General features: G+C 40.8%; 8 protein-coding genes and 1 long non-coding RNA gene across 12 annotated transcripts in view; 5 read left to right on the top strand and 4 right to left on the bottom strand.

The window, feature by feature from the left end:
* The window catches only part of LOC306935443 (nectin-3), a 6744-nt gene extending 1636 nt beyond the window's left edge, over positions 1-5108 (top strand). For both annotated transcript variants that reach the window (XM_079518510.1, XM_079518509.1), the window contains exons 2-8: positions 30-383; positions 656-964; positions 2263-2356; positions 2769-2929; positions 3286-3394; positions 3505-3605; positions 3764-5108. In XM_079518510.1, coding sequence (XP_079374636.1) covers positions 30-383; positions 656-964; positions 2263-2356; positions 2769-2929; positions 3286-3394; positions 3505-3605; positions 3764-3765 — 1130 coding nt within the window. In that variant the 3' untranslated portion in view covers positions 3766-5108. The remainder of the gene's footprint in view (positions 1-29; positions 384-655; positions 965-2262; positions 2357-2768; positions 2930-3285; positions 3395-3504; positions 3606-3763) is intronic.
* Positions 5109-9751: 4643 nt separating this feature from the next.
* LOC306935590 (high affinity cGMP-specific 3',5'-cyclic phosphodiesterase 9A) lies at positions 9752-24633 on the top strand (the record flags this gene model as incomplete). Its single annotated transcript, XM_079518688.1, has 14 exons — positions 9752-9839; positions 11129-11290; positions 12024-12075; positions 13265-13367; positions 14021-14163; positions 14798-14857; positions 17101-17278; positions 18439-18561; positions 19836-19928; positions 20868-20935; positions 21615-21717; positions 22204-22308; positions 23323-23469; positions 24082-24633. The coding sequence occupies 14 exons, from the start codon at positions 9752-9754 to the stop codon at positions 24631-24633; spliced, it is 1977 nt and encodes a 658-aa protein (XP_079374814.1).
* Positions 24634-30282: 5649 nt separating this feature from the next.
* Positions 30283-42392, top strand: LOC306935589 (extracellular calcium-sensing receptor-like; the record flags this gene model as incomplete). The annotated part of the gene is made up of 9 exons (XM_079518687.1): positions 30283-30336; positions 31548-31678; positions 32250-32544; positions 37604-37837; positions 38671-38877; positions 39483-39758; positions 40521-40748; positions 40861-40984; positions 41479-42392. The coding sequence occupies 9 exons, from the start codon at positions 30283-30285 to the stop codon at positions 42390-42392; spliced, it is 2463 nt and encodes an 820-aa protein (XP_079374813.1).
* Positions 42393-45286: 2894 nt separating this feature from the next.
* On the top strand, positions 45287-81212 carry LOC306935588 (uncharacterized protein; the record flags this gene model as incomplete). The annotated part of the gene is made up of 10 exons (XM_079518686.1): positions 45287-45308; positions 49201-49530; positions 75915-76103; positions 76206-76841; positions 76939-77004; positions 77084-77155; positions 77260-77331; positions 78752-78829; positions 79487-80447; positions 80975-81212. The coding sequence occupies 10 exons, from the start codon at positions 45287-45289 to the stop codon at positions 81210-81212; spliced, it is 2664 nt and encodes an 887-aa protein (XP_079374812.1).
* A 9397-nt stretch (positions 81213-90609) lies between these two features.
* LOC306934825 lies at positions 90610-97805 on the bottom strand. The gene is made up of 4 exons (XR_013791344.1): positions 97674-97805; positions 93778-94820; positions 91787-92998; positions 90610-91073 (listed from the first exon to the last, which is right to left on the bottom strand). It is a non-coding gene; the product is annotated as an uncharacterized lncRNA (long non-coding RNA).
* Positions 97806-109679: 11874 nt separating this feature from the next.
* LOC306935350 (uncharacterized protein) lies at positions 109680-132366 on the top strand. Of its 3 annotated transcripts, none has more exons than XM_079518360.1 (4): positions 109680-109840; positions 110685-110780; positions 129381-129498; positions 130074-132366. In XM_079518360.1, the coding sequence occupies exons 3-4, from the start codon at positions 129387-129389 to the stop codon at positions 131039-131041; spliced, it is 1080 nt and encodes a 359-aa protein (XP_079374486.1). In that variant the 5' UTR covers positions 109680-109840; positions 110685-110780; positions 129381-129386; the 3' UTR covers positions 131042-132366. The 3 variants fall into 3 exon arrangements, 2 of the variants coding, with proteins under 2 accessions (XP_079374486.1, XP_079374485.1); XR_013791383.1 differs by lacking the exons at positions 109680-109840; positions 110685-110780 and adding an exon at positions 126608-127053 and having other exon boundaries at positions 130074-131277; positions 131492-132366; XM_079518359.1 differs by lacking the exons at positions 109680-109840; positions 110685-110780 and adding an exon at positions 126608-127053.
* Positions 116479-124159, bottom strand: LOC306935357 (uncharacterized protein). The gene is made up of 4 exons (XM_079518368.1): positions 124084-124159; positions 121523-121627; positions 119472-119558; positions 116479-118116 (listed from the first exon to the last, which is right to left on the bottom strand). Exons 2-4 carry the CDS (start codon positions 121587-121589, stop codon positions 116627-116629), a joined length of 1644 nt encoding a protein of 547 aa, XP_079374494.1. The 5' UTR covers positions 121590-121627; positions 124084-124159; the 3' UTR covers positions 116479-116626.
* Positions 132367-135420: 3054 nt separating the features above from the next.
* Positions 135421-138011, bottom strand: LOC306934826 (uncharacterized protein). The gene is made up of 2 exons (XM_079517637.1): positions 137614-138011; positions 135421-136707 (listed from the first exon to the last, which is right to left on the bottom strand). Exons 1-2 carry the CDS (start codon positions 137879-137881, stop codon positions 135515-135517), a joined length of 1461 nt encoding a protein of 486 aa, XP_079373763.1. The 5' UTR covers positions 137882-138011; the 3' UTR covers positions 135421-135514.
* Positions 138012-138448: 437 nt separating this feature from the next.
* Positions 138449-142519, bottom strand: LOC306935167 (uncharacterized protein). Its single transcript, XM_079518080.1, has 2 exons — positions 142183-142519; positions 138449-140892 (listed from the first exon to the last, which is right to left on the bottom strand). The coding sequence occupies exons 1-2, from the start codon at positions 142388-142390 to the stop codon at positions 139703-139705; spliced, it is 1398 nt and encodes a 465-aa protein (XP_079374206.1). The 5' UTR covers positions 142391-142519; the 3' UTR covers positions 138449-139702.
* Between the last annotated feature and the right edge of the window lie 1660 nt (positions 142520-144179).

Genomic DNA, 144179 nt, shown 5'->3' with positions numbered 1-144179 from the left:
TAATAAAATGTCCTTTTTGTGTTGTCCAGGTATCAAGGTGATTGGAGGAAAGCAAACGGCAATACAAGGGCAGAATGTCTCGTTTCCCTGCACGTTGACTGAGATGCCTGCAACCGATGACATCTCTCAGATCTTCTGGAAGAGGAAAACCGGACAAAACCCTGTATACAGTGACTTCTTCACCATTTCACCCGAGTACGGACCAGAGCCTGTAAATGCCGGTCATGACACTAGTAGATTCAAGTTCATTGGGAGCTTAAATGAAACGAACGGATCTATCCAATTATCTAATGTCACCCTGTTGGACGAGGGAGTCTACAGCTGCATCTTCACTCTCTTCCCAAGTGGATCCTACAGGACAGAGATACCCTTGACAGTTCTTGGTATAATACACCTTTTTATAATAGGATCGAATTGGAACTCCCCATTGGAACACATTGAAATTCTACATTATAGAGCTAATAGAGGATAGGCCTAACCCATGCCTATGTTAGATGTGTGTTTGTGTCGGTCAGATTGAAAAAGGAGTGCTTGTTTTGTTACAGAACAAAGTGTGTATTGATAAACAATATAGAAATCAGATATGCAGCTTGATATCGAATAGTCAGTTGTTGCCAATTATGTATTTGTCTACTTGTTTGTGCTCTCTTATTAGTCCCTCCAGTTACCAATCTGAAAATCAAAGTTCCTGTCCCCGTTGTGGGTGAAGACTGGGTCACGTACGCAAGCTGCATGGCTGCCGGTGCCAAACCTCCTGCAGAAGTGACCTGGGACACTGGGTCTTCTCAGGGAGCGCTGAGGGTAGTGTCCAACTCCACTCAACATGCCAACGGCACCACCACCACAATTAGCCATCTGGTCGGCACACCGACCAGAGATATCAACCACCTCCTTGTACAGTGTGTGGTCAAGCAACATGCTCTGGCCACAGAAGACACCCTGCCCTTCACCATTGAGGTCCACTGTGGGTATACCTTTACCCCTTAATTGCCCTCTAGCCTGGTGTCCACCTATGCTTTCTATGGCATAGGCAGCTCCCGGCAGGATCCGTTGGGAGAATCTAGACACAGCTGCGCGACATGAGACTAATTAATTAGAGCGACAGAGAGAGAGGAGTGTGTGTGCGTCAATTTAACAAAGGTGCAGACGATCAGAAATCAGCAGAGCGTGATCGACTTGTGCTACTCTATGCCGAATTGAAGTGGACTCGGTCCCAGACTTTTCTCCCTGGAAATAAAAAGGCTACTTGCCCTCTAGCTTATACACTTTCATTTTTTTGCAAAAGGGTGTCAATTCGTAATTTATTTTCCCTTTGAAGGAGTATCCTTTTCGCCTGCCACATAGTATATTGTGAAATTCTAGTTGAACCCACGCCACAACACTAGCTGAAGAATGCGTGTGTTGTCTCAATGAGTAGTCCAAAGTGCATATTTTCCACAAGACATCACAGAGGAGTCATTGTCTTTCATAGCACATAGCCATAGTTCACAGGTGAGGGGAGATTCCAATGCGTGGGACCATGTATGCCACCTTTGTCTGTTGTTTTTGAGGGGTGCCAGCCCCTCCTATACACAGGTTTAATGTTTGTCTTTAGTTCAATGTTTTGTAAACGCCATTGACAATGAAGGGAACATTTACGTCATAATGTGCCTCATTATGTCATATTGTCTCTTTATTGTTAATGGCGTTTAATGTTGGCGGTACTGTAAAATGTATAAATGACTGACAGAGTAAAGCAATTAATCAAGCAGGACTGTCACAAGGCATCAGTGTGGATATTCAAAAGAAAAGCATTTGTCTTTAAAGTCCATTGCAGCATTAACTATATGGGCACATTGTCTCCAGTTCAGATGTCACCGACATTATTCATGTGCACCTGTTTTAATTGATTGAATACTTTATTAATCAGAAATGTAAACCGCACGAGGTACAGTCGGACATTAAGGATAACACAAAAAGGTCCGGCATTATCTATATTGGTGCCATTATCTCCAGTTCAGAATGTGGGTGTTACTGACATTTATTGATTAATTGAAAAAATGTATTGGTTTATTGGCAAAAATGCATATACATGAATATATATTATTTATTATTTGTACATGTGAAACACAGAAAAGCTTGAGTTTCTTTTCCCATTGTGGTCCTTCGAGCGCAAAAGTGCTATGTGTTTTTGGGAGCTGTAGACATCATTCTACACTGCCTACACTCACTACTACTGCCTACACTGCTACTGTATGTCCCATCTCATTTTCATTCTTGCAGATGCACCCCTGTCGGTGAATATCCGTGAAACATCCAAAGATGTGTTGGAATGTGTGTCTGACTCAAGTCCAAAAGCCAGATACACCTGGAGCAGGTAGGTTCAGCAAACAAGTTTAAGTGCAAATGTTAAGTCTCTGCATACATGTTCAACCTGTATTCTCTCTCCCTCGTGACTGACACACACACACACACACACACACACACACACACAAACACACAGCGCGCTATGAGCTTGTAGATCTGTATTTTTGAAAAATCGTGAAAATGTGGTGCAAATCTTTGAATATACTTTCAGAGCGAACGTTTTATACTCAAATCTTTGCTTCTGGGGGTGGGGTCCCTGGAACAACATATTTTCAGATGGGGGTTGGTGGCCAATTACATGAAGTAGTTTGAGAACGACTGACATAGAAACATAGGGTTTTTCAGAACACTGTCAGGATTTAGAAGGCATTTGTAGAATCATCCTCGGGTCTAAATGAGTTTTTGCTGTGCCTCTGTTCCAGAGCGAACCAGTCATGGCCCAGATCTGGGATCAGTGCAGAGGGAGACGTATTGCAGTTAGTCAGCCCCACCTCTGACCTGGGAGGCCTCTATGTCTGTGAGGCGTCTAACCCTTATGGACAAAAAGAAGTCTCTCTCTATGTGTACTATGCCACAGCCACAGGTGAGCGACATGCATGCACAAAAGAATAGATGCCTCATTGGCCGCTGCTGTTCGTTGGAGCCATGTGTGTTGAAGGAGGGGCGGAAGTATTTACACTGGGGGAGGAAGTACGAGGAAGTACCATTGGGGGTTGGCAGTGGCATAGGGACTACAGAAACATGGGGGGGAATTGGAAATTACTACATTGGGGAGAATGAAAAGAAGAAAAAAACAACAACTAAACTTAACATTTGATCAGAAAAACATATAAATATCCTAAAATAAACGTCATGTCATGTCATGTCCCACCATGCCCTTTTGTGTCATCATGACAATGTTTTAGTTCTTTATTTTTTTTCCTTTTTCTGTTCCTATAGGAGGTTGCATTGCCTGTTGGACAGTATTAGTTTTTAGCATGATTGCTGTTGCTGTTGCGGTTGGTCTTGCCTTGTGGTACTACAAGAGTAAATATGGAGTTTTACCCTGGTAACTATAAGTAGTGCATAACTGCATATGTATTCTGAAATTTAGATATTGCTGAAAAGATTTCTTTGAAGTGTATTGTATATTATATAATGTAATGATTCCTAAAACAGGAGAGAAGAAGTGGTGTTTCAGAGGCCTCCTGGTGATGACGAGAACCAGGGAGTAGAAGAAGAAAAAGTAGATGAGGAAGAAGTACGAGAGACACGATCATGTAAGCCATTTTCATCTTTGTCGTGCAGAGCTGTCCATGTGTAAGGGAATGCATTTGTTTTGTTTTATTCGAAAGATATGCTGTTGACGGTTTGTCCAAAAGAAAACATGCTTTGTAGACGGGAGAGTTTCATTTTGTTAATGGCTGCGTTCCCCCAGGAGGAAGTCACTTTAATGTTGCTCTGGAGAGGGAAGTCTGGAACACTCTGGTGGAGCTGTTGCCCCCGCGACCCGACTACGGATAAGCGGTTGAAGATGGATGGATGGATGCATGCGTTCATACAAAACCTTTGAAACATTTACTGATTTATCTTAGAGATCCCTGGAATGTCCGAAGAGATGAAAGGGAGGGACCGGACCGTGCATGAGCAAATGGCTCAATCCAGTATAGGTCAAGGGAAACCGTTCACAGTTGGTCAGTGGGCAGCAGCGGAGGAAGTGCTGTTGGTACTAAAACTGGTTTTGGTATTCATTTTATTTCCCACTGTAATAGATTTTCTTTGTAAAGATTTTCTTTGTCGACTGTGTACAAAGTACAACCATCAAAGACAAAAATACAGGAAGCAAAAGCAAAAAGACAATCCTTCCCCCAAGCCCTCCCCGCCAGAATGGCAACAACCTACACAGGAACAGCAATTGTTGTTGTCATGTTTTAATGTTTTAACATCACCCAAGGGGAGTCGATGAAGGCAGAGCGTCGAGAAAGGAGCCCCAAATTGTGTTGAATGGTTCTCTCCTTACATTATGCAAGAGCTTCTCAGGAGTACAATAAGAAGAAAGTTCATTCAGTAAGGTTTTTGTGATGGAGAATTTTCTGATTTACAGTTTACAAGGATATTGTTTCCCCCCCAGCTGTGCTGGCGAGTAAAATGAAATATCTCTTATGGATGTTCATATTGATCCAGTGCCTGATGGATCTCTGATCCAGTGCCTGATTTGGAGATATATTTATCCCATTGTATTTTCTATTGCACTTCACTTCAAACGACAGTATCATACAAGTGGGGGTCTTCTTGATTCATTGACAGGCAGTTTGCATAAGTGTCTTCACTGTGCTCCTGTACCACCTGCACCACCTGCACCAAGAGCAAGAAGTATCCATACATGTATCACAAAAGAAATACATGAAAGGGAAGGCAATAAATGTAGTTGTTACATTTTTAAATGTCACATCAAGCTATACAGAGTAACAGAGCATCATGTTGCTAACTTCTGATATTTACCCTTTCTGTTGAAGGAGGTGAAATGTCATTTCTGGAGGGGGAAAAAAAGATAGCGCTTGTGGTTAGTGGGTGTTGGTGTCCTTTCCGATATCACCATGCAGTCTTGCCTCTGTCCTGATAGTATCGACACTTTTTGTGACTGACTTGAAGCAGCCTGAGACATAACTTTGACCCATATGTCTTCTGTTTCTTGTTGTTTTATTTATTCATTTTGTTTTGTTTACTTGTGTCTTTTGGAGGTTGTTGTATGTTGTTAAGAAATAAAAAAAGGTGACACTACATATGTAAAAACATCCGCATGTAATTTTGCATTGCAACCTGTTTGCAGAGTGGGGGGGGAAAAAAAGAGCTGACTGGTATACTATAAACTAAGGGTTCAGGTGATAATGAGACTAATAAGATGCATTGACTTTCTTCCTTATGATGCTTCCTGAACGCGAAAGCGCGAAACCCGTTTATTTTGCAACACAGTCAGTCGTACATCAAAGTTTAAATGAGCCTTTAGTGAATCAGTGAGTGATTCGCAGTCAGTCTGTTCTGAGTGTGTAGAGAACCTATAATCTCACTCTGTTGAGCGGCAGCCGTTGCAGGCTTGTAGTCTGTTGCAGGACACCACAGTGATTGAGATCAGCAACACAGCAACGGCTCCTATTACCGCCATAATCACCACGACCACAGTCACTTCAGTTGCTGCTTCTTCATTTTCTTCTCTTGCTGCTTCTTCATTTTCTTCTCTATCTGCAAAAGTGTAGTTCAGAATTTACAGTAGTTCATAAATCACTGATTAAACTCAACACAACTAAAAGTAATTAGGCTAGTTAGTAACTAATTATACCTCACTTCCCTTTCTTTTGAAAGGAAAATGCATGTGGTCTCTGAGGCTAATTCCTCACCAACCCATTGCTGAACGTAACACAAAAATAATTAGTTAAACCACACCAAACCCATGGCTAAAATGTGTCATACAAACAGTGCCTATTTGCCTAACATTTAGTGTGTGTGTGTGTGTTAGATCTATTTTTTTAAATCCCTCTTTCTTATATTTGACATTTTGGCCATTGTTTGACCAGTTTTTTATAATACTATAGTTTCTTGATTACTTATGATGGTCCTTAAATTGTCACTTTCACTGTCATTTGGGGACCCCCCAAAATCGGACCACTGGCATACAGGCCCGGCGCCACTGAGGTGCAAAAGGGTGCATTGCCCCCTTAACCCGACCTCCTTGCACCCACATGTGAAAAGTGTCTTTTTTTTTATAATTATTTTTAGCCTCCCATTCAGTTGAGTGGTAAATGTATTCATTCTTGTAATGTGCCTGAGTGATGGGGACCGAGCTTGACTTTACATAAGGTCAAAACATCTATATCTAAGTACCAAGAAAGTGCCATACCTCCATGAATATAGGCCGATGCAATGCTATTCGTTCTGTCTGAGTACCTGGCTGCAATCTATACAGGCAGACTATTTTGTATTGCTAAATGCTTATTGTTTAGTGATGTCCTCTGAAAATGCCATGACAAGGCGAAATGAAGAGGCACGTATATGCATGTACAGTTATCACCCTAGCTGTTTGATTTAACAACTCCATAGCTGTATGAAATAAAAAATAACGACACTTAGTGTGCACCCTCAAACTTTTCGACTGCATGCACCCGGCCCTAGCTGGCATAGCATACCTGTGATGAGCAGCTCCCAGTTCTGCTCCAATTGTCCTGTCCTGGTAGCTGCGTCACAGGTGTAGTTACCGGAAGCAGAAATGCCCACTTTCTCCCAGACCAGTGGATACAACTGAGTGGCATTCAGAATTATTTTGGGGCTGGCACCATGCTGATAGGTAAGGAGACTTGCGTTCCTCTTTTGAGAAAAGCTGAACAAGTTAACCCCATTCTTCTTCCATACGAACTGCGTGAGGTTTCTCAGTGACTGGTTCCCGCAAGGCAGTGTCACTGTGCTGCCAGCCGGCTGTGAGATTGTGTTCCCATCTGAGATGGGAAAAAAGGGACGTTTCAGATGATAGTGATCGAAACCTTGCAAAGTAGAAAGTGAATAAACCAATAAAATATTGCCAAAGAATTGTGGTGACTGTCAATACTAATATAAGTTGTTGGTAAAACAATAAATAAGAGTGTGGTGCTCAGATCTGTAAAGGGCTTTTACCACTTGAGGAGATCCAGATTATGATGAAGCATAGGAAACTCAGTGTTGTGTTCATGGCAGTGCATGTGCATCTACGCATACAGACCTCCATTCTACCTTCAGCATTACTGAAACAAAGATGTTGAACTTTGGTTTATAACTTAGTTATGTTTGAAGACCATGTAGACACGATTAATAACATGAGCTGCTTAAATTGTGAATACATGAAAAATGTAAAAATCAAAATACATTGTTTTAGTTACCTTACCAGCGTTGCTTTGTCAATCTCACATCAATCCTGTCTGAAGAGCCAAGATCTTCTCTTTAGAGTTATAGACTCAACTTTGTGATACAAATGCACCACCTCAAATAGCTGTTTCTAGATGTGAATATATTCTTTACATCCTGCCTGTTCTAGTCCACCCACAGACATGACAATGATGACAGCCACACAGGAAGTTCATTTTGAGAGGAGAAACGCAGTGGCGTGCACAGACATTTAGAGGGGCAGGTGCTCAAGTTAAAAAAGGGCACCTTGTGCAGCGTGTGGAACCGGCCGGTTGCCTTAATCCATTTTGGGCGGGAACCCCTTTTGGTGTTAGCATTATGTTATGCTTTAGCTATTGAAAAATAGCAGATCTACAAGCTCATAGCGCGCCACCGAGTGGCGCGCTATGAGCTTGTAGGTCTGCTATTTTTGAAAAAAAAAGAGAAAAAAAAGTTTTTTTTTCTTTTTTTTTCCAAAAGGGCACATTGCCAAAAGGGCAGGGGGTGCTCTAGCACCCCCTAGTGTCTATCTGTGCACGCCACTGGAGAAACGTATGTCCTTTTTGTTAACCCATTTAGACCTGAGGACGATTCTACAAAATGTCTTCTAAATCCTGACCGTTTTCTGAAAAACGTGGTGCACTGGTGCTCAAACTATTTCATGTCAAGGACCCACAGAATTGTATGTAATTTGACAGGAGTTAAAAACATTTGCTCTGAAAGAATATGTATTCAAATACTTGTGCCACATTTTCACGATAAAAAAAGAATACGGCTCTCGGTGCCGCGCTATGAGCTTGTAGATCTGCTATTTTTCAATAGCTAAAGTATAACATAATGCTTTAAACACCAAAAGGGGTTCACGACACGTCCTGAATGGGGGGCCTGCAAAGTTTTGAAGTTATAGCCAATCAGAATGGAATATGACATATCAGATAGGTTTGTATCAATTATAGCAATTGGCATATAGTGTGTTGAAGTAACTGATATTGAATTTGAATTTCTGGTAACTTGTATCATGAATTAACCTATTCGTAAATACAAGCATAAACCACAGTGGCCTGGATGTGTAATACTTTGTGTTATTGGCGACTATCAAGCAGATTCTTTAGTCTGTGTCTCGCTGAGAGGGTCGGGGAAAACCTGCCAAAACCAAAACCTGTCAATAAATGTATACTTCCAGAGTATGCTTGTATCCTGGTTGGCTACTTTATTAATGGATAAAAACAGTTCATTTTAGGCGGCGTCTCATCAAAAGTGGTATTGAAGCACCAGCGAAGCGAAGTGAAGTGGTCAGCAAAAGTTTTACTTTCCCGCTCGCCCCTTCTTCCTTTTATCCTTTAGATTAGATGTACATTTTTTAAAGCTATTTAAAAGAAAGCAAAGTCTCTCCACACCATGAAATCATAATGTATGTGTGTGTGTGTGTGTGTGTGTGTGCGTGCATGCGTGTATGTCCATTATCAGCGCTCAGTCCAGTTCATCTGCCTTTGTGTGTGTGTGTGCGTGCACCGGGGGCACTGGCAAGCAAGTCCAGTTGAGGTGAATCAGGTATTGGGGGGTTTGTGTTTGTTAAGGAGCCTAATGGCAGAGGGGATGAAACTGGCACTGCCCTTTTGCCTTCTTGAATTTAGATGCAGCGTATCTCCTACCCGAGGGCAGGACCTTGAAGCATGGGTGCTGAGGTTATGGGTTGGGTCTCTCGCGATCTTTCCTGCTTTCTTCACTGTCCTCTGGTCGTAGAGATGCTGAAGGGCAGAGCACTGCATCCCACAGAGTTTAGACCCCACGTGGGTTACCCTCCGCAGCTTAGCCTTGTTGGACTCTGAGAGCCCTCCATACCAAGCCAGGAAAGAAAAGGTAAGGAGGCTTTCTTGGCAGATTTCATTCTTAAATTTCCACCAAAGTGACCAGCAGTTTTGAATACTATACTCCTGACTGTATATCACCATGCAGACACCAACACCAAGTGACTCGAATCCCCTGCATTCTCAACTCAACTCAACTAAGACTTTATTTATAAAAGCACATATTACAACGACCAAAGGTCGACCAAAGTGCTGTACAGGTTAGAGAAAAAGAAATCAAGACCGACAAAAACAAAGAAAATCTGATAAATACAAGGAAACAGAACATATATGCATGCATTACAAAGTTATACAATCAAACGGACCGGTGTCGAAGGCCACTGTGAAGAAAAGGGCTTTCAATAAGGACTTTAAGGGCCTCTAATTCAATCCGCCTCATTCAATTCTGAATGATTGTGACCATAACAACAACCCATTCATATAGGCCTACATGGCACCTACGGTAACAAATAAAATCTTCACCAAATGCATTTGTAAATCAGAAAACGCATTAGTAAACACAATGACAATGAGAGTAGGAGGGATGAAAGAGGAGAGGAGGAGGGGAGGAGTGCTGAGCTGAGCTGATGCTGTGACACAGTCACACACACAAACACACACACACACAGACCGGACCTCCACACACAGTCCACAGTGTCCCTGTGTCCGAGATGGCAACCAGAACCATACACTTCACGGTGAACGGACGACCAGAACAGGCCGAGTTCCCCGTCGACTGTCCTGCACAGGATGTCAAAGGTAGGGCGAACAATTTCCCACAGGCTACACGACGCCAGGCTGTCGTCGCATCATCGGGTCAAACGAATACTTCTCGGACACACCTGATGATGTCCTCTAAGAAGCAGCGCTGCTCGGTAATTGCATGGAATCAGTTAATGAGATGGGGTGTCATTGTTTTACTATGATACTTTTTGGCATTAAACCCATTCTGGACGGGAACCCCTTTTGGTGTTTTAAGCATTATGTTGTACTTTAGCTGTTGAAAAATAGCAGATCTACAAGCTCATAGCGCGGCACCGAGTGCCGCGCTACGAGCTTGTAGATCTGCTATTTTTTTTTAAATCGTGAAAACGTGCACATTTTTGAACATATATTCTTTCACAGCAAACCTTTTTAATTCAAATCTTTGCTTCTGGGAGGTCCCTGGAACAACATATTTTGAGATGGGGGTCCGCGGCCAATTACATAAATATTTTTAGGGCCCTTGACATGAAAAAGGTTGAGAACCACTGACATAGAAACATGAGCTTTTTCCAGAAAACTGTCAGTATTTAGAAGACATTTTGTAGAATCGACCTCAGGTCGAAATGGGTTTTAATGAGAGCGGGCGTCATTGTTTTACTATGATACTTTGGCACAAGCAACCTGCAACGCAAAGCTTGAGAAGGATATTGTTTTGTGTATGTAGAGGTGGGGTGGATACATAATAATAATAATAATGTGTAGTAAAGTACATACATGTGGCCATTTGTACTGGGGGGATACAATGCACATGATATCTATGCCTGTATCTACACATCTGCCTATATACACATTTCTATTTTCTACCCTGTGTTAACATGGTCAGTCAAAGTGAAGAAAGCCAATCAATCTTCAGGTCTTGAAGTCTATGTATGCCTATCTATCTATCTATCTATCTATCTATCTATCTATCTATCTATCTATCTATCTATCTATCCATCTATCCATCTATCCATCTATCCATCTATCCATCTATCCATCTATCCATCTATCTATCTATCTATCTAGAGGTGGACACTGTTGTGTTTGTAGAGGTGCATGTGTTGCTGACAGCTCTTCAGTGTTTTGAGTAACGTTGCTAAGGTTTCGCTTGAAGTGTGTGTGTCAAAAGAATGGATCGATGCATCTCATGAATAGAAAGGGTTGTTCAGGTCCGTGTGTGCGTGCACGCGTGTATAGTGTGCACCCATGCACATGTGTGTGCACGCATGTGTAGCACTTGTACACACTGGCCTTATAAAAGCTTGCTGTTCAAATACATTTTTCAATCTTTTTCATTCCTCCAGATCTGTTCCGCTCGGCGGCCGAGGCAGGACCCCATGACATTCTGAAGCTGTACAACCCCAAAGGCAACATCATCAACATCTCACCTCGGCTGGAAGCGAACGATCCAAACACCTCCTACAAGCTGGAGGTCGTGGCTGCCGACTGCAACAGTGAGCCGTTAGGTATCTCCAACAACATGGCTTCATGTATGGGACAATGTTGCACCACAGTTTAGTTCCATATTTTATTATTTTATTTATTTATTTTTATCATTTTTACATTTCCTAACAAGATAAACAAATGTAAATCACCAATGCACATAGTTGGCCATACACAGGAACCGCTAAAACAATGAAACAATGACAATGATAAAAGGGAAAAAATGGAGAAAAAAAAACCAGTAAAGACAAAAACAAAATCGATATTTATATAAATATACTGTAACTCGTGAAACTCATGAGTCAGCAAAATATAATAGGATTGTTTTGTTTTGAAAATAAAAAAAATAAAAAAACATACAGACAGTACAGACCAGTTCAAGACAAACACAAACAAACAGACAAGGACAAGACAAGACAAGACAAGACAAGACAAGACAAGACAAGACAAGACAAGACAAGACAAGACAAGACAAGACAAGACAAATAAGACATGTATTAGAGTACAGTACATATTTTTGAGTGGTGCAACCACTCCAAGGAACAGCAATGTCACTATGGGATTATGGGACTATGTTTAGAGTACCAGTAGGGGCAAAAGTGGCGCTGTAGTGCCAGAAACAAAGAGAGAGAGATAGTGCTGCACTGTTGCCTGCTAATGAGAGAGAGAGAGAGAGAGAGAGAGGGGAGAGGGGAGTTGCACCACTCAGTTCACACGGGTGTGATTTGTTTTTAATTATCTTTGGTGTTCTTTCAGGTGTGGGGCTTGCTGTGGCACTAGGATTTGACCTCTCAGCCATGGAGAAAAGGTAGGGGGGAAAGCATAACCACTTGAGCACTCGCAGGCACGTGCAGAGAGTGCTAGAGAGACAGGTGGCTGAAATCCCATAAGAGGGCACTTTTGGCCCAAGATAGCAAAAAATAGCTGATCTACAAGCTCACAACGCGTCGCACTGCAACGCGTTGAGAGCTTGTAGATCAGCTATTTTCAGGGGGGCAACCCAGCACTCTTTAGCTAGTGGAGAATGCGGTGTATACGACATGGATTTCTAAACAAATTAGTTCAATGCAAAATGCTTGCGTTCAAGTTCAGGAGACTTCGGAAAAAAAGCCTGCCTTCCGGTATGGCATGGAAAGGAGAGGAGTGGCATTTGCATTTCTTTCACCATGTAGTAAATGCTGCATTCGTGGTCTGGAAAGGGCAGTTGTTTTACAGACGGGTAAAAGGGCAGGGGCTGAAGCCCCCTTTGATGTCTATATGTGCTGTGCACGTCACTGAGCACTAAATAAACTTGTAAATAACCAAGTGTCGCATAGCTGACATAACCAAAATGTCGGGTTGAAAGTTGTTAATTTATACTCGACATGCAGTACGACTTACCGTCGTTTTACACAGAGTAACATTTAAGCTTCAGGATGTTTCCATAGGCCTATCTCACAGAATTTCCCCGCCCCCTTAATACGCCCCCTTTCCGAGTTAGTGGTGATAGCGTGACGTCACTCCATAGACACTACATGTTAACAGAGGTCATTTAAGAAGTCTACAACTTTTGTTTTCTCAAGTTAAGGTTTGTTCTATCTGTTCGAGCTGATTTACCATCTTGTTTGCTTCATAATAATATTGGTCTGTCACATTTTTACATTAGGAAATGTACTTAGATTCTCCAGAGAAAAAAACGTGTAAATGCTAATGTTAAATGACACCACTATCTACCGGAAGGGGGTGTGGAAAGGGGGCTGTGAGATAGGCCTATTGGAGATAAGGGGCTCCATTTTCGACACCGCTAAACCCCTTATCACTAAACTTCTTTTTTTTTTTTTTACTATTTTGCAAAACATTTTTGAATAGTTAAAATGGCTGATATCGACACATTGTGAGCTTGTAGATTGGCTATTTTAACTATTCAAAAATGTTTTTCAAAATACAGTGAAGAAAAAAAAAAGGGCAAAGTAGTTTAGGGATAAGGGGTTTAGCCCAAGGACTGTCACTGTGTTCAGACTGCAGGCCCTGGAGAAGAAGATCATGACTGAAGCTGGGGAGGCTCCTGCAGTCGTTTATGAGATGAAGAAACAGGTGGATTCATTCAGAGAGAAACTAGAGGTAGGCCTATATACTGATTACTGACACAAGGATATAATACGGTAGAAGACAAACTGTCTGTCTGTCTGTCTGTCTGTCTGTCTGTCTGTCTGTCTGTCTGTCTGTCTGTCTGTCTGTCTGTCTGCCTGCCTGCCTGCCTGCCTGCCTGCCTGCCTGCCTGCCTGCCTGCCTGTCTTGATAGAATATGCCCAGATAATATGGATATGCCTGACAACATTTTTGGTTCTCTGCTAATGGGTAACAGGTTCATTGACACCGAGGACAGGTGCAACGGATATAATTGCAAACAGGGTTTCACAACTTCACGACTTTCATTGGCCCCGATTGGTATTTCCCACCGGGCACAGCTGGCCTAATATAATCAATTGTAATAATAACAACTTTATAGAAACACACAAAGCTAATATTTCAGGAAGGCAACGTGCCTCGATCTTGTTGCATAATGGAAGAACATTTTATGCTCCAGCTGTTTCTACTCACAAAGTTAGTGACAACAAGCAGTGGCAGACTGCAGGAAAGCTGAGAGGGAGTGTGTGTGTGTGTGTGTGTGTGTGTGTGTGTGTGTGTGTGTGTGTGCGTGTGCGTGTGCGTGTGCGTGTGTGCGTGTAACAGAAACAGTACGTTGATATAGTTTGATTCTGTGTGTCCCACAGAGCGTAGAACATCTGAGCTGGTTGGGGCTCTTTAAGGAGCTCTCAGGATGCACTCATAAACCCTCGCCGTTCTACCACAAGAGAACACTGCACAAAACGCCAGATGAATGTGAACACGTCAACAACAAGTTCCTCCACATGAGGCAGGTGCAAACGCATGAGATATAGAAGATCCAAAATGGAACCACGCACATTTCAAAAAAGTTGACGGGGGCTGAACAAAAAAAATATAGAAAGAAGGTAGGATGTCCGCAAGTTGAATCTAATAAAATACTACTCGGAGCAAAGAGAAAGTCGTACGATTTATCACACGTTATCGCAGTGAAATATGTTCTCCGCATTTGACCCATCTCTTGGAGAGGTGAGCCGCAGCCGTGCCGCACTCGGGAATCATTTGATTAGTTGATTTGACCCCCCAATCCAACCCATTGATGGTGAGTGCCAAGCAGGGAGGCATTGGGTCCCATTTTTACATTTTTTGGTATGACCCGGCCGGGGATCGAACCTCCAACCTCCCAGTTTCAGGGCGGACACTCTAACCACAAGGCCACTGTCTGGTTGAGCATTAAGAGCGGTGTGTGGACAACCTACCTTCTTTCTGCAGGTGCAAACACAATCATGTCAACTTATACGGCATGTCATATTAATAACCAAAGACACATGCATCACATGTTTGTAAAATAATACATTTTTTCCTAGTTTTGTTATAAACATGAATGTGAAATACTACATTAACTAAGGTATCCTTTGAATGCATGTGTTTTGCTGTCTCTGAAGCTCACTGGAGGTGTCTGAAGAGGTGAGACAGTACCTGAAGACCCCAACATTTGACAACTGGTGAGATCTAACACAGAACATCGGAGGTTTTAACAGTGAACACATCATTGTGTGTTAAGCCAGCACTGCATCCGTGCCTGACGCGTACTATAGTGAAATACTGAAGAGCTGCAGTAGTCAAGTGTGTGTGTGTGGCTCCTGTGTGTGCATGTGTTTGAGTGTGTGTGTTTTGATGAAGATGCTGTTTGTTAATGATCACGCACCAACGCACACATGCACACACAAACACATGCACACACAAACATTCAGGCTGCCTGACACCACCTCTATTTGATTAAAGTGTATGCTTTCATTCTCAATATGAATAGAGCTTCTGATGGGAACTCTTAATTAACATGTTTGAAGTGTGGCCTGTGAAGCAGACTCTTACACAGAGTAGATAAAAGAACTGTATAATTACCATTATAATGAATAGTCATATTATGATATATATATATATTATGATATTAATGAAGTACTTTCCATTGAAAGTGTTGTGTGATGTAGCAGGTGTTCTGGTTTCAGAGGTCTTGTGATGTTTAGGGTTTGTTCAGATGTGGTTGAACATGCATGGCTGACAAAACAGGAAAGGGCGCACACCAGTGTTGGTGAGGTGCTGCAGGCCTAAGGCAAGTAAACAAGGAAATTAATTCCCTGAAGAAGACCTCCTAGGTCGAAACGTCGGATTCTTGTCAATAAATATACAACATCGTGGCCACGAGTGCGCAGCCTTTTTCTAATTTTTCCTTGAACATGCATGGCTGCACACATATGAACTCAAACATGTGTGTTGCTGTTGTCAGTTTAATAGTTTTTTTTCCTGAATTGTTTACACACTAAAGACCCTTACAGCAGGGGTGTTTTTTCCATCAGTTAAATTGTCTAAGCTGACATAAAATCTTTATTCAGAATGAGGTTGGTATTTAATCGTGAATAAAGGCATCATCAAACTGCGTGAATGTGAAATACTCGCCGGCAATTTACCATGCCATGCCATGCCATGCCATGCCATGCCATGCCATGCCATGCCATGCCATGCCATGCCATGCCATGTCATTTGGCGGGGTGGGTTGGGTCGGGTATAGTCTCGTGTAGCCAGAGAACTATTTCACAATCTCCAAATGCTACATATAGCATGGAACTACACCTCCCGAAATCCGGACGCTGCCATTTCGGTTCAGGAAAATATATTTTAAAATATATTTTTATTTCCATCTCTGCTAAGCAGCAAGCTATATATATGCTTAGATGATTTCTATTTCTATTAGGATACATTTGCGCGACTGTAAAGACAAAACAGAAGTGGGGAGGAGGCTAATTCACTTCCGCTTTATTGCTTGCTCATGGTCACAGATTCCGTTCTAGTCTAGACTGTATGATGGAAGCATTTGAAAATTGCGAGAGGCAACAGTCTGGCAACGCGAGACTAGGTGGGGACTAGGTCATGTTGTGTATATGGTGTGGTGCTTTCACCATGTTGTGTGTTGTGTCATATGGTGTGGTGTTTTCTGTCATGTTGTGTGTCGTGTGACTCGTGTGATAGGCCTCACTCACACCTAAGACACACGCAAGACACACTTGTGTCCTGTGTGTTCTGTGTGTCATGGCCGCTTGGAAATTGGAAATGCATTGAGGCGGCCATGACACACAGAACACACAGGAGACAAGTGTGTCTTAGGTGTGAGTGAGGCCATATGGTGTTTTTTATCATGTTGTGTGTCGTGTGACTCGTGTCATATGGTGTATATGGTGTTTTTTATCAAGTTGTGTGTCGTGTGACTCGTGTCATATGGTGTATATGGTGTTTTTTATCATGTTGTGTGTCGTGTGACTCGTGTCATATGGTGTATATGGTGTTTTTTATCATGTTGTGTGTCGTGTGACTCGTGTCATATGGTGTATATGGTGTTTTTTATCATGTTGTGTGTCGTGTGACTCGTGTCATATCGTGTATATGGTGTTTTTTATCATGTTGTGTGTCGTGTGACTCGTGTCATATGGTGTATATGGTGTTTTTTATCATGTTGTGTGTCGTGTGACTCGTGTCATATGGTGTATATGGTGTTTTTTATCATGTTGTGTGTCGTGTGACTCGTGTCATATCGTGTATATGGTGTTTTTTATCATGTTGTGTGTCGTGTGACTCGTGTCATATGGTGTATATGGTGTTTTTTATCATGTTGTGTGTCGTGTGACTCGTGTCATATGGTGTATATGGTGTTTTTTTTTATCATGTTGTGTGTCGTGGCATATGGTGTTTGCAGGCAGTGGGAAGATGCAGAGATCATGGTGCTGCTCCAGGTCATGTACACAGACCTGGACTTCGTAGCGACGTTTAACATTGAACAGGACGTCCTCCAGCTGTTCCTGTATGAAGTGTACAGACGCTACAACAACATCCCCTTCCACAACTTCAAACACTGCTTCTGTGTCACGCAGATGGTGAGATAGTTTTTTGATTGATTGATTGAAAAATGTATTAACAGTTTGCAGAATTACAGTACATTTCAAGCACAAACTCAATACAAAGGCTGTTAACTGTGAGTGGACGACCCAATTAAGCATTACACTTGTTTCCAATAGGGTCCACAATGTTCAATTCATCAAAAACATTTAGAGACGTACAAATAGACACTTCTATATAGACAAAGGACAGAACAGGAATTCATCATAAAGGAGGTAAAAAGGGAAAAGAAACATATAATAGGACAGGCCGGGTTCTCAACGTTTTTGGCTGGGGACCCCCGAAAAATGCTTTTGCCATGTCTCGCGATCATTTTACACTTCGACGCATTGTGAGCTTGTAGATCTGCTATTTTCAGCAAATGTAAAAAACAGTCATTACGAGTCCGACGGCATCAAGGCCCGCCAAAACACATTTCAGTCGACTAAATCACCTGTAGATTTAGTCGACTAAAATCTCATGATATTTAGTCGACTAAAACTAGACTAACACTAACACATTCCAGGTGACTAAAATGTGACTAAAACTAAATGAAAACTATTCAAGAGACTATGACTAAAACTAAAATAGAAATCTGCTGCCAAACAACACTGCTTTGTATAAATAAGTATATGACGAGAAACAAATGTGGAGATCCCAGCAGCGTTCTGCTGGACAGCGACGCCCCGATCCTTCACTGTAATCATCAGATCCTTCAGCTGTGTTGATTGATGAAGGTCGTCTGCTCTGGAGGGCAGAATGTTTCACTTGGTGGATTTGTGGTCAAACTGTCGCAACAAACGACAAATATGCGTCCATATTTCGTCTCTGATTCTCTGGTTGCTCTTAATTGTCCCAAGAAAAGGAAAACAAAAAGGACAAAAATCACACCCGTGTGAAGTGAGGGGTGCTCTTATCATCGTACGTCATCATGACGTGACTTGACGTCACGTGACGTAACATGCCGATTTGCTCGTCCACACATGATGTAACTTCTCCATTCATTGTCAACGGGAATTTAATGTTTTAAGACGAAAATCTACACTGATAGCTGAATATAGGAGGGCTCAAAAATGTATTGTGCCCCCCCCAATAAAACCAAACAAACAAACAAACAAACAAATAAATGTCCTAACACAATGCACCGTGTTTCTTTCAGATGTACGGTCTGATCTGGTTGACTGACCTGAGGAGTAAAATGGATAGCATCGACTTGCTCACCATGTTGACCTCTGCTGTCTGCCATGACCTTGACCACACAGGATACAACAACGCCTACCAGGTATACCCATCCAAATACGGTAAAAAAAAAAGGGCACCACCTCCTTTTTGAGGGCCTCTGTACAGCTTTGAGGGTGTGTTGTGTACTGTGTAAACACAAACATCGTCATTGTCATTGTCCCGACACAAACATTAAATGCCATTGACAATGAATGGCCAGTTTCGAGTGTTCGTGTAAACACAAACATTGCGTAGGCCTTGAAACACAAACATTGAAGACAAAAGTGAGGACGCAAATTGTGATTGGCCGGAATGAGATGATGTTTGTATGATGATGTACGATGATAAGAGCGCCCCTCACTTCACACGGGTGTGATTTTGTTTGTGTAGAAACAGGAACTCGGTTTGGCCCCTCCCGTTTTCTTAGTCCACTTCCTCCCGGGCAGGGACAGCTCCAGGGGGGGCAAGGGGGGCTTTAGCCCCCTCTGGTGGAGGCTTAGCCCCCCCTAAGCCCCCCCTCAAAACAAGCCCAATTGACTGACTTCTATGTAAACCAAGATTCATTAGCCCCCCCCTCTAAATAGCCAGGCCTCCATAGCACCCCCAGTCATAATTGTCTGGAGCCGTCGCTGTTCCCGGTGCTTCTGTGTTTATTCCTACTAACAACAACACTACATGTTGAAGGCAGTGGTGCTGACACATAACCTGACTCCGCCAGATGGGGCAGCAGAGAGTACACTGGGTTCCCCCCTCTTGCTCCCATCTGGGAACTCTCAGGCAGACTTGATGCCCGGCCACAAAACGGCCTGGCCAATCAGCAGCAGCTAGAGGCGGGATAGCTGCTGCTGATTGGCCAGGCCATTTTGTGGCTGACACATGCTGTTAGCAGAATGTGTCTCGAGAGATTAACCAGACACCAAAAACAATGTTCTATATTCTGATCATGGTAATAATGTCTATAGATTTGTTCAGTAACAAGTGTCTCCAGTTCTAATAAACTTATTGGGTCAGATAAAGCAGTGGTTCTCAAAGGGTCCGGGGACCCCCAGGGGTCCTTGAGGGAGTTCCAGCGGGTCCCCAACTAAATGATAGTTAGGAACCAATTGGACCCATTTGGGTCTGTATAACTTTGAGAGTGCACATCTGTACACTCTCAGAGTTAAATTAACATTGATTTTACATATAAAGTGCGGTCTCAGAGATAGAAATGCCATTAAATGGGGGTCCGCGGTCCTGTAATTATAGTGTCAATTTGGGGGTCCTTGACATGAAATCGTTTGGGAACCACTGAGCTAAAACAATCTTGCATAATATTAATAACATCATGTCTTTCAGATTAACGCTCGGACTGAACTGGCTCTTCGTTACAACGACATCTCTCCTCTTGAGAACCATCACTGTGCCGTAGCGTTTGAGATCCTGGAGAAGGTATTTATTTATAGGCCACTGCACGGTTGGGAAACTCTGACGATGGAGAGGGCCACAATATTTACACACTCACTCCAGAGGACCACATTGCATAATACTGTCGTAGCAAAAAATAGCCGATCTACAAGCTCAAAACGCGTCGCAGCGCGACGCGTTTTGAGCTTGCAGATCAGCTATTTTTTTGCTATTATTTGAATTTAAATCCTGAATTATTCTGAAAAGTAATTTAATTTCAAATGCCTTTCAAAGGCCTTTAATAATTATAGTTATGTTAACTTTATGAACTAAATACAATGGACAAAAAAACAACAAGATGATAACATTTTAATAATACTCATTAAGCTACTAATTTATCAGTATTCTGGTATTAACCTTGAGGGCCGCATTAAGCGAAGGTGAGGGCCGCATGTGGCCCCCGGGCCGTCAGTTGCCCATGCATGTATGGGCGACTGTATGACTTGTTCCCACTTCAGCAATTAATGCTTGACATCAGTGTTGTTTTTGGCAGCAAATTTCTATTTTAGTTTTAGTCATAGTCTTTGGACTGAAACTTTGGCCATTGAATCTAGTATAAGTCATTTTACACTTGCTGAAAACAGCCGATCTACAAGCTCACAACGCGTCGCGCTGCGACGCGTTGTGAGCTTGTAACATCTGCTATTTTCAGCATGCAGTGTAAAATGACTTATAGTAGATTCAATGGCCAATAGTCCCTTCCTATCAATTTAGTGTAGTTTTTATTTGTTGACGAAATTGTCAATATATTTAGTCATAGTTTTAGTCATCATAGCTTAGTTTTCTTTTAGTTTCCATTTAGTTTTAGTCAGTGAAAAAAGGTAGTCGACGAACATTTTTCATCTTAGTTTTAGTCGACGAAATCAACACTGCTTGACATGCCATCGTAACAGAAGTCAACCAGTCAACCTTTCTCTGCTGCAGACGGAGAGCAATATCTTTAGAAATCTGACCATGGAACAGTACAAACGGATACGAGAGGGCATCATCAAGTACGTACGTTCACCTCAAAACTACACAATCACTAGATGTTGTGTTGTTTTGTTTTTTTTGGCAGCAAATTTAGATGTTAGTTTTAGTCATAGTCTCTTGAATAGTTTTCATTTAGTTTTAGTCATTTTAGTCACCTGGAATGCTTTAGTGTTAGTCTAGTTTTAGTCGACTAAATATCATAGGATTTTAGTTGACTTAATGTACAGTTGATTTAGTCGACTAAAATGTGTTTTGGCGGTTCTTGGTGCCGTCGTAATGACTGATTTTACACTTGCTGAAAATAGCCGATATACAAGCTCACAACGTGTCGCAGCGCGACACGTTGCTTGTAAATCGGCTATTTTCAACATGCAACCAAGTGTAAAATGATTTATACAGGATCTCTTGTCCACTAGTCAATTCCTAACATTTTAGTCTAGTTTTTATTTGTTGACGACATTATCAGTATATTTAGTCTTAGTTTTAGTCATCATAGCTTAGTTTTAATTTAGTTTCCATTCAGTTTTCGTCAGTGGAAAAAGGTAGCCGACGGACATTATTCGTCTTAGTTTTAGTCGACGAAGTCAAAACTGCTAGATGGCTGCATGTACTGCACTTCACGTCACTGGTAAAAGAAAATCAATAATAGCACAGCTCGTATAGTACCGACACGACCTCCCTGTTCTCCTAAATATACAGGTGCATCCTGGCCACTGACATGACCAGACACAATGAGATTCTCAACAAGTTCAAAGCCATCCTGCCTGTTTTTGACTTCAGCAACAAGGAGCACAGAGATACGGTAAGGACAGGGTTGATATGCTGTATCACACTATATAGGGCAGTATTATGCGTGTCTTAAGTACCAGGTCTTATAACTTAACTTAAGATCTGGAGGCGTGGTGGCAGCGGTGGCCGAACGGTTTGCGGAGCGGTCTTGTTATCGGAAGGTCGCCAGTTCGTATCCCCGGACCAGCACGTTAAAATTACCACCGCTGAAGTGCCCTTGAGCAAGGCATTGAACCCCTACCATGAAATGTTCTATGAGCAGGGTCTGGCTGTAAACAAGTTCACCTGGGTAAACAAAGAACTTTGCTTTTTGCTTTGCTTTGGTCAATGCCATTTGGCTATTCTGAGTGGCCAAATGGCATTGATCACGCCTCCAGGTCTTAAGTTAAGTAATAAGACCTGGTACTTAAGACACGCATAATACTGCCCCCTGTCTCCTAGTAGGACAGTTTTCACATTAATGCCACGTCCGACTTGTGTTTTTGTTTTGTTTTTCCAGTTGATGATGATCCTGATTAAAGTGAGTGACATCTCCAATGAGGCCCGTCCCATGGAGGTGGCTGAACCCTGGCTGGACTGCCTGCTGCAAGAGTTTTATAACCAGGTGACTATAAACCCACCAGAACCTTCTGGAGGAACGCTGATAAATATATCAGTCAATATATACGTGTGTGTGTGTGTGTGTGTGTGTGTGTGTGTGTGTGTGTGTGTGTGTGTGTGTGTGTGTGTGTGTGTGTGTGTGTGTGTGTGTGTGCGTGCGTGCGTGCGTGCGTGCGTGTATATATATATATATATATATATATTATATATATATATATATTCACTCATTGCAGGTCTGTTGATTGATTTGAAGACTTTTACTGATTGCTTTTTACTAGCACTACTTCATTGCTTTTACTATAGCACTTCATGGCCTGGCACCAATAATTGAGATATTAACCGATATTAATGAGCCTGTTCAATGTTCACAGTCTGAGATTCTCAGACAAGATAAGAACCTGCTGGTTGTTCCTCGAAGGTTGTTCGAGGCTGAAGACAAAGGCTGACCATGCATGGTCCAGGTGTCCTGATCAGTGTCTGATTTTAAATCAGTCCTTAAAACCTTTTTATCTAAAGGCCTTTCCATCATTTTGAAATTGTATTCATGGGTTTCATAGTAAGACGAGTCTGTGTGCAATTTCATTATTTTATTAGATTTGAAGATTTCAACTGGTTTAACCCATTCTGAATGGGAACCACTCTTGGTGTTTTAAGCATTATGTTATGCTTTAGCTATTGAAAAATAGCAGATCTACAAGCTCATAGCGCTACGAGCTTGTAGGTCTGCTATTTTTGAAAAATCGTGAAAATGTGGCACAAATCATTGAATGTATTTGTTTTTAACTCAAATCAAGCTTCTGGGGGGGTCCCTGGAACTACATATTTTCAGATGGGGGTCGGCAGGCAATTACATATAATTCTGGGGCTCCTAGACATGAAATAGTTTGAGAACGACTGACATAGAAACATGGGGTTTTCAGAAAACTGTCAGGATTTAGAAGGCATTTGTAGAATGGCAGATATTCATGTTACTTAAACCCTTCTTTTACCTGGTTATCCATTGTCTGTCTGTTTTCAGAGTGACATGGAGAAGTTGGAGGGACTTCCGGTTACACCCTTCATGGACAGAGACAAGGTCACCAAACCGTCCTCTCAGACAGGATTCATTCGCTTTGTCCTGTTCCCTCTCTACATGGAGCTGGCCAACCTCTTCCCATGTCTGGAGGTTTTACATACATCCTTTACTCTCCTGGAGATACTTTACACACATATACTTTACATTTCTGGAAGTCTTAAAAGCCCTAACCACACCAAAGGGTCGAGACGGTTTTAGCGTTGTCCCAGCGGTGTGATATGTTTTCATTTAGTCTTAGTCACATTTTAGTCACCTGGAATGTTTTAGTGTTAGTCTAGTTTTAGTCAACTAAATATCGTAAGATTTTAGTCGACTAAAATGTATTTCGGCGGGCCTTGATGCCGTCGTAATGACTGTTTTTACACTTACAAGTGTAAAATGACTTATACTGGATCTCTTGTCCACTAGTCCCTTCCTAACATTTTAGTCTAGTTTTTATTTGTTGACGAAATTGTCAGTATATTTAGTCTTGGTTTTAGTCATCGTAGCTTAGTTTTCACTTAGTTTCCATTTAGTTTTCGTCAGTGAAAAAAGGTAGTCGATGAACATTTTTCGTCTTAGTTTTACTCCACAAAATCAACACTGTTTGAAATACAATTTCACGTTTGTGTTTTTCTCTGCACTGTATTGCGAAAGCCATTATTATGCAATCAATACTTCTTAAATAAAATATGTGACAGATTTTGTGATCCATCCCTGCAGCAACATATCATCGACCCAGTGAGGAAGGCTCTGGACTACTACACGGAGATGGAGAAAGCTCTGGAGAGAGAGAAACACAGCCGAGCTCAGAGTGACTCGACAGCCAAGAGCAAAGACACACCTCACACCACAGCACACACCACGCCAAACACACCGCACGCAGCAAGCACATCGAACACAGCCAAGAGCAAAGACACACCTCACACCACAGCACACACCACGCCAAACACACCGCACGCAGCAAGAACATCGAACACAGCCAAGAGCAAAGACACACCTCACACCACAGCACACACCACGCCAAACACACCGCACGCAGCAAGCACATCAAATACAGCCGAGAGCAAAGACACACCTCACACCACAGCACACACCACGCCAAAAACACCGCTCGCAGCAAGCACATCAAATACAGCCGAGAGCAAAGACACACCTCACACCACAGCACACACCACGCCAAACACACCGCACACAGCAAGCACATCGAATACAGCCGAGAGCCAAACCGATGCTGGACCTGATGTCTCCAAAACAGCTCCACATAAGACATAACAATTCATCATAGCACTATATTTCGTCCTTGACTAATAGCGAAAATAGCCCCTCTGCGGGAGGCATACTTTTGGTTAGACATAGCATTGGTTAGACATAGCAATGGTCCGACTGGATTAAGGTTGGTGAGGGGTGCGTTAAATAGACCGGATTAAGGTTGGTGAGGGGTGCGTTAAAACGACCAGATTAAGGTTGGTGAGGGGTGCGTTAAGGGTTGGGAGAGGGTTAAGGTTAGGTTAAGGTGTGCTGCCCCGTGGGAGGTTAGGGTTAGGGTTAGGGTGAGGGTTTGAGATATCGGACCAATGGTATGTATCATCTGCAAGCTCAAGAGTGCGTCCATTCCATTGATCCAAGCTGGAACCCAATTGATTGATTCATCATTGAAATAAACATGCTCTGAAAATGTGGGCCGTGATCCACAAAAGTTTGAGAATCAGTGGTCAAATGTCCTTTTTTTCCATTTAATTTAATTTATATGTAGAATATGCTGTATATTAATTAAAACAAAGCCCCCCCCCCCCCCCCCCCATCCATGATGTTTTGTCTTTCATTATGTAAATCTCCCTAATGAGTCAGTAAGTGGCTCAGGAGGTATTGTATACATGTAATACAGTATGTTGTTGTTACCAAGTAGGATTGTGGATCGGCTGTTGGGTCAGTGAAAAAATAAACCTTAAAATGCCAGGAGGCTGGCTTGCAGGTGAAATAAATGGGTTTGAAATGTGTTCCAGGCCTGGATAAGTTAACATAGGTGGAAAGAAAAGAAAAGCTGGACAAATGAGCATTACGCCTGTCACAGACATGCACAGAAGCAAGTTCAGTCAGGAAACTCAGTGCCGTTGCCGGCGACCGTTCATTGGGCCGCCTCAGCATCACATTCTCGTTCACATGATTCACTTCATCCAATCACACACACACTCATTCCATCTTCATACCGGATATTTAAACTGGAAGTTTGCACTGCTCATCCTGCTTGCTTGCTGCTGCACACTGATACTGCTGCTTGCTGTCTGCTTAATCTGAGTTCCCAGAAGTTTTATTTTTCGCCACTAGGGGGCGAAAAATAAAACTAACCTTTTGCTGCTCATCACCCTCCTCCACCCCAGCTACCATCCGTCGTTTTGGATTTGCTGTTTAGGTACGGGGGTTTCGGAGTCCCTATGGTTGGGACTGATGCGCTCAGGGACGGATTAACCCCCACCCCTAGGGCCCCTGGGCCGGTACATTTTGCAGGGCCCCCATAGCGCATGTGCGCGCGACATTTTCATGTTTTTCCGTGTTATCATCTTTTTTTACCTAAATTTAACAAAATCAATGGCAAATGAAGGGCCCCAGGAGCCCTTTTCAGGGCGTCAAACCTAGTACTGCACGGTTCAACTTCCCCGAAGGGCCCCTGAGAGCCAAGGTCCCCTCGGCCACGGCCCCACTGGCCCAATGGATAATTTGTCCCTGGATGCGCTTGATCAGAGTACCTAAAAAGCAGATCCAATTCATTTCCAAACTATAATAAATATATTGCTCATTTTATATTCAATAAATATATATTCCTTCCATTCATGAGTTGTCCTGACTGAACTAAAGAAAAGGCAACTGAAACAACATAACCTAATAGAGAGGTGCAGGTGTTAAGACCATAGAGTATAAAGAAGGATAGAGACTGAACTCAATCATAGTTCCATGGGTCCGCCTGCAGTCCCTCCTCTTACCACTAGGGCCCAGTGCTTCAACGTTGGAGAGCCTCACTGGCCCCTTGGTTAAGACTCTCCTCATGGCAGCCCACACGCAACTGAACCATTCCCCATATGGTCTACACTACAGACTCCACCCATGGCTAAGTAATCAACCAACCCCTACTTACTAGCAATCCACCCAAGGTGCTCCCCATAATGTAATCAGTTCTTCAGGCACCACACACACACACACACACACACACACACACACACCTCACTACACAGGCTTCAAGGCAACAGCATCTGTGCAGACGAACACAAGCATTAGATTCCATGTCACAGCAGAATGTGCACCTTCTGTATAGAACTGAGAATCTACATGTTACTACATCATAAATACAATACATGTGTATTGTTGAACATCAACAGGGAATAGCCTTCAAATTAGGGTGTTTCTGTTGAAACATTCTACACAATGTGCCAGGAGATGTGGTGATTCTTATACGTTCACCTCAGCTAGAGTTTTTAAAGAAATGATAATCTCACTCACACAATTGTTTTTTGAGTGGTGTAAACCACTCCTACAACTGGCTTTGTTAGTTTACGTGTCTGTCTGTCTGTGCTCAAAAAATGAGCACAGACGGTTGCTATGGTCACCCAGTTCACACAGGTGTGATTTCATTACGTCAGACATTATGTCAGACCACAGCTGATCAGTCTATTCTATATAAGACCTTACACCACTCAGTTCACACGGGTGTGATTTTTTTTTAAGAAGGTAGGTTAATTGACATGTTATCATAATGTGTTTAGGCCTACAAGTAAAAGTGTAATGTTAATGTATCACCATAAATAACAGTGGGGGGTTCATATGGCACATGTACTGTATGACAGATTTCCACCGCACGTAACGTTAGTGGTTGTACAGTAGATGATAATACTCAGTTTATATTAATAGCATCTAAATTGTATTCAAAGTAAAACAATTGACTTCTGAGATCAGAGTATGACAAAATATGAATATTTTATAGCTGTCAAAACTATGAATGGCCATGGTATGTTTCTTTTATTGTTTGGCAGACCATTACGGCCATTGTATATGACCATACAATATATAACTCTAAAGACAGAAATCAAGTCAAAGTCGAGCAGAGTCGATGATAGTATAGTGGCAGTTATAGTGCTTGGTGGGTATAGCCATTTTTCTAGTCATTACAAATCTAGATGCCAAACACAGATAATAACATTTGAGATTCACCGGTAATTATGAACCAACTTCATGGGTTGGTTGAATAGATAAATCAAGATGAGGAAACAATTTGGCTGCATTTGGGAAAGCAAAAAAAACCATGTTTCTCTTGAACAGGAATTCTGGAATCTCCACTAGGCCGGACATTATGTTTTAGCCGTTTGTCTGTCCATCTGTGAAGAGCTAATCTCAATCACTCATCGATAAATTCATTCAACTAGGCAGTGAGGTGGTGGACAGTAACTAAGAACATGTACTGAAGTACTCTACGTAACACTTTTAAGACATACATTGTGATATGCATTAATTAAAAGGTAATATGAGGCCCAATACGATGCTTTTTGTGTTAATACAGTTATATAAAGTTAATTATAGCATCATGAACACATTTATTGTTCGATTATAAGACATTTATAAGCACTTTATTTGAGTTTATAGACTGCTATGTAGGCCTGCAAGACCTGTTTCAATCAATCTCAAGTGACTCTACATATCACATTCTTGTAGAGGAAATGAACATCTGCAATAAGGGTATTAAAGTTACACTTTTGAAAAATATTGAAAAGTAAAAAATATATATAAAAAAATAATCTGAATGGCTGATTTAATTAGGAATCGATCCCATGTGGTATTTAATTAGTGTTATTGTAGTTCTTCAAACCTTGTGGCTTTTAAATGGCCCTGTGGTTAATTATAAAACATGTTTTTGTGTTTGTGGAGCTTCCCGTTCGATGGCATCACTCAGATAAGGGACTGACTGTCTGTCATTTGGGAGCAGAGCTCAGTGTCGAAGATGCCTCAGGCTTCTGTCAGGCTTCACCCGTGTTTTTCTTTAACTAGCTAACAACAACCTTTTTGTTTGATGTCCTAATCCTCCTTGTTTTCATGTTTTTCCATGATCCCAGTTCCCACTGGAGCCTGTCTTTCAGGTCTATTGCATCATGGGCTGTTCTGTTGCATCTGTACCACTAGCATAAGTATCCCAAGTAATCATCAGGGACCACCCCATGCACACAGTGTCCGTCGACTACCTTTTTTTTACTAAAACATCCCAGGTGACTAAAATGTGACTGAAACTAAATGAAAACTATTGAAGAGACTATGACTAAAACTAAAATCTAAATTTGCTGTCAAAAACAACACTGCCACCGATAACTCCGATAACACCGATAACTGCTTATATGTATTAATGTACTTATACTTAGATTTTTACTATTGTGAGTTGTTCTGCTTGCTTTCTTTTCTTGTTATATTGTTTTTTCCCTCTGTGTGATATGTGTTTTATTTGTAATAGATCTGCATTTTCAATGTTGATGTATAGTTTTTGTCCTGTGAATGTACAGATGCCACTTCTTAAGTTGTTGTTAGTAGGAATAAACACAGAAGCACCCGGTAGAAAGTGGGCTTTTTTTTGCCTTTATTGATAGGACAGTATAGACTGACAGGAAATGGGGAGTGACATGGAGCAAAGGTCGTCGGGATCGGGATTCAAACCCGCAACACGCTGTCAGGCTGGCATTGCAGCCTATAGGGTGCCCGAACCACCACGGTGGCTCGGGCCCCACATCCTTTTTTACCTAATGGGTTCCCAGATTGAAATGAATTGTTCACCGGTGGCGCTCGGTGAAAATAGACGATCTACAAGCTCACAATGTGTTGCGCTAAAGACGCGTTATAAGTTTGTTTGGGGGCCCACTTGCACGGCCCACCAGTGGTTGAACCAGTGGCGTGCACAGATAGACAGCTAGAGCACCACCTGCCCTTGCCCTCTGAACAGCAATGTGCCCTTAAAAAAAAGAAAGAAAAAAAGCTTCTAATATATTATTTATGCCCCAAAATCTATACATCTCACACTATTAAGGCAACTGGCCGGTTCCACGCGCTGTACAAGGTGCCCTTTTTTCACTTGAGCACCTGACCCTCTAAATGTCTGTGCATGCCACTCAGGGCCGGATTAACACCTCTGAGGGCCCCTGGGCACTGAAGCTCAAAGGGCCCCCCTTCACGTGCGCGCAACATTTTTTGCTGTTTTGGAGCCGTTTTGGGGCAGTTTTATGCCGTTATATTGGCCTATTTCCGGTCGCCTACCCCCCCCAGAGTGACAGCCAATTTAGTGCATTAAAGTGTAAAGCAGCAACGCTTTACACACAATTGCACTTTTCAGCTGCCCTTCTCACCAACAATAAAACACTAATCTTTTTAGACACCATTTATTGCATTCGGATTAGCAGGGAAATGTTCTGTGGAGCTACCCATATGGTAGATCCGGCCCTGATGCCACTGAACCACTGGAGAACTTATGTACATGCCAGAGTCTGTCACTCAGACCACCTCTACTGTCGCTGACCCTAATATTTTATTTTAAATCAACTTTCTTACAGTTACACTTGGGAAAATACAATTCAGTCTTATTTGTGCATATGTGTCTCAAAAAAATCTATTCTAATAATTATGTTCACTGCAACAGAAGGTTTCCACAAAATATTCTTTGCAAAAAGTCATGAATTGAAGTTAAGTGGTCCAGGAGTGCATCACATTTTGACACCAGCAGACCTTATGAAGAGTATTTCTTAGTGAGTAGTGAATAGCTGAATCAGAAGTGCTGCTGGTGGTGGAAGAATAGAGCAAACTATAGTTTATGAACCACTGACGAACCCCACAGGAAATGTAGCCCTTGCGTGTGGGTGCATGAGCGCGTGTGTGTGGGTTTCCAAAATACTAGCGTACCGGATGTCAGGGGCTGAGGCTGACTTCCCAGCATGCCTCTGGGGCCGGGCTGCTGGGGTAATATAGCTCTGGTCCATAACGTTAGGAGGACTTAATGCTTTGGTACTTTCAACTTCCTGTGCACGCATGAAAGGCTGCACTGCCTGTCTGTGTCGACTGCTGCAAAAATAAAAAAACAATTAACACTTTCGCTACTCACCAATACAAAGACGGTTTTGTGGAGTCGAAAGCCTACTTTCCCCAGTAGTGGACGCACTCTGAGCCCCCACCACCACACATATAAAATGCACTTTTTGACCAGGAAAGAAAATATTTCACCGGAAGGAAGAATCTGGACAATGTGATTTTTCTATTGACAAGATCTGTAGAGTAGATAGAGGGCGCAGTGGAGTAATTAAAACTAAAATATGTTTTCTTCACATTATCACGTGTCTTCTGCAGACCGGTCTGTCCCCATGCAGGTGGGCATTTTGCAGAAACCAAAGGAGGAAGAACAGTGTCTGTGTTGCAGCACAACAAGAAAGGGCCCTGGAGTCTACACAAGAATGCTATATGTACAAACAGTGTTTAGGTGCATCACCCAAAGGGAAACTGGCTTTATTGTGTATTTAATTAATACAAATATCACACCTGTGTGAAGTGAGGGGTGCTCTCATCATTGTACATCATCATACATCATCTCATTCCGGGCCAATCACAATTTGTGTCCTGCACCTTCGCCATCAATGTTTGTGTTACGCAATGTTTGTGTTTTAGACAAACACTCAAAATTGTCCGTTCATTGTCAATGGCATTTCATGTTTGTGTTATAGGACACAATTTGGGTTACACACACCAAAAGCTGGACATAGGAGAGGCTATATCGCCCCTCAAAAAAAAAAAGAGGTATGAAAATATATTGCTCTCTGGTGGGCCAGTCGTACAAGTGGGTGGACCCGGGCCCATTTAGTTCCTCCCCTATAGTGGCATACCTGGATGGTTAAGGTATTTTAAGCCCCACCCCTAACTTCTGCCTCATGTCCAGAAAGGTGTTATGACAGATTACGTAAAGACATTTAGTTGACACTGGGGATGGTATAGCACTGTGTATAAAACTGAGACAACTGGACAAACAATGATAGGAAAAAATGGTTAGAGAGGGGAGTACAGTCATGAGGACTTGTTATCGAGACACACACCTGCTTTCATACCTGTACGTGTATTTGATATCGTTCTCGTCCTTCTCCCCTTTGTTGTCCTCACCTTCCTCTTCTTATTGTGAGTTACAGGCACAGTTCAATCTCAACACCATCCACAAGGCTGGGGACTTCATACTGGGTGGCATGTTTCACATGCATCTCTATTCTGTGTTCCCTGAGCTGTCGTTTACCTCCAAGCAGCAGGTGGCCACTTGCTACAGGTGAGTACAATAGCAAGCCAAAGAACTATGGAATGCACTTCCCATTACAATCAGAACCGCAGCCTCACTCCCAATCTTCCGCCGTAGTCTGAAAACCCACCTTTTCAGACTCCATCATGGCCCGTAGCACTTGCCCATGTCCCTTAGATAGCACTTTATGTAGACTTAGATAGCATTTTATACAGACTTATAGCATGTTACGTAGACAGCACTAGGATTGCATTTTATGTAGTCATAGCACTTTAGTATGTATAGTATAGTATACACTTTATAGTATTATATGTATAGTTTATGTATAGTTTCATTATAGATATTCCACTGTTTTACGTTCTAGCTTACATATGTTTCATGATAACTATACTTTTATGTATGTGATGTATTGCCATGCTTTTGTTCTTGCTTAATGTAAATCGCTCCAGATTAAGAGCGTCTGCTAAATGCCTAAATTGTAAATTGTAAATTGTAACAGGAACGTCTTTTGATTCACAGCAACATAGCATTAGAATGATGTCGTGTGTAGTTCTACAAAGATAAATATTCGAGTTTACGGTGTGCATTTTGTGTGTTATAGTTTCGACATCCAAAGGTTCAGATGGGCCCAGACCATGGCTTTTGCCATTGCCGAGATCAACACAAACACCAGCCTGCTACCCAACGTGACCCTGGGATATAGTCTCTATGATACCTGTCACTCGGTTGCACTTGCCTTCCATGGTGCATTGTCACTGGTCAGTGGGAGAGAGGAGCAGTTTGGACTGGATGAGAGCTGTGTCGGGTCCCCTCCGGTGCTCGGTATCGTGGGCGCCGACACCTCAGCTCATTCTATTGCCATCTCTAGTATTTTAGGTTTGTACCGAGTTCCAATGGTAAGTTGAACACCCTTTTCCCACCACCCATTATACATTAGTGTTACATATTGAAAGACATATGTTTACTTGCAGGCAGAGCATGGAAGCAGAAAAGGGCCGATTCTTAACCCATTTAGACCTGGGAACGATTCTACAAATGTCTTCTAAATCCTGACAGTTTTCTGAAAAACCTATGTTTCTATGTCAGTGCTTCTCAAACATTTTCATGTCAAGGACCCCCAAGATTATATGTAATTGGCCACCGACCCCCATCTGAAAATATGTTGTTCCGGGACCCCCCCCCCCCCCCAGAAGCAAAGATTGAGTTAAAAACTTTGGCTCTGAAAGAATATATATTCAAAGATTTGCGCCACATGTTCCCATTAAAAAAAATACAAAAAATAGAAGACCTACAAGCTCGTAGCACGGCACTCGGTGCCGCGCTATGAGCTTGTATATCTGCTATTTTTCAATAGCAGAGTGTAACATATAAGGCTTAAAACACCAAAAGGGGTTCCCGCATGGAGAGAGAGAAAGAGAGAATCAACTGTATGTTCAAACAGAGCTGAGCAGACAGTTTAAATACATTTGGAAAATGTTATCTGATTTCCGTGGGTGATTTATTGTTATTGCCCATCTTATGAAGAGTCCAATGTCCATCTCTATTAGTAAAAAAAAAATGCATTGTATATTCATTCGTGACAGAGTTGCTGTCCACGGTGCTTAGCTTATAGGGGAGCATAATGGCTAGAAACTTGGGTTTGTAATCTACATTGTGATTATAGGGTATAGAGTGGAATGTGCAACTCCAAAAGATTGCACTTTGATCCAAATAGTTTCTAAACGGGATTCCAAAATGGTGAAGTCTGGCCACTGTTTGCAGCAAAATACAATACATGCATCTTATATTCTGTGTGGTGAGGGGATTCTGGGGATGGGGGTAAATCTTGAAACTGTAAGTGGAGAGTGATTTTGATCATAGTGACAGCATTTTTAGTGGTGTGGTGGAGCGGAATCTCATGAGTGTGGAGAGGGATTCCTCTCTGCTTCACTCTGCTCATATATGCTCTGCACTGCACCTGCTGGTAGACTGCCAGAGGTCTAGTTTTGTGTGGGGGGAAAATGCCACAAATTGGTTTTAAAATGAATGTAAATTACAATGCTGCTATGTATGGGGTCTTAGAGGGAAAAATGTCTGCCATAGAGCAAGAATTTTACTGGACTGTAGTGCACTGCACAGTGGTGAACAAACTGTGGAAAACAAGATGTGCCCCAGGAGGCCATCTCTGGAGAGGTGGTCTGGGCGGGAACCCCTTTTGGTGTTAGCATTATGTTATGCTTTAGCTATTGAAAAATAGCAGATCGGGGCACGGTGGCACAGTTGGTATTGCTGTCGCCTCACAGCTAGAAGGTCCTGGGTTCGATTCCCGCTCGGGGCGCTGTGGGTGCTGGCGGCGTGTTTCCTCCTCCGCGTCATCAGTGCCCATACCTGAGGCGGGGTTGGCGAAAGGGCCTTTCTGTGTGGAGTTTGCATGTTCTCCCCATGTCCCCTAGGATACCCTCACAAAAACATGCAGTAATCCTGGTCTCTACAAAACTGCCTCCCCCTGGCCAGCCGGTTCTGGTATTCCAACCAGTTCCTGGAAAGGAACTGGTTGGAATAACGTGTTCCTTCCACGCGCTACGTCCAACCAGGGAAACTCCCCCCTGTCACGTGTAAAGGAGCAACTTGGACACTCAGGCATGAGGGAAGCATGAGTTCAAGTCCGTTGCTCTCCCCATGTCCCCCATATATGGGGACTAGGTTGGCGGAGGGTGTGTAGAGCCCAGGATCACATTAGATAATTGACACAGGGGTGAAAAAAATGAGTTACAAAATCGTGGGATAAAAATTTGATAAAAAAAAAGAAAAATATTTTTTAAAAATAAACATAGCTTTTTCAGAAAACTGTCAGGATGTAGAAGACATTTTTAGAACCTCATCTCAGGTCAAAATGGGTTAAACAAATAATAACTGAACTGAAAAGACAGAGAGCTCTGGACTCGAGACAAAACAAACTAAAACCATGGTACTTGTGAGGGACAAAAAAGAAAGAATAAAAAGCACTTTTGTATTGAAATGCCTTATTATATTTTTGTACTGCATGTAAATGTCATGTGAATGCATTGATTGATTGATTGAAAATTGTATTAACAGTTTGCAGAATTACAGTACATTTCAAGCACAAACTCAATACAAAGGCTGTTAACTGTGAGTGGACGACCCAATTAAGCATTACACTTGTTTACAACAGGGTCCACCATGTTCAATTCATCAAATACATACATTGTAAACCCTGAATAATGTTCAATAAAGTATATATAAAAAGCAAATGTGTAGGGGGAAAGAAAAGAGAGAGAAATGTAGTATATTACAGAACAGATGTTTTGTTTCTTTTTCAGGTGAGTTACCTTGCCACCTGTTCCTGCCTGAGTGAGCAGATGCTGTTCCCATCCTTCTTTAGAACAATCCCTAGTGATGCCATCCAGGTGAACCAACCGCTACAGACAAAACATCTGTTGGTATATCAAGCAGTGTTGTTTTTGGCAGCAAATTTAGATTTTGGTTTTAGTCACATTTTAGTCACCCGGAATGTTTTAGTGTGAGTCTAGTTTCAGTCGACTAAATGTCATGAGATTTTAGTCGACTAAATCTACAGTTGATTTAGTTGACTAAAATGTGTTTTGGCGGGCCCTGATGACATTGTAATGACTTGCTGAAAATAGCCGATCTACAAGCCCACAACGTGTCGCAGTGCGACGCGTTGTGAGCTTGTAGATCGGCTAATTGCAAGCAACCAAGTGTAAAATGACTTATACTGGATCTCTAGTCCCTTCCTAAGATTTTAGTCTATAGTTTTTATTTGTTGACGAAATCGTCAGTATATTTAGTCTTAGTTTTAGTCATCATAGCTTAGTTTCCATTTAGTTTTCGTCAGTGAAAAAAAGGTAGTCGACGAACATTTTTTGTCTTAGTTTTAGTCGACAAAAAAAACACTGGTATCAAGTAGTTAAAATAAAAAATATGTTTCAATAATATTACATAAGAACATCAAATATAAGTATGTTTTTGAACAGGTGTAATGTGGGTGGAAAATAATTATTGATTGTTAAGGCCTTGAAGTAATTTGTTGTGTGCAGTGTCAGAAACACACACACGCTTCACAGCTTTGGCTTTAAGATGCAGCAACATTACATATTCAATAAAGATGGAGTGCCGTGATTTTTTTCCACTCTAAAACATGATCATCAGTTCTTATTGTTATATAAGGAGGTATAATTATTTCAAAAAAGTGTACAGTATTTGTTAAAATGTTGTTTTTATGTGGGCACGCCCCCACCAGTTCATTAAGTATGCCTGGTTTGCCTGGTGGGTGGGGATGGGTAGTGATCCACCTGAACTGAAGCCGCACCCACAGCTGTAGTTGTATGATAAAGGGGGAGGGGTTAGAGGAGGGGCTGATAGTGTGATGTCACTATATTACTGTTTATTTCATTGGCCCGTTTGACTGTCAAGGGTTCAGCCTCCAGGAAGAAACCCTAAATACAAAGTTAATACACCATTGCACATAAAAACGACTCCAGGGTGTCTAATGAAGTACTGTCACCTCATATACACATGAAAAACTGGAAAAATACAAAAATTGTGGCACTCCATCTTTAATACAATAAAACAAATCAAAATAGAAATTATGGTGTTATGCCTTCTTTTATACAATAAATACATTACACATTGTACTATTCATTGGGATGATCCTTGAGGATTGTTTCAAATATGCTAGTGGTTCAGAGCTTTAAAAAGGTCTAGATTCTATAGTTGTATTATGCATTGTAATTATATATTTAGTTGTATTATCTTATAGGCTTGATTGTTTTTATTTAAATGTGTTGTATTTCCATTTTGTTATTATACTGTGAGTGTGTAAACAAAGGAAAAAATCAAGCTGAATATAAGTTTTGATGTATTGAGATAAGTTAAGGATTATGAAAGATCATTATTATTATTATTTTTGGACGCTTCTTTTTTTGTTTTAAAAAATCTAATTTTCCTTTATTTCCTTTGTCTTTTCTCATTTATATTTTAACATGTTCGGAATAAATAAATAAATGAAAGAAAAATAAAATAAATTAATGAACCTTTTTTATGTTCCTATAGACCACTGTTCTATTGAGTGTAATTGATTAACTGAAAGTCCCTATTCACAGCTCCATATATTTATGAATAATCTAGCCCAGTAGTTCTCTGGGATCCTCATCACAAGCCATGCTGGTTTTCCCTCTCATAAGATTATAAAGTACTAAAGGTGATCGAGCCTTTGTGAGTTTCGCCCATAGGCTATATGCCATAGGACAGGTTATGCCATAGCCTATAATTATGGGCGAAACTCACACTCAAGGCTTGATGGAATAAGCACCCCTTAATGTGGCTTCCGTGGACATCTTTAAATCTTTTTATTATCTATTCAAACAGGCCTTTACGTACAGTAGGTCTTTGTTGTGATTACAGCTTTTGTGTTGTGACACCTGTATTGATTTGCTTAAATTCACTTTTTGAAATGTATTTTATTTTGTTGTTGCAAGTCACTTTGTGACTCTGATGTCTGTGAAAGGTGCCCTACAAATACATTTTTACTTAAACATTTTTATGTCAAGGAATCCCAAATCCAGATGAATATGGCCACAGACCCCCATTTGAAAAGATTTTGTGCCAGGGACCCCCAAGATTTGCCAAAATACTGTATGTCAACATTAATCGTCTTAAAGGAAAACAAATTATGACGATAACTGTGGGGGGAGGGATGGTGTAAGGGAGAAAATGAAAATAGCAAAATAATAATAATAATAGGCTAAAACAAAAGAAGAAGAAGGAAAAAAATATATAGCGCTCAAGTGTTTAAACTGTTCCTAACTTTGCTGGGGGCCCTCCCTATATAGAACCCCCGCAATTAAGGACCGCTGGGGGTCCCTGGACCCCAATTTCATAGACATGAGTTATAGCCTATAACACAGTTATCCCTCCATTCCTTTTCCAATCCAGATACGAGTGATGCTCCAGATTATGAGGCGGTACGGGTGGACCTGGGCAGGACTGCTGTTCACCGACGACGCGTACGGCCGCGACGCCGCTCGAGTCTTCCAGTCTGACCTGGCCCGGTCCGGTCTGGGCTGTCTGGCCTATCTGCAGGCCATGCCCTGGGACCACGACCCAGCCGCACTCCAGAGGATCGTCGCCACGATCAAGACGTCCACAGCCCGTGTGGTCATTCTATTTGTATACGGGAGCTATATGGTTGATCTTATGGAGGAGGTTGGGGTTATTATGATTAATGTTCATTTAGGTATTGATGATCATAGGGAATACTTAGTTATATTGAAGCCATCCGTTCATATACAGGCATATAAATGTGTTGCAATTCAATGGCAAGCATTTTTTTTATTGCAGTGCAATTGAATCACTTTCTTAGGTTCATCATTACAATTTAGGCATTTAGCAGACGCTCCTAATCCAGAGCGATTTACATTAAGCAAGAACAAAAAGCATGGCAATACATCACATACAAAAAGGTATCATGAAACATGCGTATAATCTAAGAACGTAACAGACAGTGGAATATCTATACAATGAAACTATACACATAGGGCTCCATTTTCGTCACCTTTTCGAACCTTATCCCTAAACTTCTTTGCCTTCTTTGCCTATTTTAACTATTCAAAAGTGTTTTGCAAAATAGTAAAAAAAACGCAAAGAAGTTTAGGGATAAGGGGTTTAGTGGTGACGAAATTGGAGCCCATAAACTATACATACGTATATACTATACTATGCTATACATATATACTACAAAGTGCTGTGACTACATATACAATGCAATGCTGTCTACATACCATGCTATAAGTCTGTATCAAATGCTATCTAAGTCTACATAAAGTGCTATCTAAGGGGGTATAGGGTAAGTGCTACGGGCCATGACGGAGTCTGAAAAGGTGGGTTTTCAGACTACGGCGGAAGATTGGGAATGAGGCTGCAGTTCTGATTGTAATGGGAAGTGCATTCCATCGTTTTGAAGCCAGAAGAAACTGATGTTTTCCCCCCTGATATCTCAACAGGTGATAAGGCAGAATGTGACAGGTATACAATGGATGACAAGCAATGCTGTGACGACAGCCACCATATTCCAGAATCCTCACTTCCTTCCGTATCTGAGAGGCACCCTGGGTCTCTCCATACGTCGCGGAGAGATCCCAGGTCTCAAGGACTTCTTGCTGAAAATACATCCTGACCACGACCCTGACAACAGCCATGAGAATGCCATAGTGAGTCTTTTGTTTAATTAGTATTTATTTTATTTTTTTCAAAGTGGCTTATGTTTTTTAAATATTTAAATATTGTTGTTTTGGCAGAACATTTTGATTTTAGTTTTAGTCATAGTCTCTTCAATGGTTTTAATTTAATTTCAGTCACATTTTAGTCACCTGGAATGTTTTAGTGTTAGTCTAGTTTTAGTCGTCTAACTATCTTAAATATCCTTGATTTAGTCGACTAAAATGTATTTTGGCGGGCCTTGATGCCGTCGTAATGACTGTTTTTACACTTGCTGAAAATAGCTGATCTTTGTAAATCGGCTTTCAGCATGCAACCAAGTGTAAAATTACTTATACTGGATCTCTTGTCCACTAGTCTCTTCCTATAATTTTAGTCTAGTTTTTATTTGTTGACAAAATTGTCAGTATATTTGGTCTTAGTTTTAGTCACCGTAGCTTACTTTTCATTTAGTTTCCATGTAGTTGTCGTCAGTGGAAAAAGGTAGTCGACGAACATTTTTTGTCTTAGTTTTAGTCGACGAAATCAAAATCAACACTGCAACGTATTTGATTTACGCTTAACTTCCACTGCGTTCTGTTTTTTCCTCCCCCACCAGGTGAGACAGTTTTGGGAGAACACATTTCGGTGTAAATTTGCACCCCTTCCGTCAGAGTGGGTGGACGCTGGTGGAAAGGTGTGTACTGGACGAGAGGACCTGGTGACAGCAGAGACCACCCTGTTGGACGTGTCTGACCTCAGGGAAGAGTACAACGTGTACAAGGCTGTGTACGCTCTGGCCCACGCCCTGCGTGACATGCTGCAGTGTGTGCCAGGAAGAGGGCCTTTCACTGGGCACAGCTGTGCCAGTTTACAGACAATGCAGCCATGGCAGGTGTGGGTGGTATTCATTCACAATTTACCTGTTAATGTTTGTAGTTGGATTCTAATTCCAGACTATAGTTATTGTCACACTTTATTATTCTTCCGGAGTAACCTACCTAACTTCTGCTGTGATTGGCCGAGCTTTGCGTAATGTTTGTAGTAGCTAATTGGCTGTTGTTGGTTACGTCAGAGTAATCTAGTAAGAGAGTAATGACACTCCCGTTGACTCTCATTGTAACAATGGAATGCGGAAGTGCTCATTCTATCTCAATGGAATAGTTCCAGCCATAGGAGAAATGTTTGGAACTATCGCCCATAGGTACCCGCTTTGCGGCGAGATCAAAGCGTGTCACCACTCTCTTACTAGATTACTCTGGGTTACGTATAACCAATCTATGTTTTACAATCGTTTATAAAGACATAAATTACAATATTAGTAAGCGACTGCGGCAACCACACTTTGCAATTTTTAAAAATTGCGACTTTTCTAGTTTAGAATGTAATGATAAATAATAGCATGATAATGTCAAAAATCATTACATATTATTGACATAACAGGGTGAAAAAAAAGTATTCTTCTTCTTCTTTGATTTATAGACCATAATAATGGGAGCAGGCGCAGAATACTGGGACAAACATACTCCATGTTTATATTATGATTTTAATACTGCAAGGTTGTAGTTAATACCATAAACAGTCCCTGTCAGAATAACTATACTAATATTATACAGTAGTAAGTCTCTTATACTATTGCACGTCGTCATTTCTATAGCTTGTGTATTACCTGGAAAAGATCAACTTCACCACATCCTTTGGCGACCAAGTATCATTCGACGAGAACGGAGACGCGTTACCGGTCTATGACGTCATCAACTGGGTGTGGCTCCCAGATGGAAGCACAAAGGTTCACACTGTAGGTGTGTTCATGAAGTCAGCCTCCGCAGGTGAAGAACTCATCCTCCACGAAGACAGAATATTCTGGAACTTTAAATCCATGCAGGTCACTTCAGTCATTCTAGAATAGCTGATGTCATATACATGCTCATGATTTAAAAGAAATGGTAATAGTTTATAGACGTGAAGTCACGATCATTCCCGTTTCCTCTGTGTAGCCACCTCGGTCTGTCTGCAGTGAGAGCTGTTCCCCTGGAACACGTGTGGCCAGAAGGAAAGGAGAACCTGTCTGCTGCTTTGACTGCATCGCTTGCTCTGAGGGAGAGATCAGCAATGAGACTGGTAGGCAGTGTTGATTTCGTCGACTAAAACGTAAGACGAAAAATGGTCATCGACTACCTTTTTCCACTGACTGAAAACTAAATGGAAACTAAATAAAAACTAAGCTATGATGACTAAAACTAAGACTAAATATATTGACAATTTCGTCAACAAATAAAAACTAGACTAAAATGTTAAGGAGGGACTAGTGGACAAGAGATGCCGTATAAGTCATTTTACAATCGGTTGCAGGTGTAAAAACCATCAAGGCCCGCCAAAATGCATTTTAGTCGACTGAATCAACTGTAAATTTAGTCGACTAAAATCGTATGATATTTAGTCGACTGAAACTAGACTAACACTAAAACATTCAGGGTGACTAAAATGTGACTAAAACAAAAAATTCAAACTATTCAAGAGACTATGACTAAAACTAAAATCAAAATTTGCTGCCAAAAACAACACTGCTGGTATATCTTTAGGACTACCCTTTAATCTTCCCCTCTTTGTTATAGACTCGACAGAGTGCGCCAGTTGTCCAGAGGACTACTGGTCCAATCCCCAGCGTGACCACTGTGTCCCTAAGAGCGTGGAGTTCCTCTCCTACCACGAGGCGCTGGGTATCTCCTTGACGACCATCTCGTTGCTGGGCACACTTATCTGCGGCATTGTCCTGGGAGTCTTCATCTATCATCGGAGCACGCCCATGGTGCGCGCCAACAACTCGGAACTCAGCTTCCTCCTCTTGCTGTCTCTCAAACTGTGTTTCTTGTGCTCACTTCTGTTCATCGGCCGTCCCACACTCTGGACCTGTCAGCTGAGGCACGCGGCATTCGGGATCAGCTTTGTGCTGTGCGTCTCCTGTATCCTGGTCAAGACTATGGTGGTGTTGGCCGTGTTCAAGGCCTCCAAGCCCGGGGGTGGAGACATTATGAAGTGGTTCGGTTCCATGCAGCAGAGAGGAACAGTTCTGGCTCTTACTTTTATCCAGTCGATAATCTGCATAGCCTGGCTCGTGTCTTCCTCGCCAACTCCGCATAGAAACTCACAATACCACAGGGATAAGATAGTCTACGAGTGCGCTGTGGGATCGACAGTTGGTTTCGCGGTGTTACTAGGTTATATTGGTTTACTGGCACTCCTCAGCTTCCTCCTGGCGTTCATGGCAAGGAATCTTCCAGACAACTTCAACGAAGCCAAGTTAATCACGTTCAGCATGTTGATCTTCTGCGCCGTGTGGATAGCCTTCATTCCGGCATATATCAGCTCTCCGGGCAAATATGCAGATGTAGTGGAGGTTTTTGCAATTTTAGCGTCGAGTTCTGGCCTTTTGGTCGCACTGTTCGGACCAAAGTGTTATACAATCCTTTTGAGACCCGAGAGAAACACTAAGAAGTCCATCATGGGTCGAGGTGCCACCAAGACATAGATAAACAATGATACATTTGTGTGTATTGTACATTATAACAATAAATATATATGGATACCTTTGATTGTCGATAACCCTGTTAGTAGATTCCGTTTTCTTCCAGATTAAGCTTAAGGTTTACTGATCCAATCATAGATGCAATGCACACATCTATTGTCTATCATAACAAAAGCTTAGTGAAAAGTTGATTACCCTCCCAAAGGTTAAGTTGGGTTATTTTAGTGGCACCTCTTCATTCTCTGCATGTACTACAGGTATTATAAGCGGTTTACAGTATTTTGCATGACCTTTAATCTATTATGCATAGGTCAAGGTCCAGTTTATTCATATGTCCCAAGTCTGGGCACTTCGTTTTACAGCAGATAATAAAAGCTCTTAAAGACATTACAAACAGTAGAACCTACATAACAACAACAACAACAGACATACGTATACATTATCACAAGATACAGATTGTTACATTAAATATAAAGAGCAACTACAGCTAAAGTGCACCGGGTGTAACTACATCTACCTCCTCCTGCTTCCTTTGTTGATGGCCCGGATGGAGGTATAGGTATAAATGAGAATTTGTACCTGTTGGTTTTAGTAACAGGGGTCTTTAAAAGCCATTCTGTACGGGAACCCCTTTTGGTGTTTTAACTAAGCATTGTTATACTTTAGCTATTGAAAAATAGCAGATCTACAAGCTCATAGCGCGCCACCGACTGCCGCGTTACGAGATTGTAGGTCTGCTATTTTTGAATAATCGTGAAAATGCGGCACAAATCTTTGAATATATTCTTTTTTAAATTTCGACGTCAGGCCTAAATGGGTTAACCATTGGCCGGATGGCAGGAGTTCATATTCCCGGTATAGGGGGTGAGAGCTGTCCGCTCTAATTGATGATGCTTTTTAGCACCTGCTCATCATATATATGACTCAGGAATAGGAAATGATTTGTAGTTCTATCTACCTACAAAGGTACAACTAATAATAATAATAATAATAATAATTATAATAATAGCGACATATTACTATGAAAACCTGCAAACATATTCATATATTATATGAAGATCACGACACTGACTTTATGAAACCCAATAGCTATAGCCTACATGGAGAAGACTGCAATACACTGCATATATGGAGCCGGCCAGCAGCTCTACGTCTGACCTCACCGACACCATGCTGACCTGTTCTGACAGTCATTCCATATGTTGATCCTTCCCCACCCGTCCTTCCTCTGCGATGTCTCCCTTTTGACTGATACCTGTCCACTCAGACTCTAGACGGGCACGACCCATAGTTATCTACAACTAGAGTTCTCAACAGGCCGGAAAATAAAGGCCCGCCCTTACCTGGGCCCTAACTGGGCCCTAACCGGGCCTGAACTGGGCTGGCCCGAGGCCCCGCCTGGCCTTACTAATGAGTACACATTTTACGCCCTACCCGGCCCGAAAACGTTAAAAAAAGGGTCCATATATGGACATTCCCAGACCAGCGGTGTAAGAGTGACACCCTCATTATTAATACTTAGAAGTAGCCTATCTTCTGTAGCCTATATACAGGTTTAATGTTTGTTTTTAGTTCAATGTTTGTTCTAAAAACGCCATTGACAATGACGAGAAATTAATGTTTGTTTTGTCCCTATACACAAACATTAAATCCCATTAACAAAAAGTTTGTTTTGACACAGTTTGTTTTACATCATCATTACGTCACCTATTCATAGCAACATGAGTTAGACGTTAATATATTAGAGGTTAGATTAATAGACGCTACACGTAAAACATACCTGTATGTATTAAGTTTGAGTCGTTGTATTGTCAGGTAAAAATAATGACCCTTATTGGCTATTGATGATATCTTGGGTGAGTAAAAGGTACTGTGATCGGTGCAATGCGATCGAGTCAGTTGGGTATGTATGTCAGGATAAAAATTAAAAAGATGATACGAGCGCCCCTCACTTCACACGGGTGTGATTTTTGGTATATTTATATGACTTTCACACATTTGTAGGAAGGAAGGAAGGGAAAAGGTATAGTCTATGGCTTCTCCCTATAGGCCTTTTTCGGATATTGGACAGGACATATGCAACGGACACTCAAAAGAAGTAGAACAAATGGAAATGATGCGTTTTATGTATGAACTGAACTGAACTGAACTGTATACAGGCTAATACACTAGCCACTAAGTCCTATTTTAAATAGAATGGCAAAATAACATATCTACAAACTCACGACCACATTGAGATGCCATCATGCCACGTTTGCCACCCTAAACCAGAGTTGCTTGGCTGAGGCAAGTGAAAAGGGCATTATTAGGGTAGTCTAAACATGACCCCATCCTGGGTACTCAGGATGGGGTCAACAGATCTGTTGTCTACGACTACCACAGGCCACATAAAATCATTATCACCTTTTATTGCTCTACGATGAGGCCGAGTGGAGCCGTGGACTTAAAACCTTCAGTCACTTGACTACATGGAAGTTAATGATTAACTATACGGATAAGAATCTAACATTAATACTTTCACTTGTGAGTTCTGGTTAGTTGTATATGGTGTCTGTAATGTGTGAGGATTTGTATGAATTTGCGTTTGGAGTCTAAAGTGTGGTACGCCAAGCGGTGAAAGGTAAGAGATTATCTCTAACCCCAAGATTATCTATCATTTTATTCAACCTTTCATAATGTATAAATCTGTCTGCAGAACCACTGTAGGGCTTTCAGGGTTTGTGAACAGGAAACAGCGGTCGGTACAAACTGTTGGTTACTTTGTGACCAAGTGCAAAGAACGTGATCTCCATTCCCATGAAGAATATATTGCAGCTCACGAATCACAAACTATTTACAGATAAATGTTATGAATGAATTATGTGGTAATTCGTCTATTTTCCCTCTATACAGGAGACATGGCAGGGGCCAAAGGTCACGGTAGGTCACAACAATGTTTTTTAAAATATATTTCCTGATAGATGATCCATCATGACTAGCGACGGGACCGCGGTGGGCCATCTAACACATGATCTTTGCTTAGAATTAGAAGTTATGATTTAGATGAAGAGTTATTAACGTTTTAAGATTTCCGGTGTCGTACGGCTAAACAGGGGGGGAACATTTTCCATGATGTCCCACGGTTGCGCAACATCGAGTGTTGCGCAACAGGCGCTCGATCCCAGGCTGTGGAGCGATGCCATCGGTTTTGATATCAATAACCTCCGTCCAAAACTCTGAACTAACCATTTAAGGGTGAAAATTTAAGTAGTTACGTGTGTATAAAGTATTAACAAGAGCTCGTGACTGAATAATAACTACATTATACATACATGAGAACACTACATGTTCTTTTTTGACATTTCCTAAAAAAATTGGACATACAAGGTTTCTGTCAGACAGCAACGGTATGAGGTGGTGAATTGTGTGTGCGCTTCTGTGTGTGTGTGTGTGTGTGTGTGTGTGTGTGTGTGTGTGTGTGTGTGTGTGTGTGTGTGTGTGTGTGTGTGTGTGTGTGTGTGTGTGTGTGTGTGTGTGTGTGTGTGTGTGTGTGTGTGTGTGTGCGTGTGTGATCACTGAAACACTGTCACACATCTTGAATGGATGTTATGCATACAAAGGAATGTACATAGCACGCCATGATAGAACAGTGGAACTCATAGCAAAGGACATATCAAAATATCATCCATCTTTAGTGAGAATGTACAAACATTCCAGGGTCATTCCATTCATGTTCCAACTCTGTGATAACTCAGAAACCTTTACATCTCTGACAGCTAATTCACCAGATATTGTTGTGGTTGATGAAGAGAGATAGCCTGCACCTTTGACCCCAGCATAGAGGAAGCCTTTATGACCAAGGTCATAAAATACCAACCACTTCTACTGATGGGATAAAGTAGACCTTTTAAGCAGTTACTTATAAGAGCTCTTATAAGAGCACATGCACCCTAGCTGTGCTCAAGCAAGGTCACAGAGAGATAAAGTTTTCTGTAAAAGCAAAGACACGTCAGAGCTCTCCGGGACAGACATGACAGCGCTGGCCTGTGCTTCAAGGGGCGCCCGACCAACGGACTGATATGATCGAATCTAATTTGTGATGTAACAGGTCGTATTTGCTTTCATCTCATTTGCTGTTCATATTCATATCACATGGACCCATTGATTTTGGGATAGGTATATCCAGGGCAATCATTAAAATATGCCAGGTCTTGTGATTCCATGACTTATGTTTACAGCCTGTTTATTGGACTTTATATAGCCTTGAACAATACGATGGTGACCTTCGACTGTGGGGTTATCTTGTCCTGCAGGCTAGGGTTGTTTTCTGACCAGTCCAGCAGTCTTCCCTTGGTCCTATGCTGGTAGAAAGGGCCCTTATTAAATATGCATTTTTATGCAGATTCTACCAGTTTGGGACTAGGGGGAGACGGCTTTTTATAAAGTTAAGTAACAGTAATAATCAATCATTAGGGATAAAGGTGTGACATATGAACATAATTTGAAACACATGCTGTGCCATCTTCTCTGCTAGTCATAGCAACCGCTTGTGAAATCCTCGCCCCCACCCCCCCAAAACCCTTGCTTGTTCTAAATATAAAAAATGGGCTTGTAATATATGCACATGTAATGTTTGCATGGTGATGTTTTGGTATTCAAGTGCTTGACCACATGTTGCTTGGTGCTGATTTGCTCGTACACACTATGGTTTAAGCTTTGTTTTTCATTCTTATACGCGTGTGTGTGTGTGTGCGGGCGTGCGTGCGCCTCTGTGCGTGTGTGTGTGCATGTGCGTGCGATGGGCGTGTGTGTGCGTGCGAGGGCATGTGCGGATTGTGCGCGTACATATACCATCTCCGAGCTGGGCTATAGGTGCAGACTATTTGTCTATATTTATAGCCTCTGCTATAATTGGCAGCTGTCATATATGGCGGAGACACTGTTACTTATACCCATAGCATAGAGTACTGAGTGACATGCCTGTTGTATCATGAAAACACATGCCATGATTTTGCCTATAATATTTGTGTCCTTGTATGCATATCCTTTGTGTGGACATAAATAAATGGTTAAAATGTGTGTGCGAGTGCATGTGTTGCATGCGAGTGTGTGTGCGTGTGTGTGTGTGTGTGTGTGTGTGTCTTCTGAACCCCAAGTTTCTTGGGGTTCAGAAGAAAGCCCAACCTTAAAATGGACTCACATGCTACTGGGTTTGGGGTCTCGTCAGATTGGCCTGACCTCAATGACCTCTGTGTGAGAACTGGAGAACCCTGTGCTGGGTTCGACCTGACTCTGAATCTGTAGCAGTTTCTGACGACATTATTACCAACTGTTTTATCTCAGTAAGGGCTACTGTAATTGATACGGAACACCATATATCACCAGTCAATGCACGGAGGTACCTTGTAATGTTACAACAGCAAAAACAACAACACTGGACTGGTTTAAAACTACAGGGGAAGCTAGCTTGCCTTCCCGATGCAGACCACACCGTATCTCATACAATATTCAAGAATTATGCAGTTGATGAGGATATAGTCACCTTTACAGTCAAAGCCAGATTACAGGTCCTTCCAACCAGACTCAATCTCTCTCTGTGGTACCCTAACACATTTCCTCCTCATTGTCTGACTCTGTACCATGACCACACTCCAGTTACAGAAACACTGTCACATATTCTTAATGGCTGCCATGTATATAAGGGAATAATGTACATTTCTAGGCACAACAGAATTGTTGACGTATTAGCTAAGGACATAAGTTCATATGTTCCATCATCTGCCACAATGTATAAGCACTCACGTGTTTCAACTGCCATGTGCATGCACAATAATGAAAATGATGCCTTTTCAGATGTCACAGCTACACCAGATATTGTTGTTGTTGATGAATACAGTAGAGAAGTGACCATTTTGGAAGTGGCATGTACAGTGTGGAAGTGGTGTTCTGTATCAATTACAGTACCCCTTACTGAGATCAAACAGTTGGTAATAATGTCCTCAGAAACTGCTACAGATTCAGAGTCAGGTCGAACCCAGCACAGGGATACTCCAGTTCTCACACAGAGGTCATTGAGGTCAGGCCAATCTGACGACACCCCAAACCCAGTATAGCATGTGAGTCCATTTTAAGGTTGGGCTTTTGGAAGTGGCTGCACGGTTGGTAATGGGTTGCCCTCTCAGAACAAATGTGAGTCATATGCATGCCTGCCTCTCCTGGCTTACAGTTGAGATTAGGTTATCTTTTAATACTCTTGTGTTGTTCAAAACAGTCATGAGTAGTAAAACTCCTGTTTTCATAAATTCACAGATTGTTTTTAGTAATACTGTGCATGATCATGACATAGAGGTTCCAGTAATGGGCAGCTTGTGTTACCTCGCCCAAATTTTTTTTTTCTAAAGAGATCATTTATTTATAGATCATTGTCACTTTGGAATAACCTGCCTCAAAACCTCTGTTGCATTTACAGTAAATTAACGTTTAAAAAGCATCTAAAATACCATTTGATACAGTGAAGTGTAGTGTGTTTTTCGTTTTTTAGTTTTCATGCTCTAACTTGTAATCTTAGCAATTTTTATTTTTATTTTATCTGAACTAATGTAAGTTGAATACTGACTTTTTAACAAATGTGTATTTGTAATTGTATGTCTACTGTAATGTTTATTCTTATGTGGACCCCAGGAAGACTAGCTGGTTGCTATGCCACCAGCTAATGGGGATCCTTGGTAAGGAAGAGTCATTCCTTACCAAGGTGCTTAAGTACCAGCGTCTTAAGGATGCTATTATACAGCTTGGCTACACATGTAAACTACTTGTGTTCATATTTCTCCAGGTGGTTTTCAACTCAACACTGAAGGCTATGCTTTTGGTTCTAGAGGTAGAGATGTCCGCCTCTCCTGTCACCTCTCTCCTGAGACCAGCCATGACATGACTTCCATGACAGTCAGCTGGTTTAAGGAGTCAGAGTGCATTTACCTGTGTAAGAATGGGCAGGTGATCGAGGGGAGGGGCTACGAGGGCAGACTGACCCTGGACATCCTGGAGCTGCAGAAAGGCAACGGGTCTCTGACACTAAGAGACTACAGAGGGACAGATAATGGAGTTTACATCTGTCAGGTCCAACATGGAGAACAGGTGGAGGAGATTGCTGTGGGATTAGCATGTAAGTGACCTATACGGTACTGTCACTGTACATTATCATTAACCCTGATGTTGTCTCCGTCGGGTGGAAACCCTGTATGTCCAAAACTTTTACTTTTCAGGAGATGTCATATACTGGTGTGTGTGTGTGTGTGTGTGTGTGTGTGTGTGTGTGTGTGTGTGTGTGTGTGTGTGTGTGTGTGTGTGTGTGTGTGTGTGTGTGTGTGTGTGTGTGTGTGTGTGTGCGCGCATGCGTACGCCCGTGTGCCCGTGCATGCATGCGTTGGTGTGTGCGTGCATTGGTGCGTGCGTGTGTGCGTTCCTGTTGTGCGTTCGTTGGTGCGTGCGTGGAACTAGCAAACATAGCCGATCTACAAACTGCATTGTGAGCTTGTAGGCTAGATCGGCTATTTTTGCAATTGTTGTGTGACATTGTAGTATGATGAAGTAAGGCATTAATTTATGAAAAGTTTAAATATGGAGATACAACAGTGGTCCGGGGACCACTAGTGGTCCTTGAGGGGGTTCCAGGTGGTCCTGCAGCTAAATGATGGAGAGTTGGTAACCAAATGAACCCTTATAGATCTCTTGAGAGCGTAAAATTAAACGATCATTTTACGCTCTGTCAACGCTTTGTATTTCATATTAGAATATTAAACATATTCTGACTGAGACAAAATCAAAACATTAACAATATTATGATCTGACTCACAATCAGAAAATAATCAGTTGAAGGGATTTACTACATACAGTACTGTTGACCTTATTATTGATATTATGTGTTTAAACTGACATTTAATCACTTCACACATTTGATCTACATGTTGTGTCTAAGTGTTAATGTGTTGAAGAGTTTAGCTGTTTGTAAATATTACAGATACACACTATCTAAAGATGAGCAGAAACAGTAGCAGGTCTTACTGCATACCACTGTACAAGATTATTGTGTCATTTAAGATAACAGGGAATTAGTCAAGATGATTTATATTACTGACAGATTATTACTATTGACATAGCATATTTATTTATTTAATGTTATGTTCCATGTTATTTTACAATTTGTAAAATCATCTCTGTTTAAAATCTCAGTTTTCTAAACAAATGTTTTTTGTTTTTCTTTTCAATCATGAATGTGACGATCTACTAGTGGGTGAGTATCAAACATATTCTACTTCATGTCCTCCTGATGTGTAATTACAGTAACTTAAAGTGGTCAGGAGGTGCACGCACATCCCGGGTAAATTCAGCGGGTGCTCGAACAAAAAAGAACAGACTGAAAAAGGAAGAATAAGTGCACACCGTTTTGAAAGCTCCCCAAAAACTTTATTTACCAAAAACACAATGTTTCAGCCTCTGTTGCCTTCGTCAGGTATATTAGATATATCAACGCATATAGTACAGGTATATATAGAGGTATAAGTGGGGCAGATACAAATCAGTGACAAGTAGGCCTACTCACACCTGTGGACAGTCCTTATTGTCTCCACCAGGCCGAAGGCATGGGGAGAGAGTATGTTTTGCACGTCCGTGTGTGTGTGTGTGTCCGTGTGTGTGTGTGTGTGTCCGTCCTTCCGTCCGTCTGTTACCAGCTAATCTCCGGCACCGTTAACCTGGTCGATGCCAAACTTTGCACATACACTCCCTGGATGCCAACGATGAACCTCTGCCCCACATTTTCCAGAACGGCCTGTTATAGCGCCACCATGAGGCACACTCCCTGGATGCTAACGATGAACCTCTGCCCCACATTTTCCAGAACGGCCTGTTATAGCGCCACCATGAGGCAGCTTTTCACATGTTTTACCTAAAACTGCACCGATCTGCGTGAAACGTTGCATGCACACTCCCTAGAGGCCAAGGACAAACCTTTGACCTGCATTTTCCGCATCTGCCTTTTAAAGCGCCACCAGGAGGCCGACTTTTGTAAAACACATTTTTTGATATTACTCCTCCAGATTCTGTCCAAAAATCTCACAAATCCAACAGTTTGTGCTAGATCCTACTGTTAACCCTTATCATTCCAACATTCGTTTATATCGACGCTACATTGACGATTTGTTTATTTTATGGGCTTGTACGGCAGAAGCTCTCTCACAATTTCATGCCTATTTAAATGCTGTGATCGAACATCTCCAATTTACGCTGGAGTTCAGTGACACACAAATTAGCTTTCTGGATGTGTTGGTCATCAAACATGATAACACGATACAGACAGATCTGTATCGCAAACCCACAGACAGAAACACTATTTTACGAGGGGACAATTTTCACCCTACTCATCTCGTTAAAAGTTTACCTATTAACCAATTTCATCGAGCTAGAAGGGTTTGCAGCACAGATGCTGGTTATCATGCACAAGCTACAGATCTCACCAACAGATTTTTAGAAAGAGGGTATAAGCAGGAATGGTTAGATGTCGCTGCCGATCGTTTTAAAAATAAGACACAAGAGGAATGCCTCGCTCCCAAAATTAAAACCAAAAAGGCTAATGCTGCCTTCTGTGTGCTCAGATACTCTCCTATGGGTTTTGAATTTAAAAAAAGGATCTCTAAACATTGTCATATTATCCAGTCAGACCCTAGGCTGAACACTGTGTTCACACAAGCCCCAGTAGTAGTATTTAAGCACCCTCCAAATTTAAGAGACCAGCTGGTCAGATCTTATACTCCTGAGGGGAACTTTAGGTGCGGTAACTGTGCACAGTGTGGGTTCACTACCAAATGTCAGACATATACGCATCCCCACAGTGGTAAATCACTAAAGATCCGTGGGGTGATCACATGCAGTTCCACTAATGTGATCTATCTGATTAAATGTCCCTGTTGCTTGGGATACGTTGGCAAAACTAATCGAGCCCTCCGTACCCACATGAGCGAGCATCGCTCCAATATTAGATGCGGGGACGAGCGTAACCCCACATTTCAAGCAAGCTGGCCACAACATTAGCCAATTTCGCTATATAGGCATCGGAAAAGTGGACAAATCAGGAGCGCCGCCTATTCCAAAGAGAAATGTTCCACATTTATAATCTTAACACTATGGCCCCATACGGTCTAAATGAAGAGTTTGATATCAAACCATTCCTGTAAATGTAAATATGTATGTTTTTGGTCTTGTCTTTTTTAAGTGTGTTTTTAATATGGAAATGACAATGCATTATGTAGGCTACTCTCTGTATAGCCCAGTGAGTTGTGTTTACACTTAGATCGGGTATTGATATGATGTTTGTATGTGTGTATGATTCCTTCCTGTCACTTGTCACTGATTTGTATCTGCCCACTTATACCTCTATATATACCTGTACTATAGACCAATTATTTGTTTACAAACATTGGGACTGGGCGCACGGGTGACTGTTTCATGTAATCAATTCCCAACAGATCTCCAAACCTGTTGTTTTGGGGAGCGCTGGTTTCAGTCCATTCAACCTCCTCTTGTGTGTTGGCTAGTGAGATGCACCCTACGAGACAGTTATACTTCAAAGCGCAACAGTGTTGCGCACAGAGAACAGCTGATATACAAGCTCACATCGCATCGCGGATGCGACTATTGTGAGTGTAGAGGTCTGCGTGCGCGACACCATCGCGGGACGAAGCATACATTATAGTTTATGGGCTGCAGGTGCGTAAACAGTCTCTGCTGCCGTGATCATGAGCGAGCGCACCTCCCGTTCTTATGACAGCGACTGGAGATGTGGTTTTGAGGACAACTGTTTTGAATTGCTATTATTGTTCACACACAACAGAAACCAATGGATTATATATTTCAAGAGTGAGAGAATACAATAAAAAATCCTAATCATCCTAATTCACGGTCACGGCCACACAGCCAACTCAAGGTACGGCCACGGAGCCGACTTGGGGACCCAACGCAGCTCCTCCAAGGAAAACAAACAAATTAACGGAGCTGAACGTGAATCCCCCCCACTGCCCACCCCTTTTTTCCCCTCACTGTATATGTTTCTTTTCCCTTTTTACCTCCTTTATGATGAATTCCTGTTCTGTCTATAGAAGTGTCTATTTGTACGTCTCTAAATGTTTTGATGATTTGAACATGGTGGACCCTATTGGAAACAAGTGTAATGTCTAATTGGGTCGTCCACTCACAGTTAACAGCCTTTGTATTGAGTTTGTGCTTGAAATGTACTGTAATTCTGCAAACTGTTAATAAATTCTTCAATCAATCAATCAAATCATTCTTCCTCCACACTGGGAGAAAAACAGCATCTGAAAGTTTAATGGGGCATTTTTTACACGTGAGTGCAGTTAGAACTTTTCCATTGCATCTTATGAGAGGAAGGGTTCTTCTGCTGCCGGTATGCACGCGCATGCTGTTTCTTATCAGTGTGACGTCGTCTGTTAAGGCGTCTATATGCGTTGCTATCTAGTATACCTGACGAAGGCAACAGAGGCCGAAACGTTGTGTTTTTCCCCTTGGTAAATAAAGTTTTTGGGGAGCTTTCAAAACGGTGTGCAGACTTATTCTTCCTTTTTTAATTACAGTAACTGTAATTAGAATGCTGAATCATGATGATATATGAAGCAAGCTATTATTTTGTATAATAATCAAGATAGTCCATTAATTTAAACCATTCCATTATTGCATTCGATATTTCAGGTTCCTTAACAATTTGCTAATTATTCGTCATCTTTCTGTTTGTGAAGGATCAGTTTTCTAACTATTCCAACCATGTGTTTTCTCTTTTCATGACTGATGAATGTGAACGTGAACTAGGCTCATGTGAGTATCAAATCAATTCTACTGCATGGCCTCCAATGTGTTTTCAGATTTACATCAGGTTTTCTCCATAGCAGAATACAAACTGAAGGAGTCTAAACCAATGAAACCCTCTATAGTCTATACTTAGTGAAACAGACCTGAGTTAACTCTGTACTTGGACCACTTTTTCCCTCTACACCAAATCTCTTCGTTGAAAATAGCAGGTCTACAAACTCACAGCGCTTTGTGAGCTTGTAGATCTGTCATTTTTGGTAAATGTTCCCACTGAATGTGGATTTCTGCGTTCAAGTGTTTAAATCTTCTTCTCGCTATTGCTTGAGGTTTTAAAGTCTAACGTTTCTTTAAATGGATTGTTTGTGTACTTTGCATAGATAACCCCAAATCCCACAGGTAATTCTTAAACCATTCTGGACGGGAACCCCTTTTGGTATTTTAAGCATTATGTTATACTTTAGCTATTGAAAAATAGCAGATATACAAGCTCATCCCACAATTTATTACGTTCATGAGCTTCCCAAGTATACATTATTTATACATTATGCATTATTATTTCTGTAAAATGTAAATGAGGTCAACAACTATTACAGTATTGGACTCTATCATAGTGATACTACTCTATAACAGTGACTGGCAGTCAGTCTCATATCAATGAGCAGCTCCAGTCATCAGTGGTGGAAAGTAAGTACTTAAGTACTGTACTTAAGTACAATTTTGAGATATTTGTACTTTACTTGAGTATTTGCAATTTCCAATACCTTTACTTCTACTCCACTACTGTACATCTAAGAGGGCAAATATTGTACTTTTGCTCCACTAGAATTATTTGAAAGCTTTAGTTACTAGTTACTTTGTAGATTTTGATTATTATTACAAATCATACAGTAACCACTTCAGCCCTATATACATTTAGGCCATTTAAAAATAGCTGATGTGACTCACAATGCGTCGCGATGCAATGCATTGTGAGCTTGTATAGATCTGCTATTTTCTAAATATTGTATACATTTGAAAACTTGAAATGGGGCATTCTGCATAGTGAGTTATTTCTACTTTTGGTAATTTAAGTACATTTGGCGCAAATACTTTTGTACTTTTAGTCAAGTACAATTTGAATTCCGGACTTTTACTTTTAGTACGAAGTAGTTCTACATTGCAGTATTGATACTTTTACTTAAGTAAAACAATTGATTACTTTTTCCACCACTGCCAGTCATGTTGCTAGTAAACTAAGAAGACATTTAAACCCTCTTAGTAAAACTGACTTGAGTTGCAACTGTACTTGGTACGCTCTTTTTTACACTACACCAAAGATAGCCAATCTACAAGATCACAATGCGTCGCAACACGACACGTTGTGAACTTGTAGATCGACTATTTTTGGCAAACGTTCCATTCAGAATAGGGATGCTGGGGTTCAAGTAGTAAACTGACATTTAATCACTTCACATATTTGGGACTCTATCTTGTAGAGCCGACCTTTAAGTAAAGTGTTACCTGGTAGTTATAATGTGCAGTTCCACTGAGTTTATAATGCATTATGACCAGCACTTATAAATTATATGATTATACGTTACAATACTTCATAAACCTTGTTATAAGTTGTTATGCATAATTACAAACATTATACAACAAGTGTTGTAACGCCTTATACGTGTATTATAATACACTCAACCTTAATATAATTTATGTCTCTAAGTACATATTTAGTCACTTCACAAATTAAATTAGAATGTTGAAAATAGAATGCTGAATCATGATGATATATGAAGCAACGTCTTATCTTGTATAATAATCAAGATAGTCGATTCATTTAAACCAGGGGTAACCAACCAGGGGTTCGGGAGCTACCAGTAGCTCGCACGAGCCATTCAAGTAGATCCCGGAGTGAGCGGGTGTCAGACTGACAGGCAGCCAGTATACCAATACACAGAACGTGGATTTAGAATAGCTTGCAGTGATGGCCCCAGACATGTATCGGGCCATCAACTGCAGAGTTTGTTTGTTCTCTTGTTTGACCGCTATCCCCGTGATGCACAACTTGACTTGTGCATAATAGCCATGCATATCAGAACAGAACTATGGTATAAAAACCCACAGAGCTAAACAGCCTCTCACTCACTACTATACCTGCACAGGCAAGCAGTGAATACTCTACTCTGACTATGGAAAAATACATTTGTCTTAATATTTTGGCATTGATTATATAACTATCAGTATTTATTCTTATTTAAACTATAGTCTTTGTGTGGATGTGTATTTAATTTGGGTCAAATGCATGTGCACATGCATTGAGCCTGTCAAAAAAAAGGGGAAAAAAGTGTTTTTTTAAACATAGCCTATTTTAGTGGTAGAGCATGGCTTACAATTGGGAATAAAATGGGCTCTTGGGCTTGAAAAGGTTGGTTACCACTGATTTAAACTATTCCATTATTGCATTTCATATGTCAGGTTCCTTAACAATTTGCTAATTATTAGTCATCTTTCTGTTTGTGAAGGATCAGTTTTCTAACTATTCCAACCATGTGTTTTCTCTTTTCATGAATGATGAATGTGAACGTGAACTAGTCAAGGGTGAGTATCAAATCAATTCTACTTCATGGCCTCCAATGTGTTTTCAGATTTACATCAGGTTTTCTCCATAGCAGAATACAAACTGAAGGAGTCTAAACCAATGAAACCCTCTATAGTCTATACTTAGTGAAACAGACCTGAGTTAACTCTGTACTTGGACCACTTTTCCCCTCTACACCAAATATCTTCGGTAAAAAATAGCAGGTCTACAAACTCACAGCGCTTTGTGAGCTTGTAGATCTGTTATTTTTATTAATGTTCCCACTGAATGTGGATTTCTGCGTTCAAGTGTTAAATCTTATTCTCGCTATTGAGATTTTAAAGTCTAACGTTTCTTTAAATGCATTGTTTGTGTACTTTGCATAGATAACCTCAAATCCCACAGGTAATTCTTAACCCATTCTGGACGGGAACCCCTTTTGGTGTTTTAAGCATTATGTTATACTTTAGCTATTGAAGAATAGCAGATCTACAAGTTCATAGCGTGGCATCGAGTGCCACGCTATAAGCTTGTAGATCTGATATTTTTTTTAAATCATGAAAATGTGGCTCAAATCTTTGAATAATATATTCTTTCAGAGCGAACGTTTTTAACTCAAATCTTTGCTTCTGGGAGGTCCCTGGAAAAACATTTATTCAGATGGGGGTCCGCAGACAAATACAGATAATTCTGGGGGACATGAAAAAGGTTGAGCACCACTGACATAGAAACATAGGTTTCTCAGAAAACTTTTAGGATTTATAAGACATTTTGATCTATATGTTGTGTCTAAGTGTTTAGCTGTTTGTAAATGTTACAGATAAACACTTTCTAAAGATGAGCAGAAACAGTATAGCAGATCTTACTGCATACAGTACCATATACTGTACAAGATTATAGTGTCATTTAAGATAACAGTCAGGGAATTAGTCAAGATGATTTATATTTCTGACAGATTATTACTATTTTGACATTGAATATTATTTTATTTAATGTCATGTTTCATGTTATTTTACAATTTGTAAAATCATCTCTGTTTAAATCGCAGTTTTCTAACTAAATTTGTTTTTCTTTTTATGTATCGTGATGAATGTGATGATCTATTAGAGCGTGAGTATCAAACATATTCTACTTCATGTCCTCCTGAGTTGTTTTCAGATTAATATCACATACTCACACTCATAGAAGACAAACTGAATGGATCTTATACATCTTCACAGTGAATGACCATTATATTTTACATTGTTTGATGTAAAATATAGGCCATAGGCTTGTCGAGCCCTACCCATGGAGTCCATTTGCATATTTAGGTGCACGTGTTGTAGACTGATGGACATCTGTCTACCTACACAGTGCATACATTCATGTTGTCCTTAGATATATAAATTCACCTATATATTCATATATATAAACATACATATAAATAAGCTGCATATAAACACACATAAACATACATATACACAGCTATTTACATACACAACAATATACAGGACGGGAACCCCTTTTGGTGTTTTAAGCATTATGTTATACTTTAGCTATGGAAAAATAGCAGATATACAAGCTCATCCCACAATTTATTACGTTCATGAGCTTCCCAAGTATACATTATTTATACATTATGCATTATTATTTATGTAAAATGTAAATGAGGTCAACAACTATTACAGTATTGGACTCTATCATAGTGATACTACTAGTGACTGGCAGTCAGTCTCATATCAATGAGCAGCTCCAGTCATCAGTGGTGGAAAGTAACTAAGTACATTTACTTAAGTACTGTACTTAAGTACAATTTTGCGATATTTGTACTTTACTTGAATATTTGCAATTTCCAATACCTTTACTTCTACTCCACTACTGTACATCTCAGAGGCAAATATTGTACTTTTGCTCCACTAGAATTATTTGAAAGCTTTAGTTACTAGTTACTTTGTAGATTTTGATTATTATTACAAATCATACCGTAACCACTTCAGCCCTATATACATTTAGGCCATTTAAAAATAGCTGATGTACACACTCACAATGCGTTGCGATGCAATGCATTGTGAGCTTGTATAGATCTGCTATTTTCTAAATATTTTATACATTTGAAAACTTGAAATGGGGCATTCTGCATAGTGAGTTATTTCTACTTTTGGTAATTTAAGTACATTTGGCGCAAATACTTTTGTACTTTTACTCAAGTACAATTTGAATTCCGGACTTTTACTTTTACTACGAAGTAGTTCTACATTGCAGTATTGATACTTTTACTTCAAGTAAAACAATTGATTACTTTTTCCACCACTGCCAATCATGTTGCTGGTAAACTTGAGGGGGTCCTTGAGGGGGTTCCAGGTGGTGACGGTGGTCCCACGACCCCACCTAAATGATGGAGAGTTGGTAACCAAATGGACCCTTATAGATCTCTTGAGAGCGTAAAATTAAACAATCATTGTATGCTCTGTCAACGCTTTATATTTCATATTAGAATATTAAACATTCTGATTGAGACAAAATCAAAACATTAACACTATTATGATCTGACTCACAATCAGAAAATATTCTATCATCATAACAGTTGAAGGGATTTACTACATACAGTACTGTTGACCTTATTATTGATATTATGTGTTTAAACTGACATTTAATCACTTCACACATTTGATCTACATGTTGTGTCTAAGTGTTAATGTGTTGAAGAGTTTAGCTGTTTGTAAATATTACAGATACACACTATCTAAAGATGAGCAGAAACAGTAGCAGGTCTTACTCCATGTTATTTTGCAATTTGTAAAATCATCTCTGTTTAAAATCGCAGTTTTCTAAACAAATGTGTTTTGTTTTTCTTTTCAATCATGAATGTGATGATCTACTAGTGGGTGAGTATCAAACATATTCTACTTCATGTCCTCCTGATGTGTAATTACAGTAACTTAAAGTGGTCAGGAGGTGCACGCACATCCCGGGTAAATTCAGCGGGTGCTCGAACAAAAAAGAACAGACTGAAAAAGGAAGAAAAAGTGCACACCGTTTTGAAAGCTCCCCAAAAACTTTATTTACCAAAAACAATGTTTCAGCCTCTGTTGCCTTCGTCAGGTATATTAGATATATCAACGCATACAGTATAGTACAGGTATATATAGAGGTATAAGTGGGGCAGATACAAATCAGTGACAAGTAGGCCTACTCACACCTGTGGACAGTCCTTATTGTCTCCACCAGGCCGAAGACATGGGGAGAGAGTATTTTTTGCACTCCGTCCGTCCGTGTGTGTGTGTGTGTGTGTGTGTGTGTGTCCGTGTGTGTGTGTGTGTGTCCGTCCTTCCGCCCGTCTGTTACCAGCTAATCTCCGGCACCGTTAACCCGGTCGATGCCAAACTTTGCACACACACTCCCTGGATGCCAACGATGAACCTCTGCCCCACATTTTCCAGAACGGCCTGTTATAGCGCCACCATGAGGCACACTCCCTGGATGCCAACGATGAACCTCTGCCCCACATTTTCCAGAACGGCCTGTTATAGCGCCACCATGAGGCAGCTTTTCACAAGTGTTTTACCTAAAACTGCACCGATCTCCGTGAAACGTTGCATGCACACTCCCTAGAGGCCAAGGACAAACCTTTGACCTGCATTTTCCGCATCTGCCTTTTAAAGCGCCACCAGGAGGCCGACTTTTGTAAAACAAATTTTTTGATATTACTCCTCCAGATTCTGTCCAAAAATCTCACAAATCCAACAGTTTGTGCTAGATCCTACTGTTAACCCTTATCATTCCAACATTCGTTTATATCGACGCTACATTGACGATTTGTTTATTTTATGGGCTGGTACGGCAGAAACTATCTCACAATTTCATGCCTATTTAAATGCTGTGAACGAACATCTCCAATTTACGCTGGAGTTCAGTGACACACAAATTAGCTTTCTGGATGTGTTGGTCATCAAACATGATAACACGATACAGACAGATCTGTATCGCAAACCCACAGACAGAAACACTATTTTACGAGGGGACAATTTTCACCCTACTCATCTGGTTAAAAGTTTATCTATTAGCCAATTTCATCGAGCTAGAAGGGTTTGCAGCACAGATGCTGGTTATCATGCACAAGCTACAGATCTCACCAAAATACTTTTAGAAAGAGGGTATAAGCAGGAATGGTTGGATGTCGCTGCCGACCGTTTTAAAAACAAGACACAATTAGAGGAATGCCTCGCTCCCAAAATTAAAACCAAAAAGGCTAATGCTCCCTTCTGTGTGCTCAGATACTCTCCTATGGTTTTGAATTATAAAAAAGAATCTCTAAACATTGGCATATTATCCAGTCAGACCCTAGGCTGAACACTGTGGTCACACAAGCCCCAGTAGTAGTATTTAAGCACCCTCCAAATTTAAGAGACCAGCTGGTCAGATCTTATACTCCTGAGCCGAAACAAAGTACAGTTTTAGATCATATTCCCGAGGGGAACTTTAGGTGCGGTAACTGTGCACAGTGTGGGTTCACTACCAAATGTCAGACATATACGCATCCCCACAGTGGTAAATCACTACAGATCCGTGGGGTGATCACATGCAGTTCCACTAATGTGATCTATCTGATTAAATGTCCCTGTGGCTTGGGATACGTTGGCAAAACTAATCGAGCCCTCCGTACCCACATGAGCGAGCATCGCTCCAATATTAGATGCGGGGACGAGCGTAACCCCACATTTCAAGTAAGCTGGCCACAACATTAGCCAATTTCGCTATATAGGCATCGGAAAAGTGGACAAACCCCCCAGAGGGGGAAATCAGGAGCGCCGCCTACTCCAAAGAGAAATGTTCCACATTTATAATCTTAACACTATGGCCCCATACGGTCTAAATGAAGAGTTTGATATTATATATATATATATATATTGAAAGCTTTAGTTACTAGTTACTTTGTAGATTTTGATTATTATTACAAATCATACAGTAACCACTTCAGCCCTATATACATTTAGGCCATTTAAAAATAGCTGATGTACACACTCACAATGCGTCGCGATGCAATGCATTGTGAGCTTGTATAGATCTGCTATTTTCTAAATATTTTATACATTTGAAAACTTGAAATGGGGCATTCTGCAGTGAGTTATTTCTACTTTTGGTAATTTAAGTACATTTGGCGCAAATACTTTTGTACTTTTACTCAAGTACAATTTGAATTCCGGACTTTTACTTTTACTATGAAGTAGTTCTACATTGCAGTATTGATACTTTTACTTAAGTAAAACAATTGATTACTTTTTCCACCACTGCCAGTCATGTTGCTGGTAAACTAAGAAGACATTTAAACCCTCTTAGTAACACTGACCTGAGTTGCAACTGTACTTGGTACGCTCTTTTTTACACTACACCAAAGATAGCCGATCTACCAGCTCACAATGCGTCGCAACACGACACGTTGTGAACTTGTAGATCGACTATTTTTGACAAACGTTCCATTCAGAATAGGGATGCTGGGGTTCAAGTTGTAAGCTGACATTTAATCACTTCACACATTTGGGACTCTATCTTGTAGAGCCGACCTTTAAGTAAAGTGTTACCTGGTAGTTATAATGTGCAGTTCCACTGAGTTTATAATGCATTATGACCAGCACAAATTATATGATTATACGTTACAATACTTCATAAACCTTGTTATAAGTTGTTATGCATAATTACAAACATTATACAACAAGTGTTGTAACGCCTTATACGTGTATTATAATACACTCAACCTTAATATAATTTATGTCTCTAAGTACATATTTAGTCACTTCACAAATGAAATTAGAATGTTGAAAATAGAATGCTGAATCATTATGATATATGAAGCAACGTCTTATCTTGTATAATAATCAAGATAGTCGATTCATTTAAACCAGGGGTAACCAACCAGGGGTTCGGGAGCTACCAGTAGCTCGCACGAGCCATTCAAGTAGATCCCGGAGTGAGCGGGTGTCAGACTGACAGGCAGCCAGTATACCAATACACAGAACGTGGATTTAGAATAGTTTGCATTGACGGCCCCAGACATGTATCGGCCATCAACTGCAGAGTTTGTTTGTTCTCTTGTTTGACCGCTATCCCCGTGATGCACAACTTGACTTGTGCATAATAGCCATGCATATCAGAACAGAACTAGGGTATAAAAACCCACAGAGCTAAACAGCCTCTCACTCACTATTATACCTGCACAGGCAAGCAGTGACTACTCTACTCTGACTATGGAAAAATACATTTGTCTTAATATTTTGGCATTGATTATATAACTATCAGTATTTATTCTTATTTAAACTATAGTCTTTGTGTGGATGTGTATTTAATTTGGGTCAAATGCATGTGCACATGCATTGAGCCTGTCAGAAAAAAAGGGGGAAAAAAGTGTTTTTTTAAACATAGCCTATTTTAGTGGTAGAGCATGGCTTACAATTGGGAATAAAATGGGCTCTTGGGCTTGAAAAGGTTGGTTACCACTGATTTTAAACTATTCCATTATTGCATTTCATATTTCAGGTTCCTTAACAATTTGCTAATTATTAGTCATCTTTCTGTTTGTGAAGGATCAGTTTTCTAACTATTCCAACCATGTGTTTTCTCTTTTCATGACTGATGAATGTCAACGTGAACTAGGCTTTGGTGAGTATCAAATAAATTCTACTTCATGGCCTCCAATGTGTTTTCAGATTTACATCAGGTTTTCTCTATAGCAGAATACAAACTGAAGGAGTCTAAACCAATGAAATCCTCTATAGTCTATACATCGTGAAACAGACCTGAGTTAACTCTGTACTTGGACCACTTTTCCCCTCTACACCAAATCTCTTCGTTAAAAAATAGCAGGTCTACAAACTCACAGCGCTTTGTGAGCTTGTAGATCTGTTATTTTTATTAATGTTCCCACTGAATGTGGATTTCTGCGTTCAAGTGTTAAATCTTATTCTCGCTATTGCTTGAGATTTTAAAGTCTAACGTTTCTTTAAATGGATTGTTTGTGTACTTTGCATAGATAACCCCAAAGGTAATTCTTAACCCATTCTGGACGGGAACCCCTTTTGGTGTTTTAAGCATTATTATGTTATACTTTAGCTATTGAAAAATAGCAGATATACAAGCTCATCCCACAATTTATTACGTTCATGAGCTTCCCAAGTATACATTATTTATACATTATGCATTATTATTTATGTAAAATGTAAATGAGGTCAACAACTATTACAGTATTGGACTCTATCATAGTGATACTACTCTATAACAGTGACTCGCAGTCAGTTTCATATCAATGAGCAGCTCCAGTCATCAGTGGTGGAAAGTACATTTACTTAAGTAATGTACTTAAGTACAATTTTGAGATATTTGTACTTTACTTGAGTATTTGCAATTTCCAATACCTTTACTTCTACTCCACTACTGTACATCTCAGAGGCAAATGTTGTACTTTTGCTCCACTAGAATTATTTGAAAGCTTTAGTTACTATAGTTACTTTGTAGATTTTGATTATTATTACAAATCATACAGTAACCACTTCAGCCCTATATACATTTCGGCCATTTAAAAATAGCTGATGTACACACTCACAATGGGCCGCGATGCAATGCATTGTGAGCTTGTATAGATCTGCTATTTTCTAAATATTTTATACATTTGAAAACTTGAAATGGGGCATTCTGCATTGTGAGTTATTTCTACTTTTGGTAATTTAAGTACATTTGGTGCAAATACTTTTGTACTTTTAGTCAAGTACAATTTGAATTCCGGACTTTTACTTTTACTACGAAGTAGTTCTACATTGCAGTATTGATACTTTTACTTCAAGTAAAACAATTGATTACTTTTTCCACCACTGCCAATCATGTTGCTGGTAAACTTGAGGGGGTCCTTGAGGGGGTTCCAGGTGGTGACGGTGGTCCCACGACCCCACCTAAATGATGGAGAGTTGGTAACCAAATGGACCCTTATAGATCTCTTGAGAGCGTAAAATTAAACAATCATTGTATGCTCTGTCAACGCTTTATATTTCATATTAGAATATTAAACATTCTGATTGAGACAAAATCAAAACATTAACACTATTATGATCTGACTCACAATCAGAAAATATTCTATCATCATAACAGTTGAAGGGATTTACTACATACAGTACTGTTGACCTTATTATTGATATTATGTGTTTAAACTGACATTTAATCACTTCACACATTTGATCTACATGTTGTGTCTAAGTGTTAATGTGTTGAAGAGTTTAGCTGTTTGTAAATATTACAGATACACACTATCTAAAGATGAGCAGAAACAGTAGCAGGTCTTACTCCATGTTATTTTACAATTTGTAAAATCATCTCTGTTTAAAATCGCAGTTTTCTAAACAAATGTGTTTTGTTTTTCTTTTCAATCATGAATGTGATGATCTACTAGTGGGTGAATATCAAACATATTCTACTTCATGTCCTCCTGATGTGTAATTACAGTAACTTAAAGTGGTCAGGAGGTGCACGCACATCCCGGGTAAATTCAGCGGGTGCTCGAACAAAAAAGAACAGACTGAAAAAGGAAGAAAAAGTGCACACCGTTTTGAAAGCTCCCCAAAAACTTTATTTACCAAAAACAATGTTTCAGCCTCTGTTGCCTTCGTCAGGTATATTAGATATATCAACGCATACAGTATAGTACAGGTATATATAGAGGTATAAGTGGGGCAGATACAAATCAGTGACAAGTAGGCCTACTCACACCTGTGGACAGTCCTTATTGTCTCCACCAGGCCGAAGGCATGGGGAGAGAGTATTTTTTGCACTCCGTCCGTCCGTGTGTGTGTGTGTGTGTGTGTGTGTCCGTGTGTGTGTGTCCGTCCTTCCGCCCGTCTGTTACCAGCTAATCTCCGGCACCGTTAACCCGGTCGATGCCAAACTTTGCACACACACTCCCTGGATGCCAACGATGAACCTCTGCCCCACATTTTCCAGAACGGCCTGTTATAGCGCCACCATGAGGCACACTCCCTGGATGCCAACGATGACCCTCTGCCCCACATTTTCCAGAACGGCCTGTTATAGCGCCACCATGAGGCAGCTTTTCACATGTTTTACCTAAAACTTCACCGATCTCCGTGAAACGTTGCATGCACACTCCCTAGAGGCCAAGGACAAACCTTTGACCTGCATTTTCCGCATCTGCCTTTTAAAGCGCCACCAGGAGGCCGACTTTTGTAAAACACATTTTTTGATATTACTCCTCCAGATTCTGTCCAAAAATCTCACAAATCCAACAGTTTGTGCTAGATCCTACTGTTAACCCTTATCATTCCAACATTCGTTTATATCGACGCTACATTGACGATTTGTTTATTTTATGGGCTGGTACGGCAGAAACTATCTCACAATTTCATGCCTATTTAAATGCTGTGAACGAACATCTCCAATTTACGCTGGAGTTCAGTGACACACAAATTAGCTTTCTGGATGTGTTGGTCATCAAACATGATAACACGATACAGACAGATCTGTATCGCAAACCCACAGACAGAAACACTATTTTACGAGGGGACAATTTTCACCCTACTCATCTGGTTAAAAGTTTATCTATTAGCCAATTTCATCGAGCTAGAAGGGTTTGCAGCACAGATGCTGGTTATCATGCACAAGCTACAGATCTCACCAAAATATTTTTAGAAAGAGGGTATAAGCAGGAATGGTTGGATGTCGCTGCCGACCGTTTTAAAAATAAGACACAAGAGGAATGCCTCGCTCCCAAAATTAAAACCAAAAAGCTAATGCTCCCTTCTGTGTGCTCAGATACTCTCCTAGTATTTAAGCACCCTCCAAATGTAAGAGACCAGCTGGTCAGATCTTATACTCCTGAGCCGTAACCCCACATTTCAAGCAAGCTGACCACAACATTAGCCAATTTCTCTATATAGGCATCGGAAAAGTGGACAAACCCCCCAGAGGGGGAAATCAGGAGCGCCGCCTACTCCAAAGAGAAATGTTCCACATTTATAATCTTAACACTATGGCCCCATACGGTCTAAATGAAGAGTTTGATATCAAACCATTCCTGTAAATGTAAATATGTATGTTTTTGGTCTTGTCTTTTTTAAGTGTGTTTTTAATACGTTATTACATGGAAATGACAATGCATTATGTAGGCTACTCTCTGTATAGCTCAGTGAGTTGTGTTTACACTTAGATCGGGTATTGATATGATGTTTGTGTATGTGTGTATGATTCCTTCCCTTGGTGGCCACACAGGGATAGCCTAATGGCTGAATTCTCTGTCCTGAGTGTCATAGCCGACCGAGTTCAAGCCCAAATAAGGACTGTCCACAGGTGTGAGTGCTTGTCACTGATTTGTATCTGCCCACTTATACCTCTATATATACTCTACCTGTACTATATGTGTTGCTATCTAATATACCTGACGAAGGCAACAGAGGCCGAAACGTTGTGTTTTTACCCCGCCTTGGTAAATAAAGTTTTTGGGGAGCTTTCAAAACGGTGTGCAGACCTATTCTTCCTTTTTTAATTACAGTAACTGTAATTAGAATGCTGAATCATGATGATATATGAAGCAAGCTATTATTTTGTATAATAATCAAGATAGTCGATTCATTTAAACCATTCCATTATTGCATTCGATATTTCAGGTTCCTTAACAATTTGCTAATTATTCGTCATCTTTCTGTTTGTGAATGATCAGTTTTCTAACTAGTCCATCCATGTGTTTTCTCTTTTCATGACTTATGAATGTGAACGTGAACTAGGCTTTGGTGAGTATCAAATCAATTCTACTTCATGGCCTCCAATGTGTTTTCAGATTTACATCAGGTTTTCTCCATAGCAGAATACAAACTGAAGGAGTCTAAACCAATGAAACCCTCTATAGTCTATACTTAGTGAAACAGACCTGAGTTAACTATGTACTTTAACTCTGTACTTTTCCCCTCTACACCAAATCTCTTCGTTAAAAAATAGCCGGTCTACAAACTCACAGCGCTTTGTGAGCTTGTAGATCTATTATTTTTATTAATGTTCCCACTGAATGTGGATTTCTGCGTTCAAGTGTTAAATCTTCTTCTCGCTATTGCTTGAGGTTTTAAAGTCTAATGTTTCTTTAAATGGATTGTTTTGCGTAATTTGCATATAGATAAACCTAAATCCCACAGGTAATTCTTAACCCATTCAGGACGGGAAACCCTTTTGGTGTTTTAAGCATTATGTTATACTTTAGCTATTGTAAAATAGCAGATCTACAAGCTCATAGCGTGGCATCGAGTGCCACGCTATAAGCTTGTAGATCTGATATTTTTGAAAAATCATGAAAATGTGGCTCAAATCTTTGAATAATATATTCTTTCAGAGCGAACGTTTTTAACTCAAATCTTTGCTTCTGGGAGGTCCCTGGAAAAACATTTATTCAGGTGGGGGTCCGCAGACAAATACAGATAATTCTGGGGGACATGAAAAAGGTTGAGCACCACTGACATAGAAATATAGGTTTTTCAGAAAACTTTTAGGATTTATAAGACATTTTGATCTATATGTTGTGTCTAAGTGTTTAGCTGTTTGTAAATGTTACAGATAAACACTTTCTAAAGATGAGCAGAAACAGTATAGCAGATCTTACTGTATACAGTACCATATACTGTACAAGATTATAGTGTCATTTAAGATAACAGTCAGGGAATTAGTCAAGATGATTTATATTTCTGACAGATTATTACTATTTTGACATAGAATATTATTTTATTTAATGTCATGTTTCATGTTATTTTACAATTTGTAAAATCATCTCTGTTTAAATCGCAGTTTTCTAACCAAATTTATTTTTCTTTTTATGTATCGTGATGAATGTGATGATCTATTAGAGCGTGAGTATCAAACATATTCTACTTCATGTCCTCCTGAGTTGTTTTCAGATTAATATCACATACTCACACTCATAGAAGACAAACTGAATGGATCTTATACATCTTCACAGTGAATGACCATTATATTTTACATTGTTTGATGTAAAATATAGGCCATAGGCTTGTCGAGCCCTACCCATGGAGACCATTTGCATATTTAAGTGCACGTGTTGTAGACTGATGGACATCTGTCTACCTACACAGTGCATACATTCATGTTGTCCTTAGATATATACATTCACCTATATATTCATATATATAAACATACATATAAATAAGCTGCATATAAACACACATAAACATACATATACGCAGCTACTTACATACACAACAATATACAGGGCGGGAACCCCTTTTGGTGTTTCAAGCATTATGTTATACTTTAGCTATTGAAAAATAGCAGATCTACAAGCTCATAGCTTGGCACCGAGTGCCGCGCTACGAGCTTGTAGATCTGCTATTTTGGAAAAATCGTGAAAATGTGGTGCAAATCTTTGAATATATATATTTTTTCAGAGCAAACGTTTTTAAATCAAATCTTTGCTTCTGGAGGGTCCCTGGAAAAAAATATTTTCAGTTGGGGATCCACAGCCAAATACAGATAATTCTGGGGGTCCTTGACATGAAAAAGGTTGAGCACCACTTACTGTACATAGAAACATAGGTTTTTCAGAAAACGTTTAGGATTCAGAAGAAGACATTTCTGTTAGAATCGGCCTCAGTCGTCATGATGTACAAAAGTCATCTCTTTGACTGATTTCGTAGAATTAAGTTTTAATACAAAACAAGACCTATTTCATTAAGAATGCGCTGTTGCTGCCGTTGGATATTGATCACTTGGAATCACAGTTGTCAGTGTGCGTGGAGACAGACAGAGTCAATACTAGATTATAGTTGGATTATAGTACCCCGAACGTTCGCAGCTCCGTGTGGAGCTGACTTTTCATTCTGTGCGGATTATGAGGAACTTTAAAAGACTCTATAGTGCTATTCATAATACTGTGGGGTCGAGCGGTAGCGTGCCGCTATGCCGTATGAACGCTGTTTATTGTTTATATTTGATATTGTGACCTAAAGAGGTTACAGAGGACTGGGACTCATTTGGGTTGGGTGGGGGTTTGAGTTGTGATTTTGATTGTTGATTTCAGTTGTTTCCCAAAGTGAACTGTGTATGTTGCTTGCCATTTTGTTTCGTCAATATCCTTTGAAAAATAGCAGATATACAAGCTCATCCCACAATTTATTACGTTCATGATTTTCCCAAGTATACATTATTTATACACTATGCTTATTATTTATGTAAAATGTAAATGAGGTCAACAACTATTACAGTATTGGACTCTATCATAGTGATACTACTCTATAACAGTGACTGATAGTCAGTCTCATATCAATGAGCAGCTCCAGTCATCAGTGGTGGAAAGTAACTAAGTACATTTACTTAAGTACTGTACTTAAGTACAATTTTGCGATATTTGTACTTTACTTGAGTATTTGCAATTTCCAATACCTTTACTTCTACTCCACTACTGTACATCTCAGAGGCAAATTTTGTACTTTTGCTCCACTAGAATTATTTGAAAGCTTTAGTTACTAGTTACTTTGTAGATTTTGATTATTATTACAAATCATACAGTAACCACTTCAGCCCTATATACATGTAGGCCATTTAAAAATAGCTGATGTACACACTCACAATGCGTCGCGATGCAATACATTGTGAGCTTGTATAGATCTGCTATTTTCTAAATATTTTATACATTTGAAAACTTGAAATGGGGCATTCTGCATAGTGACTTATTTCTACTTTTGGTAATTTAAGTACATTTGGCGCAAATACTTTTGTACTTTTACTCAAGTACAATTTGAATTCCGGACTTTTACTTTTAGTACGAAGTAGTTCTACATTGCAGTATTGATACCTTTACTTAAGTAAAACAATTGATTACTTTTTCCACCACTGCCAGTCATGTTGCTGGTAAACTAAGAAGACATTTAAACCCTCTTAGTAAAACTGACCTGAGTTGCAACTGTACTTGGTACGCTCTTTTTTACACTAAACCAACGATAGCCGATCTACAAGCTCACAATGCGTCGCAACACGACACGTTGTGAACTTGTAGATCGACTATTTTTGGCAAACGTTCCATTCAGAATAGGGATGCTGGGGTTCAAGTTGTAAGCTGACATTTAATCACTTCACACATTTGGGACTCTATTGTAGAGTGTTACCGGTAGTTATAATGTGCAGTTCCACTGAGTTTATAATGCATTATGACCAGCACTTATAAATAATATGATTATATGTTACAATACTTCATAAACCTTGTTATAAGTTGTTATGCATAATTACAAACATTATACAACAAGTGTTGTAACGCCTTATACGTGTATTATAATACACTCAACCTTAATATAATTTATGTCTCTAAGTACATATTTAGTCACTTCACAAATTAAATTAGAATGTTGAAAATAGAATGCTGAATCATTATGATATATGAAGCAAGGTCTTATTTTGTATGATAATCAAGATAGTCAGTTAATTTAAACCATTCAATTATTGCATTCAATATTTCAGGTTCCTTAACAATTTGCTAATTATTAGTCATCTTTCTGTTGGTGAATGATCAGTTTTCTAACAATTCCAAACATGTGTTTTCTCTTTTCATGACTGATGAATGTGAACGTGAACTAGACCGGAGTGAGTATCAAATAAATTCTACTTCATGGCCTCCAATGTGTTTTCAGATTTACATCAGGTTTTCTCCATAGCAGAATACAAAGTGAATGAGTCTAAACCAATGAAACCCTCTATAGTCTATACTTAGTGAAACAGACCAGATCTACAGCGCTTTGTGAGCTTGTAGATCTGTTATTTTTATTAATGTTCCCACTGAATGTGGATTTCTGCGTTCAAGTGTTAAATCTTCTTCTCGCTATTGCTTGAGGTTTTAAAGTCTAATGTTTCTTTAAATGGATTGTTTTGCGTAATTTGCATATAGATAAACCTAAATCCCACAGGTAATTCTTAACCCATTCAGGACGGGAACCCCTTTTGGTGTTTTAAGCATTATGTTATACTTTAGCTATTGTAAAATAGCAGATCTACAAGCTCATAGCGTGGCATCGAGTGCCACGCTATAAGCTTGTAGATCTGATATTTTTGAAAAATCGTGAAAATGTGGCTCAAATCTTTGAATAATATATTCTTTCAGAGCGAACGTTTTTAACTCAAATCTTTGCTTCTGGGAGGTCCCTGGAAAAACATTTATTCAGATGGGGGGTCCGCAGACAAATACAGATAATTCTGGGGGACATGAAAAAGGTTGAGCACCACTGACATAGAAACATAGGTTTTTCAGAAAACTTTTAGGATTTATAAGACATTTTGATCTATATGTTGTGTCTAAGTGTTTAGCTGTTTGTAAATGTTACAGATAAACACTTTCTAAAGATGAGCAGAAACAGTATAGCAGATCTTACTGCATACAGTACCATATACTGTACAAGATTATAGTGTCATTTAAGATAAGTCAGGGAATTAGTCAAGATGATTTATATTTCTGACAGATTATTACTATTTTGACATAGAATATGATTTTATTTAATGTTTCATGTTATTTTACAATTTGTAAAATCATCTGTTTAAATCGCAGTTTTCTAACCAAATTAGTTTTTCTTTTTATGTATCGTGATGAATGTGATGATCTATTAGAGCGTGAGTATCAAACATATTCTACTTCATGTCCTCCTGAGTTGTTTTCAGATTAATATCACATTCTCACACTCATAGAAGACAAACTGAATGGATCTTATACATCTTCACAGTGAATGACCATTATATTTTACATTGTTTGATGTAAAATATAGGCCATAGGCTTGTCGAGCCCTACCCATGGATCCATTTGCATATTTAGGTGCACGTGTTGTAGACTGATGGACATCTATCTACCTACACAGTGCATACATTCATGTTGTCCTTAGATATACATTCACCTATATATTCATATATATAAACATACATATAAATAAGCTGCATATAAACACACATACACAGCTACTTACATGCACAACAATATACAGGACGGGAACCCCTTTGTGTTTTAAGCATTAACTATAGCAGATCTATAGCAGATCTACAAGCTCATAGCTTGGCACCGAGTGCCGCGCTACGAGCTTGTAGATCTGCTATTTTGGAAAAATCGTGAAAATGTGGTGCAAATCTTTGAATATATATATTCTTTCAGAGCAAACGTTTTTAAGTCAAATCTTTGCTTCTGGAGTGTCCCTGGAAAAAAATATTTTCAGTTGGGGATCCACAGCCAAATACAGATAATTCTGGGGGTCCTTGACATGAAAAAGGTTGAGCACCACTTACTGTACATAGAAACATAGGTTTTTCAGAAAACTTTTAGGATTCAGAAGAAGACATTTCTTTTAGAATCAGCCTCAGTCGTCATGATGTACAAAAGTCATCTCTTTGACTGATTTCTTAGAATTAAGTTTTAATACAAAACAATTAAGACCTATTTCATTAAGAATGCGCTGTTGCTGCCGTTGGATATTGATCACTTGGAATCACAGTTGTCAGTGTGCGTGGAGACAGACAGAGATGTCAATACTAGATTATAGTTGGATTATAGTACCCCGAACGTTCGCCGCTCCGCGTGGAGCGGACTTTTCATTCTGTGTGGATTATGAGGAACTTTAATTGTGATTTTGATTGTTGATTTCAGTTGTTTCCCAAAGTGAACTGTGTATGTTGCTTGCCATTTTGTTTCGTCAATATCCTTTTGTGGCTTCTACATAAAATGCCACAGAGTTAACCCGATGATCCCGTTGTTTTTTCCTTTAGCAATAATTATCCTTTCAATGTCAAAGGCAGATTGTTACAATGTATTTACGCACGCACGCACGCACGCAAGCACGCACAAATCAGTGATTCAGCTTATTTTTACACAATAATAATGTATATAATACTTTAACATAATAATATTTACAATAAGTTTACAAAGTCTGTTTTTATCTGATGTGTTCAGATTCCTGCATGCCTGTTTTGTATTTATTATCCAGTCAGTATAACATGATGAAGAGTTGTTATAACACAGTTGAACTCTCTTTATGTAGTAATCGATGACACTGAACGGTACCTCAGGGAGGAGACAGCAGAGCAGAAGGATAGAAGACAGAGATCAGCTCATGTGTATGGTAAGTAGGATAAAAAAAACAGACTCAACGAAAACTGTTAAACTTTATTAATATACTTATTATATACTATAATATACTTATATATTATATTTAGTGACAGTCACAATTCTGATCACGCACGCACGCACGCACACTATGCAGTGTTGATTATAACAGCAAATTTTGATTTTACTTTTAGTCATAGTCTCTTAATTAGATTTAATTTAGTTTTAGTCACATTTTAGTCAACTGTGATGTTTTAGTGTTAACTAATCTACAATACAGTAGATTTAGTCGACTAAAATGTATTTCGGCTGGCCTTGAGGCCATCGTAATGACTGAATTTACACTTGCAACAAAGTGTAAACTAGTCTAACATTTTAGTCTACTTTTTATTTGTTCACGAAATTGTCATTTAGTCTTAGTTTTAGTCATAGCTTCATTTAGTTTCCATTTCTTATTCGTTAGTGAAAAAAGGTAGTCTACGAACATTTTTTGTCACAGTATTAGTCGACAAAATCAAGACACACACACACACACACACACACACACACACACACACACACACACACACACACACACACACACACACACACACACACACACACACACACACACACACACACACACACACACACACACACACACACACACACACACACACACACACACACACACACACACACACACACACACACACACACACACACACACACACACACACACACACACACACACACACACACACACACACACACACACACACACACACACACACACACACACACACACACACACACACACACACACACACGTTTGTATTACTATAATTTTGCGGACAATAAAGTTTTTAGACAGTGTTTGTGTTGTCGTTCTCACAACGTGTCGTGCTGAGACACTGTTACGACCTTATATGGAGTCTATAGAGGCTTAAGGAGTAACACATATAGCTAGCAAGGAACCAAACCAGAGTAGCAAAATAATAATTTACATTTATTAGAAATAATGGATCTTTACAGTATCTGAAGAATAGGGAGAGCATAAATCTTCGGGGTGGCCAAAGCCAACACAACAAACAAAACCCCACCCTACCTGAAAAGGAAATCCTAAAACTACTCCAAAACAAATTACAAGCCTATGCTCCCTGACAGAGTAAAAAAGGGAGACAAAAGAAAAATGGCAGCACACCCTTACCAGCTTCCCTTTTGATTTGGATTGACACTCAAGAAATGTTTTGACATACTGCAATTGATTTCTTAACGACAAGATAGCTTAGCTATAGTCTGAACTTTAAACACTAAGTAAATAAAGTTACCTTATTAAGCACACAGCAGAATATGGCAAGGCACACAGCGTCAGCCTACAGACTCAACAGGGATGAAATGCTAGCTACACACAAAGGATTCAGCACATGGAGGTGACGGATGGTAAAATGGGCTGAAGTGGTGTTCATCACAGGCTTTTATAATGACTGGCTGATTAGGAGATGAGGCCCAGGTGTGTCTCCAAACACCAAGCCACTCCTCCAATCTCTACTTGACTCCACCCTCCAATCACCATATAGGGCACAGAAATCACAGGAATCAGTCAAGAGGGTTAAAACACAATAAGAGGCCACATAGGGCCATAACAGACACATTGTGAGCTTGTAGATCTGATGTTTTCAGTGCACGACACCGGCGGTGTGCGATTAAGTTTAAATCCTAAACCTCTAAATGTCTCATCTTTTGACCTTAAACCCAACCTACATCTTTTCCTATAATTCTATGCCTTACCCCCCAAATAATTTGTAACCATAAAATAAAACATTTTGCTTGTGAAGTCCTGGAAAATGGTCCTCAATCATAATAATTTCCTCAAATTATACTACGTTGAACGTTTGGCCCTCATATAAGTAGAGTAATACAAGCACACACGCACACACGCACTCGCGCACGCACGCATGCATGCATGCACACACGCACGCACACACGAGGAGTTAAACTGTGATTCATCTAAACTTATGTTCTTTATGTTCTATAAAAGCAAGACTACTGGAAATGACCCAGGATCAGAGAAAAGTGTTCCTGGGTATGACCCATGAGCAGCTGGTCCTCATGGTGACAGAAAAAGACCAAGAACTGCAGAACAGTAATAAACTACGGACAGAAAAAGACCAAGAACTGCAGAACAGTAATAAACTACTGTTGGAAAAAGACCAAGAACTGCAGAACAGTAATAAACTACGGACAGAAACAGACCAAGAACTGAAGAACAGTAATAAACTACTGACAGAAAAGGACCAAGAACTGAAGAACAGTAATAAACTACTGACAGAAAAGGACCAAGAACTGCAGAACAGTAATAAACTACTGACAGAAACAGACAGTCAACTGAAGAGAGGTAGTAAACTACTAGCAGAAAAAGACAACCAACTGGAGGACAGTATTAAACTACTGACAGACAAAGACAACAAACTGCAGGACAGTATTAAACTACTGACAGAAAAAGACAAACAACTGAAGAACAGTAATAAACTACTGACAGAAAAGGACCAAGAACTGAAGAACAGTAATAAACTACTGACAGAAAAAGACCAAGAACTGCAGAACAGTAATAAACTACGGACAGAAACAGACCAAGAACTGAAGAACAGTAATAAACTACTGACAGAAAAGGACCAAGAACTGAAGAACAGTAATAAACTACTGTTGGAAAAAGACCAGGAATTGGATAAAAGGAATAAACTACTGACAGAAACAGACAGTCAACTGAAGAGAGGTAGTAAACTACTAGCAGAAAAAGACAACCAACTGCAGGACAGTATTAAACTACTGACAGACAAAGACAACAAACTGCAGGACAGTATTAAACTACTGACAGAAAAAGACAAACAACTGAATCAGAGAGATGAAGAGCTGAAGATGAGGAAAAGGGAATGGGATGATGTCATCTCTGAAAACAAACAGCTTGGTGAGAATTGGATTATCTCATCTCTCCTGTTTATTTTGATCAGTGGTTCATTCAATACTGAATACTATCTAAGTACATCTTCATCCTGTCATTGCAGCTCAGCAGATCTGTGATCTGAAGACGGGATTAGAGAAACCGAAGACTGAATCAGACCAAAAGACTGGTCAGTAAACTGAAATACATTTCCTCATGTGTGACATTATAACATTAGTAAGTTGATAAATAGTTGTCTTGTCTTTTAGAGAGTGAGTATACCTCTACAGCAGGCCCCAAGCGACCAATCAGGAGATGGAGCATCAACATTCCTCCAGGAAGTTAGTTGACAAAAATACATCCAGTGTCGTTTCATAGCCCAGTAACACCTTTCTGTTTTTCTTACTATATTGTCAATACATTGACTGTTGATGTTGTGTTGCAGAGCATGGAGAGAACACAGACTCCACTCTTCCACTGAGGAGGACACGCAGTATGCTATTGGAACCTCCAGACAGTGAGTCCATGTTACTCTTTCAATTTGTGTTCAAGATGTTACTCTATTATTCATAGTCATGCATTCAGTTTCTTATCCTGCCTTTAAAATGTGTTATAAATTAAACTCTTAACTTTCAATGCTTATACTCATTGGCAACATTTACCTAGGGGTTGCTGGCTTATGTAAATCCATACGCAGGATTTCACCACAAGGACTGGCGAGGATTTTTTTTCTTTCTTTTAGACAGGCTATTCTAATTATAATCACTGTCATGGTTGATTCTTGCGCTTGCGGCCGCCTTTCACTCTCCTTGGTGTGCATTGTGCAATCACTGTTTGGTTGATGTGTGTGTTGTGTTGCAGTGGGTTAGGGTTCCATCTGGACTGTGTGGTTGATGTGTGTGTTGTGTTGCAGTGGGTTAGGGTTCCATCTGGACTGTGTGGTTGATGTCTGTGTTGTGTTGCAGTGGGTTAGGGTTCCACCTGGACTGTGTGGTTGATGTGTGTGTTGTGTTGCAGTGGGTTAGGGTTCCACCTGGACTGTGTGGTTGATGTGTGTGTTGTGTTGCAGTGGGTTAGGGTTCCACTTGGACTGTGTGGTTGATGTGTGTGTTGTGTTGCAGTGGGTTAGGGTTCCATCTGGACTGTGTGGTTGATGTGTGTGTTGTGTTGCAGTGGGTTAGGGTTCCATCTGGACTGTGGTTGATGTGTGTGTTGTGTTGCAGTGGGTTAGGGTTCCACCTGGACTGTGGTTGATGTGTATGTTGTGTTGCAGTGGGTTAGGGTTCCATCTGGACTGTGTGGTTGATGTGTATGTTGTGTTGCAGTGGGTTAGGGTTCCATCTGGACTGTGGTTGATGTGTGTGTTGTGTTGCAGTGGGTTAGGGTTCCACCTGGACTGTGGTTGATGTGTATGTTGTGTTGCAGTGGGTTAGGGTTCCATCTGGACTGTGGTTGATGTGTGTGTTGTGTTGCAGTGGGTTAGGGTTCCACCTGGACTGTGTGGTTGATGTGTATGTTGTGTTGCAGTGGGTTAGGGTTCCATCTGGACTGTGTGGTTGATGTGTGTGTTGTGTTGCAGTGGGTTAGGGTTCCATCTGGACTGTGTGGTTGATGTGTGTGTGTTGTGTTGCAGTGGGTTAGGGTTCCATCTGGACTGTGGTTGATGTTTGTGTTGTGTTGCAGTGGGTTAGGGTTCCATCTGGACTGTGGTTGATGTGTGTGTTGTGTTGCAGTGGGTTAGGGTTCCACCTGGACTGTGTGGTTGGTGTGTGTGTGTTGTGTTGCAGTGGGTTAGGGTTCCATCTGGACTGTGGTTGATGTGTGTGTTGTGTTGCAGTGGGTTAGGGTTCCATCTGGACTGTGGTTGATGTGTGTGTTGTGTTGCAGTGGGTTAGGGTTCCATCTGGACTGTGGTTGATGTGTGTGTTGTGTTGCAGTGGGCGCAGAGACCACAGATGAAGTCGTCTCTCTACCAGTGATGAAGAGGAGAGGCAGTATGTCTCCACCTCCAGATAGTGAGTATTATGATGCTTTTTCAAATAGTCTAGCAAGGAACATTATACGTGTTCATCTGACAACATTAAACTATACAAGGTTTAAACATAGTTAATAAATGTAGCCTACGTATATAACCTTGGTGTATGGATTTAAGAGACAATAATATGCCTATAACCTTTTTCCATTTGTTCCAGTTTTCTTTTCCAATTGTGTTACTGCCAATTGTCCATGTGCATTGGTAAATAAATTGTAAATGGTGCATTTATATAGCGCCTTTATCCAAGGAGCTTTACATAGATGTGCATTACATTACATTACATTACATTACATTACATTACATTACATTCACCCATTACATTACATTCACCCATTCACACACACATTCACACACTGATGGAGGAGGAAACCATACAAGGCACCAACCTGCACATCGGGAGCAATTAGGGGTTCAGAGTCTTGCTCGAGGACACTTTGAGCCCGGGTTCGAACTGGGAACCTCCCGCATGCATTGTGTTCCCAGGACAGCAATTATGAATATTTCACAGGATTCTCTGAACAATGTTTTCTGGGACACCACAATTGTCTGTGATAACGTATAGGTATACTGTGTTTAGTAACCGAGTTTGTACTATATGGTGTAGTTTCATAATTTGTTCCATTGTTTTGCGTTTCAGTGGCAGAAGACAACACTTTGGACTCACCAGTGTCTCCCTCCATGTCTGAGCTGAGACTGGTGCTACTGGGGAGGACTGTAGCTGTGAGGAACGCAGCAGGAAACACCATCCTGGGCAGGGAGGTGTTTGGCGCCGAGGCCAGCTCCTCTGACCTGAGCCAGAGGAGTAGGAGGAGAGAGGGGGACGTCTGCGGGAGACGGCTGGTGCTGGTGGACGCTCCAGACCTCTCTGGACGCTCACTGGAGGACACGAGGCAGGATGCAGGGCTGTGCGTACGTCTGTCCGCCCCGGGTCCCCATGCCTTCCTCCTGGTCATACCGGCGGAGGCCTCCGGAGAAGAGGCGAGAGGGACGATGGAGAAGATGCAGGAGGCATTTGGAGAGAGCTGCTGGGAACACAGCATGGTCATCCTTATCCGCGCTGACGGCGTGCGAGAGCAGAGTGCTGAGGAGTTCCTCCATGCAGGCAGTCGGGAATGTCGGCAGCTTGTAGAGAAATGTGGGAACAGGTGCCACGTCCTCAACGTCACGGATGGCAGCGATGCTGGTCAGGTCTCACAGCTGCTGGAGAAGATAGAGAGCATGGTGGCAGGAAACACAGAGAGCTTCTACAGCACTCAGACCTACCAGGAGGTAGAGGCCCAGGTCAGAGAGATGGAGAGAAAGATCCAGAGGGACTTGGAGGAGAGGAGACACGTGCAGGAGCAGGAGATGAAGGAGAGGTTTGAGAAGGAGCTTAAGGACTCTCTGAGGAAGATGGAGGGATCCATCCAAGCGCACGAGGGGGACATCAAGAAGATCGACCGTCGGACGAGTGAATTGGAGAGACAAGTGAGGGAGGAGAGGGACGAAGAGAAGAAAAGAGAGCTGGAAGGAGAGCTGAGGAGGGAGTCTGAGAGAAGAGAGGAGATGGAGAGAAAGCTGGAGAGGTTTAGAGCAAAGAGAGAGAATGAGAGGACAGAGAGGGAGGAGAGACACAGACAGGACGTAGAGGAGATGAGAGAGACCTACGAAGATGAGAGAGACCTACGGACGAGTGAATTGGAGAGACAAGTGAGGGAGGAGAGGGACGAAGAGAAGAAAAGAGAGCTGGAAGGAGAGCTGAGGAGGGAGTCTGAGAGAAGAGAGGAGATGGAGAGAAAGCTGGAGAGGTTTAGAGCAAAGAGAGAGAATGAGAGGACAGAGAGGGAGGAGAGACACAGACAGGACGTAGAGGAGATGAGAGAGACCTACGAAGCAGAGGCCAGAGTGGAAGTAGAGAAAAAAGTGATGAATGTTCTCCTGCCTGAGATCCAGAACATCATGATCTCCAACACAAAGATGCAGAGATACTTTAACAGACAGCTGGAGGAGAAGAACAGAGAGATGACGACACTGAGACAAACGTTAAAGGAGAGCCACAGCCGTTATTCAGTACTAGAGGAGGTTTATCACAACTCACTAGACCAACGCCTGAAGGTACTGGACAGACTGCCCCCAGGAGGTGAAGGGCAGTACTTGTGAGGGGAGAGCGGGAGGAGAGACACAGGCAGGACGTAGAGGAGATGAGAGAGACCTACAAAGCAGAGGCCAGAGTGGAAGCAGAGAGAAACCTGATGAAGGTTCTACTGCCTGAGATCCAGAGGAACATCATGATCTCCAACACCAAGATGCAGAGAGAGTTTAACAGACAGCTGGAGGAGAAGAACAGAGAGATAAGGGAACTACACAAACTTTGGAGAACCTGAACTTACTGGAAAAGAGAGACAACATACCAGTAGAAAGAACATGTGAGATAGAAGAAGGGAGAGGAGAGTCATGGACATGGTGGATGAGATACATGGAATAGCTCTAATTAGCACCTGTAGGAGACACATGCAGGATCAGGAGATGAGGGAGAGGTTTGAGAAGGAGCTTAAGGACTCTCTGAGGAAGATGGAGGGATCCATCCAAGAGCACAAGGGAGACATCAGGAAGATTGACTGTTGAACGGGGGAATTGGAGAGACAATGCATTACGTTTAAACAAACAGTCTGCATGTAAATACTGCTTGTTGTAACTAATTGCTTTTGCAGTTTATTCTAAGTCATGTTATGGTAATGATGATGATGATTAAACTTTATCTTTCATATTAAACACTTGTTCCTAACTAGTGTTACTTTGTATTCAGTCACATATTCATTGTTGATAGCTTTTGTTTTATGGACATAGATTACCCAGGCGGCATGTGGATACTGTATGTAATATACATTTTCTAAGGATGCACGATTAATCGGTAGCATAATCGGAATCGGTCATAAAAATGTCATATCGGAATCGGAACGGTCTCAAAATAATACAGATTATTTCATCGGTTTTCTTTTTACCAGCTAAATTGTTTTTAAATTAAAAATGAAAAAAATCATCAATGAGTTCAATATAAATCAAAAGTGTCTACCTCTAGTCTAGAACAAAAGCCAAATCAAATATGATGTAAAATCTTAAGTAATCCTAAGCAAAAATAAACGTTTCTTTTTCTACATTTAATTTGTGTACTACTCATTCAGTAGTCATTCAGTTGTGAAAACAAACACTTGGAAAAAAGGCTCTTTTTTGATTGATTTAATACTTTATTAACAGGCTTTGGGCCACGCCCACCTAGGGCCTAGGCTTGTGTCCATTGTGGTCCTCTGTATAATATCGGAATCGATCAGAATCGGTATCGGCAGATATGACCCTGCAAATAACCGGAGATCAAATATCGGTCATATTTCATAATCGTGCACCCCTAACATTTTTATATTCGCTGTGGTTAGTCTGTAAATACCTCAATCCCAAAACTGTTGTGGATGCTGACTAATGTTCAGTGTAGGCCTACTGACATGACATAATTTGAGTGTAGCCTACACTACGCTCTACACTACACTTCTACAGTATACAGATGTAATGATGTATACAGTGCAACTGTATGTCTTCCTGTCGCTCTGGATTAATGCCTAAATTGTAAATTGTAAATTGTTCCTTACTTCTTGGTTCTTCAGTTCTTGGAAACACTGCTGCAGCAAAGTAAACACTTTATATTAAACACTTGTTCCTAACTAGTGTTACTTTGTGTTCAGTCACACACTTTGAGTCAGTAAGTGTACTCGTTCCTTTTTGGCGACACTGCCATTTGAACAAAGACAGTTTATTTGGACTGTAAAATGCTGAACAAAGGCTCAATTGTTTTTGTTTTGTTCAAAGCACACATGAGTGACTTACAGTACATTCGGCTGCACAGGCAGCGAAAGACAATTGATGTGATTCATTCTGTATTTAAACAAAATGGTTGTAATGTGATGCATTTGTATCATGTGCCTGTTATGGTCCAAAGGAACAGCATGTACATATTAGTAATATGGTGGTTTAAGCATATGAAAATACTTTGTGAATAGGCCTACTTCTGTACTGTGAATCTATCTAGGGGTGCAACTGTTATACTTAAACAAATTGATTTAATCGATTATAAATTATAATCGATACGTACATAAATGAATCTATTAATAATCAATCCCTATTTTATAGGCAAAAAGTTTCAAATAATTAAAAAAAAAACTAAATATCCGACTTGATCTAAACTACAAGGTCACAACGCATTGCATCGCTGTTGTGCAACGAAATACACAATAACAATTAAGCTGTTAATCGATATATTAAACGATTGATTAGTTGATAATCTATAAGAAAATAATCGAGCCACCCTACATCCATTCAGATCAGTGTTTTTCACAGCCAATCAGGGAAAGTGGAGTGACGGACGATGTATAACAAACAACTCCACCACAACTTTGTGAACAAGAAATTGCTCCAAAAGCAGCAGAAAAGCAGATCAGACGAGATCTGACGGAGCCTCAGCTCAGCACATTCAACCCTGAGCCATCATTAGTCCTCTGTCTCAGCCGTTCACACCCATTTTTTTCAGCTCGAGTCCAGAGTGACCCACAAGAGAAATTTGGTGTCTCCCCACATGACGAACCACACGAACCACCTAGTAGTGGTTCTGCTGACAGGTTTTCCTCAGTCTTTGCAGACCTTAGTAAGGATGGGACAATTCCAATTAATACCAACGACCAGGTCGACCTTTTCAACCATCTCTGTTTGTCCGCCTTAGATATGGTTGCTCCCCTCAAAACCAAAAAGATAAACTCGAGTGCCTCTAAGTCATCCCCTTGGATAAACGACGACATCCGCACTTTAAAAAGAGAGTGCAGAAAGGTGGAGCGTCGCTGGAAAAGGTCCAACCTACCACTGCATTTTAACCAGATGAAGGTACTTCTCTCTTCTTTTAATGAAAAAATTGAAGTTGCAAGAACTCAATATTTCTCCAATTTAATTGACATAAATAAAAACAAACCTAAAATTCTTTTCTCTGTTATTAACACCTTGGTTAACCCCGCTCCTCCCCATATTCCTGTATACTCTGACAACGACTGCGAGCTATTCTCATCATTCTTTCTAGATAAAGTAAACCATATACGGTCAAATATAGCATTTCCCTCCACCACTACTGTTGCCCACCCCCCCCCCAGTCCCTCCTCCAGTTCCCTTACTCTGTAACTTTAGTACAATCTCCCTAGAGGAACTTCTACCTATTGTCTCACACATGCACCCCTCCTCTAGTCCTGTTGACATTATCCCCACCACACTTCTAAAATCAGTTGTTAACAGCCTAAGTCCCTATATTTTGTCCATTATCAACAGCTCTATCTCCTCTGGCTGTGTACCCGATAACTTTAAACATGCAATCATCCAACCCCTCCTGAAAAAACCAAACCTCGACCCACTAATCCACAGTAACTACAGGCCCATCTCTAAACTCCCATTCATCTCCAAGGTCTTGGAAAAGGTTGTCTGCAACCAACTAGTTCATCATCTCAACCATAATAACATTTTCGATAAATTTCAGTCTGGTTTCCGCCAGAAACACAGTACTGAAACTGCACTGATTAGAGTCTCGAATGACATTATTATGAAGTCTGATGTCGGTGAATGCACAGTACTACTATTGCTGGATTTAACTGCGGCGTTCGATACGATAGACCACTCCATCCTCCTCCAGAGGCTCCATCAGTGGGTGGGGTTAAGTGGTCTGGCCTTAAACTGGTTCTCCTCCTATCTAGCTGGGAGAAGCGTCGCTGTCGCCGTTGACAGTTATGTCTCGTCCTCCACCCCCTTGACATGTGGGGTACCCCAGGGTTCTATTCTGGGTCCAGTTATTTTTTCCCTTTATATGCTACCCCTTGGTGCTCTGATAAATAGCTTCGAAGGCGTTGCTTATCATTGCTACGCCGATGACACCCAGCTTTATTTTTCTTTCAAGCAAAAAGACATTGATAAACTATCTACCTTACGTGATTGTCTCTCAGCAATCAATAATTGGATGGCCCAAAACTTCCTCCAGCTAAATTCCAATAAAACCGAGATCTTAATCATAGGCCCTGAAAGCATCTCCAATGCCGTACGGCTCTCCCTAGGCCCTCTGGCATCCAACATAAGTGATTCCGCTAGAAATCTGGGTGTCCTCTTCGACAACCGCATGAACCTGGAATCCCATGTTAAAAAGGTCACCCAGTCCTGTTTCTTTCTAGCCTGGCTAATAAGCCAGACTAATATCACACAACACTGTCGCGGTATATCAGTCTGGGCTGGCTCCACTTGGATTTCATTTCCCGGGGAACATTTTCTCTTTGACGCAATTGGTCAGAGCTACTGTCAGTCAAAGGTCTCAAGCATTGAACGTCACTGTACCAAAGCCCGCCTATATTGCATACCGTGTCCCGATTGGTCCGACCTGTTCTCTGCTGTAGGAAAGAGGCGTGCTACTGAGCCTCGCCAGACCGTAATCCGCTGGTAGGCAACTTTTTTTTGCCAACGGCTGATTCGGTCTGGTTTATTAACCAGGCTAGTTTCTTTCACCTCCGTAATATCTCAAAAATCAAACCAGTCCTCACTCCTCACTCCCCAAGAGATCCATGCTTTCATCTCCTCCCGCCTCGACTATTGTAACGGTCTCTACACCACCCTCAGTTCCTCCTCCATCCATAAACTTCAACTAGTACAGAATACAGCTGCCAGGATCCTCACAAACACACACCGCAGATCTCACATCACTCCCGTCCTTGCTGCACTCCATTGGTTGCCAGTCAAATCCAGGATCAATTACAAAATTCTCTTAATAACTTATAAGGCATTACACGGACTGGCTCCACTATACATCTCTGAACTACTGCATTCAAAGCCAAATACACGTTCCCTCAGGTCCTCTGATAAAGGCCTTCTGTCCATTCCAGCAACTAGGCTCAAAACAAAGGGTGACCGTGCATTTGCAGTGGTTGCCCCCACTTTGTGGAATGCCCTGCCCTTTGTATTAAAGAATGCAGAGTCTGTCGACGGTTTTAAGAACTTGCTAAAAACGTTTTTATTTCGTCAGCACTTTATTTTATGATGTATTTTTACTTGATTTATTTGCTTTTCAATGTTTTACCTCTTATTGTTGATGTATCTCTACTTGTTTTATTTGCATTTCATTGTTTTATCTTCTATTGTTAACATGATTGTTTTACCTTGTTGTACAGCACTTTGTAACACTGTTTTGAAAAGTGCTCTATAAATAAAATTTACTTACTTACTTACTTACCTCTTATCTCCATATTTAAGCATGTTTTTTTCCGTAAATTAACGTCCTGCTTGAACATATATACTATACAGCACCACACAAAAGCATCAAAAGTAGAAGATCCACAAGCTTGAAACGCATGTTTGAATTTGAAGCTATGGTTTTGAACATGAGGTAACCTCCAGACTTACAACAATACATTATGAAGCCCTGCATGTACAACGGGGCCTCAAGCCAAGTTTAGGCTGGTCTGGTGCATCTCAGGAGCAGGACTGGTATATAGTGGAAGGAAGGCACTGGAGCAGACTCACAATTAAAGCCCTTTATTCACAGCTAGGGTGCAGGTAAAAGAGTTGCAATACTGTATTGACATGTAAGATATGTTCCTTCCACTTTATGAAGCCTTATTTTTTCACAACGCATTGCTTTTGCAACACGTTGTGAACTTTAAGTTGTAAATTTGCTATTTACATTATTTACTAGTTGAACAAGTTTTTACATTTTTGTATTTTCCTTGCAAAATGTTTTGGGGTTTTTCTTCGCCGTCTTAATTGTTCTACGGCGAGGACGCGCATGAAATCTTAGGTGTGCCCAGACCCTTTCTCCATCCCTGTTCTCCTCTGCCTTCTGCTCAACCCTCTTCTGCAGGCATAGACTGTAAAAAATAGTCCAAACAATAGACATAGAAAGGTAGACGCCTCTTCCGGCTCTGGGGCGAATGCTCTCAAGTGAGGGCAAGCTTCCGTGTTGGTGCTCAAGGAACGTAATGGAAGGAAGGGACGTCGCCATGTCCATATGACTCAATTGCCCATTTGCAGACTGCGGCCATGTTTCCATCAGAGTTTGGAAGCACTCGTTTTCAGTAAAGCAGTGTCTGCCTCTCGCATTATGTGCTAATTCAAAACAGGTGGTACACAGGGCAGTTGAGTGATATCTAACGAGCACTTCCAAACTCCAGCAGAATCACCTGCAAGGACACAAAGTAGCTCATAACATGTATACAGTGGATTTTTATAAAACAAACACTTTGAGGATAGAAAGAGAATAATTCAAGCTTTCCGTACAGCTGCAATGTTGGTGAGTTTGACGTTGTTTAATACAATCAGATAGGACTTTTTTGTTTGGATGAATGGGCTGCCTATGGAAGTTGCACCTAGGTAGCACCTTGCCATTACCTTATATGGTAAGATGGCCGCAGTCTGCATATGGAGAATGGGAGCCAGGCCTGGACTTTTTCTCCCTGGAAATAAAAACGTCTGGGTTTCCGAGGCTAGGCCTGGACTGGCCACTTGAAGTACAGGGCAAATGCCCAGTGGGCCGCCCAATGAGTGGGCCGCCCCCCCTTATTGCTTTAATATTATTTTTACATGGATGTTTTTCAGTAAAAGTGGTGGTATTAAGGTTTGTTTGAGTGTGCCTCGACAGAGCGGAGCTGTATTCTGCCATCTGCTTGCTGGTTGTGGTGGGGCGGTCTGGGCCAAATTTCTAAATTCACTGTGCCGAGTCGACAGTCATTGAATTGGGCCATTACTATGTTTTACCGCTAGATGGCGGCCTAAGACCATATAATGCAGCTGTGTGTGTTAACCAGGCAGACTCGGCAGAGAGCCTATACGGTTACGTTTGCTGTTATGAATATTCACTGGTTCAATGTGTTTAATTCACATTATAATTATTATGATATTAATTTTTGTTATGTTATTTTATGACAATATTAATGTCATTTTATGTTAATTCATCTGGTATTGTATATATGTTTAGTTTCTAGAACATCGTCTGTTGAGTGAGGTAAGTTCTGGAAATAAATCCCAGTGTCACCATTCCCCGTTCTAATCAAGCAGACATCTGAGGGCAAATGCAAATCCAATAATCACAAATTATGTGAGATATACTTAGTAAAAAGGCTTGGTTTTCTCTAAAAGTAGCCTACAATACCAATTTTGCCCATGGAATTATGTGTTTCCATGATGTAGATTTTGTATGAAGATTTGTATATCTAGGCTACATTTCGTCGTGCCATAATATATTTCTATATATTTTTTATATAATAATTAGTGATGGGAGTTTAATCGGCAAACAAATCCCCGATTTGGTCTGTCTTTACAGATAAACATGCCCAAAGTAACAGCTTGAACAGATCTACAAGCTCACAATATTAAATATAAGGTATTAAAGTTAAATATGACTTGCCTAAGACAAATGTACTCTTGAGTGTCACAAACCGTCCCACTTAAATACAATTAAACAAATGTAATGTTTTTACTACAAAATAATGCAAGTCTTAATTATTGATTTATTGAAATATTTGTAATTAAATCATGTCAACTGGAGAGGAGGCATTATGAAAAAGCAATACAATCTAACTCGTTTAGATGCGTCTCCGCTCGTCTAAACCGGTGGTAGGCCTAATATTGAAAGGCAATGAACAGAACCACAGCAAGGAAAGGACAAGACAGACTCACAAGAGCAGGGACGTGCAGAGAGTGTTAGAGGGGCAGGGGCTAAAACCCGACAAAAATAGCAGATCTACAAGTTCACAACGCGTCGCACTGCGTGGAAATGCATGGGAAGGAGTGCAATTTGCATTTCTTTCATTATAGTAAATGCTGTATTCGTGGTCTGGAAAGGGCGGTTGTTTTACAGACGGGTAAAAGGGCAGGGGCTGAAGCCCCCTTTGATGTCTATGTGTGCACGTCCCTGCACAAGAGTAATATGACCCACAAGCTGAATGGTGTCAATGGCAAGAAATGATCAAAACACAAGGCATCACAATACTTCCAAGTATGCATAATACACTATATTGGTGAATGTACACAAGAGCCTATGTAGACTTCAAGTTTAAGACGATGCTTTATCACCTCTAGAAAGTGGAAGTGTGACCGCAGCTGCAAGCCAAAATATCTGAGAAGAAGAAACTTATGACACTTGTTGTGAAATGTATGTATGGAAATGTATGTATGGCCACTAGTCGTTAGGAATAGTGGACCTGTGCGCCAATATGGCTTAGAATAAAAGAAAATAGGGACGTCAACAATCTGAATTTAATTTAATATAATTCTTGGTGTGTCAGCTGCAGTCCGGTTCAAAATAGAGTTTAGAGAAGTTCCAAAAAACAAACAAAAAACCCCCCACATAGAATGGTTTCATTGAAAAGGTTACAAAGTATGAAGGTGGAGCCTGCAGCATCACCTTTCAGGTGGAGTCTGCGGCATAGATATATATAAACTCTAGATGGCTCAAGGCGGAGTTTCTGACGTCGTACACCCGGCAGCCATCTTACTTCGGGGCTACAGTACAGTATGTTCAATGGCAGCTCAAACAGAAACAGTCATAACTCGCTCAAATCTTGACGGGTTTACAAACGGGTTGGTTTATTACAAACGTTGTCAACGTGGCTATGATTCAGGATGCTTATCTGCTTATTTTTGAGTGGTGTAAACCACTCCTACGACTGGCTTTGTTAGTTTACGTGTCTGTCTGTCTGTGCTCAAAAAATGAGCATGGTTGCTACGGTCACCCAGTCCACCCGGGTGTGATTTCATTACGTCAGACATTACGTCAGACCACAGCTGATCAGGCTATATAAGACCTTACACCACTCAGTTCACATGGGTGTGATTTCTTTTATATGAACGTCGTATAAAAGCATATAAGTATGCGGACGTCTCTGACGTTTATAACAAACCAAACCGTTTGAAAATCGGTTGAAAATTGAGCAAGTTATGGTCATTTAAGAGTAGCCTGGCTAACAGGCTAATTTAAGAGTACATGCCCCATAGACACAATGTTATGTGGCCCGAGGTAAGATGGCCGCCACGTAACGACGTCGCTCTCCATTGGCCAACAGCGCGGGTGAGCTATCTAGAGTTTATATATCTATGGTCTGCGGGACCATTGTCCACCACTCCTGAATGAAGTGTCTGGTGCTGGGACTCTGGTGCAACGCACAGGTCCTGGGCCTGGTGAGAGCAGGAGTGGACCTGGTGAGACGTAGGAGGGGCCCGGACAGGAGTCAACCCACAGAGCCTAGTCCTTCCATGCGCCAGAAGCGTACCTCCCAGCCTTGGCAGAGTAGTTCTGGAGTAGTTCCAACGGATTGTGTAGCCCGGGTTTTTCCCTAATGGGACTGATTGAGGGTAGCTACTGGGACGTAAGTCGGGACTTGATCACCCCGGCTGGGTCGCCTGAGTGAGGGGTATGATGTTTGAGAGACCCGAAACCCTGATGACCTTGGGATACATCAGTGAGGATACGTCCCAGATGCATCCATGCAATGGTTTTTGTTATAAAGATACAGTACTATCTGTCTTGCTTCTGATCAGGATCATCTGATCACGCTGGAAGTGTGAATTCAAGGTTGAGTTATAATAATAATAATAATAATATGGGTCTTACTTTTTCATAAATTGGGTTGTACTGGTAATGATTGGGAAACATGTTAGATTATAGATGATTGTATTTTCCAAACAAGTTTCATTGGATTGTCAACCCATCCAAAGACAACAGGCATTAACATTGATAAATAATTGTGGACTATTTTGTTCACAACTTGAAATATAATGATCCACATTAACTAATAACTATACACACTTGTGGGATCACAATCATCTGTTATTAGCTATACACAGCAGCAAGCAATAAACTGATCAGGCCACCAACAAAACTACAAATGGTAATGGTGGTAATGGTGAGTCGTTCCATTGTTTGGAAATAAAACAGGGACTCGTCCATTGTCCTCAAAACTACCATAGGTTCCTTGTAGACCTTGTCTCCCCTTTAAATCAGTCTGGTATTGGAATTAAAACATGAAAAGTGGACATGCTGATGTGAGTCTTCCATGGTCTTTGTCATGTTCCAGGTCCTCCATAGCCATAGCTCTCATGCAGTTGGTCTATGTCTGACACGGTTTCTTGAATACCTTCGTCCTGCATCACTTGGCTGCCAACAGTGTATGTTAGAGTTTTCTGGAGGTTTTCTGAATGAGAAGAAAAAAGCAGCATTAGGAAAAAAAGCAGCATTCATTTCAAACAGCATGCATTCATACATTCACACGTACAATATTTAAGTTAAGCCTATGCATGAATACACGCACACGCACGCACGCACACACACACACACACACACGCACACACAGCCTACATAACACATTTTAAGGGGTCTACGTTGCAAAGATTTCGTTTTCTCTAAACTATTTACCAATGGTGCTTGTTTCTTAAAGGGGAATTTCTTCCTAAACCTTTTTTTTACAAAAGTAAGTTGATAATTATGTATAGGCCTATTGACAAGATATAGGGGAGCTGGTCCTAGAGCTGCTGCTGGAGGGGTCTAACGCTAGAACTCCTATTCAATCGCGCAATTGTTTTTTGTTTACATCTGTTCTAGATGATGTGAAAGCAACACTCCATGCATTGTTGACACTGCACTCTTCCTGGTCTACGTGAGCTGACGTTAACTACTGGTAAGCATACTCCCCTCAACATAATGTTTTGTAAATATGTAATTGTACAGTACAGTTACATAGCTACAGAGGAATGAATCCACCCTCAATACGTTTTTTGTTTTTCCTGGAGTTGTCCCTTTGGATAAATGGCCCGAGACCTTAATAAATGTTATGTTTTCAGAGAATCTCTCATTGTTCTTTTGAAGCATTTTATTTATTTTTTATAATACAACTTAAGGGTTTTTCACCTGTATGAGTCCTCATATGTGTCTTCAGATGTCCACCTTGAATGAAGCTTGTGCCACAAACTGTACAACTAAAAGGACTTTCCGATGTATGAGTCCTCATATGCACCTTCAGTTGACGAGTTCGGCTGAATCTTTCTTCACAGATTGTACAACTGAAGGGCTTTTCCCCTGTATGATTCCTCATGTGCATATTGAGCTGAGCATTTCGACTGAACCTTTGGTTACAAACTGTACAACTAAAGGGTTTTTCCCCTGTATGAGTTCCCATGTGTTTTTTCAGATCACCCATTTGAATACAGCCTTTGCCACAAACTTTACAAGTAAAGGGTTTTTCCCCTGTATGAGTTCTCATGTGTATCGTCAGTTGACCACTTTGACTGAAACTTTGTTCACAAACTGAACAACTAAAGGGCCTTTCCCCTGTATGAGTTCTCATATGAATCTTCAGTTGCCCACTTTGAGCAAATCTGTGTTCACAAACTGAACAACTAAAGGGCCTTTCTCCTGTGTGAGTCCTTAGGTGCATCTTCAGTTTATCATTTCGACTGAACTTTTGTTTACAAACTTTACAGCTAAATGGTTTTTCCCCTGTATGAATGCTCATGTGTTTTTTCAGATCATTCATTTGAACACAACCTTTGCCACAAATTGTACAACTAAAGGGCTTTTCCCCTGTATGAGTCCTCATGTGCATCTTCAGTTGGCCATTTTGACTAAATCTTTGTTCACAAACTGTACAACTAAAGGGCTTTTCCCCTGTATGATTCCTCATGTGCAGAGTCAGTTGATCATTTCGATTAAATCTTTGTTCACAAAATGGACAACTAAAGGGTTTTTCCCCTGTGTGAGTTCTCATGTGTGTCTTAAGCTCACTCATTTGACCACAACCTTTGCCACAAACTGTACAACTAAAGGGTTTTTCCCCTGTATGGACCATTGTGTGCCTCTTTAGACTTCTAATGTGATCAAACCCTTTGCCACAAACAGTACAATTAAAAGGTTTCTTCAAGTCCTCTTCATCAGCTTCTGTTTTCATTTGTACATTTGAGGTGCTGGCTAGAGGCTCTGTCATTCTATTTTCATCATCTTCAGTTTTCACTCGCTCCTCCTGTTCATCTTTAATCTGCTGAGGCTCTGGTTCCTCCTGAACCAGACTGGGACTCCTCTGTTTAGGAGAAACCTCCTCTTTATACACAGGGAGATGCAGGAAGTCTAGATAAAAGGTAAAATGAGAGAATACAGTTTATTTTATATTTCTCGATGCAGTATTTCTTATTTTTCATAGGGCTTTCTCCAAATATTTGTATTGTGAATGTTCAATTGACAGGTTGTTATTAGGACATAAATTCAATATTTCGATTCTTAATTTGTTTTACTCTAGGCGGGATCGTGAGCCCAGTGCCAGTCAAAAGCGCAAAATACCAAAGTAGAAGACTTTGGTATTCCTGGTTGCACTTCCTGGGCAACCAGGAAGTGCAACCCCCCACTAGCTGTAGTAGTGTTGCTTCACTGTATGCAGCAGTGGACCCGCTATGGAGTTGTTTTGATCAGCGCAATGTAAGAACAGGGAATTATAACCTCCCAAACACCGGATTTAGTCTCATTTTGAGCAGAAAAAGGAGTAATAAGTGCGCGTGCGACACGCGTGCATGTCGGATCCGTATGTCGGCTGTCTAACATGTGAGTAAAAGAAAAAAAAAAAAAAACACAAAACAATGGCCGCCCAAACCGGACATGCATCCAGCGTGCAACACACTAAAACGAAGTAGATCTGGGTCGGCAGTCAAGTGTTGGCTCTTGCGTCCACCAGGTGGCAGTGAGACGGTTAAATACACTGTTGATGTAATTAAGGTAATTGTAGAAATAATATATGCAAGCAAGTTGTTTTAAGTACATCTTTCACAACAATGTTCTTATGAAACAGTTTATGGATGAACCATTTGGTAAATGTAGACATTTTAAATCGTTTGCCAGTAAACGTTTTTTTTTACCTGTATGAGTCCTCATATGTGTCTTCAGATGTCCACTGTGAATGAAGCTTTTGCCACAACCTGTACAAACAAAAGGTTTTTCCCCAGTATGAATCCTTATGTGCATCTTCAGCTGATCATTTCGACTGAACTTTTGGTTACAAACTCTACAACTAAAGGGCTTTTCCCCTGTATGAATCCTCATGTGTTTTTTAAGATCACTCATTTGAGCACAGCCTTTGCCACAAATTGTACAACTAAAGGGTTTTTCCCCTGTATGAGTCCTCACGTGCATCTTCAGTTGACCATTTCGACTGAATCGTTGTTCACAAACTGAACAACTGAATGGTTTTTCGCCTGTATGATTCCTCAGGTGCATGTTCAATTGATCATTGCGATTGAATTTTTCTTCACAAAATGGACAAGTAAAGGGTTTTTCCCCGGTGTGAGTCCTCATGTGTGTCTTCAGCTCACTCATTTGTCCACAGCCTTTGCCACAAACTGCACAACTAAAGGGTCTTTCGCCTGTATGGATCATCTTGTGTCTTTTCAGACCTCTAGTTTGATCAAAACGTTTCCCACAAATAGTACAACTAAAGGGTTTCTTCTTTGTGTGACTTGTGGATGGAGTTTCTTTTGATGATTTCAGGTCCTGTAAGTTGTTCTTCAAAGGCAAACTTTCCCTTTCCACATTGTGTGTCTTATGTGATTTCAGAGTGTTTGAAGCCGATTGCCTGGTTTCCTCACACTCATCACTGTGCTCATTGTCAGATTCAGAACAGTGTGAAGAGAGGAGCCGGTCATCACTTGTTGGTTGTGATGCTGTACAGTCCTCTACATCAGCTTGTGTTTTTATGTGTTCAGTTGAGGTACTGGCTAGAGGTGCCGTCTCTTTTTTCACCATCATCCTCACTTTTCACTGCTAGTAATGTTTATTTTGACCCATCAGCCCCCTCTGGTCTTTGAAGAGTATCTGGTTCCTCTTTAACCTGTGAAGCTCTTGTTCCCGCTGGACAATACTGGGCTCCATTTCTGCTCTTCACACACAGGGAGGTGCAGGAGGTCTAAGTAAAATATAAAATAAGAGAAAACAATTCAATATTAAATATACAATTGTGTTTTTATTATGAAGTCATTGTGGTGCATTTTGATTATAAACTAATAGAATCTCTATATATGGGGATTAGATGGGCTACAGAAACAGCAAACAAAGTAGGTGGTTTGAACCTGAAAATCTACTGTAGGTAATTTCAACTAGTAAGCAACCAATTCAATTCAATTCAACTTGTTGACATAATTAATGTAAAATAAAAAACAAATGTAATTTATGAATGCGTTATGCCTCCTTATACATGAAGTATATATTATTGTTGTGGGGAGGTAGGTGGTCGTGGTCCTTAAGTTTGTTTGAAATATGCTAGTGGACGTGGTTCAGCCGTTCAGGGCTGAATGACAAGAGTTATTTCGTCAAAGTTATCAATTTAGTTTCTGCTGCTCAAACTATCTCCCCCTTGCACATAGACTATGTGACATTTACAGTAGGAATGACACGAGTAAATAGGGTTTGAATGTTGGGTAGAATAGCAAAGTTATGGATGATTGCATCTTTATTATCTGCATCTTGCTTTGTGGATAAATATCAATGTCCAGTTTGTGTTTTACAAAACACATAATATCCCCCTTACAACAATCATATTTATAGGCACACTCGGCTCTGTGCAGCAGACTGGCTTTTGCTTGGGCACTGCAGGTGGAAAGCTCCCTTGATACACAAACTTATGAAATGCAAATAAAATATTTAGCAGACTACATATTCCTGTAAATCCTAGACGTGAAATCAGTAGCCTAGAATTTTACTTGTGTGTTGTGAGTTGGGAGCAATGGAGCATGCATGCCCAGATTAAAAAGTAGGCTAATCCACCAGTCGCATTTTGACATCTCTGCATTAGGCCTTCTTCTGACATGAGTGGACAGCAGAGAGAGATAAAATAACGTTTCTGGTTAAGTAGGCTATAAACGACCCCACAGCCACAGACAGACATACATAGTTTTGCCCGCAAAATACACTACATGTAGCTTAGACCTAGACCTAGAATGCCTGTGATCATTTAATTAACTTCGTAAATTTTCATGTATCATAGGCATAGAACGGTCACGCTTACCATCATGTTGGACGTAAACTTGGCGGCCTGAATGTGATAAATGCTCCGTTTGTACTCACCCATTAAATAATTCCAAAAACATGGAGTGAAATATGGTCCTCTAGTTTTATATCCATGTGAAAGTTCTGGCACAAAAAGTGTATTTAGTCAATTATCTCCACTTTTTCAAGAGATGCACGCGGACGTCTTTCTCTCCGGGCGAGGGGGGACTGGAATGATCGATGAACTGATTTTAGACGTCATCACCAATTGACAAGGGAAACACAAAAGTTTGGGTCACACAATTGGCAGGTGGTGTGATTAATTACCCAGCACCTATCGCAAGGCACCTGCCAATTGTGTGACCCAAACTTTTGTGTTTCCCTTGTCAATTGGTGATGACGTCTAAAATCAGTTCATCGATCATTCTAGCCCCCCCTCGCCCGGAGAGAAAGACGTCCGTGTGCATCTCTTGAAAAAGTGGAGATAATTGACTAAATACACTTTTTGTGCCAGAACTTTCACATGGATATAAAACTAGAGGACCATATTTCACTCCACGTTTTTGGAATTATTTAATGGGTGAGTACAAACGGAGCATTTATCACATTCAGGCCGCCAAGTTTACGTCCAACATGATGGTAAGCGCGACCGTTCTATGCCTATGATACATGAAAATTTACGAAGTTAATTAAATGATCACAGGCATTCTAGGTCTAGCTTAGACCTAGAATGTCTGTGATCATTCATATACTTTGTAAATTCTGTACTACAGGCATAGATCGGACCCGCTCCTGGTAAAAATGAAACATGTGTGGCATAAATGTGATTGAAATATTGTGAAATATTGTCCTCTAGTTTCATATCTATGTGAAAGTTCTGGCACAAAATGTGTATTTAGCCAAATATCTCCACTTTTTCACCCAATTGGGGCACACAATTGGCAGGTGGTGTGATTAATTACCCAGCACCTATCGCCAGGCACCTGCCAATTGTGTGCCCCAAACATTTGTGCTTCCCTGGTCAATCAGTGATGACGTTTGTGATGATCAGAGGAAGTTTTGATTAATTCAGTCCATCGATCATTCCGGGCCTCTCGCCCGGAGAGAAAGTCATCCGTGTGCAGCTCGTGAAAAAGTGGAGATAATTGACTAAATACACGTTTTGTGCCAGAACTTGTACATGGATATGAAACATAGGGGACAATATTTCACTCCACGTCTTTGGAATTATTTACTGGGTGAGTACAAATGAAGCATTTATCACATTTACATGTGATAAATTCATTCACATGTTTCATTTTTACCAGGAGCGGGTGCAACCGATCTATGGCTACTGTATGTGGAATACTGTACCAACTGTAGTAACAACAGAGACATTCTAGGGCTACATGTAGCTTACTTGACGGGCAGACCTATTTTGCAGCATTTCAGCACCATGGAGAGTGCTCGTTTTCGGATCAATGAACCGTCGAAACTAGCAGACTAATAATGCATGGGCATTTCATTTGTTTTCGGAACAACAACGGTCCATTTGGACAATAGTGCGACGGAATAACGGGCTGTCTGAACTCGGAACAATAGGCAGGCCATCTACAATCAACGCAGTTGTTCATTCAACGAGCCTAAAGCCACTGTAGCCACCCATTTACTATTTGACACATTTTGGGTGGTTTAATCAAACTTAAATGGACGTTTTTCCCACTGCGGTCTTTGTCCATTCTGCTTTGAAACCAGTATAAACTGGTTTGAAGCTGCAGTGTAGTGTTCTACCAACCTGTGGGTCGTTTCAAACATATCCCCATCAGCCACGGAGTCTCTGGTTCATCAAAGACCAAAGTCTTTATAATAAAGTCCATTAAAACAGTGAATTCTAAAGTGGGACAAATTCAACGGCAGCTGACAGCTGTCACTGTGTGCGTGGCACGGTGACGCAATTAATGAAGTTCCGGGTCGACAACGTCTTCACTTCATGATAGTTCAAAGTGTGATATTTTACCGCCCTCTGCTGGTGGAGGTGTTTACTACAGCTCCATTGATTATGTTCACTAGGATGAGGATACAGGTCCTGTGGGCACCAAAAAACATCAGTGATAAATTAGCTGTCTTTTACAAAATATACAAATAAATAAAGTATATGCTTTGTGAAATGTCCAGAAATAATGTAGACTACATCATTTTAACATGCGTGGCTGGTACATCATTATCAGATCTAAATGTACGCATCAACTTCCTGTTTATCCATAATTTATCCCCCAAAACTGATTGATTGATTGATTGATGGATTGAATACGTTATTAGTCAAAAAACAGTACAGTCGAACACTTATAGTCTAAAAAGATATCACTGAAAAAAGCCTTGCGGTCTTGTTTCCATTTATGTCCAGCTTGTTTATTAAATTCATAATCATAAACAACAACAAACAACAAAATTCAAATCATCACTGGTTTTGTAGCAATTTGTAGCATTTTTTGTAGCATAGCGAACTGACCTCGTGCTTCCTTCTATACATGAGGAGTCCAAGCTGCTTCTTTTCACCTGACAGGGGAGAGTTTCCCCGGCCGGACGTAGCGTGTGGAAGGAACACGTTATTCCGACCAGTTCCTTTCCCCTCCATCACGCCCCCAGCGCCCACAGCGGGAATCGAACACAGGACCTTCTAGCTGTGAGGTGACAGCACTACCGACTGTGCTACCGTGCCCCCGCAATTTGTAGCATTTTTTGTAGAAATATTGGGCCTCAAATGTAATTTGATAAGCTGCGGCTGTGTTGCTTACATAGAAACATTTAGCCTTATGCAGCGTGCCTATGTTTTATAGGCTATAGTTTTTAATATTAACTGTGAAGAATTCAAAAATAACAAATATACAAGCTCATAGCACTTCACTTGGTGTCTCGTACGCTATGAGCTTGTAGATCTCCATGGAACAAAATATTTTAACATGGGGGTATTAAAGAATCACCTAGGCTATATGGGACAACTCAGAAACACAAACAAAAGAGAACTGAACCTAAACTAAACACAAGAAATACATTCTACCTAATCCTAACAAACATGAAAAAGAAAAGGGTTACAGGGATTAAAGTAAGATAAACTCTCTACTCTAACAAACACCTAACCAAAATAATAGTGATTACAATAAGCAAGCTCCCATACTCCATTAAATTATACTACCAGAAAGTAATCCACAACTTAAGTATAATTCAATGTAACTTCAACATGCTGAGGCAGAGAAAGAGCTATAAACATTCAGAGTCCCAGAGCTTTTGGACAATGGACATGCAGCAGCGCCCTGGACAAGGTGTGCACAGTATGGCAGACTGAGACACCATGCCAACGAGCACAGGTGTGAGCAGTGCTTAAGTAGTGCTTCCGCAGGACGGCCCTCCGCAGGTGATTGGACCACACTAACAAGGTAGGTAGCAGGTGGGTAGATCTCCGCCCACGGGCACACAGTAGAAGCAGCAATGACCTGTGACTGAGAACTGAGTCAGCACCTTTCTCTAATACAACAGCATGCCAACTGATAACTAATTTAACATAATTACTCCAATTTTGTAACAGCGATGATTTGATTGGCTGAGCACCCCATAGCGATGATTTGATTGGCTGAGCAAAGTACATAGAGGATAAAAAGTGAGGGCAGAAATGAAGACGGCAATTGTGATTGGCCGGAATGACAGAAAAGTGAGGACGCTAATTGTGATTGGCTGGAATGTGATGATGTATGATGATAAGAGCGCCCTTCACTTTACACAAGTGTTATTTTTCGTGTTTTAAAAACACGGGAAATATACGTCATCTTGTCCCTAACACAAACATTAAATGCCATTAACAATAAAGATAATTAAATGTTTGTTTTGACACAGTTTGTTTTACATCACCATCACATCACCTAATCAACATCACTTTAATATATTAGCGCCCCTCACTTCACACGGGTGTGCTTTATTTTTACCTCTGTATGATTCCTCATGTGCTTTCTCAGATCACTTTTGTCACCATAGGCTTTGCCACAAACTGTACAAACAAAAGGTTTTTCCCCTGTATGAATTCTCATGTGTATTTTTAAATGACTTTTTTGACTACAGCCTTTGCCACACACTGTACAAGTAAAGGGCTTTTCCCCTGTATGAGTCCTCATGTGTTGTTTTAGATTACACAAGTGACTATAGCCTTTGCCACAAACTGCACAAGTATAGGGCTTTTCCCCTGTATGAGTCCTCATGTGTTCTTTTAGTTCAGATTTTCGACTACAACCTTTGCCACAAACTGGACAAGTAAAGGGCTTTTCCCCTGTATGAGTCCTCATGTGTCTGTTCAGATTGCTTCTACCAGCAGAGCCTTTACCACAAACTGTACAGGTAAATGGTTTTTCCCCTGTATGAATCCTCATGTGTCGTTTTAAATGATCCAACTGCGTACAACCTTTGCCACAAGTGGTACAAGTAAATGGTCTTTCCCCTGTATGAGTCCTCATGTGTTTTTTAAGATCGTCTCGTTTACAACAGCCTTTTCCACAAACAGTACAAGTACATGGCCTTTCCCCTGTATGGGACATCAGGTGTCTTTTTAGATTTCCTAGGTCTACAAAGCTTTTTACACAAACTGAGCAAGTAAAGGGCTTATCCCCTGTATGAATCCTCATGTGTCTATTCAGTCTATAAGCTGCTGTGAAGCTTTTTTCACAAACTGTACAAGTAAAGGGCCTTTCACCTGTATGAATCATCATGTGTTTTTTCAGATCACTCTTTTGAATATAGCCTTTGGCACAAATTGTACAAACATAGGGCCTTTCTCCTGTATGACTCCTCATGTGTTGTTTTAGTTCATATATTTGACCAAAGCCTTTGCCACAAACTGTACAAGTAACAGGGTAATCCCTTGTATGAACCATTTTGTGCCTCTTCAGATTTCCCTTTCGAGTAAACATTTTGCCACAATCTGTACAACTAAAGCGTTTCTTCACTGTGTCACTCGTCATGGAGTGAGATTTTGTTGATGATTTCAGGTTCCGGGTCAGCTTGTTGCTCAAAGACACTACTTGACCTTCCACATTAAGTGTCTTGTGTGATTCCAGTGTGTTTAAAGCCGACTGACCTACCCTGGTCTCCTCCCACTCCGACTCAGAACAGCGTGGAGTCCAGTCATCACTGTCATCAGTGTCAGATTCAGAACGAGAAGAGAGGAGCTGGTAATCACTATTTGGTTCTGATGGCCCACACTCCTCTACATCAGATTGTGTTTTCATGCGTAAAGCCGAGGTGCTCGGTAGAGGCTCTATCTCTCTATTCTCATAATCATCTTCACTCTTCCCTGCAAGTAACATCAACATTGACCCATTAGCCTCTTCTGGTCTTTGAAGTAGCTCTTCCGGTTCCTCTTTAATCTGTGGAGACTCTGGTTCCTCCTGCACCAGACTGGGGCAGCTCTCCTGCTGTTCCGTGGAAACCTCCTCTTTACACACAGGGAGGTGATGGAAGTCTAGTCAAAAGATAGTGTGAGAGAAAATCATTGAATGTTCCTCTCTGAGTCTATTTGTATAGCTGTACAGTGTGATGGTTGAAGATTCTTTTACAACTGTCTATCATGATACTTGATCAGGACTGTATTTTACTCATCTTCTTTTTAGTTTAATTTTTTTTTAATAGCGCTTATTAGTCTCCCTAACTTGAATGCTGACAAGCTTACTTCACCCAGTTCTTTACACCTGAAACCTGTGATGTGACAATAAAGTTGAGTTCACTATAAGACTTTGATATAATGACATAATGATAATGATATGACTTTTTTCAATGAATGTACATTTGATTATTATTATTATTATTATTATTTATTTTCTGCTACATATTATGTATATAGCTACAATATGACCTGCTACAGCTTACTGAAGTAAGTTTGTTTCTGAAAACAAAAATTAAGAGAAACTGGACTTCAATGTTTTTGCAATGACTCTTTCACTGCTCAAAATACATATTCGGAATGGTAACTACCGTGTAAGTACCGCTCAAAACCAACTTCAATGATCTATTCCAGAAATTTCTAAACTGCTTAAACAATGTCAAAACCTGGTTGGATGCCAGCTTTCTCACCCTTAAACAAAACCAAAAGTTTTAAATTCTAACATCCTTTCCTCTGCTAGAAATCTTGGTTTTATTTTTGACAACGATTTTAAACTTGACACATCAGCTTTGTTGTTAAAACAAGCTTCTTCCAACTGATCACAACTAAGACTCATTGCCAAGGTGAAAGCCTACCTCCCACAAACACAGCTGGAGGTGGCTATTCACACTTTTATTTTCTCCAGAATAGACTATTGCAACTCATTGTATACTGGCAATGACCGGATGCAGTTGCCAACTGGTTGTCTTGTCCTGCCCTGCCTCAGCAAAGTCGAGGTCATCCAGCTATGTCCATAGGGGCCACTGTTTCCAGGGACGTGCAGAGAGTGTTACAGAGGCAGGGGCCGAAATCTCCCAAGAGGGCACTTTTGGACAAAAAAATAGCTGATCTACAAGCTCACAACACCCTGCTCCTGTTTCTAAATGCCTCTGATTGTTCTGATTGTTCTATCTGTCTCTTTTTTTTTTTTTAAACTTTAATTTTTATTCTTTTCCGTTTTTGTGAACAAGCAAGTTCTCTCGGGCATCACAGTACAATATAATTGTTACATTTCAATTGTTAACATTCAGAATGCAACGAGTCATCCAGTCCAAATAGATTGAGGTCCTATGCTAAGATGGTGTCAATCTTTTCCAGTGTTTTCAAACCGATCATTCGCTTTAGCAAAGTCTGTTTTTCGCACATTGATATTCTGTTGATTCATTACCATTAATATTTTTATGAATATAACCAGACCTTAATATGTGACAAGAAGATAGTACCAATAATAGCCTTAACTAACATTACAGCAATGACAAATGTTCATACAAGTTTAGTCTCACCTATTTTCCTTTCTCACACATACATCCAATGGTCATTCATCAGATATCTATTTCCGTGTATATTATCCGTTTTAACCAGTATTTGTATGATTTTTAATTATTGGTTTTCACTATCAACTATCAATTTACTTACCTTAATTGGGTTCTGTAGCTCGTTAACATTAAGTCTAATTATCGTCTCATTATAATCTGTGCTATCCTATGTCGTACAAATATTGTCATTGTGAACCCAAGGTGGCCTTAACTTCTCATCATTATATACATTAATATAAAGCTTTAAATCAAGAAATAAAGAAACATATAAACAAAGACAGGACTTCCAGCTCGAGGTTTCTTTCATAAAGCAATACCTCATGAGTGGAAAGGTAATCTCCTGGGTTCCAGGAGGCCCTTCCAACACTAACTAACTGTTAGAAAACAGGAAACTAGTGTACAGTGATATGACATCTGTTGAGCCCCAGCTTGGTCTCCCAGACAACAGGTCTGTGCTAACATCGAATATCTGAGTATAAAACAACCTATCAGACAGGTATTTAGTATTCAGTCAAGTATGTCCAAACAAAGGTAGTATTGTAAAAAGGGGGAAATAAAATATAAAAGCAAAGAGAGGTGAACATTTTCCATGTCTTATGTCTCATTCTGAATTCAAAGATATCTCCCAATACTTCCCATGTACTTCTCCGTCGTAGATCAATCAGCGTTATGAGTTATGGTGATGTCGTCATCTGGTGGCGGGGGGGTTAGTGGAGGGGGGGTTGCGGTGCGGCGGAATTCCTGGAGCCTCTGTGTTGCCCTTCGCAGTGCGTCTCGGTCATGTGGTGTCCTCTTCCCCCAAGATGTTTTCCTCAGCTTCGCCAGGTTATCTGCGGTGGTAGTTGTAGGGGTGGAGGTGGTGGTGGGTCGAAGGTTTTCCTCTTCCTCGGTGCTCATGATCCCCCTCTTCTTCAAATCCTCTCTTGCTTCCTCCATGCTGTTGTAAGTGGTGCTGGTTCCCGTGGGGCGACCGGCCCCATCGTAAAACACACGTAGTTTTGTCAAGGGGGGGGTATGGAAGGCGAGTCCTTTTTTTTTTAGGATCAGGCGGATCGGGGCATACGCGGCTCTCTTCTTCTGTATTTCTTGAGGGTAGTCATTATCAAAATAAGCTCTTTTGCCATTCAGTAGGACAGTTTTTTTCTTCCATGCTGTATTGCGTACCAGCTCTTTGGTCTTGTCCTCCAGAAAGCACATGATGATTGAACGAGGGGTGGCGGTCGGTGGTGGCTTGGGACCGAGAGATCGGTGGCAGCGCTGTATGCCCAGGTCAATGTCTAGTGCTAATTCAGTTTTAATGAAGTTATTAATGAACCCCATCATGTCATTCCCCTCGCTGTTTTCTGCAACGTTGTATAAACGTAGGTTTTGGCGTCGAGACCTTGTTTCTAAATTCAGTACCTTCTCTTGCAGTCTCTCGTGGTCTTGTAGTAGTGAACTCATCATTTGTTTGGCGTCTGAGCTCCACTTCTCGACGCTCTCCACCCGCCGCTCTGTCTGTTCCGCGTTGTCCACGGTGCATTGTAAGTCGGTGACAAGCCTAGTCAGTTTGTTGTTGAATTCTTTCTTGAGGTCTGCCATGTCTTTGCGCATTTGCTCGAAAAGAGATTCTTTAAAGCCCTCCAACTCCTTCCTAACTTCGGTCCTCATGGCTTTTATATCAGCGCGTATCGCCTCCATGCTTGCTTGTAGGCACGCCATGGCGTTTCGCCCTGGTGCGTTTAGCTCTGGGTCCACGTTGCCGTCGCAACTCTTCTCCGTTGTTTGTCTACCTTTCTTTTCTGATCTGGTGGTTGTTTTATCACTTTTAGTCTTTCTTTTGTCTCCCCCTTCCATTTTTGTGTTTATGTTTCGGTATATAGTTGGTTTTTAGGGGAAATAAAGTAGACCTTGCTGGGAGCTGGTGTTCTATGCTGCTGCTCTCTTTGGTGTCATACCGGAAGTCTCTATCTGTCTCTTATATCATGCTGCCAATTTACTATACCTCAACTTGCTGTCATTTAACTACTAAGGTGCATGTGCATGTTTGTACGGTGTATGTTCATCATCTTTACATACTTGTATCATTACATCAGTGGTTCCCAAACTTTTTCGTGTCAAGGACCCCCAAATCAACATTTATTAGGCCACGGACCCCCATTTGAAAACATTTGCCAATGACCCCGATAAGGGAAGATTTTTACGGCTCTAGCAGTGATTTTCACACACATTAGGCTACGGACCCCCGATTTAATGGCATTTCTACCTCTGGTACCCCAATTTATATTGTAAAACCACTGTTAATTTAACTCTGAGAGTAACTCTCAGAGTTACAGACCCATAATGGTCCATTTGGTTCCAAACTATCATTTAGCTGGGGACCCCCTGGAACTCCCTCAGGGAGTCCCGGACCCCACTTTGGGAACCGCTGCATTACATGACTATATTGATTTATTGATGTTACGGGTGATTAGGTGGGGTGGGAGCGGCTAGTTTTAGTAGAGCTTTGTTGTTTGTTTTGTCCTCGATTATGTATGTATGAATGTAGGCTACTTGTTGTATTGTTCTGTATTTGCTGTATGTTGCTAACCTGACTCCGCCAGATGGGACAGCAGAGAGTACACTGGGTCTCCTGGGAACCCAGTGTACTCTCTGCTGTCCCATCTGGCGGAGTCAGGTTAGTATGTTGCTGGACCCCCTCGAAAAATGAGATGATACATATCAAGGGGATATCCTTTTCTCAATAAAGGTTCATATACAACGTGCCGCGCTGCGACGCATTGAGAGCTTGTAGATCAGCTATTTTCGGGTCGCAACCCAGCACTCTTTATCTACTGGAGATGGGTTGTACGACATGGATTTCTAAACAAATTTGTTCAACGCAAAATGCCGCGTTCCAAGTTCAGGAGACTTCGGAAAAAAGCAATTCTCCTGAATGCTGCATTCCGTAATGGCATGGAAAGGAGTGGCATTTTTGCATCTCTTTCACCATGTAGTAAATGCTGCATTCATGGTCTGGAAAGGGCTGTTGTTTTACAGACGGGTAAACGGGCAGGGGCTCAAGCCCCCTTTGATGTCTATGTGTGCACGTCCCTATAGTCTTTTTCATCTATATTATATTATTATATTACTGAAATGTTGAGAGAAGAATTACAACAGGATGAATAAAACATCAAAGCATGAAACTTACAGAGGTCCAAGTGGTCTTCAGGTTCCTGTTTGACAGAAACGGTCATAGCTGGTTCTTGCTGGTGTGTCAGTCGTGGGTTGCAGCTGTCAGAACCAGAGGAAGCTGCAGGGGAAACATGTTTTTTTATACAATATACTGTTCAACCTTTGGCGCCTCTGAAAGTTAAAGTGCTTTTCTATGTGCTCTCTATGGTTTTGTAGGGAAGTACCCAAGGGTAACACTAACACTGTGAAAATTGGCTTTACATTTCTGTCTCGTCTCCCGGAGGGCGAGACATAAGGATTACACTTTCCGAGTGTCCGTTTGTTGTCCCACCACGGGGACTGTGCATTAGTCCGACATGCTGTTAGTCCGACATACCGGTACGTGGTTAAGACTCAGCGTGCATGCAGTCATGGTTATGGATGATTAGGGGTATACTATCCCAAAACCTAACCCTAACCTCAGTCTTAACCGGCCACATAGGTTGCTAACCCTAACCTCAGTCTTAACCGGCCACAAAGGTCGGACTAACAGGAGGTTAGACTTATGGGCAGTCCCCATAGAAAGAACAGCTAGGGGCATTTGCAAACTTGGAGGCACGTTTAAAAGTACACTTTTGCCGTTTTTTATGTGAAATAACCCCAGATTTAAGACAATTTTGCACTATATAAATTGTAGGAAAAAACCTTCGCACACCAAGAAGTCAGGCGTCTGCACCTGCACAGGTGCGTAGGCCAGTGGACATCAATGAAAGGAATAGAATGCACCCGCACACTGTATATTATTTGCTCAGGACAATGAATACTCGCCACATATTGCCCCCAAGGCCAACATCCTGAGAGATGAACAGCACTTGTTTACACATATGCACTTTGAATGCATCAGCACTTTCTCCTGCCAATGTTGTCTGCTCCTTTTACCTTTTAATGTTTTTTAAAAGGCTTTGCCTCTTTTAATGTGTCTATTGTTTTTAAATGTGAAGCATCACAAGTCGTGGAGAACGGTATTTTGCTCCCCTGTATGCCCAGTGTATATTGTGGAAGTGACAATAAAATCTGATTGATAAAAAAAAAAGAGTATTTTTCTTTTTAATGCATTAAAAAGAAAAATACTCTTGTACTGAGCAAATATACAGTGTGCGGGTGCACTATATAAATTAAAATTGTATTATGAATAGAGTTGATGTTGAATATATATACTAAAGTATCTTTTTGTGGACAAGATCATTTGTTTTACCTGAGAGAGTGTCACACCTCTTCTTATATAGTAATGTTAATGTTGACTCATCAGTCTCCTCTTCAATCTGTGGAAGTTGCGGTACCTCCCGGACCAGACTGGGGCTGTTCTCCTCATGTGCAGGGTAAACTTCTTTACACACATACGCAGAAGGAGGAGATAAGATCTAGCATCAGTGGAACAACGTAAAGTGGATGAGATGAATTCTCCTAGTTATTGATTTGTGTTCTCACAATCACACCAGTAAGCTATTGTCTCTTTTTCAGTTGTACTATCCCAAACTGATTACGTTGTCGACAGTTTGGCTTGTTGTCATGGGAGAGTTGATATCATATTCACACCAGTCTGACTTTCATTCAACTAGATCTCAAAGACATATGGATGGAGTGGTATGTGTGGAGTGCATTGTGCAATATTAACATTGACATCTATATACATGTCTTGGCAGTGTAACTCTAGGAAATACCGGTAAGTTATTGAAACAGCCTTCCACAGAGTTTTTAAACTATACTTAATTTTTTTAATGAACGGCTTGCCTGGCTTGAACAAAATTGTGATGAAGCTACCCACAAGCTGCTGTGAAATGTATAGTTCATCGTTCAACGTTTGTAAACATATGGTTACAATACAAACCATCAAAGTCGATGTCCAGCAGTTTGTTTTGTTGCTCCAGCAGAGCTTCTAGTTGTTCTATCTCTCTCTGGAAAAGGTTGCACATGAATTCTGCAGCTGCAGTTAGGCGCTTGCTGACAAACACTCTGGCAGTTTGCTTCACACAGCAAACATTGCACTGTTTTTCCAAAACACGCAATATCTCCTCTCCCAACGATGTCAGGTATTCATTTGTCGACAGCCGTAGAGACTCTATTTGACACATTTTCCCACGTTTATGAGACATTCTTTTGCCGCTGTCTATAGTTCCCCGGCCACCACCATGAAAAACAACACGTACTAGTTCTGGATATGACTTATGTTCAAAGTCCACGTTTATTATCACACATGCGCAAAAACAGAACAGGCACTATTGCTGTCATTCTGACCGTTATCACCTCAGCCTGCATTGCAAGTGATTGGGGACCGACAGACCGTGGGAAGACGCACATGATGTTTAGGCCTAAGTTATCAGGGCACGGTGCTGCAATCACTTTTAGGCAGGAGGAAAACAGCTTTTCATTTTATGGCATAGGCCTACCCTATAGGCCCTTTAGGCTGCTATGTATAGGTAAATTGGTCCGATTGGGCTTTAATGTTTGAAATATAACAATGAAACCAAGCCATTCTGATGCAGAAAATATATTTTAGTCACCAGGAGCATAGCCAAATAATGCATAGGGCTAGGCCTATTATGCTGTATATGGCCGTTTACAGGTAGGCTATAACCACCACATTATTGGTGCGTGGCTATGTTTGAAATATATACCCCTGGCTTGAGAATTAAATTTAAATTAAATTTTGAGGCAAAAACAAGCTTTGAGTTAATCACCATGCAAGTACGAGCTGCATTTTTTTGGCAGGAGGAAAACTGCGTTGTATGGCACATATGGCCCTTTTACAATAAATGGCATTTTATAGGTAGGTATATGTCCACTGGTGTACTGGTCTGATCATGATTTGTATTGACTCTATACACAGGTATTTCATTTCAGGTACCATAGCCTGGACTGGGTGGATAATCTTTGAAATAACCCTCAGGAATGAAACCATATTTATTGGGTTTTATTGGGCCATTTTTAAAGGTGTAAGAGTGAGAGGCCTGTGTCCTATATGGCCTTGTATTGTAAGTTATTATTTCAGTATACATTTACATTTAAAATAGAATATTTACTAAAGACATCAAATGCTTTTGAACAAATAACTAATTTAGCCAGAGACATTAAAGCTTAATTACATCAGTAGCCTGCCACTAGCCAGCCACGACCAGTCGAGTCGGTATTCATTGACAGAAGGTGCTCTGCTCAGTTTTTGTCTTTGTTGGACTTTTTGTCAAGTAAATTGGTTAAACTCATATTAAAGCAAAGTGATTTTTTTCTTCCTTTCCTTTCTCCCCTTTGTCAAGCTTATATGCTTTTGTAAGCTTATTTTAGGAAATTGTATTTGGAACATTACGATCAGAAAATTACAAAAGGTATTTCAATGGGTACATTAATGTTGTTGTCGTCAAACCAGCTCTCTTCTGTTGTTCAGTGACACTGACAGCCCTCCTCCACTAGGTGGTGAAAGGCAACTGTCTCTGGATACTTTATTGCGCATGCGCAAATCGCTTTGACCCGGAATTGAATGCGTATTGCTGAATCACGGCTGAAACAAATAACCCACCGCAAAACAACAACAATAACAACAAATAACGATTCGTAGCCTAATGTTTTTCGTGGTGGTGGGGAACAAATAGCGCGGTGAAAAATATATCATAAAGTTTTATTCTGAAATGCTTTTACGGCTGAATGATGAATGAATACCTGACGTTGGTGGGAGAGAGAAGATCATGTTGTGACTGTTGTTTACTTTACTGCTCCGTGATGTTGTGTGAAGCAGCTGAGCCTGAGTCAGCCTAGTGTGCGGCCGACACATTGACGTGAGAGGTGAGGCTAGTAGGCTTACTATTAAGGCCTACATTTTATGATTTGATTGTCATGATTGAATGTATGACACTTTCTAGTTTGGAGTTCAGACATGTTAATATGAACGTGGAATGTCTACGGGAAGGGAGGCTGATGCGACAGCTCACATGCAGTGCCTACACTGAATGCAATGACAATTACCTTGTCTACCAGCACGCAGCACCTCCACAGTGAAGATCAAGATGTGGTTCCAGAAAACCATCATGACCAAGAAACCTTTGATTCTGTGAAAAAAATGAAAATCACTAAACAATGGCTAGGTTATTACATGTAGTATGCCATATAATTAAATATTCAAAATATATATATAAAAAAAAAACATAAATAGGCTACATAATACGTTTGATGGTCAAGATTCACCAGGATCCTGAATGGCTTGATTCTAGGCTTAAAATAATTGATATCAATATTTTTGTAAATCTATGTGGGGAAACAAATGAATGGCAGATTTTTCAACGGAACCAGAAAACCATGCCCACTGCACATTTATATAGCACCCTTTTTTATCCAAAGTGCTTTCCATTCACCCATTCATACACACATTCACACACTGTCAGCGGCTCTTCAAAGGTATGGGTTTAAGTGTCTTGCTCAAGGACATAAAGCCAGGAGGAGTTTGGGAACCCAGAAGAACATTATGGCTTCTGAGTAAAGTTGACAAAAAAGGTTTAGAGGTTTCTGCCTGACAGGCAGCAAATCGTTTGAAGCTTGCATTTTGGGTCAGTTCCCTGTCTTTGAAAAACACTTCAACCTTCATCTACAACAAATGTCACATACATGTCCTTATCCTATTCTTTCATTCCAGACCAGTCTGTGGAGTCCAGCCTGCAGAAGATGAGTTCTCCAGAACAAGACAGCACGGTTTCTATAAAACAGGAACCTGAAGACCACCTGGACATTGGTAAGTTTCGTCATTGGAACAGTGAGGAGCCAATCGGAGAAAGAGTAGTGATGGGTCTTCTAAAGCCCAAACCACACCAACCGGTCGGGTCGTTTTTAAGGTAAACCACACCAATGCAACTCATTGAGCATTGGTGTGGTTGACCTTAAAAGCTGTTTTATCCCGACCCGACCCTTTAGTGTGGTTTGGACTTAAAGGAGCATTCAGTAATTTGGGTGATTTGGAAAAAACCCCGGTCCGCCCCGGTAACAAGATGTGCACATGCACGCACTACAGTGGGGGGACACGCAACAGGCCAACAGCACACACACCAAGGCCCACCCCCGCTCGATCATTATTGGCGGAAGGCCCATCTCTATGCTGATTGGATGACGGCTGGGCCACCTAGCCAAAAACAAAACCTACAGGGTTTTTTTTTACCCCAGGGGTTAACTGGGGACAGGGAGGAACTCCTTATATGGTCAGCACACTCTATAGTAGGGAGGATTATCACAACAAAACAAAAAAATAAGTGATATTTCAAATTAAGTGAAATCACTGAATATACCTTTAAGAATGCTTGTGGGGATTAAAGAAAACACAGACTGACCTGCTGACTGTCAGGTGCACTGCTGTGTTCACACTGGCAGCTACAAAGATACAGGCTACCATTCTTTTTCAATGCAAGCCAGCGACATGAAGATGCATCCGACATTTGTAGCAGCTACAAGAGCTACAAAAAAACGTTTGAGCTGGTTTCAACTTCAGTACGACCGATGACGCAAAGCGACATGTTTGACCAGGTGTGCTGGAAGTGTTTGAACATTACAGTACAAAAAACCGAGTGTTCAATTTCAATGGTTGCAGCCCATAAAGTAATATATGAGCATAAACCTTTGGTTTAGTAAATGAGCATTTAGTCACAGCGGAAGATCATCCAACTACCACAGCTACAAGACAGAGGAAACACTGCAAGAAAATGTTAATCGTTTTGTCTCATCTTATCTTATCTAGACTTCCTGGTCCCTGTATGTAAAGAGGAGGTTTCCACTGAACAGCAGGAGAGGATCCCCATTCTCGTTCAGGAGGAACCAGAGTCTCCACAGATTAAAGAGGAACAGACGGAGCTGCTCCAAAGACCCAAGGAGGCTCATTGGTCAATGCTGACATTACTGGCAGTGAAAAGTGAAGATGATGAAAACAGAGAGACAGAGCATCTAGCCAGCACATCAGCTGAACACATGAAAACACAAGCTTATATACAGAACTGGGTAGCATCACAAGCAACTAGTGATGGCCAGCTCATCTCTTCACACAGTACTAAATCTGACACTGAAGACAGTGATGAGTGGGAGAAGCCCAGGGAAGATCAGTCGGCTTTAAACACACTGAAATCACTCAAGACACGACATTTGGAGGAACCAAAGTCTCCACAGATTAAAGAGGAACAGGAGGAGCTACTTCAACGACCTGAGGAGGGTCATTGGTCAATCGTAGTAGTGAAAAGTGAAGATGATGGTGAAAACAGAAAGAGAGAGCCTCTAGCCAGCACCTCAACTGAACACATGAAAACAGAGGCGTATATAGAGAACTGGGTAGCATCACAAGCAGCTAGTGATGAGCAGCTCACCTCTTCACATTGTACTAAATCTGACACTGAAGACAGTGATGAATGGGAGCAGACCAGGGAAGACCAGTCAGCTTTAAAAACACCAAAATCACACAAGACACAAAATGTGGAGGGATACATTTTGAGTAACAAGCTTTCTCGGGACCTGAAATCATCAAAACAAACTGGCTCCATGATGAGCCACACAGTAAAGGAACATTTAAGTTGTACCGTTTGTGGCAAAATGTTTAATTTGAAAGAAAATCTGAAGAGGCACTCAATGATTCATACAGGGGAAAAGCCCTTTACTTGTGCAGTTTGTTGCAAAACCTTTAATCAAAAGGGTTATCTGAAGAAACACATGAGGACTCATACAGGCATAAAGCCCTTTACTTGTACAGTTTGTGGAAAAGGTGTGACTGATCTCAAATCGCACATGAGAACTCATACAGGGGAAAAGTCTGACAAGTCCTTTACTTGTACAGTTTGTGGCAAAGGCTTTGGTCAAAAGGGTTGTCTGAGGAAACACATGAAAACACATACAGGTGAAAAGCCCTTTACTTGTACAGTATGTGGCAAAGGCTGTGGTCAAATGAGTGATCTAAAAATGCACATGAGGACACATACGGGGGAAAAACCCTTTAGTTGTACAATTTGTGGCAAAGGTTGTGTTCACATGAGTCATCTAAAAGAACACATGAGGCTTCATACAGGAGAAAAGCCCTTCACATGTACAGTTTGTGGTAAAGGTTGTATTCGAAGTGGTCAACTAAAACGACATATGGTGACCCATACAGGGGATACACCCTTTACTTGTCCAGTTTGTGGCAAAGGCAGTGGTCAATTGAGTGATCTAAAAACACATATGAGAATTCATACTGGCGATACACCATTCACTTGTACAGTTTGCGGCAAAGGCTTTTCACAAAGGGTACAGCTAAAACAACACATGAGGAATCATACAGGGGAAAAACCCTTTACCTGTACAGTTTGTGGCAAAAGCTGTGGTCAAAAAAGTGACCTGAAAACACACATGAGGACACATACAGGGGAAAAGCCCTTTACTTGTGCAGTTTGTGGCAAAGGCTGTGGACAAAGGGGACAGCTAAAACAACACATGAGGACTCATACAGGAGAAAAACCCTTTACATGTACAATTTGTGGCAAAGGCTGTAGTCAAATGTGTGATCTAAAAAAACACATCAGAACACACACAGTGAAAAAGGTCCTTTAGTTGTAGTTTGTGGTAAATACTTTGGTTAAAAATGCACATCTGAAGCTATATGGGTTCATGCACATTCCGTTTTAGGTTTATAGCGAAGGCTGTGATTACATGAGTCATCTAAAAGATATGACACATACTTGGGAGAAACCCTTTAATTGTACAATTGGTAGCACATATTGTAGGTATATAATTAGTCTGGAAAGATACTCTCATGGCTGCCAATGTAATTTAGTTCCTTTTTTGGCAGACCCATCTGGAGATATGAGCATTCATATCTTGTGAACTTGAGGCTGCATTCAAATGGGTGATCTAAAAACAGAAGTACTCGTACAGAAAAAAGGTTGCATTTGACGCTGTTAGTGGAACAGGAACAAATACTGTTTGATGAGCACACTGTTTGTCCTCATCTGCGTGTGTTCTTGCTCATGCAAAATATATGCAGCCCACATAAAGGTGCATTTTGCCCAATCTGGCCTGTGATCTGGTTGACACCACTGGTGTCATGTAAGGTAGCTATATAATGTTGTTGGATGGTATTGGAAACTTAATATTTCAAGATTATAAAACTGTAAATGTTTATTTATTTAATAATCCTCTTGTACTGTATGCATGCTCTGATAATATTTATCAATGTGAAAGTGCACTTGAGAGGCAAATATAAGCCAAATGCATATTTGGTAATTCATTTATAAGTTAGGAATTTATCAGTCGCTCTTATCCAAAACGATTTTCAATAAGCAAGGTAATTACATAGAGAGACTGTAGTGCCTCAAGAAACTGGGATCCCAGGTAAACTAAGAACCTACCATCAGTCAAACAATATCACAAATACAATAGTGTAACATGCTATCTACATTGCATTCATATCATTGTGGTCAAGAATACAAACGTATGTAACAAAAACTAGTATAGTGACCAAGATATGTCTGCATGGTAGCCATATCTTGGTCAATCAATCGAGGCAGGAAGGGGTATAGGGAGAGTCATGTGCTAGGGGTGAAATGGAGTCTGAAGAGGCGAATCTACAGATTACATCAGAAAATTCTGAGTGAGTCTGCAGTTCTGGCTGCAATGGGGAATTTGTTCCACAGTTTTCGGACGTATGGAGCACAAAAGTGTGTAAACACAACCATTGAAGACAAAAGTGTGTAAACACAAACATTGAAGACAAAAGTGTGTAAACACAAGCATTGAAGACAAAAGTCAGGACGCAAATTGTGATTGGCCAGAATGAGATGATGTATGACGATAAGGGCGCCCCCCACTTCACACAGGTGTGATTATTTGTATATAGATAGCAAGCTTTCGGTCATAGATCTTCAGGCATAAAACAACCAGTGAATATAACGGTATATAAAGGTTCAGGGTGTCATCACTTTATTGACAAATGTGTCACCCATGTGCCAAACATTTCAGTGACAAAATAAAATAAATAATGGGAGTTGTAGTCCTACAATTAAGTCTACTACAAAAAACAATGGACACAACTGTGCACTGAGCCAGGAAGCACAAAAAAAGGAATATTTACAATATATAAACACAATAAATGTATAGACAAAATACAATACAATGCAGACATCAGGCAGTAGCAATTATAAAGCAAGGAGCAATTTAATCTATTGTGATTTATTTATTGTACGACACTAATGTCAAAATCGTCATTAGAGGTTGTAGACTTTAGGGTAAAACAATTAACCAAATATATTTGGAAATTAATTTTAAAATGACACAGACTGAGTGGGTTGTTTTGTTTTAGATTTATTATAGACTGAGTGGGTTGTTTTGTTTTAGATTTATAATTATTGTTATTATAATTTATGCTCTAGGAACAATGGAAATGTGTCTAGAGCTAAAATGGGAAATGTATACGTGGATTGTGCAGGATTTGTCTTTTAAGGGAAATATTATGGATATAAATAATTAAACAACGATTCACTGGCAAATACAGACATTTTATTTGACCACATATGGACAAACTCACACCCTGACAGACACGGACACAGATATTCCACACAGTGTAGTGATATGGAATGCAGCATTGAGTATATAAACCCCTCTAACTTAACATTGCTAAATGCAAGGCACAAGTCCGTATAGTACACAAACCATGTGCAACCCAGATTCGGCACAAACAAGGGACTAATTTATTTTTGCTCCTATGCCACCAAAATGTGGAACGCCCTACGACCTTCGAAACTGGCCCCCGTAAAATCTGAATTCCCCTTTTTCCCCTGACTGTATATGTTTATTTTCCCTTTTTCCCTCCTTTATGATGAATTCCTGTTCTGTTCTTTGGCTATATAGTGTCTATTTGTACGTCTCTAAATGTTTTGATGAATTGAACAAGGTGGACCCTCTTGTAAACAAGTGTAATGCTTTATTGGGTCGTCCACTCACAGTTAACAGTCTTGAGTTGTGCTTGAAATGTACTGCAATTCTGTAAACTGTTAATAAATATTTCAATCAATCAAACACAATCGATTATTTGCATCTACTACTAGTTGGTGTTTGCATTTCAATGTAGTTTGATTGTTGGAATTATAATTGATACAATTTCTGTATCATTGCACCCCTTACATCATTTGGGATATATATATATATATATGTGCGCGCGCGACACACACACACACACACACACACACACACACACACACACACACACACACACATACACACCATTGGATTAGTGATGGCCATTTGGAGAAATTGTTGGAAAAAAGAAAACGCACAATTTACCCATATGAAAAACACCAATAAATGTTTTTTTTCACTCTATTTACACATTGAAAGTACCAATACCACGAGAAGGAAGAATTCAACAAATTGTTATCCATAAGAAATATGGTTTTATTTTAGCTGTGAAACATTAACTTTACTTGGTAGTACCGGCGCTCCCACTTAAAACATTTAGTTCCACGGTTAACCATTAATATTAACCGGTTACCAATTTCATAATGGTTACCGGTTGGCCATCACTACATTACATTACATTACTACATACATTTTGACCAAAACATTTGTCAATAAATGCTACTACAGGCTTTTTTCCTCAAAATGAGAAATGGTGTGTATTTTCAGATCATCACTTTGACTGAATCTTTGTTCACAAACTGAGCAACTAAAGGGTTTTTCCCCTGTATGAGTCGCCATGTGTTCTTTCAGCTTACTCTTCTGACTACAGCCTTTGCCACAAACTGTACAAGTAAAGGGCTTTTCCCCTGTATGGGTCCTCAAATGTGATTGCAGCTCACTCCTCTGACTACAGGCTTTGTTACAAACTGTACAAACATATGGTTTTTCACCTGTATGAATCCTCATGTGTTTATTCAAATCACCCTTTTGAAGACAACCTTTGCCGCAAACTGTACAATTAAAAGGTTTTTCTCCTGTATGCGTCATCATGTGTCTTTTTAGATCACTCATTCTACTACAGCATTTGCCACAAACTATACAACTAAAGGGTTTTTCCCCAGTATGTGCCCTCATGTGTCTTTTCAGATCGCTCATTTGAGCACAGCATGTGCCACAAATTGTACAACAATAGGGTTTTTCCCCTGTATGAGTCCTCATGTGTCTATTCAAATGGTTTTTTTGACCAAAGCATTTGCTACAAATTTTACATATATAGGGTTTTTCCCCTGTATGCATTCTCATGTGGTCTTTTAGACGGTCCATACGACCAAAGCTTTTACTACAAACTGTACAAGTAAATGGTTTTTCCCCTGTATGAATTCTCATGTGTGTTTTGAGAGTTTCATTTTGAGTATAGCTTTTGCCACACACTGTACATGTAAAGGGCTTTTCACCTGTATGATTTCTCATGTGTGTCTTCAGATGTTTCTTTTGTCGATAGCCTTTACCACATACTGTACAGGTAAATGGCCTTTCCCCTGTATGAGTCATCATGTGATCTTTAAGCTGACCACTTTGACTACAGCCTTTACCACAAAATTTGCAAGTATACGGCCTTTCCCCTGTATGAGTCCTCATGTGTGTTTTTAGATCACCCATGAGACCAAAGCCTTTGCCGCAAACATTACAAGTAAAGGGCTTTTCCCCTGTATGAGTCCTCATGTGTGACTTCAAACCATCCTTACGTGAAAAGCTTTTGCTACAAACTGTACAATCAAAAAGTTTATTTTGTGCCGCGTCGGATTTCAATGTGTTTAAAGCTGACAGACCTTCCCTGCTCTCCTCCCAATCATCACTGTCTTCATTGTCAGATTCAGAACACTGTGAGGAGAGAAGCTGGTCATCACTAGATTGCTGTGATGCTACCCAGTACTCTATATACGCTTGTGTTTTCATGTGTTCCGTTGAGGTACTGGCTAGAGCCTCTGTCTCTCCGTTTTCATCATCATCTTCACTCTTCACTGCTAGTAATTTCAACGTTGACCCATGAGCCCCTGCTGGTCTTTGAAATAGTTCATCCTGGTCCTCCGTAATCTGTGGAGTGTCTGAAGGTCTCCTCTCTTGCTGACCAGGGGGAATTTCCTCTTTACCCAGAGGGACGTGCAGGAAGTCTGGGCAAAAGATACAAAAAATATGTATTTATTTAATGTTTGAACCTTTTTTTCCCACACACCGTTTCTTGTAATGTAGCTGTGGTAGGTGGAAGACATATGCCACCGTTAAGTGAGAAGTTTTCCCAGACGTAATCTATAACATTGCGTCACCAGGATTGTCCAAACAGCGTAGAAAAGTTAACTCGCGTTGCATGAAGATACCAAGGATTTGTCAGTGATGTTACTGCTGTGGTTTATAAACAGCTTCGAGTCATATGATACTCAGTGGTGTTACAAGACGGTTGTCACGATTGCGCAAATAAAACAGTAAATTATTATTTCATGTCAACATTCAAGTTTAATATTACTTCTCATTGGTCAATGTGAAGTAATATATATAAGCCTATATGTTTTAAGATTTGTTTTTGGCTTTTCTGCCTTTATTGATAGTATCAAGTGGAGATAGACAGGAAAGAGGGAGAGAGAGAGGGGGGGGGGGGGGGGGGGGGGGAGACATGCAGCAACGGTCGTCATGAACGGGACTCGAACACGTCAGGCCAAAGCCTATATGTGGCATGCGCCTGGACCACTTGGCCAGCGGGCGCCCAATGTGAAGTAATATTGATTGCAAATCTTGTATTTATACCATCGTTTTGTGCCTTTTATTAGTAGAAATAACTAGTCATTAGTGCAAGTCCAGTCACATTTCATTTGAATGAAAATAACGAAATAAAAGCCTGCTGCAAATAGCCACCTGGTTCTTTTAAAAGCCCCGGGGTCCAAATTGATTTTGCGTATTAAACGCTGGGCTACTATTTGGGAAAATACGGCAGATTAAGCACTGTTTTTTTTACTAATCTTGTAAACGCCAAAGAAACGCCAAGAACGACGAAGAGTCTCTACTTTCTGAAAACACCAATGATGAACATCAAACGTCAATGGCGGTCTATGCCTTGAATTGAAATGAAGAAAATATATTCTTCAATAACAGTCAATGAGTGGCTGACTTTATGCCATTGTGGTAGCCTGTACTTTTTGAGTGGTGCAACCACTCCTATAGACAGCTATGTGTGTGGCTGTGTCCCTGTGTCCGAGCTCGGAAATAGCATATTGTCACTCACCACCAAGTGTCACTGTTGTGCAGCCTAACACACAGACACAGAGGCCAGGGAGGAGAGCTTGTACAGTACAGTACAGTACAGTACAGTACAGTACAGTACAGTACAGTACAGTACAGTACAGTACAGTACCACTCACTTCAGACGGGTCTGATTTTTTCATACAGAGTCTGAACTGGTCTGGCAGAATCCATGACTATAAAGCATGGCTCTTTTTTACATTTAGTTTTCTTTTAATACAATTCTTCTCCATACCCGAGTCAGTGAATCCATAGAAATCTTCCTCGTCGCTTTCCTCTTCAAACATTTGATAGATCCGTCGATGCTGTTCTGTGTCCATGGCTGGAGAGTGGAGAGAGGAAAACATTTATATACATAAATATAAAAATAACAGAGTGTGTTAGCTGCGTCCATCTGTTTGCATACGAGCAGAGCAGAGCTATACCCATGTGGCATGCAACGTAATCCTTTTGATTTGATTATTGACATGTTTCTACTTTACTCTCCTGCCCTTACTCTACTTTGATCATCCTTTTTCAAGAAAACTACAAAATGGTGTAGCGTGCACAACAATAATGTTAAAAGTAATGTTATTTAACAATAAAGCTCATTCTCATTCTAATTGTTTCACCACAAATACAGTTGCTGCTCTGTGTAATCATCTTTCCCTTTATTACCAATGAGAACAGAGTGCTGTGGCTACCGGTAGGATGTCGCTGGTTTTATAATTTAAAGTGTTGTGTGAGAGATGACAAAAGGTTTCAGCATTGTCTCCATCTCAGGTGTTATAATGTACAGTAGCTTGTACAGGAAAATCACTGCTTAACAATGAATCAGTCGATAAGGTAAATCAACTAATCAAGGTTGGACGATATGCCAAAATGTTCTTATCAGCCATAGTCTGCCCCAAAATCGCAGATTGGCGATATATTCGCACTATGAAAGCAATAATGTGAGAACAGCTCCCCGGTCCTTTAAGCTCGAGTTATATTCACTGTACAGCGAGTCGCGTGTCGAAAATAGCAGATTTAAAAGCTCACGTGTTGTGAGCTTGTAGATGTGCCTTTTTTTGTTACGTTGGGTTACGAACGCGACTGCACGTTGTCAATGAATAAACCAAGATGAGACTTCCATAGGATATTCTTTTAGAAGTTGAAGCAAGAAGTTTGACAGATGATAAAACATAATTCAAACAAGGAATTAGCCATCACACTTTGCAGATTGACTGATAGAAATTGGTTTTGAATTGCGTCCGCATCCTCGAGCTTGAGACCCGGGTCATTTGCGTACATACTGTATAAACTTAACACAGTATGGCTCTGCGGCCCATCATGTTGCTTAGGCAAATAATAAATGACTAAAATGACAGTTTTTCTGTAAATACACTTTTACTGCTCCTAGTATTGAATGTCTTTATATGTCTTGATTAATTGAATACACAGGACCACAATAGTCTAGCACCGAAGTCTGACGTCACTTTCAGTAGAGGGCGCCAGTACACAGGTTCATGTATTTTTTTATTTGCATTGAAATCCCCATAGGGGCATTTTAGGTCGCTTCATATAAGAACTGAAAAATAAACCGATCATCCCGGCCTTTCTGTAAAGGGGGTGGCTGTGCGTCGTTAATGATGTCCATTCATATTTGATACAACCAGTTTCTGGAGAAAATGGAATTCATTTGGCCGCAAGAACCTTGAAACTCCTTATGAAAGCAATGTCGCTGCTAATATACGTCACGCCCAGCTGTCAACACATTGTGTTCCTGAGATTCCTCGTTGACGTAAGCTCAGCTGGTGGTGACTTGACTCGTACTAACCACGATTAACGATTAACAGCATTAAATATCAATACAAATAAATGAAAACAACTTAATTAACATGTGTTTATGTTGTGCGACGGGCAGCTGCAGCCACCCGGAAATGTAGTCTCTGGGTTGTTTGACTCGTTTCTAGTGCTTATTGTGTTACTCTTTGGGTATATTTGTACAGTTCCACCTTCAGTCGAAGCTTCATATCCATATGAGTGAAAAGGCCGGGATGATCGGTTTATCTTTCAAACACAGTTCTTATATGAAGAGATCTAAAATGGGGATTTCAATGCAAAAAAAAGTACACAAACCTGTGGACTGGCGCCCTCTACTGACAGTGACGTCAGGACTTCGGTGCTCTATGAAAACATTGTTATCCATTTAGCATTATTGTATAATTGTACCACAGTACTTTTTGGCAAGTATTCAATCAATCAAAAACAACAGAACAGAACAACAGAATATAAATAAATGACGAGTGAGAGCATGAAACTTACAGACGTCCAGGTGTTCTTCAGGTTCCCGTTTAATAGAAATGGTCATGGCTGATTCAGGAGAACTCATCTCCACCTGCAGGCTGGACTCCACTGACTGGTCTGACTCTGAAAGGAAGCAGGGAGTGACATCAGGGACGTGCAGAGAGTGTTAGAGAGACAGGGGCTGGAAATCCCGTCAGAGGGCACTTTTGGACAAAAATAGTGAAAATAGCAGATCTACAAGCTCACAACGCGTCGCGCTGTGACGCGTTGTGAGCTTGTAGATCAGCTATTTTCGGGGCGCAACCCAGCACTCTTTAGCTAGTGGAGATGCGGTATAACGACAAATTTGTTCAATGCAAAATGCTGTGTTCAAGTCCAGGAGACTGGGGGAAAAAAGCAATTCTCCTGAATGCTGCCTTCCGGCATTGCATGGAAAGGAGAGGCATTTGCATTTCTTTCACTGTAGTAAATGCTGCATTCGTGGTCTGGAAAGGGCTTTTACAGACTGGGTAAAAGGGCAGGGGCTGAAGCCCCCTTTGATGTATATGTGTGCACGTCCCTGATCGACATTATAAATGACCTAGAAGGCCTGGCCTGGAAGTACCGTTTGAACCCTCTGGGCCAGCAGAATGCATGAAACATCCAAAGAAATAAAACACCTGACACCTAATTTCACATAATTTCCCTATGGTACTGGTGTTTTGCAATGGTTTTTTTATTAAATCATCTATGCAGCTTCATGAGTCCGACATATTGTTGGATTAAAGAAGCATATTTTATTCACTGCTTGCTCCCGCGAGAAGCATGCGTTCACTACAGTCTTGTAGCAGCACAGAGCATTTTATCTTCTCGTTTTATCTTTTCCTTCTCTTTCTTTCTTTCTTTTTGGAGTGTTTTTACAGACTGGGAAGCAACATTCTTCTGTTAAGTGTTAACACAATCAAACGTTAGGAATGTAGTCAGGGACGTGCACACGTAGACATAGAAGGGGGCTTCAGCCTCTGCCCTTTTACCCGTCTGTAAAACAACTGCCCTTTCCAGACCATGAATGCAGCATTTACTACATGGTGAAAGAAATGTAAATGCCACTCCTTTCCATGCCATGCCGGAAGCCAGCTATAGCATTCAGGAGAATTGCTTTTTTCCTGAAGTCTCCAGCATTTTGCACTGAACAGATTTGTTTAGAATTCCAATGTTGTATACCGCATCTCCACTAGCTAAAGAGTGCTGGGTTGCGCCCCGAAAATAGCTGATCTACAAGCTCTCAACACGTTGCAGCGTTGGTTCACGATACAATTTTCTCACAACCTTTCTTTTACAAAATGAGATTCCAGACAAATTATGATAATTATGGTTACCGTATTTTAATTTAACAAAAACAAAAACAATTTTATTCATCTTTTATATCAACTCAAAGAATGGTTCAAGTTATGGCTAATGTATACTCTGCTACAGTCATTCAATAGTATTACACATAACACGTCATGGTATGGCATGTGATATAGCAGATCTGCTATTTTAAGGATTGTCAGGTTCATGCTATTTCTGGTGAGCAATATGCAATATTATCTCCCATCTCTATTAGTGAAAATAATTTGAAAGTGATATTTCACTTTGGTAGAACCTTAATTGGCATGGTACAAGTCCAAATACTTTCCAATGATATGTTTTTCTGCTGCTTCCGTACTCTTTGAACTCTCATTGTATTTCAACTAAGATCATAATTAATGTAAAAACACTGAATGGAATTCTATTCCATGAGACCATATAATTTCCTCCACAGCTTGGCTGGGCATTACAACCAACATAACTGCCACTTTTAGGGCTGGCTATCATTCAAAAGGAAATTATTAGTTTACTAATAGTCATACATAACAGTCAATTGCTTTCAATAAAGGAGACAGAAAAATAGAACATATACACTACTACACTACACATTATCACTAAAGGAAACAGTAATACACAGGAATATAACGATTCACTAAAGGACTTATGAACATTAGTGTAGACCAATTATATGAAGAAAAGTGGTGAAGTGGTCCTTTAAATGTTCTAATCGTGACAGCCCTAGTTGCTAAACATAATATTTATAATCTGTCACTAAAGGAGATACAAGAATATTTATAACATGATAATACTCAATTTAATGTATAATTATCACTAAAGGAGACAGAAACGTATCTACAATACATCAATAGACATATTGGCAATATTATACTGGCGTAACGCTATCTGACACTCTGTCACTTCATCATCATGGCTTTTTTCCACTATTTAAAAACATACTAATTATTAATTAATAATAATAAAATCAGGCCTTCATTTGGTTTTTGGGCCCGAGCAGTTTGAGCTAAATGTCCCTAGACTTCAAGACGTTGAAATTGTTTTTAAACAAATGTGTCATAAACCGGTAATAGCGGAGTACATTATTTATAATAACGTACGGCCTAGATTGTCAAATGATCTTGGAAGGATAGGCTATAACAGTTTTAGCTTTAACTGCTAAACTAGCCGTTAAGCTAAAGTTAGCATCAAAGTGTTTTCGTGTGCAAAAGAATCAAACAGCTATAGTCTTATACCCAATCTATACAGCTTGACGACTTGTTGTCTACATGCTGAGATGAAGGTTTCTTCTCCATGTTTGTACTTACAGGCGTCCTGTCTGCCGCCGTGCAGCGATAAACCGTGAAGAAAAGCTTGCAAGTGCTACACCATAACAACAAATAAGGCTTCCGGTCTTAACTTTCAAATTAATTCCAAAAAGAAAAGGAAAAAAATATTGAATACGTCAATGATCAATCAATTAAAGCATGATACAGCTGCTCTGGATGGGAGATCGATCCCCGCAGCTGCTGAGCTGCGCTCTACCCATATTCTGTTTGTCAAAGTGTTGAACAAAGAGAATAATCTAAACTATTTACTTCACTTGTTGAATTAAAACATCTGCTTTGTTATTATGGCATACAGTCTACAAAGGTTTGTGCGCGCGTGCGCACACACACGCACGCGCGCGGAGAGAGATGGAATTGATCCAGGTTTGATCCACCTATTTATCTAACAAAAATACAATACAAATACAAATCTACTATTTATTTATACTGTGTATCCAGCTTATTTTATTTTATTCCATTCTTATTATTTAATGTATCTATTTGAACAATTTAGAAATATTGTCAAAATCATAATTCAGTCAGGACAACTCATGAATGGATGGAATATATATTTATTGAATATAAAATGAGCAATATTTATTATGGTTTGGCAATGAATTTGATCTGCTTTTTAGGTAGGCTACTCTGATCAAGCGCATCAGTCTCAATCATAAAGGCACTATAGTCTGGAAATGGCACTTTTCGGACCTCTGGCCCACTGGACGGCCCATACACTTTTTTTTGTTTGTTTTTTACACCTCTCCCGCTTAGCTGAGAGTGTCGTGTTGTACAGGAGGTCTAAACCTGTGTGTGTCAGAACAGCTGACACGAAGACATTTTTTTTGTCCAGCAACCACTATAGTCTGGAAACAGCACTTTTTGTGCGTCGTCCATCCATCCATCCATCTTCAACCGCTTATCTGTAGTCGGGTTGCGGGGTACAGCTCCACCAGAGTGTTCCAGACTTCCCTCTCCAGAGCAACATTAGTGACTTCCTCCTGGGGGATCCCGAGACGTTCCAAGGCCCGGGGTCTCCTCCCAGGGGTATGTGCCTCAAGGGAGACGCCCGAGAGGCATCCTAACCAGATGCCCGAACCACCTAAGCTGGCTCCTTTCCAGGCGAAGAAGCAGAGACTCTACTCCGAGTCTCTCGTGTGACTGAACTTCTTACCCTATCTCTAAGGGAGATGCCAGCCACCCGTCGAAGAAAACTCATTTTGGCCGCTTGTATTTGCGACCTTATTCTTTCGGTCATGACCCACACTTCATGACCATAGGTGAGAGTATGAACGAAGATTGCTCAGTAGACAGAGAGCTTTGCCTTCTGACTCAACTCTCTTTTCGTCACAAACAAGCAAGCCAGTTTCTTGCTTAATGTAAGATTGCTCTGGATTGCTCTGGATTAAGAGCGTCTGCTAAATGCCTAAATTGTAAACTGTAAATTGTGGTACAGCGACTGCAATACCGCCCCTGCCGCTCCGATTCTCCGACTGATCTCCTTCTCCGTCCTCCCCTCACTCGCGAACAAGACCCCGAGATACTTGAACTCCTTCACCTGGGGTAATGCCTCATTCCCTACCTGGCCATGGTTCTCACCGGTTTCCTGCTGAGAACCATGGCCTCAGATTAGGAGACGCTGACCCTCCTCCCTGCAGCCGCCGTACACTCGGCTGCGAACCGGTCCAGTGAGAGCTAAAGGTCCTGACCGATGGTCCTGATGGCACCATCGGTCCAAGACCTTCAGCTCTCACTGGCACTGTCACTCGCGTGTGTCGTGTTGCTGTGAAATCCTGCGTATGGATTTACATAAACCAGCAACCCTATAGCTAAATTACGCCACTGCCTCTCTGGCTTGACCGACAGTGTGCATGGTGTGATAGAGGAGGTCTCCCCGAACATGTGGACATGAACAGCTTACACGAAGAGACGTTTTTTGAGCAGCATCAACTATAGTCTGAAAATTGCACTTTGCTGACCTCTGCCCGCACGTCCAGTGCCCCCCCCTTTTCTACACCTCTCTGGCTTAACCGACAGTGTGGTCTGATAGAGGTCTTCTCGAGCGTGTGCATACAGTGTCACAATAGCTGACACGAAGAGCCAGTCCAGCGTCCAGTTTGTAAGTGCTATGCACTCCAGTGAACATAAGTAAGTAAGCCCGGCCGAGCCATGAGGCCCATAGGGCAGGAGTCTATCTCCTGTTTCTGTAGCGTGAGGCAGCTTGATGCACAAGTACACAAGAGTGAAGATATTTTTTAATGTTAAAAAAAATGCACATAAACATAATTTGTTGTATATTTTCGTTTAAATACTTAATTTATTGTTTTAAATTAATGTGCAAATAATCGTTTTTGTTTACTCTAGACTAGACTAGAGGGTACTTTTATTCTGAAGAGATCGGCCACCGGAAGTCTTATTCTTGCTCCCGGATCACGTGATCACAGAACACTGGCGAATGAAGCTTGCTTGAACTTTTGTCAAAGAGTTTCTGTCTACTAGCCATGGTTGATGGTTCATTTATTTTCTTCACATAACGTTCGTACTTTGTTTCAGGGGCTGAGTCTCTACCTTTGTCGATAAATGCACACCCGCCGTCGGTGGGAGTCTGGCACTGAGTAGTGGGAGAGCAATCAGAGCATAGCAGATATTGTGTGTTTTGGGAAAACAGGGCGATATTTGTTGTATGAAGAAAACCGTCCTGAATGTTTGTCAGCGAGCGTTTTTCTCCCTTGAAAAACGCATGTGGTGTGGTTGCTCTCCAAGGGCTAGTGAGCGTCTAACTGCGGCAGAAGAGTTCATGCGCAGCTTCGGAGCTTCCCATAGCAACTCTGCTGGAGACTGGAGAGACAAAACAAAGTGTTGGTGCTGGACAGTGGACAAACATTGATTTCAATGAGAAAGGTTTGTAACCAGTGCCAGCTGTTAACAATAGCTGTATTGCATTAACAAAGTAATAGATGTTATGGTGAATGTTGTGAGACTGAGTTTGAGTTGATACTTCAGGCGTGCTTTGCCAGCATTGGAAAATAATGGGTATTTTGAAATTGCATCCATTAAAAAGCTCAAAGTAGGCACTACATTATAAAATAATTTGATGACTGAAGCAATCGATTGCTTGAAAATGTCATGTATCCATTCTACAAACTGAAACAGTTTCAGTTTGTAGAATGGGTACATGACCGTACATTTCAACGAAGTAGGCTACAGGTAAATATAAAAACTGCTATGAGGATAAAAACAGAAAACTGAGTTTACATCAGGGTCTTCCATTTTCAACAGGAAAAACATGTAGTCTACAGTATGGAAAAATAGGGGGGGTGGGACTTTTTTACAGGGTTTTGAATTGCAACCGCGTAAGTGCTCTTTGAGAGCGGTTTTGAAGGAGTCTACTAAGTCTAGGGATTCACATATCTTAATGGCTGTTAGGGCGTTCCACATTTTTGTGGCATAGGAGCGAGCGAAATTAATTTAACCCCTTGTTTGAGCTGAATCTGGGTTGAACTCCCTCTGGTGTTCATTGACTCCCTCTGGACTTTATTGACATTAAGGAAGTATTTTGACAGGTACATGGGTATCTTAGAAGCAAATCTTGTAGACCGTGTGTGTGTGTGTGTGTGTGTGTGTGTGTGTGTGTGTGTGTGTGTGTGTGTGTGTGTGTGTGTGTGTGTGTGTGTGTGTGTGTGTGTGTGTACGTACGCACACATAACAAATGGATGTAGTGCATACAAAAATGTGTATATTGCTCGCCACGACCGGATTATTGACCTAGTGTCTGATGCAGTTCGAAAGTATGTGCCATCTAGTGCAGCAATGTATAAACATTCAAGAGTGTTAACAGATTGGTTTAGCTGTGCATGAGATGTCTTTGCTAACATCCCAAATACACCTGATGTTGTCTTTGTTAACACCAGTCACAAGGAGGTCCTGATTCTGGAGGTGGGCTGTATTTTTGATTTGTACATGGACCAGGCATTCCAAGATAAACATTCTAAGTATCAACCATTACTTGGAAGTATAACAAACCTGGGGTATCGCTGTAGATTTGCCATACTGATATTCGAAAGCCTGGGCCATTGTGCATAAACTGACCATGAGTGGCCTAAGAATAGCTGGCATGACAAAAAGCAAAGCCAAACAACTTGCCAAATACTGTTCTGTTTCGGCTGTTATAGGCAGTTTGTCTGTGTGGAGGAGGAGGTGCCATGTGTATCCTTAAGTGAACATGAACGTGTGTGTGTGTGTGTGTGTGTGTGCAATGGAAACCTATAAAAAATAATGATATAAACTAAAACAACTCTGTGTAATCACTGAGGCCTACTGATGATCCAGGTTCAAAGACTGTGTGTGTATATATTATATGTATATACTGTATATATTTTTGTATTTCTTTTTCCAATTGCGTCAATAGGGCAGAGTTAACCCTGAATCTTAACTCTGATGTCACTATGCGAGTTAAGCTAAGTTCTGTCAATGTTAATTAAACATTGCTTGAAGATTGGGGATGCATTTTGCATGCAATTTTCACTACCCAGTCTTTGGAAAACACGTTTTACATCCTCTGGTTCCCTCTTTTACATTCAACCTTCATCTACCACCCTGCGGTGCACCCGTCACATCAAAGTCCTTAAAGGACAACTTTTGTTTTTTTCAACCAATGTTCATGTTTTAGGTTGTTATTAGAAAAAGTAAAAGATGAGCGTACATTTTGTTTAATTTGCTGCTTTCTTTAGTTTTAGCGATTTTATACAGGGGGGCGGGGCATTCAAACATGGTGCTAAATATGGATTTTTTTTTTATAGCGATTTATTTTTTCATTATTTACTATAGACTAGACACCATAAAATTACATCTGGCCACAAAAGATCATGGGATCTATTGAATGTGAAGGGGGAGGTGACAAACTGACGTTTGCACCTATGACACACAGTATGGCATCCCCCTAGTAACACATTCAATAGATCCCGTGATCTTCTGTGGCCAGATGTAATTTCCTGGGGTCTAGTAGGACTATAGTAAATAATTATAAAGAAATCGCCGTAAAATGTTGTAAAAGTATATGTATTTAGCCCCTATCAAAAATTGCTAAAATGAAAGAAAGCAGCAAATGGGGGAAAAAATGAACACTCATCTTTTACTTTCTCTAAATAACAACCTAAAACATGAACCTTGGTTGAAAAAAACGAAAGTTGTCCTTCATTGCAAGCCAATCTGTGTCGTCCAATCTGCAGGTGAAGATGAGTTCTCCAGAACCAGCCAGGACTCTTTATATCAAACAGGAACCCGAAGACCACCTGGACACCAGGACTGTTTATATTAAACGGGAATCTGAAGAACACGTGGACATCAGTATGTTTCATGCTCTCTTTCTTTTATGTTGTAGGACAATTAGTATTACCGTATAAACATTTCTGTACTGTAATTTACATACCTAAACCACTCCCCTGAAAATATCCTGATTTGTCAGTCTGATGTTGGCAGGTATGTAACACACCACTATGGAAAGTTTAAACTCATTCAAAACTGGTGTGGGGGTGTGAATAAAAGACAGACTTGGGGTAAACCGTATTTTCTGTGTTATTGTGCCAGTGAAATAAGCACAAACTAGTGAATATGCGGGCCAGTTTGGAAAGAAAACCAGGCTTTCCTCCATGTGGAAAAGCCTGGTGACATGAGGGTAGGGTTTGTTAGTTAGGTCAGGTGTACCAACTTGCACGCATTGACAATAGGCAATAGTATTGTAGTCAGCCCATCCTAGTGGCCACCATTATTGATTTAATAATTGAGTAAATAAAGTGCTGTTTTACAAAAAAATTAAAAAAATAAAACCTTACAGAACAACAAACGGACTGTTCAATTGCAACCACAGTCAAAGTGTATGGGTGAATATATAATGGTAAAATTCTCTTTTATAATTTGCCTAGACTTCCTGCACCACCCTGTGTGTAAAGAGAAGCTTCCACAGATAAAAGAGGAACTACTTCAAAGACCAGAGGAGGCTGATGGGTCAATGACATTAGCAGTGAAAAGTGAGGACGATGAAAACGGAGAAACGGAGCCTCTAGCCAGCACCTCAACTGAACACATGAATACACAAGCTGATACAGAGTGTGGGTTATCAGAACCAAACGGTGATAACCAGCTCCTCTCTTCACGCCGTTCTGAATCTGACACTGATGACAGTGATGACTGGGCTCCACGCTGTTCTGAATCTGACACTGAAGACAGTGATGAGTGGGAGGAGACCAGAGGAGGTCGGTCAGCTAGTATGAACACACTGAAATCATACAAGACACAAAATGTGGAAGGACAAAGATCGTCTTTAAGCAAGAAGCTGTCCAAGGACCCGAAATCATCAATACAAACGAGGACTCGCATAAGGAAGACAATCTTTAGCTGTAAAGTGTGTGGCAAAAACTTTAATCTGAAGGCAAAGCTGACAAACCACACAAGGATTCATACCGGGGAAAAGCCCTTTAGTTGTACAGTTTGTGAACAAAGATTCGGTCGAAATGAAAGTCTGAAACGACACATGAGTACCCATACGGGGGAAAAACCATTTATTTGTACTGTTTGTGGCATAGGCTGTGGTCAAATGGGTAATCTGAAAAGACACATGAGGATTCATACAGGAGAAACCCCCTTTAGGTGTACACATTGTGGCAAAGGTTGTCGTCAAAGAGGTGATCTAACAAAACACATGACGAGTCATACAGGAGAAACCCCCTTTTCTTGTTCGGTTTGTGAAAAAAGATTCAGTCGAAATGAAAGTCTAAAAAGACACATGAGTATTCATACTGGGGAAAAGCGCTATAGATGTACAGTTTGTGTAAAAAGATTCAATCGAACTGAAAGTCTGAAAACACACATGAGGTCTCATAAAGCGCTATAGACGTACAGTGTGTGTTACAAAGATTAAATCGAACTGAAAGTCTGAAAATACACATGAAGTCTCATAACGCCTTTTTGGCAGACCTGCCAACCTGTACAATTCACAAAATTACGCTCCCTCTAAATAATGCAAAAAGCTGTTGCAGCTTTATGAGTTTGTGCTGTACTCTAATATGAATTATAAATGAGATATCGGCAAATAAGTGGTATTACAATACTTGTAAATATGTTCTTGAGGTTATTATTTAAAATGTTTTTTTTTTGTGGCTTTCGCCTTTATTTTATATTTTTATGGAGGGACAGACAGTAGGCTGACAGGAAATGGGGAGAGAGATGGGGGGAAGACATGCAGTAAAGGCCGTCGGGATCGGGAGTCGAACCCGCGGCACACTGCCAGACTGGATTACCAGCCAAGGTGCCTGGACCGCTGAGCCATGGCCCAGGCCTTGAGGTTATTATTTATCCCAAAAATCATGAAGGCTAATTTGACCTTTGGGATACACAAATAAGTCAGTGTGTCCAAAAACGTAGTTACTACATTTTTTTTGTCAAATCTTATTTGAAATGATCAAACCTGCGTAACGATGATAAGCAGGTTTCTGGGGCTTTTTTCCCTTATTGATTGGTTGAAAGTGAAGACAGACAGGAAACGAGGGGGTTGATTTTAATTCGAATCCATTGGGGCGACGGGGAGTGAGCCTAGGCCCATTATTGAGGACCAATTATATGAAGATAGGTTAAAAGTGGGCGAAGTGGTCCTTTCAAAGAAGCACCCACTTTTTTCTTTCCTTCTTTAAAAGGACCATTTCACCCATTTTCATATAATTGGTCCTCTCTCATGCTCATTAGAATAATGATACCATTTTGTCTACTCAGGCTGTCTCAGAGAAGGGATGTGGGCATTTAACCAGTGACTTAATTGGTAGGCAGTTTTCTTTTCTTTCTTTGTATTTATTAATGTAACTAACTTTCCAAGAGAGAGCCTGCAGTTTCTATGAGCTTGGAACTCCATAGATGATTTCATTGATACAGGTTTCTGAACTGTCCACAGTCCACCAATTAGAGACGGAGCTGCCATCTTCGTTGAGCATATAAATTGGGACCAATTATATGAAGATAATGCGATAAAGTATGGTGTGCTTACAAAACTAACAAACTATCTAAAACACATTCACCGCCAAATGCTTGTTCTTTATATTGCTTTTCATCTTTTCAAAGATATGAGCATCAGTGTACATGTGTCTGTCCAGATTGATCTGGATTTTAAAAGCTATATTCATTCATCGTTTTATTCATTAATATACGTATACAATACGTATACATTAATATACCTATACAATGCAATAAAGTGTTCACAAGCTGCTCGACTTCCGTTCACTGTATGTTGACATGTTTGGACTGTCAAATTATGACATTGCAACGTAACACGTTGTGAGCTTGTAGATTGGCTATTTTGGCTAAAGAGATTTGGTGTAGAGGGGGTTGGGGGTTGTAGAAAATGCCAGCACTCAATATATGTCCCTTTTCACATTTTATTTACCTCTGACGAGCAGACAACGTACACGTTTCGGCCTAGTCGGAAGGCCGAAGGACATATTGAGTGCTGGCATTTTCTTCATTCTATTATGCATCATCGAGCCTTGCACCTATATGGATTTTTTCTCTAACCTGGAGTATTGCGGGTTGTCTGCCTCGGCAGTACTCTACTCTTCTCAGGGTTGGGGGTTGTCCAAATTACAGAGCCAACTCAGAAGGTGCAAGTGGTTAATTCTGGGAAACGTGTACTTAACCCATAACTACTGTTGATACATGAACAGCTCAGCAGAGCCATCCCAGATTCCATTCCAGTAGGCTAGCTTAGTTGATGAGCACAGTCTGTGAAACTGGAGGTCACTGGTATCAGGGGCGGCTGTGGCTCAGGAGGTAGAGCAGGTCGTCCAATGATCCCTGGGTCGGCGGTTCGAATCCCGGCTCCTCCTGTCCACAAGTCGAAGTGTCCTTGGGCAAGACACTGAACCCTACATTGCCTCCAATGTCGGTGTAAGCTTGCCACCATTGGTGTGTGGATGTGGGAAGTGAGGACGCTGGCGTCGACTGTTCGCCGCTTCACCTCCCAATGTATGAATGAATGAACCATTGTAAAGCACTTTGATCACTTGGAAAAGCACTACAAAAATGCAATTCATTATTAGTTCATAAGCAACATTGCATAACATGGTAAAATTGCAACATTAATGTGAAACACGCTCAAAGCAATAAAGTAACTACAGCAGCATATTTTGTAAAATACAAATAATGAAGAATTGTCATTCTTGAGTTTTGCATCATTCAAAAATATCCTTTAGGTGATGTACATTTGTTGCATAATCTTTAGATTAGGGCCTAATGCATATTCATTGAGCAAGCATAGCCTAATCATTAGGCTATGCTTGCTCAATAAATATGGATATGTAGTATCGTACCCTTTAACCCTCGGCCTACATGTTATAAGGTGCACTTATTTATTGACCAGATCATGTGAGAGCAGTTGAGTTGGGAGAAATCCCAATAATTTATAATCACCCCATCTGTCCATCTCTCTCTCTCTGTAATGACAGAGCTGGAGACACAAAGTGGCACTAGTTTGAGCAAGACCTGGTAAGGATGCGCTGTGATTGATGCCTAAAGCTAACCTTATTCTGAATCCTAACCTCAGTAAAAAAAGAAATGCCTAAACCTAACTTTAACCTCAGTAAAAGTAGCGTTTTATCTGAGAAAATAAATTGTCTGCAACAAGTAGCATCGGATCATGGAAAATCAATTGACCAGTGAGATTCGAACCCAGGGTCTACAGGCGCCTCTCCGGAAGAGGGCTGATGAGGGCAGACCAAAATCCTGTTATCCACATTCTATTGGCAAAAACATTTTTTTTTGCTGATGGGTTCCCAGATTGGGAGTCTGATTTAACTCTGCACTCCATTGAGCCAGCACAACACATTGTAACCAAATTATGCATCAATCCCAATGAATGTATAGGATAAGATATTGTATGAATTACACTTATTATCACTACAGGTTACTCCCCACTCCAATCATTAAAAAACTAAGAAAAGAGCAGTTCTAATTTATATCTAACCATGAAAAAGGTGATTGATTTGTAGAATGGCTACCGTTAAATACAACAGGTCAATACAAAAAACTGCTACTGAGAGGATAACCAGAAAAAAAGAAATCATATACACAGTTAAAAAGGGGAAAAACGTTTTTATAGGGGCCAGTTTTGAACGTATGCTAATATTAAGTTCTCCAGCAGAGGGCCACCTTTGCTTGGGGGCCCCTACAATTGCTTGGTTCTAGACTGCCCCCATTTCTCCTTTTGGGAAGAAACCACATTCTCAGCTATTTCAATGAGTTGATAAATGTACACCTGTGATGATGGTGCTGACAAGAGGCTGGGTGACTATTACTAAACTGCTGCACATGGGGAACACACAGTGACATGCTTTTATGGAATATATATATATATATATATATATATTTAATTGCACTCTCTCCTCCACATTTGAGTGCTTCTTTTTTAAGTCTATATATATTCCTGTTTATCCCAGTTTTAATCCCCTGTGAGAAACCAGTTGGCCTCTGTTTTTCAGGACAAACATCAGCCTTGGACTTTGGAGTCCAGTTCCTGTTCATAAGTTGAACTGCATGGAATGGGTAGTGAAGGTGATTAGAGACAAGATAAGACCACGTTTCCTCCACTGATAAAAAAACGTTTTTGTTTTTGTCAACAATAGAGCAGAAACTCTACCTACCTTTTATTAAACATTACACTGTAATACTGGTCATACGTTGCTGCCTTTTTAGTGTTGTTTCACTATTTTGACATGTCAGTCCATTCCACACTTTAAATTAGAATGCAAGTTAACTCCTAAAACAAAGTGGGAAAAAGCAGAACTCCAAAATAAAAGATGCAAGACTGGCTCAGATGCAATTTCTCATGTTTATTTGAGAACGCCGACGCGTTTCAGCAAACAGCCTTTTCGGAGCAACTCTGCTCTGAAGAAGGCTGTATGCCTTAACCCATTAACCCATTCTTAACGGGAACCCCTTTTGGTGTTTTAAGCACCGAGTGCCGCGCTACGAGGTTGTAGATCTGCTATTTTCGAAAAATCGTGAAAATGTGTATATATTCAAATCTTTGAATATATATTCTTTCAGAGCGAACGTTTTTGACTCAAAACTTTGCTTCTGGGGTGTCCCTGGAACAACATATTTTGAGATTGGGGGTCCGCGGCCAAATACAGATAATGCTGGGGGTCCTTGACTTGGAAAACATTGAGCACCACTGACATAGAAACAGCTTTTTCAGAAAACTGTTAGAAACAAGGGTACACTTTACACTACTTTCTGAATGTTTTATTTGAAGCCATGTCACAAACATTGTAAACTACACTGCTTACTATAAATAACATGTTATCAATAGTCGTGCCGTAGGCTACTGCTTATGTCGTGCAACCTCACTCCCACACAGGTTTGTCAGGGCACAGCAGACACTCAGCATCTTGTCAAGGAATGTCATGTCCTCCTTCTCAACTGGAAGCACCATACTGAGCGGTATGTTATCAGCTAATATAGTGTACTTGTTACGTATAGTGCCAATCACGCCCTCCACATACATTCTGAGGTGAGCTATCTGTTGTGTTGTTTCCACATCTTTTATATCCAAATGACAGGGTACGTTTTTGATTGAAGGGATCGTCTTCACCTCAGCACACATCATCCCCACCCTGATATCGAAGCCACGGTCAGCTAGCAGGAAATCACCAGGTAACAGTTTGTCAAGAATCCCACAGTTTTCTGTCACATGCTTGTCACTGGTGTGACCGCTCCATCCCTTGGAAATGAATGAGATAAGTCCTTGCGGTGTAACGCCAATGAGGTACTTTGTGGTTTTATTGTGCTCGTAGTCCAAATATGACTGAGGTTGTGCGTTCAACTTCAGACTGTATGGTTTCAATGTGAATACTTCAAAACAGTCCACTATTACAGCAACATGCTCCCCAAAGGCCTCATCAAACAGAGGAGGCATGCTTCTCTGTAAAGTGTCTCTACTTGGCCAGTGCACCAAAGAGTTAAGTCGGGCATGCAAAACACTTAATGTATCATTAAATATTCTGTTAACAGTTGTTCGGCCTACACTAAAGAGCTGAGCGATGCGGATGGTTGGCATACTATGCCTCAGACGCATGAGAGTTAGGATAAGCATCTGAAAATCAGTCAATGCTTTGACTCCCACAGGCAGGTAGGGCTGAATTGTGGACAGCACAGCCATTACGAGGGCAAAGGTTGGAAGACCAGTGTAGTACTTGACTTTAAGATCTTCATCTTCAAAGTATTGTGCATCCAGTTGCCTCTTTTTACGCTCATCTTCCCTGTTCTCTTCCAACAGGCATTTGATTTCAGCACGCCAATTCACACACAAGTCACATTCAGTAGCACAGCTGCTCACACACTTGTCACATCTTATCAATGGCACCTTGGCAACAGAACCGTAAATCTCAGTTCCACCTGCTGCTTCGTCCTCATCACTGGAAGAATGCAGTGATGTTTGTTCTGCTTCACTGTGACCCATGTGTAAAGATGGTGCCCAGTCTGGATCGTCCTCACTCATTTCATTGGCTGGTTTACCTGGGGGGAAAAAAAACGTTGTTGTAAAACAACATTGAGCTGGGCTAAGGCATCATTTTTCAGGAATAATTAACTCATTGACTGACCAGTCTGTCCAGTCACTGCCATAATGTCCTTTCAGGACCTGTGTCTTATTCAAGGGGCAAAAATACCTGTGTCTTGAACTGGACGTTATTTCATATTTCGTTTTCAATATATAATAATGCAACCTCCTGCTGCCTCCTGCATTATTTATGTGCAATTAAAAAGAGGGGGGGGTATAAGGCCCATTGATCCTCTTTCCAGATAGAAAGAGGAACAACGTCCTTTAATAACATTGGATACAACTTTCTCTCTCTCTCTAGTCTCTATTAGAAAAAAAATAACGAGAAGTTTGCCATGCATGGCTCTCTTTCTCGTGACGAGTCTGGATTAACGCAAGCTCAGGTCTGATCAGCCTGTAGCTGGCCACCTTGGGGAGGGTGTATAGTGTTAGGGCCGAAACATCCCAAGATCCAAGGATACACTACTGATGATGCGTATCCAGCTCCCACCATTCACCACCACTCATCACCAGGACGACAGGATGACACCAAGACATTCTGCCATTCATCACGACGACACTCTTAGGTATGTGCTTGCACAAAGGAATTTACATCTTATCCTGTGTTTGATAAACGGATACAACTTTCTCTCTCTCTCTAGTCTCTATTAGAAAAAAATAATAATTAAAACAAAATTATATATATATATATTTCTTTTTTATTATTTTTTTTATTGCAGTTACTGGCAGCCCTGATATTGACTCGTCTATAATAATGCACACTCTGGTTTTAGTTGGTCTTTAATTTTAGTGAAACACACCAGACTTGGATTGGATCATGGATATGACGGGAGCACATTCTGGTTTTAGTGGTATTAACTCACCAGAAAGGAAATGCCGGGAGCATACTCTTTTGTTCTGTGGAACGTAGTTAAACGTGAAGTCGGGTCGTCTCACGGCAGACAACCACGCTATGCGACGTCTCTTTGTCAACGCGGCGAGCCTGCAGGCACTTTCACTTGGCCGCCACGCAGGGATGCTGTGGAAACTCATTCCGTCTACTTTGTTACGACTATTAGTGGGACAGTTTCTGACGCAACAATTGACCATAATGACAGAATAACTGAGCTGGATGAGAGCCAACAGCAACATACAGTCATGCGCCGAGGCTGCAACAGCCGCGCTTAGCGACGCATGGAGCTAATTACACAGTAATGCTCAACAACAACCATAGAGTAATATGACAACAACAACACGAACACGCACTTAACTTATTTCCGGGTCAAAACATTTGAGCGCATGCGCGTTACGAAAATAGTCTTCGTGGGTTATGGTTGGCATCCTTAGTTGCATTACCGCCCCTTCTGTTTATCTTTTATCAGTACCTTTGATATGTTTATCAGTACCTTTAATTACCGGTACATTCTATCCTATGATTCTATCCCACAAACCAGTTTCTCTTATATTAATCTAAACACCACGTGCCTCTTCCCAGCATTATCCTCTGCTGCACTAATTATCTTTTTAAAAGTGATCTCTTCAACTCACACCACCCCCTCAGCTCTTCCACCATGCTCTCTCGACTCTTCCCCTTTGATATCACATCGACTACAGTTGATTGATTGATTGACATTTTTATTTCACAGTATGTAGAATGGGTAATACAAAAACTGCTACTTTGTTTGACGAAACCATTGCAAAACACTAAGTTTACCACCATGTTCAATTCATCAGAACATTTAAAGACGTACAAATTGAAATATACAATTTTTCTATGAAAAAAAAGGAAATTGTAAAGAAAGTTAAAAAAAGAAGGGGAAAAACATGTACAGTAGGGAAAAGGGTGGGGGAAACTCAGGCTTTCGTTTTATTTTTTATTGGGGCCATTTTCAAATTGCAGCCGTCCATAGGTGCTCTTTGAGAGCAGTTTTGAAGGAGTCAAGGGATTCACATCACGTCTTTATGGCTGTTGGTAGGGCGTTCCACATTTCAGTGGCATAGGACAGGAGCAAAATTAATTTAATTCCTTGTTTGAGTTGAATCTGGGTTGCACATGGTTTGTTGAACTCCCTATGTTGTGAGTGTGGACTTTGAGGAGAATAGAGCGGACGTAGAATACGCACATCGGCAGGCTGGGTGCTGGGCTTTGAGGAGAATACCACTCATTTTCAACATTTTACTATGTCATTAATATATATACCTTAAGGCTCATACATAGTCTGGATTTTCGGTGGTTAGGTGACCACCGAACTACAACATGACGTCGCGAGCCGCGGTGAAGACTGAAGAGCAAACCACCGCCACCGCCCTTCTCTCTGTTTTTACTCACCACCGCTCAACGTTATTTCAGCTCCGGTGGTCAGCTCACCACCTAAAATCCAGACTATGAATAGGCCTTTAGAGTTGTGTGGAAATAAAAACATTTTTAAAGTCACCCCATTCTGTGTTGCCTAGAACTGGAGGTCTGGAATGTGTATGTACATCTCAGTAAAATATGTACTTTGTAATGTTACTGATCACATTCCTGACCTCCAGTTCTTTTCTTTTAAAATTATGTCCACACAACAACTCTAAGGTAATGTTGAAAATTAGTGGTGGTAATGAATTGAGTTGTATTTCTGTATCAGCCGTAGGCTATCCGATAGTCAAAGTCAAGAAATAAACAAGGCAAGTTATGTTTGTTATGTGAATCTGCTACCAAGTTCAACAATTCACTCTGCCCCAGATTACATTTAATGCCTTCACTCCCACAATTATTGACCATGGATTTCTATACTTTAAGGATCTGCAGGGACCCTGCACTGTGTGAAATGAGTTTACACTACTTTCTGAATGTGTTTTATTTGAAGCCATGTCACAAACAATGTAAACTTTACACAGGTTACTATACAAAAAAAGTAAAAAAAGTAATAATTTATATAAAGAAAAAAGTCTGTATCAAGAAACATATGTTATCAATAGTCGTGCCGTAGGCTACTGCTTATGTCGTGCAACCTCACTCCCACACAGGTTTGTCAGGGCACAGCAGACGCTCAGCATCTTGTCAAGTAATGTCATGTCCTCCTTCTCAACTGGAAGCACCATACTGAGCGGAATATGATCAGCTAATATAGTGTACTTGTTACGTAAAGTGCCAATCACGCCCTCCACATATATTCTGAGGTGAGCTATCTGTTGTGTTGCTTCCACATCTTTTATATCCAAATGGCAGGATCCGTTTGTGATTGAATGGATCGTCTTCACCTCAGCACACATCATCCCCACCCTGATATCGAAGCCACGGTCAGCTAGCAGGAAATCACCAGGTAACAGTTTGTCAAGAATCCCACAGTTTTCTGTCACATGCTTGTCACTGATGTGACCGCTCCATCCCTTGGAAATGAATGAGATAAGTCCTTGTGGTGTAACGCCAATGAGGTACTTTGTGGTTTTATTGCGCTTGTAGTCCAAATATGACTGAGGTTGTGCGTTCAACTTCAGACTGTATGGTTTCAATGTGAATACTTCAAAACAGTCCACTATTACAGCAACATGCTCCCCAAAGGCCTCATCAAACAGAGGAGGCATGCTTCTCTGCAAAGTGTCTCTACTTGGCCAGTGCACCAAAGACTTAAGTCGGGCATGCAAAACACTTAATGTGTCATTAAATATTATGTTAACAGTTGTTCGGCCTATATTAAAGAGCTGACCGATGCGGGTGTCTGGCATATTATGCCTCAGACGCATGAGAGTTAGGATAAGCATCTGAAATTCAGTCAATCCTTTGACTCCCGCAGACAGGTCGAGCTGAATTGTGGACAGCACAGCCATTACGAGGGCAAACGTTGGAAGACCAGTGTAGTACTTGACTTTCAGATCATCATCTTCAAAGAATTGTACATCCAGTGGCCTCCTTTTACGCTCATCACCCCTTTTCTGTTCCAAAAGGCATTTGATTTCAGCACGCCAATGCACACACAAGTCGCATTCAGTAGCACAGCTGCTCACACACGCGTCACATCTTATCAAGATGTTGGCGACAGAACCGGAAATCTCAGTTCCACCTGCTGCTTCGTCCTCATCACTGGATTCTTCCAGTGATGTTTGTTGTGCTTCACTGTGACCCAAGTGTAAAGATGGTGCCCAGTCTGGATCGCCCTCATGCTTTTCATTGGCTGGTATACCTGGGGGGGGAAAAAAACATTTTTCAGGAATAATTAACTCATTGACCGACATAATTAATGCCAGTCTGTCCAGTCACATAATATCCTTTCAGGACCTGTGTCTTATTCAAGGGTTCAAGGTTGTACTTTATTGTTACATTTTGTGTACAGGTACATAAGAGTAAAACTTTTTTGTTTTGGCTTCCTTACAGACAATGCAGCAGCATAGATAGTATAACATTTAAAAACAACAAAACCACAGCAAGCACAGCAAACAAGAATACATTTTGCAAGAAAGAGCAATCAAAGTGTAAAATCACACCCATGTGAAGTGAGTGGTGCAACTCCGTGTGGGGGTCCCCGGGGACTCCCCGGAAGTTCCAGACCCACAGGAACGCGGCCAGGGTGCTGGCACAGTTCCGGCGAGCCACCCCGCATCCAAAGCCGGTCGAGAAATGACAGAGTTATCGTGTGGAGGTCCCCAGGGGGTCCCGGGAACATCCAGACCCCAGGAATGCGCTCAGAGGGTCGGGCCAGTTCCGGCGAGCTGCCCCGCGTCCGAAACGGTTGAGAAATGACAGAGTTAGCGTGTGGGGGTCCCTCTACTGTACTGTACTGTACTGTACTGTACTGGCACACCCGAAATCATCATACAGTTAATATGTGCATGTGTGTGAGGTTGCACTAGGTTGTGATGTTGGTTTTAATTGAGGTGTAAAACAACCATGCTATTTTCGTGCTCGGACAGACCCAGGCAGGCAGCCAGGGACGGACCCAGCCAGCCAGCCAGAGACACACATAGCTCCGTAAGGGAGTGGTTGCAACACTCAAAAATAATAGTAACATAATGTACATGTTTTCTCTGTAGTAGCAAAGTTAGATAAACTTTTTGTGTTCCATATAGATATATACATACACAATTTAAGAAGGAGCAATTGAGGCTGTTACCCGTGTCTTGAACCAGAAGTTGGCGCTTGTTTTCAATAATGCAACGTCCTGCTGCCTCCTGCATTATGTGCAATTTCTAAACAGGTGGCACTGGTAAATTCAGAATGAAATGAAATGAAAATTTGACACAGAAAGCAGCTCATAATCTCTACTGTGTTTTATTATGAAACAAACCCTTTGCAGATCGAAAGAGACTCAACGTCCTTTATCAGATATGACTTACAGTGTGTGTGTGTGTGTGTGTGTGTGTGTGTGTGTGTGTGTGTGTGTGATGTTGCGGCTACTGGCAGCCTAGCCCCTTTACAGAAAAGGTAACCTAGGGTTCCGAAAGGGCCTAGGTTTAAGTGCTATGTATTAACTCACCAGAAAGGAAATGCCGGGAACATACTCTCCAGTTAAACGTGAATTGAGGTAGTCCCACGGCAGACAACCACGCTATGTGACGTCTCTTTGTCAACGCGGCGAGCCAGTCACTTTCATTTGGCCGCCATGCAGGGATAGTGTAGAACCTAATTCCTACTGTCATGCTACCTTCATTACTGCGACAGTTTTTGACGCAACAATTGACCATAATGGCAGAATAACTGAGCTGAGAGCCAACAGCCAACAGCAGCTTAGCATGAAGCTAACAAAGAAAAACAACAACACACACTTAATTTATTTCCGGGTCAAAACATTTTGGCCCATGCGCGTTGCGAAAATCTTCTTCTCTGTGAGTTTATGGCGGTTGCCATCTGTAGTTGCATTACCGCCCCCTTCTGTTTATCTCTGTACCTTTAAAGGCATAGATATATATATATCTATGTTTAAAGGTGTAATGAAACGGAAATGGTGGACATTTTATTATGAAGTTTCAAACGGTTTCAAGTTGAAACACCGGTCTGAAGTTTCTGAACCAATCAGAGCGTCGCATCCCTTCAGGCGATGGGACGGTAGCTAGGGAGTGTTGCTATGCTATACGCAGCAGCGTGGTGTGTGTTTGTTTACAAATGAAATAGACGGCCAACTCTACCAGTTTACTGTTATGTGGCTTATTTCTACCCTATAATGTTTTCAGATACATATTTTAGCGTGATGATTAAGTTGAAACCGAGTAATACACTGTCTGGATGTTATCTGGAATGGGAATAAAAACGGAGGATTTCTGTAATCAATAGCAGCTGTGCTGCACGGATGCGCACATATGGAGAGGATACGGGTGAGCTTCATTTTTATTGGCTTTTATCGATGTTGGCCTCGACACGTCATCACGCAGCACGTTTTCGTTTACAGGAAGTAATAAAACAAATATTGTTATGGACTTTTGATATAAAAACACACAAAAATGAGAATTTTCCCATTTTTTTGGCATCCATTGTTAGGTATGCTCATATGATGACCACGGAGATGGTCTAAAAGTGTGAAAAACGTATTTTTCATTTCACTACACCTTTAATTACCGGTACATTCTATCCCACAAACCAGTTTATTTTATTAATCTAAACAACACGTCACACACGTGCCTCTCTTATTATCCTCTGCTGCACTAATTCTCTTTTTAAAAGTGATCTATTCAACTCCCCACCTTCCCTAGCTCTCAGCTCTTCCACCATGCTCTCTCGACTCTTTCCCTTTGATATCGACTACAGTTGATTGATTGAATTGATTGACATTTCTATTTAGTATGGGTCAATACAAGTCAATACAAAAACTGCTACTTTGTGGTCGAAACCATGGCAAAACACTAAGACTTGTTTACAACAGGGTCCACAATTTTCAATTCATCAGAACATTTAAAGACGTACAAATTGATATGAAAAACAGGAAATCATAAAGAAAGTTAAAAAGGGGGAAAACATGTAGCCTACAGTCGGGAAAAGGGTACGTGGGGGCAACTCAGGCTTTTTTATGGGGGCTAGTTTCGAATTGCAGCCGTCCGTAGGTGCTCTTTGAGAGCGGTTTTGAAGGAGTCAAGGGATTCATATGTCTTAATGGCTGTTGGTAGGGCGTTCCACATTTTAGGAGCAAAATTAATTGAATCCCTTGTTTGAGCCGAATCTGGGTTGCACATGGTTTGTTGAACTCCCTCCTCTGGTGTGGTGAGTGTGGAATTTGTTGACATTAAGGAAGTATATTTAGACACAGGTATACGTAAATGCAGGTATCTTGGTGGTGTAACAAATCTTGTAGACCAGACCCATTGCAAGATGCTGTACTCTGTCGTCAACCCTAAGCCATTCCAGCCTATCAAAAATGGGCAGGTGGGTTCTGTGAGTGAGGTAAAGTAGTAGCCTGACCAGTTTGTTTTGGGAAGTCTGGAGCCTTGTTTTAACAGCCTTGAGGTGCTGTAGTACCAAGAGGTGCATGTGTATCAGTGTGGC

The sequence above is a fragment of the Electrona antarctica genome (genome assembly GCF_951216825.1).
Source record: "Electrona antarctica genome assembly, chromosome: 13".
Taxonomy (NCBI): Eukaryota; Metazoa; Chordata; class Actinopteri; order Myctophiformes; family Myctophidae; genus Electrona; species Electrona antarctica.
The sequence above is the reverse complement of the archived record's forward strand: the minus strand, read 5'-3'. Positions and strand labels throughout refer to the sequence as shown.

What these genes read in the sequence shown, in the direction of transcription:
- LOC306934826 (XM_079517637.1), bottom strand. Translation starts at nt 137,881, where the DNA reads ATGTTGCTGTTGGCTCTCATCCAGCTCAGTTATTCTGTCATTATGGTC. An exon ending in CTCCCGGCATTTCCTTTCTG is followed by an intron (nt 136,708 to 137,613) that starts GTGAGTTAATAC and finishes TTTTCCCCCCAG; the next exon opens with GTAAACCAGCCAATGAAATG.
- LOC306935350 (XM_079518359.1), top strand. An exon ending in TGAAGAACACGTGGACATCA is followed by an intron (nt 129,499 to 130,073) that starts GTATGTTTCATG and finishes TAATTTGCCTAG; the next exon opens with ACTTCCTGCACCACCCTGTG.
- LOC306935357 (XM_079518368.1), bottom strand. Translation starts at nt 121,589, where the DNA reads ATGAGTTCTCCTGAATCAGCCATGACCATTTCTATTAAACGGGAACCT. An exon ending in TGAAGAACACCTGGACGTCT is followed by an intron (nt 119,559 to 121,522) that starts GTAAGTTTCATG and finishes TCCACTCTCCAG; the next exon opens with CCATGGACACAGAACAGCAT. An exon ending in CTATGGATTCACTGACTCGG is followed by an intron (nt 118,117 to 119,471) that starts GTATGGAGAAGA and finishes TCTTTTGCCCAG; the next exon opens with ACTTCCTGCACGTCCCTCTG.
- LOC306935167 (XM_079518080.1), bottom strand. Translation starts at nt 142,390, where the DNA reads ATGGTCAATTGTTGCGTCAAAAACTGTCGCAGTAATGAAGGTAGCATG. An exon ending in TTCCCGGCATTTCCTTTCTG is followed by an intron (nt 140,893 to 142,182) that starts GTGAGTTAATAC and finishes TTCCCCCCCCAG; the next exon opens with GTATACCAGCCAATGAAAAG.